Source organism: Diceros bicornis, chromosome 38 (assembly GCF_020826845.1).
Source record: "Diceros bicornis minor isolate mBicDic1 chromosome 38, mDicBic1.mat.cur, whole genome shotgun sequence".
NCBI lineage: Eukaryota > Metazoa > Chordata > Mammalia > Perissodactyla > Rhinocerotidae > Diceros > Diceros bicornis.
In genome coordinates, this window is record NC_080777.1 from 17112658 (window position 1) to 17256836 (window position 144179).

General features: G+C 38.7%; 2 protein-coding genes across 4 annotated transcripts in view; one reads left to right on the plus strand and one right to left on the minus strand.

The window, feature by feature from the left end:
* Positions 1 to 18939, plus strand: part of USH2A (usherin) — a 747185-nt gene extending 728246 nt beyond the window's left edge. The window contains exons 67-71 of the mRNA XM_058533703.1: positions 5021 to 5197; positions 6734 to 6817; positions 10434 to 10678; positions 16544 to 16765; positions 18850 to 18939. Of these exons, the coding sequence (XP_058389686.1) occupies positions 5021 to 5197; positions 6734 to 6817; positions 10434 to 10678; positions 16544 to 16765; positions 18850 to 18939 (818 nt within the window). The remainder of the gene's footprint in view (positions 1 to 5020; positions 5198 to 6733; positions 6818 to 10433; positions 10679 to 16543; positions 16766 to 18849) is intronic.
* Positions 18940 to 23176: 4237 nt separating this feature from the next.
* On the minus strand, positions 23177 to 82230 carry KCTD3 (potassium channel tetramerization domain containing 3). Of its 3 annotated transcripts, none has more exons than XM_058533701.1 (18): positions 81735 to 82230; positions 77470 to 77523; positions 77168 to 77213; positions 75207 to 75280; positions 68619 to 68677; positions 68264 to 68344; positions 67104 to 67244; positions 66548 to 66638; positions 62150 to 62340; positions 47660 to 47775; positions 40733 to 40820; positions 40483 to 40599; positions 38389 to 38559; positions 34318 to 34473; positions 29828 to 29924; positions 26080 to 26264; positions 25862 to 25994; positions 23177 to 24898 (listed from the first exon to the last, which is right to left on the minus strand). In XM_058533701.1, the coding sequence occupies exons 1-18, from the start codon at positions 81815 to 81817 to the stop codon at positions 24340 to 24342; spliced, it is 2442 nt and encodes an 813-aa protein (XP_058389684.1). In that variant the 5' UTR covers positions 81818 to 82230; the 3' UTR covers positions 23177 to 24339. The 3 variants fall into 3 exon arrangements, with proteins under 3 accessions (XP_058389684.1, XP_058389682.1, XP_058389685.1); XM_058533699.1 differs by having other exon boundaries at positions 25862 to 26000; positions 81735 to 82229; XM_058533702.1 differs by lacking the exon at positions 81735 to 82230 and adding an exon at positions 79760 to 79864 and having other exon boundaries at positions 25862 to 26000.
* Positions 82231 to 144179: the final 61949 nt, after the last annotated feature.

The window sequence follows — 144179 nt, forward strand, 5'->3', positions numbered from 1 at the left end:
ACCGCATAGGTCACACACCTGGGAAGCCAGTCCTGCTTATAATCCCACTACTCAGAGGCAACCACTATTAATATTCTGGCATAATTCATTCCTTTAATCCCTTTCCTATGCATAATTTTTATTACATGGCTGAGATCATATTCTAATGAAAATTTCACAGTCTGCTTTTTTTTTATTTTCACTATTTTTTTTTTTTGAGGAAGATTAGCCCTGAGCTAACATCTGTTGCCAATCCTTCTCTATTTTGCTGAGGAAGATTAGCCCTGGGCTAACATCCATGCCCATCTTCCTCTACTTTATATGGGACGCTGCCACAGCATGGCTTGACAAGCAGTGTGTGAGTCCACACCCGGGATCTGAACCAGCAAACCCCGGGCCACCGAAGCAGAGTGCGCAAACTTAACCGCTACACCATGGGGCCAGCCCCCATAGTCTGCTTTTATACTTGACATTATTTTATTTGCATGTCCTATGGCACTAAAAACTCTTTAGCCATCAAGTTTAATGGCTGTATAATATTCCATCATATAAATTGGTTGAGCATTTCAGTTGTTGCTAATGTTTTCCTTTTATAAACGCGATGAGAAATTTTTTTATGAACACATCTTTGTTTGAATGTCTGATTATTTTCTTAAATTTTGACAAATGGAATTTACTACACCCACATATTTTAATACTTTAAGGCTTTAGATACTTATTGCAAATTTGTGTTTCAGAAACATTATATCAGATTATAATTTCAACTTCAGTCTTTGGCATTGGCTTTTTTAAAAGTAAGAGTTATGCACTCATGAAAATCCAGTGCCTCATGGAAAGATCTTAATGTGTCTGAGCGACAACATGGCAGGATGTTAGCAACAGGTCATGTGTAGAGAGGACTTGCTTGTTCCTGGCACTCTTCAAGCATTTTACAAATAATCCTTACAACAAACCCATGAAGTGAGTACTGCTATTATCCAAATCGACAGATGAGAAAACTGAGGCAGGACTATGGACGGTGCACTATAATTCCAGGCTGTCATTCACATAGACCAGAATCTGAACTGAGGCTCCTGGAGTTACACAATGAGGTGGCCCTGAATGAAGGCCAGAGCTTAAGTCACTTGGCCAGTTTCCACACCTAGAAAGGAACAATATTACTCTAAATTCATGACCACTCAGCTCAGCAGCATCCTCAGTACTATGATGTTACCCTGGTCAACTAAATTCCTACTCTCTGTACTGAAGATTTCCAACCTCCTCCACCCTCCTTAAACCTCCCACTTCTTCTCAGCCCTTCTCCCCACACACCCGTACCATCCTCACCCACCTCTCCCTATATTCTCAGCAGAACTCCTTGACTTGTAATTCACCGGGAAAAGAGAAGTCGTCAGGCAGTAACGTGCTCCCTTCCTGCCCCAAATAGCCATACTCACCTGCTCTATGTGCTTTAAATATCATCCTCTCCAGTACTGATCATCCCTTCTCTCTCCTTAATCATGAATGTATCCCAGCTGGAGTCACAGTTGTTTCTTTCTCTCTAATGTGAAAGCAAACAACCTCCATTTCTCCTCTGGTTACTGCCCACCCTCCTCCCCCTCAAGGTAAAACTTTTCTAAAGAATAGTCCTTCAAGTGCTTTGGCCATTTTCTTTCTTCCCACTTATCCTTGAACTTCCTCCAAACTGGTTTTCATCTCCTCGCTGCATGAAAATCTCTTCGTAAATTTGCCCTTGACCTCCACAGTGATAATCCAGTGGGCATTTTTCTCCAGTAGTCACCTTCATTGACTTCTCGGTAACATTCAGCAGTTGAACCGTCACTAGTTTTCATGACAAGTCTCTCCTGGTTTCCCTCCTGCCCCTTTGGATATTCAATTTTAGTCAGCTTTGTTGGTTGAACGTCCACCAACCAAATTCTTTAAGTCTCAATCCTAAACTTTCTCTCCTCACCCTTTCCCTCGTCTCCTCTTCCCTCCTCAGATGAGTTCATCTACTCCAAGTCTTCAGTTCCGAAGGCTGACACCCAAATGGTCACGTCCTACCTGAGTCCTCTGCTTTGAGATCCAGACCCCCACACCCTTCCTCATCTCCCTTTGGACTTCTCATAACCAGCTTAAATTTCTCATAACCAAACAGAGCTCGCATCTTTCCCCTTGAATCTGCTCCTTCAGTCCTCATTTTCTCTGCATTGTCTCCTGCACCGGGCATAGTGTCTTAGATCCACAAAATGTGTTGTTTAACGAGTGAGTGAATGCACTGAACATTCTCACGTTCATTGTCTACACTAAACAATCAGCGGTCTTTGTCACCCACGCTATAATCAAAGCAAATTATAATGATTCTCAATAATGTCCACTGTCATTTTGTAACCTCCTTTACCTTTTTGCCTATTCCTCTCACTATCTTCCCTTCACAAACCCAAAAGGAGCCATGAGAAACATTTATTCCTGAAATGAGTGTAGTAAAATGAATTCTGACTTACTAATAAAAAATGCTACTATATACAAGGAGCAGGACAAAACGTAGTCACCACCTTTGAGAAGCAGATTTCTTTCCTTTCTATTCTTCCTTTACAATGGAGAAGGAGCTGAAAGTTGATGGCTAATAGATGGCAAGTGGCATGCCATTACATAGTATTTCCACCATCCATAAACATAAAGTTGTAGTAGCATCAAGGGAGAAAGTGTTCTCTTAATCCATTTACCAGATCCACAGATTTGGAAAAATACGATAAATGACTGGCTATCATGTATACTACTTTTAACTCATTATACACACTAGAGGAGAGAAAATGTGTATGGAACAATACAAACTAGAAGATACTTTGAAAATAGTATTTGAAATTTTATACACATGTGATCACATGTACTCTCAGAAAAGGGTCTGGAGAGGCATTAGCAACACATTCAGCCTCCTCTGCCCGCTCTGTAATTCACACCTTTAGGAGAAGAGCAGAAGTGAGGTGTAAATGTTTAACAACTGGCCTTCCTGAGAGAGTAATGTCCTGATTTGAAGTGCTTGCCAATTTCCATGGTGTAAATACTCCCACCATGACTGATTTCATGTTGCCAACGTGACAGCACTGAACACAGAGTTGGGAAGAGATGGCTAGTGGTACGCCATTATTTAACATTTCCACCATCCAGATACAATAGATAGAATATAACCTCAGGAGCACATAATAATAAAATGCAGTGAAATAATTAAGAAGTTATGAATTTTGAATACTTATTACCTTTGTTTTAATATAATTTATTTCAGTTTACATAATTTAATTTTAATAATGGCTGGGTTTAATAACCAACTCACAAAATTCCTGAATGTTTAACAATCAGGATGAGCCAGTTCACCCCTGGAGTGCACCGTTAAGTGAATTAGTAAATCGGGCTCCTTTAAATAAATGTGTACTGATTATAACAAGACAACACGGGTTTTGGAGTTAAGCAGGTCTGAGTTCAGATCCTTGGTCTCCTACCAGCTGTTGACATTAAACAAGTTATTTAAGCTCTTTGAACCTTAGTGTCCTCTCCTGAAAAATTAGAAACTAATTCTTACAAGATTGTTTAATGATTAAATGAGATAAAATACATCAAGTGTGAGTGGCATAGTAGCTATTACCATTTTCTGTCTCCAAATCCGTTATGCCTTATTATTTTGATGGTTTGATCACTCTTCTTCCTCAGGAAGATCTCCAAATCCCAGAAGCAAATAAAGCTCCTATCTTTCTATTTTCTACTATTTACAAGCCTTCTCTTTAATTGTACAGTTAGGATATAGGGGAGAAGTAGAAATCTATTGAATTAAGTTACAGAGGAAAGCCACAGACAAATATAATTGTATGTTCCGTTGTGATAGTAGACAAAATTTGTTTTGTAAAACAGATATTTAAAGAGGGCTTGATAGCTCTTGTTTTAGTATTTGCAGAAAATTTTCTTACAGCTTTATGAAAATGTCTTATTTTGAAAGAGAAGAATCAAATTTGTCTTCATGGTTGAATCTAATGATCACAAAAGCACAATTATTCCTTATTTTGTTATATTTCCTAACATCAGCAACAGATGGATTTAATTTTTAAAGAAAAAGAGATATCCAATTTTTTTCCACCACTCACTTTTTTCTTTCCTTAAAAGCCAATTTAGGATAAAGGTGGATCTTAATGCTGTTATAAATGTATTGATTATTTTGAAGAAAATGAGATCTCATGAAATAAATCTCTTCTGACTTGACAAGATGATGTGGTATCCCTTCATTTGTTTCTACGAAAATTATTCATTTAAAAGATGAGCCTCAGTTAAGGGTTGTTTTCCCTTTGTTTTAGTAAGGAGCTGAAAAATGAAAAGAGAATATGCCTGGTAAATGCACACCAAGTCGCTTCTATGTCTGATATAATACTTAGGATACCTGAATTTGATTATATACTCATGAACTAAGCTATTGATTGATTAGTCAGGGCAATAAATTATTACACTAGAATTGCTATTTGCAAAGCTTCTTAACTATCTTAGAAAACAAACTAACGATTCAAGAAAAAGCTTTAAAAATAAATGGGTACCAAAAGGACATAATTCACCATCTAAGCAGTTTGAGTTGGAGAAAAAAAATATATTAACTTCATCTAGTCCTTGGGGCTTTGTAGCAATAAATATTGATTTGATATGAAAAATAGCTATCCACTGTAGTTAATAGTGTTAAGGATACTTTACCTGTTAAAAGAAAGAAAATGCAACAAAATATGAGCTCCAGGGTTAGGTTGGTGAGCAGAACCATTGTATGTTAATAGTTTTATTTCATAAAACACCACTCTCCGTTGATTTTTTTTTTTTCAAGAGCAGGTGCAAGGTGCTGAGAAAGCATTTCACACATGTTCCCATTGGTTTTCTTTTCACTCCCAATGCCATTTTTTTTTTTAAACACTGAGGAAAGTATGAAGGGTTCCAGTAATGCCAAAAATTTTTTTGCTCAGATTTAAAAAAAAAAAGATACATACACACAGATAGTCAGAAGTAACTATTTTTAGAACATACAACTTTCTCCCAACAGCACCTGAGTACCGAGCCCCATTTTCAGTGGACAGCAACTTGTCTATGGTGTGTGTCAACTGGAGCGGCTCTTTCCTTCTGAACGGCCCACTGAAGGAGTTCGTGTTAACCGATGGAGGACAGCGCATATACAGTGGCTTCGACACCACCCTCTGCATACCGAGGACGGCAGACAAAAGTTAGTGTCTGACTCCCACCTCTCGATGTATAAGGAGCTCTGATCACCAGCTTTACGGGATGTTCAATCTGAAAGGTGACAGTGCTCATCATTAAAATGTCTTGGTTTAAGTGGCCACTTCTTGTGGGAAAGTTACTGCTCAGAGGAAAGAAGGTATTCTTCCCATTTGCTGTCCGATGCTTTGCTCTTAGTAGAGTGCTGCCTCCGCGTGACTTGAGTGTCTCCATGAAGGAACAAGACCAAGGGCAGACTGTGTTCATAAGAGAAATAGCACCCAAAAGTTGTCAGTGAGCATCCTGAGATAATACCCTTTTAGGGAGCTCAGAGATTTTCTTGATGCGTCCACAGGCTCCAGATAGAGCCCAATTAGGCAGTGACCATCTCCAACTCTTAACGACCTGAGTAAGGGCCTTCCTTAACCTCAGCATCTCTTCCTGTAATAACAACCCTTTTCCTTCTAAAACCAAGTACTTTCTCCCTGTTTAATTACATGTCCTTCTTCTGTTTGTCTTGTTTTTAAACTGAAATGAGAAAAAGCTTTATAAGGTATTAAATATTTTCTGATGATCAATGTGGCCACAGGACCAATAGATGTGAAACCATTTTAACAATCTGAATTTATTCAATGAATTAATTAGTGGGGGTTTTTTGATTTCCTTGAAAATACGATTTATTTTGGGTAAAGGTGCAGGTAGACGATGATCTCAAGCATTGCATTTATAGTATTTGAAACTTATCAATGACATTTTTAGGACAATTCAACTACACATTTTCCCAGTCAGAGTTCTCGGTCAGTTGGGCAGCTTGTGATGGGAAGATGGACTGACAGTGGGAGATCTGGGTTCTACTCCCAGCCAGGCCTCTAACCATCTGGGGGACCGTACAGGAGTTGCTTGCCTCAGGTTCCTGGCTATTGAAAGAGGTATTTAGATCATTTGATTTCCAAGGTTCCTTTTGAGTTCTCCTGCTTAGTAAGAAACTCTGAGTCACTTAGTGAAATGTACGCTGATAAGTTTTAAAGGAACAGGTTGAGACCACATGCAGAACAAGATACACTAGATGTGTGATCCTTTACTCCTCTGATAATTCTTTTCCTTTGCTATATAAGCTGTAAGCTTCTTTAGTTTTGTTACTTACGTATATTCTATTACAGTCACAGGCCCCATAACGACATTTCGGTCAACGACAAACCACACATATGCTGGTGGTATCATAAAATTAGTACCATAGAGCCTAGGTGTGCAGTAGACTATACTATCTAGGTTTGTGTAAGTACACTCTACAATGTTCTCACCATGACAAAGTTGCCTAACAATGCATTTCTCAGAATGGATCCCCATCGCTAAGTGACACATGACTGTATTACACTAATGATAACTATTTTTCTTGATAATTTTAGAAATAAGTTTTCATATTAGACAAAACCTCACAACTTGCTCTGGAATCCTATTTTCAGACTTTTTCATGTTATGATACCTAAAAGTATGCCCACTATTTGAAGGTGTTGAATGACTGACTCATTTATCTTTTGTCTAGCCTTCTTTTTCCAGGTCACCTGCACTACAGAGGAAGGAAGTGTTAAGACGCCTTTGATCCAATATGATACCTCTACTGGATTTGGTAAATATTTAATTCATATTATATTTAGTGTAGCATCTGCTTATTTTTCCAGGGAAACATGCATATGTTTGTTTATACATATTTGTGCTAATATATTAGCATAGACTATATAGAAGGAATTGTGTTAAGTGTTGTAAGAAATTTTTTAAAAGTCCTCATGGAACTTACCTTATGCAGGGAGTTAAGATATACTCTTAAAATGCCAAGGGGCCAGCCCCATGGCCTAGTGGTTAAGTTCAGCGTGCTCTTCTTTGGTGGTCAAGGTTCAGACCACTCGTCGGCAGCCATGCTGTGGCAGTGACTCACACACAAAATAGAGGAAGATTGGCACAGATGTTAGCTCAGGGCAAATCTTCCTCCAGCAAAAAAAACTTAAAAAAGAGGAAGATTGACGACAGATGTTAGCTCAGGGTGAATCTTCCTCAACAACAACAACAAAAATGCCAAATCATTGAATTGTAGGTTCAGAGAGAAAAAACTAAACTTCTCTCCTAACCACAAATTCTATCAACAAAGAGCTGTATGACTTGGTTTACAAAAAGATCTATTTATAAAGGAAGTCAGAGGAAAGAGATCGGAGAAAGAGAGAAAATACTCTAATGCCAATTTATGTTGATCATAATGATAATATTCCAGATTCAGAGCCTAAAAAGGTAAATTTAGGAAACTTTTGTCTCATATTCTCCATAAAAGATTATGACTGACTGTTAATACCAAATAATTTAGCTGAAGAGATGAAATTGTAATTTTTACAGAGCATCTTTTAAATTAAGTTCTACCCACAATCTTTGAATCTAACATATAAGATACTTTACAATTTCAAAGGGCAAGTTAGAGATATGTCAAATCTTTTCCATTAGAACAGAATTGTAATTGATACCCTATTTTACATTCCAGTAAGTAATGTTATATCAAATTTGTATGTATATATAGTTGGGTTTTTTTCTAATAAACGTCCCCAAAAATTCTGAAACACAGGTGAACATACATATTGTTGTCGAGGATAGTTTCAATCTGTACAAATAATCAAATATTATTCTGTTTTTCCAGACTTTACACATCTGGATGCCATGTAAAATTTCTTATAACACCTAACGCAATTCCTCCCACCTAGTCTATCTCATTTAATTTAATAGCAGCTGTGAGATAGAGCAGACCTCATTTGGTATTCTTTTAGCAACTCCAATGTTTCCACAAGTAAAGAAATGGAGGCTTGAGGGACACCAGAACTTATCCAAGAATGCTCTGCAAGTTCATTGCTAAGATGAGAACTTGAATGTGGTCTTTCTGTTGACTCCTGGCCATGTACTTTTTCTTTAGCAATGGTTCTCAAATTTAAGTGTGCATCAGAATCATCTCAGTGTGCTTGTTTATTATATAGCTTCCCAGGCTCCCGGGAGAGATTCAGAATCAGGAGGGCCCAGGATCTGCCCTTTAAACAAGCCCTGCCCAATGATTCTGATGCAGAGGCCAGGACCACAAGTTGAGCAAAACCATATAACCTAGATTGATCCACCTTCTAAATCCCGCCAGTCCACTCTCCTCAGTCATTGGGAAGTATGTCTTCCCTGGAGGCAGGCAATTAACAGGGAGGGATTTACCCTGACACTCATTCTAGGTTGGATTTTTCTTTGGAGTCCAAGCCCAGCCACTGGAGTTCCCTACCCTGACCATGAGCCTCCTACTTGCGGAGTGGAGACCCTTAAAATGAAAGGGGAGTTTGAAAAGAAAAAAGAGAAGGGATAAAAAGACACCATCTTATGCTGATGTCAAGCTTTTCATAAAGGAGGAAAATCCTCCTGTTGGTTCATGAACACAAATTGAGGTTCCCATTGCTGAGAGAACGTACACCGACTATGCAAAGTTATGGAGATTTCTAAGATGTGTTATCCAGCTAATGTCCACAGTCACTTTTAATTTTTATGATATAAACTTAAAAATCTTTCCGTTCCCTTGCCTGAAGGCAGCCTTCAAGCAGTAAAGTCACGCAGACCTCATTTCTTTCGTACTGTTCTGAGGGCTGTTTCCCTTTTGACGCTGCTCTTGGGGGGGCTGCCGTACATGCCCCTGTGTTTTCCTGAGCAAGGGGCCCACTGAGCCCATCAGATCAGTTTCTGGAGTTACAGCCCTGTGCCACACAGAGAGGAAACGAGTCTTCTAGCATATAACCAAGGGTTTTGTTTTGTTTTTAATCAAACAATACACACTGGTTCCTAATTAGGAGAATTTCGACATGCTGAAATTGATCAGAACTTTGACTCCAACCCATCATTTTAGAGATGGAGAAGCAGACCTAGAGAGGCAAAGTGACTTTGTTACCCACAGAGCTATCAGAAGGGGAGTTAGGGTTAGCAAAGGAGTATCCCTCCTCTCATGGAGTTCAAAATTCAGTTTCAGTCACCCTCTCTGCCTCCCTGGAACATTCTCACCCCAATTCTGAACTCTTCCCCCTTCATCCTGCCCCTGAAAAAGTGGGTGTAAAGTCCCAAGCAGACCGTCCAGTCCCTGAGGTGCTGAAAAGGGGGAAGACTGTCCAAGGAGTGGGTAGGCACTTGCTACTGTGTCTGTTTGTCCTTCTTCTTGGCCGTAAGCATTGCTTTAGAAGAGCAGCTCTCGGGCTCATAGCTACATGCCAGCCTGCATGGCGCTGCATGGATCCAGAAGCTTCTGAGCTGGTCCCAGCAGGTGGCTGGGCTGGAGATGATCTCTGAGACCCTCTGCTGCTCATTTTGCAGGAGTCCAATGCCTTAGGCTGTCCTGCTGTGACCCCTGGCAGCCTTTCTCCTGCCTACCCTGTCTCATTCCAGCTTTTCCCACATCCACAGACCTGATAATCCTGCTCCTCCCCATCCTTCATCCCTGCAAAGCCCTTAGCACAGGGCCTGGCACAGGGTAAATGCTCATTAAATGAGAGCTTCTTTATTAGCCTCTTGAACAGAGAATCATATCGACTGAACTCTCAACACTTGCACAGAAATCAGGGGTAAGTGGCCCTGTTTAAAGGATTGCTTTCCATAGGAAGCTCTCCCGGGCACCTGAGTGATGACTTGCAGAGCTTTTACTGTTTAACAGAGAGGCCAGGGTATAAGAAATGCCAGGACCACACGTCAGCAAGCACAGGCTGTGAATATCCTAATGGATATCTCAAAATTCAGTTTGCACAAAACTTCTCAGGAACAGGGCTGTTGCGTGAAGTGAGGGGACCCTCGATCCGCAGCACTGACTGTGTACGCGGTGGGGTCTCTGCAGCAATATTAGTAAGGGCTCCAGCCCCTCTAGAGAGCCCATTGCCCAAGAAATGGCTTTGCTCCCAGGGTACACAGCTGTGATGCAGGCGTTCCTCAAGGTTACTTTGGTAACCCCCTTTAAAAATCCTCTCACCCCCTCCCCTGTCTTTCCCAGGAACCTGTGTGTGAGGTTTCCTGAGGGCTGTGGGTTCTCCTTACAATCCACCGACCCACTGCACCATTCCCCAAGCCTAAACACAAGTGCCAACAAGCGCCATGAGACGAAGTGCTTTAAACTCTTTGCCCATTTTCCATCAAACATCAGGGCAGGAGCTCACACACTTGCCTCCTGAAATGATGTTTCCCTTTTCTGTTCCTGGATTTTACAGGCCTGGTGCTGCCGACTCCTGGAGACAAGAGGGGATCGGGGAGCAAAGACCTGGAGTTCTACAGCGAGTTATGGTTCATAGTGTTGATGGCAATGCTGGGCCTGATCTTGTTGGCCATTTTCCTATTCCTGATACTACAAAGAAAAATCCACAAAGAGCCATATATCAGAGAGAGACCTCCCTTAGTACCTCTTCCGAAGAGGATGTCTCCACTGAGCGTCTACCCACCAGGGGAGACCCACATGGTATGTCCTGAAGGCGGGCCTCATTTCCCTGTATCACAGGACTAGAATACTTGCTTTTATTTAGAGGGAAATGTTTCCAGAGCCATGGCAACAAGGGACTAGAGGACGGTTATGTTTGACTGAATGGAGGCACCAAGGGAAGTGAACTCTAGAACAGCAGTCTCAACTTTGGCTGCACATTAGAATCATTTGGTGACACAGATTGAATATTTGTGTCTTTCACATGTTGTGAAAGTCGTGTGAGTCAGGGGATGGTGGAGAAGAACTGTATATTGAAATCACCTGGGAAACTTCTAGGTTATATAACTGTGCGACTTGGGGGATTAACAATGAAAAAGGGGTGTGGGGAAGGACTAAAGTGCTGGCAGTGCTCTGTCTGTGCCCTGGCCCTGACCCCCTGGGCCACCGAGGATGGATGACCCCTCCTGCTCCACACCCCCCACTCCCAAGAGAGGGGATCAGGCAAATGTGTGGGGTGAGGGTCACACATATGGTTATGCAGGTGGATCTTTCCAGAACCCTCGTTGAAGGGGTACAAGGTGACTGAATTCTCTGGTGCGCTCTGGTGGGGGGCTGTGTCTCCCTGGAGGAGGAAAGGCTGCATTTCTAATTCCCACCAGACACCAGTCTGACCCCTAAACTGTGTGCCCAGAGGGCTGCATCTGCCTGAGGGGGCACCTTTTCTTCAGTTTCTTCAGAACAAAGGTTCTCTCTGAGCTAGTGGCCGCCTATGCAGCTAAAATTCTGACCACCAGTTCCAATGTGTGGAGGAGTTTTTCCACACCGACAAGCAGTTCTCTCACAGCAGCTGGGTGTCCTATAATTCAACGCAATTATGACTCTATCTATCAGGAGATAGCATCAGATCCCACAGGTTAAGTGTTCAGTCCTACAAGACTGCCCCACTCCCCACTTCAGATGACAATTCTAAGTCCAGGTTGTCACTTGTGCTTCTGATCGACCAGCTCCAGGTTGGAAGTTCCAACGATCCCCTCCTTGGGTTCAATTAATTTGCTAGAGCGGCTCACAGAACTCAGAGAAACAGTTCACTTACTGGATTACCAGTTTATTATAAAAGGATGCAACTCAGGAACAGCCGGATGGAAAAGATGCGTAGGGCAAGGTATGAGGAAGGGCGTGGCGCTTCCACGCCCTCTTGGAGTGCACCACTCTCCCCAAATCTCCACGTGTTCACCAACCCAGGAGCTCTCTGAACCCCATCCTTTCGGGTTTTTATGGAAGCTTCATTACATAGGCATGATTAATTAAGTCATTGGCCATTGGTGATAGATTTAATCTCCAGCCCCGCTCCATCTCCAGAGGTTTGAGGATGGGACTGAAAGTTCCAACCCTCTAAGGACTTGGTTGGTTCCCCCGGCAACGAGCTCCCATCTTTAGGTGTTTTCCAAAAGTCACTTCATTAACATAACAAAAGACACTTTTGTCGCTCTCATCACTTAGGGAATTCCAAGGGTTTTAGGAGCTGTGTGCCAGAAATGGGGACAAAAACCAAATACATATTTCGTATTATAAATCACAATATCACAGCAGCACCAAAATTAAGCACAGAAGCCTAAACTGCTTAAGTCTCAACACTTAAAAAAATAGAGATGAGTGAACGGTAGTATTGTCTGCCTTCCAGATCTCTTCACTTTTCCAGGACACAGCAATGAGCAGTGGTTAAGTTCCTGACAAGCTGTATTGTGCCCAAGTAGCAGAAGTGTCGGGGGCACGAATGGGCAGCAGTCCCTCTGAGGCTCATGGCTTGTGGTCGGTGCAGGAAGCAGCTCTGGGACAGTGACTTGGTGATGGAGAAGCAAAGACGACAAGGCCCTACATCATCTGGTCCTCGGTTCTTGCCAACCACATCTCATTTCACTCCCCTTGCTCTCCGTCCCTCCCAGAGCACATCAAACTCCTTCCACCAGGTCGCGGTCTCTGCTGCTCTCTTGGGTGGTCCACCCTCTGACTTCATTCAGGTCTCTGCACAGATGTCACTTCCCCTTCCACGTAAAATAAAATCCCCTCTCTCCTTAGTCCCCTTTTCCTTTTCCAGAGCTCTCATCACCACATGACACCAGAGCAGATCTGTTTATCTGACTCCTGGAGTAAATGTAAGCTCCCTGAGGGCAGGGATTCTGTGCGCCATTTTCCGTTGTGCCTCAACACCCAGAACAGTTCTTGATGTATAATAAATATTGACTAATTATGAGGTAGACTCTGATAGACTTAAACAAAATAAGTTTATTCAGGGTTTGTTAGGACTGCAGCCTGGGAAAAACATAAATTCAAATAGCCTTTGAATTGTGTTTCCACCACTGAAAGGGAGAAGGAAGGTTTTATAGTTGTGGCTAACAAGGGCAAAGGAAAACAACAGGAAGGAATGTCCTTTAACAAATTCCAGGCACAGGGTAATCATCGGGGTGAGGGTTGATTGAAACAAGCCATTAAAGTTAGGAATGTGGGACATGACTCTAATAGGAATGAGGTCTCTGTCCCAATAATCTTATCATCCTTGAGAAGACTTGCAGATTCATTTCAGGTATCTAGTGAATTCAAAAGTTCATCCTGAAGGAGGAATTTTTTCCTCTCCTCACGGCTGCCCGGCTCCATTTTAGTGCCATAACGTAAGAGACTCTGTCTTTTTTCAATTCCACATCTGCAGTCCACAAATATTTGTTGAACGAGTGAATGTTGAGTGGCCAATTCAAACCACGGGCCATTTGCTTCTGCTCAGTGCATAGTCATCAGGAGATTCTCACTGAGGAGCAAATACTTGAAAGTTTTCCCTTGTTGGAGAGTAACTTGCTCTCTCTGAGGGAGCCTTGCTCTTAGACAAAGGATGCACCACTTCCAGAAGGGTCAAGATGACCAGAGGATCTTTTTAACCTGGGAGACCAGCTAAATCAACCCTGGGGCCTGTGGAGTGCATGGAGAAAGTGGGAGGGAATTTCCCAAGCACTGCTAGGTGTATCTACTCTGTAACATGAAGTGTGCTTACAGGAAAATTTATCCACATACCATTAGTTCCATCACTCATTTCAGTGAGCAAATCTCCTGTCCCTTGACCCACTCCTACACTCTTCCTCATAATCCTTCATGAGGAGAAATCCAGTTTTGTCCATTTGGCTAACTTAGTGATCAAGAAGCAATCACATCATTCCCGTGGGGACATTACGCTGGACGGTACCATTGCTCAGGGTTTTCATAGTCTTGTTAAGCTTTGTTTTGCCAACATGAGGTCCCTGAACTATCAGTGTCAGCCTCACATAGGAGCAGGACCTGAATCTCTGAGGAAGAAACCCAAGAATCTACCATTTTAACCAGCTCTCCGGAAGTCTGATGCAAAGTCAAGCTTGAGAACAACCGTGAATGAATTAAAAATATAATACAATTCCTGTCAGCAGTGTGTACTGCCCAATAACCAATAAAAACAGGAACAGGTGGGAGTGTTACTTAGCAATAGGCTCGCTCTGCTCACCATGATTAGAGCCAGTTAATCATAATGAGTTAGGAATCGAGGAACGAAGTTTTAATTCCATTGGCTGGCATAACCAGGAAGATGGTAAACTAATGTCTCAAAAAAAAAACCATCTTCAAGGATTACAGAATCTTGAGGCAGTTATATAGGGAAAATGGGCAGTAGGAAGGGGTCCAGGGATGTTGGTCTGCAGGCATGACGGGCTCTAGGCATCACATTGTTCCATTCTTCTGTCAGCTGTGATGGATACCTTGTAGGTGTGTTTCTCTCCTGTGGTCAGCCTGTTCCTGGAGAGAAACTCATAGAACAAAATTTTTAACTTCTCAAGCTATTCGGGGGTACATACGTAAGCGGAGGCCATAAATCAGGAGAGCACGTGAATTTTTTTAGAGTATGTGCAGAGCAGCGAGTAGTCACACAGAGGAGGGGCTGAGGCCATTTAGCGTAACAAGATGGCCTCACTTATGTTCACTTACAGGAGTATTGCATGATTCCACTTATATGAGGTATCTTAAATAGTCAAACTCATAGAAGCAAGGAATAGAATGCTGGTGCCAGGGGCTGGGGGAGGGGAAACAGGAAGTTGCTAATTAACAGGTATAAAGTTTCAGTTATGCAAGATGAAGAAGTTCTGGAGATCTACTGTACAACATCGTACCTATAGGTAACAATACTGTATTTTCACTTAAAAATCTGTTAAGAGGGTAGACCTCATGTTAAGTGTTCCTACCACATAAAATTAAAAAAAACCAAGTGAGGGCTGCCAATTAGACCTTGCAGTCCTGACAAGACCCAGGCCAAGCTGCCTCTGGGGCCAGACATAGGCTTCAACTGGGACGAGAAGACAAAAGAGGTGAAACACCCTACTCCTCTACACCCCTTCCCATCATGGAATAGTAGAGGGGCACCCAACGGATTCACTTCTCCTCTGTGGCCAAGGCTGAGGGAGGTGTGAGGACGGGAAGGAGTGGGGGGGACTGGCTGGTGGCCAGGGGCTCTGGGCCCAGAGAACTGGCTCATCTTTGGCAGTCAAGGTGCCACTTACAGGACCTGCAGGGTGAGCGGAAGTGAAATCTGGGGTGTACCACGGTGCCGGGCAGTGTTCCCCGGAACCCGTTGAGTCCCAATTAATCCTACCCAGTTGACCAAATGTACTTGAAAGCCTTCTTCTGTTGCTTTTTAAAAACATTTTTGAAACTAAATTGTTCTCACAAAGTTGGAGACATGGAAGAATATCCGTGAAGGTCAGTTAAACTAAAGAGAGAATAGTTTGCATTAGTAGAGAAAATGAAGATCCGTTGTTGGTGTCCACGGGCTCCAGAATCAACCGGTAAGAATCGCAACAGGAGTAAGCTGGATTCACCTGCTCAGGATTCCAGACAATTCACTTGGGTAGGTCAATGAGAACTACCCTGGCAACACACACACTCACACACACACATCTTCATCTGACAAGCTCTAGTTTCAGCGCTCTGTAACCCTGTCCAAGGGGTATGATTACGCTATCATTGGAGAAACCCAAAGAATTTGTTTTAAAATGTTCCAAACGCTGACTGATGCCTCCCCATTTGTTCTCAGTTTGACTCTGTGGCTGATATATCTGATGTGTCAAGCAATGTTACCCTAAAAAGTTACACCATGCACTTCGAGGTACATCTGTGTGCTGCATGAATGCATGATCTTTTGCATGGTGTGTTGACTGCACAATGAAAAGTGTTGATTGGACCAGCTACATCAGATCCCTCAGATATTTAGAGCAGTTAGATCTTCTCAGGGCACATTCTAGGTCCTTATCATCTAGTGCCTTTCTTTATCTTTCTGATGTTAATGTCAGACCTGATTTATTTTGGAGGCTGGAATCCTACACTAAGGGAGACGATACAGAATGAGAAAAGAGAGAGGGAGCAGTCCATTTCCCTACACAAATCCAAGAATTTTAAAGTGTGATACGACCGTACTCTTAGTGGGCAATCATGAGAGAACACTGTTAACTTTGACTGCTCTGAGAAAGCAGTGTTCTCATGAGCAAGGCTCTGTGGTAACAGGCATGATAAGATTATGTTGTTAACCCACCCTCTATTGCCCTCACCCCACCACTTTGCAATGCAGCCTGTAACAAGCCCTTGTCTACAGGACACAATAGCCCAAGCACTAGTACATGAGCTCTCTGGGTGCTAAGAACACTGGCCATCTAACGTGACTATTGATTTATTTCTCATCCTTACCAAGAAACCAAAGGCCACAGTATTCCAGATAAGCTAAGTTCTGTAGCAGGATATGGAGACAGTGTTCTCTTCATTGACAATGTGTGACACACAATTTTCTGTTTTATTTCAAACCTGTTTTCTTTAGACATTAATCACCAATAGCAACTTTCTTTTCAGGGATTAGTCGATACCAAAATCCCCCGGTCTGGGACCCCCGTGAGTATTAGGAGCAGCCGGAGCATATCTGTACTTCGAATCCCAAGTCAGAGCCAAATCAGCCAAACCTATTCCCAAGGCTCTCTCCACCGCAGTGTCAGCCAACTCATGGACATTCCAGACAAGAAAGTCTTGATTGATGACTCGCTGTGGGAAACCATCATGGGCCACGATAGCGGACTGGTGAGTCGATTCCTCATCCAGAGCCTTTGCTACACATCCCAGAAGAATATTGGTAAAGAGATGGCATGGAGTTTCCTGTACCCATTGAATGCTGCCCCACAGCACTCAGTGCATCCCTCTGACCATTTACCCAAGTATTTTGTAAAGACCTGCTTACTAGTGTTACTACAATTGTTTGATGAGCAGGGTGGAAACTTTGTCTTGTTCTTTTAGCACACAATAGATACTCAAAAAATAAATTTGTGAATTCAAAAAATAAATTTGTGAATAAGAGAACAAACAGCCTACACTTCATTAACTTGGGCAGCAGGTGACTGGAAACATTGGAACTAGCTTGAAAGAAGGCATAAAGTAAAAGCACTTATTTTACTAAAAAAGAAAAAAAAGAAGTGCATCATCTTTTTCCTTCTGGTTTATGGTTAGAGAAGAAAAAGAGTCTTTCTCCCAACAGGCTCCATGGTTCCTTTCCAAGAAACCCTAGAAAATCATGATAGATAAAGGTATTACTGTCTGTGAACTTCATCTCTCATAATTTCAGTCCAGTGGGTACAAATAATGGACTCTTTGAAAGTTAACCTCATCATAATCTATTTGTTAAGAGCCCCTAGTGGCTGAAATGAATAACATCCTAGAGTTTTTACCAACCACACCTCTGATGGAGAACCATTCCTTTGGGATAGATAACAAACAGCCACCTAAGAACCTGGCTCCTCTGTTTCATCCTCTGAGGCAGGATTAGTCACCTCCATTTCTTTTTTTTTTTTTTTTGTGAGGAAGATTGGCCCTGAGCTAACATCCCCTGCCAATCTCCCTCCTTTTGCTGAGGAAGATTAGCCCTGTGCTAGCATCCATGCCTATCTTTCTCTATTTTGCATATGGGATGTTGCCACAGCATGGCTTGATGAGCAATGTATAGGTCTGTGCCCGGGATCCGAACCTGTGAACCCCGGGCCACCAAAGTGGAATGCGTGAACTTAACCACTACGCCATCAGGCCAGCCCCTCACCTCCATTTCTTTCAACCATCTGCTTCTGCTTTTGGACTCTTTCACTCATTTCTTTAAGTTCTCACTTATCCTTCACTGAAAAGTTGATGACTTCCATGAAGCCTTTCTCAACTAATGGCAAGTAATAAAGCAAGCTTCCTGGCTCCAGGTTCCAATCACAATACAAAATAAAATAAAATGCACGGTCCTTCTGGCTTGTTCAGAATGATGATACGTATCATGCATTTTAAAACCATGGGTCTGTTTGATGCTACTATGACTACTGAATTCCATGATTCCATTTCAGATCTAAGGTTTCTAAATAATTTTTCCTACATATTAGGCTGAAACATAATCATATTTGACAAGCAAAATGGCAATTTCATATGGTTCAACATAACACGTTGAGGCCTTAGATGCATGTGTGTCCTCACCCAAGGACACACAACTAGTAATTTTTCCATGGAATTGGCATCTTAAAAACATAGCCTGATTACAGAGCCCCCATTCTTCACTATTATACCATATTGCCATTTTTACTTGCTTTCCACAGTACTAGGAATGGTAGATAGTCGACAGTAATAGCACGCCGTATGCAAAGCAGTTCAGCGAAAGCTTCTGAAGATGCCAATACTTGGCAAAATACCTGTTCATTATAACATTATAATCGAAGTTACTTACCCTATTCAAGCAATACAAAATATAGTAAGAGAACGGGACGCAATGGAGCACAATAGCTTGCATTCTGGCTCTCCCACTTACATTTTGAACTAAATCTTCAAATCTTAATATCTCCTCACTTTACAGATGAGAAAACTGAGGTTTAGAAATGCCAAGATAAAGCACAATGTAATACTCAAATGACATACGTTTTGGGTTAGTCTCTAGTCCATGTGTGCGTGTGATGTGATTCTTTCAATAAAGTAAACTTAAGGCAAAGGCAAGGGTGGTCTCAAACTACACTGCCTAGTTTTGAGCATAGGGTATTAGCCTTTAACAAAATACTGACTACTTTTTAAACTGATAGAACTATCAGTCAGTTGATGGCAAACACTTGACAGCAAACATCCTAACCAATGCTGATTGGCGTATTTTTCAGTATGTGGATGAAGAGGACCTGATGAATGCCATCAAGGGTTTCAGCTCTGTGACTAAGGAACACACCACATTCACCGACACCCACTTGTGAAGGATGGACACCCCAAGACGTAAAGCTGGGACGCGACGCTACAGCCCATTCCCACTGGGTTATCACTGACTGACACACCGTAAATGCTAAAAAGCCATTGCTTATTATTCTGTAATCGTATAACGAAATGAGGATTGTTTTTGAACCTGTTCCTCCCTAATTGAGGTCTAAGTGTTATTTTTCTGGTTGTCTGAAATGAGGGGTACTATCTATATGAAAATACTTATTTTTCTCTAATTATTTTGTGAAAGCTAAAGCAGCATGTAATTTTCACTTGGCTGTTTGGCAGTGATTCCACTGGTTAAATGAAAATTTAACGAGCGGCAATGCCAAGTTGGCCCACAGTTCTTACAAGTCACTGAAGAGAAGTTATTAGTTTAAAAACTAAGTGATTCTTCTGAGAGCATATCATTGCCGCTCCTTTCAATCTCCTTTTTCCATGAAGGTTGACACCATCCTGCAAGGAACAATTCTAATGATCATAGCTGCAAAATAAAATCCCAATTTCAGGACAACCTGAATCACTTAGAGAAAAACAAACTCTGCATTAAGGCTCCACACTTGGCTGAAGGTTCTACTTAACTACAACGTTTAGGGATAAATATTCACCAAACCTTTTGACAGAGCACCACCTAAATTTACAAAATGTCTGTTCTTGCATTTATGAATCTTCCGAAAACCTAAGGAATAAACAGCTAATTTATATATTTTAGAGAGAAAATGAAGTTTCAATAGAAACACCTCCACATATTTTAGTTTTGAAATTCCAATCAGTAATTTTCATAAAATTCTGTCAAATTCACTGCATAACAGGGAATACTGACATCTTCAACTTAGCACATTTCACGTGGAAACTACTGCTCTATTTGCAATATTTCATTAGCAAACGTGGAATTTAAAAAGGAAAAATTTTGTTTGTGCTCCTTCCAGCTTTGAAATTAATATTTACATGTAAATATGAAATTATACATATGCACATATATATATATATTGCTGTCTACTCTATCCCTTCATTTCAGACTACTCACTATTTTAGCCCTAGAATCACTAAGAGCAGATGATATTTAACAGTACCAATCTCCATGGGTCAAAAGTTTGTGTCATCTGCTCCAGCTGAATTACAAAGTTATTGGTGAAAAGTCCTACAGCAAGAAACTTTTTTTTTCCAAGTCATCAACATGAAATTAAAGGTATTTGTTTGTTCTTCATGGAAAACAATGGAAGAAAACTTCTCTTCTTCTGTCATTCTTAAAGGTCTTAAAGACTTCAGGAAGCTATTCTGAATCTGTATGTCTCATACACAATTGTCTGACAATGTTTTGTGAATTACTTTCAGAGGTAGGTGGATTTTCCCAAAGCTGAGCTGGCCAAAACTTGTAAACTAAAGGATAACCTTACATATTCTGCTTGAAAACTATGAATTACCCCACACGGTCCAACAGTCAAAGACTGTGGACTGTGGAGGTACTGAGACTTTAACCAAATCCATAGCAGAGCAGCTCCTCAGACTGACCAACTCCCAGACAAACCTTGCCAAGAGTTAAGTGTCAAAAGCACAGACCAGTATTAAGCAGAAGTCGTGCCCCCTTGTTAGAAGTGCTCTAAGCAAACACATCTGAAATAATTGTGCACTTTTGGCAGTGGATGTACAAATTATAAGATACTTTTCACTCGCCAAAAGTTTTATACTTTCTGAAACGGAAAGATAGCATTGGCTAATTTAGTTTACTGCTTTTAATTCCCCTTTGTTGATGTGGGTCAATAGTTGTTTAAAGCTGGAACAAATGAGCCTTAGGCTGTTTCTGGATTCACGTGAGCTACTTAAGGCACAGAGGGAGAATGCTCTTTTCCAGTCACGCACTTGCATCCTTACCCTTGGTCTACACTCTTCCGCAAATATGATTTGCTATCCACAGGTAGATTCAGACTGAGCTCATCCTTGGAAAATTAACTAGATACCTTTATCACAGCATCAAACTTTAAAAGAACACAAAGAGAAAACTGCAGGGGAAGTTATCTTAAATCAATCTCCACTTAATCATCTCATTAGACATTGAGTTATTACATGAATTCTTTCAGCTGAATCATTTATATTTTGATCCCATAGCTCAGAGTAGACAGAAGCCTGTATGGCTTCCACCAAAAAACACTGCCCCCTGAACACTCTTAATCTGATTTATTTCAGAGAAGAAGCCCAAGATTTTGTTTTGCTACTTTAAGTGGTATTGTATGCCAAGCCTCCACTCAACACCTAGAGATTCTGATTCAGTTGATCTGGGGTGGGGCTGAGGCATCAGTACTTGTAAGCTTCCAGGTGTTCCTAATGTTAAAAACCAGTGATGTAAAGCTGAAAGAAAGGAGCAATATGCTGTGCACAGGGACCCCCTTCCTTGGCCCACCACTTCTCCTTTACAGAGCAAACACCAGCAGTTGTCTATGAACTCCTTTAAATCTGCTCTAAATCTCCTAACTCATGTCTTCTCCCTTGTAAAGGTGACACTCTCAGCTTAATTTAAGAACTACTATGTTTTGTTATTCCTAATATTAACTATTTGATAAGAGTACATAGCTACGTTTTTATAAGCTCTATTAAGAATTGTGTTTATAGATGATCTATTGTCATTTCCACTAAATGGAAAACCTATATATGAATGTTAGCGTACCTTATACCAATCTAAAAATCATGTTGGCATCAATGTAATTCAACCTGAACAACCTGTAAATAAAACATAGACCAAGTGGAATAATTCAGTGATAAGGAACTTAATTATGTCACATATGAATAGCAGTTTATTTCCAATGCACAATATCATGTAAATTAATCTAAAGACAGTTTGCTTAATAAATATTTAAATGTGAACCAAGTTTGATTTAATGTATTTATGAAAAAATACTCTTAATAGCTATGAGTTGTATTTACAAATTACACATAACCGATGATAAGAGTGAGCTCATTTAAGAAAACAGGATGTTCTGGATAATCTCTCAACCATCAATGTACATTAGAATCAACGTGGTACTTTTTTCAAAATATGAGTCTCAACCATCAGAGACTCAAATTTAGCAGGTCTGGAGGGAGGCCTGGACAACTGTACGTGTACAGCCTCAGGCAATTCTGACATATAAGCCTGGATGAGAAAGCCAGGAACAGACCATAGGCTCCTGAACAGGCAGACCTGGGTTCCAAAGTTGGCTCGGTAGCTAACGAGCCTTGTGGCTAAGCTCTCTATCCTCAGTGGATCTCAGTGATCTCACCTGTGAAATGAGGATAACAATGCCTATCTTACTGGTATGACAATACTTAAGAGTGCTGCTTTGAAATAAGTACACAATTACTTGAAAAACTCTTTTCCATCATGAGAATTACAATTCTGTTCTCGTTTTTCATCAGTCACACAAAGTAAATAAATTCATTTCAGTTCTTTTTTTCTTTCAGTCACAAAAACCCTAAAAAGGTAGGCATAATGAAACAACTTAGGCATAGCAGGATAATGTGCTTAAGGTCACAAAGTTAAGTGCCCGAGTAGCTCAGGCCCCTGCTGTAACACCAAGGTTCAAACTCCTGTTAAGTGGAAGAAATAAATAAGATTTGACTTGCAGTATAATGCAATCCATGGTACAGTGAGTTGCCTTTTGTATGGGATTTTACTACATAAGTCTTTTTTTTTTTCAATGGGCTTTTACTCTTGGAAAGGCTGGGTAAATACTCAATTTTTTTCTTTAGTTTTCTTACTGCCCACCCAACTTGTATACGACTATGATGGGAAACAGTAATTACAGAACAGATAATTGCAATCCATAGTAATACTGAAATTATTCCTTGCCTACCATTTTCCCTCATTGATAATATAAGTTTTCACACATATTAAGTTCTCCCTCCTCTTTCTCATTTTTTTTTTTTTTGGTGAGGAAGACTAGCTCTGAGCTAACATCCATTGCCAATCTTCCTCTTTTTGTTGAGGAGGAATAGCTCTGAGCTAACATCTGTGCCCATCTTCCTCCATTTTGTATACAGGATGCTGCCACAGCACGGCTTGATGAGCGGTGGCTATGTCCACGCCTGGGATCCAAATCCACAAACCCCAGGTCGCCTAAGCAGAGCGCGAGAACTTAACTACTACACTACCAGGCCAGCTCCCCTCCCCCTTTTTTATTATGGGAAGCAACAAAGACATGAACAAACTCATACAGGTACACTTTAAACAGGATAACTGTTCCTTAAGTAACTGAAAACATGTAGTCTTAATCATTTTTATTTGATTTCATTGATAAATAAATACAAAAGAACTGTTGTGAAACCACTGGCAATATAGTAAACCTTAAAGAATTTATTTCAACTTCACTCACAATATATTTCTTGGAATGGGAATATATACATTATTCACCAATAAATGCATAATGCTTTAAATTTACAATTACTTTACTTGCAGAAAAGAAAATCATTCCAATTAAGTGAAAAAAAAAGTAAAAAAAATTTTTCTGTTGTTCTTACAACTCAAAATATATTCAAAACATTTTTACAGCAGCCAAAACCTTTTAACCTGTAGTCTCATAAGCTTAACAAAATGGCCACATTCTAATTTAATTACCTTGATTATTAACACTGGAAAAAAAATACGGTGGTTCCTAAAACAAGGCAGACTAGCAACTAGTAGTTTCCCCTTCTGGGCACTCAAAGCTTTGTCCTTGATTAGTATTTTTATTTCATCTGTTCAAACACAGACAACTGCTCCAACTTTAAAGCAAGTTTAAATGGACTTTCAGCATTTAATATTGGTGATGCTTGCTAAGATTTAAGAACTCCAACAGTGAGAATTAATGACCCACAATTAAAATAAAATTACTAAGGGACTTACTACTACGCAGTGTATCTGGTATTCAACATCAATAGTGTTTTTCAATGACATGATATTTTTTCACAAACATAGCACCTCATTAAATATCTGGTAAACACTTTGCAATCACAATAAGGGTCGAGAAACCAAGTTCCAAAGAGAATTATGTAATTCACTGAAGACAACATTGCAAGACAAGTCTCAGGCATAATCAAGATTAGGAATACAGTCTGTTGGTTCCGACACTCTAAGGGGATGCTCATCTCTATGGGCATCATCTTATTAAGACATGGTACTAGGTTTCCAAAATCCAGAGTAGCTAAACATTGAAATGGACTCTTGCTTTTACAAATGATCTGTTAAATGTATATGTAAAACTAAAAAAATATTCCAAAAGGTCAAAAGAGATAGTTATCTCCTTACTCCAGGTAATTCTGTTAAAAAGATACTAAACGAAGTCCAATTTTAATTTGTAAAGTTTTGGTGTAAAAGCTAATGTACTGAAGTTCGGTAGAGTTTAACTTTCATCTAAATTAACAAAACAACTACTCCTTTTGGTAAGTTTTCATAAGCTGTACTCTTGACCTAAAGAATCACTTTTTTTATGCCGAGGAGATGGAGTCGTCTTTGTAGGAGACGGGGATGCGGTACCAGGTGAGTCAGTTCCTCCGTCAGAGGTACTGGGTGATGATGCCAGATAGGGAACTTTCTTTCTTCCAAGGAATCCTCCTTCAAATCCGCCTTTCTTCCTTAACTCCACTTTATTTTCATTTTCATCTTCTGATGACCTTTTCTTGGATTCTAGAAAACTTTCAGCTATTTTATGTACTTCCAATCCACTATCTGATTCTCTCAGACTTTTTACTTCTGCTCCAGGAGACTTTCGCTCAGACACATTAGCCTCTCCCGTTGCCCACTTCACTTCAGCTTGTATTGGACCCAAGTTACCATTTTCGGGGACAGCTCTTTCTACATTTCTGTTCAAATTAACAGTCTGGAAGTCCCTGTAACTGTGAAAGCTCTCAGTCCTCCTTGCTCTTGCTAACAGAGGACTCTCTCTGTAAGGCCTTATGGAACCATAAGTAGCTGCTTCGTGGATGGTTTCATGGTGCTGGAGCTGAAGACTGAAATACAGTTTTTAAATTACAGCTCAGATTTCTTTCTGGGATTTTTCAGGGGCACATCTCATTACTTCAACTACCAATAAAAACACATTATATAAATATATAAAAAATACCATATCCTTATTTCTGTATATAAAAATGTACTTATTGAGTACCCTATATATTATATACATGTATGTGTATGTATGCGTATGTGTATAAAATTACCAAGGCAAATAATACCATACATATATTCACAGCCAAGCTGGAGCTGTGAATAGCTGAAAAAGCTGAGGAAAAAACAAAAAACCTTAAAAACCAATGAGAAACAATATAATTCAGTATTTGGCCCTTAGTTCAGATTTTGGAATGTTTTTTTAATATGGTAACTAAAAAGATATACTTTGTCATTGTATATCTTTTGAGATACAATGTATATCAAATGTATATCAAATTTAATATATCAATGTATATCATTAAAAGTATATCACGTATACAAGTATCAAATCATTATGTTGTACACCAGAAACTAATGTTGTATGTCAGTTATATCTCAATAAAATAAAAAATAAATAAAAGTACATAATGCCTAAATGTAAGATTAGACAAGATACTGTAATCACTTTGATTAGTGTGTCCCTGAAGCAACAGGAACAAAAGCTCCACATACTACCCAAGGTGACCTGGGATTTTTCTAATTTCCTTTGAGTGAATTCTTGATCACATAATAGGCATCCAAATTGGCAGCAATTCACAAAATGAGTTAAAGAGCAAAAAATGTTTTTCTATGCAAGAACCAGATACACATACAGATGAGAAATTTAGTTAAATTAAAAAAAAAGTGAATATCAACATAATGTCTGAATTAAAAACATACTTTGAAAAATATGGCTTTCAAGAACAACTGTGATTACAATATCTCAGCCAATTTTCCCAAAAGCAATCAATTCAACTTACGATACAATATTCAACTCCTTAACCTACCTAGAATTTGATTCACGGAGACGGCTATGCTGAACCACGGAAGTTGCTGGACTGATGTTAGGAGTAGCACAGCGAGATGTGCTCAGATCACACTGATCCAGTAACTTGAGCAGCTCTTCCTCAGTCGGACCGCCTACATCTTAGGAAAACACACACTCTTTATAATCACTTACATCAGAAGCTTACCCTGTGACAAACATTTCTCCATATGAACCTACCCTTATCTTCACTTTTGTTGACCATATCCATAGCAGTGGTCAGATCCCACATCTGAATGCTGCCATTTGTATGGCCTGTGAACAAGTAGCGCCTTGGTCTTGAGCCCATCCTACTGGATCCCTCACATTCTCTCACTGTAAATGAGGATATTGTAGTACAGTCAACAGCTTGGATCTCACATATTCTGCAAAAGATATTGTACAGTTGTAAACCATGGGAACAAATAACATTTTATAATTCAGGTTTTTGAAATTAATTTCTTATTTGCAAAGTTATAGTAGAATACTCCACATATGTAAAACAGATTTAAAGTTTAAAGGTTTAAACTTGCTTTTAACAAGGCAAGTTAATAGGAATAAAATCCAAGTCTTGTTTCTTTGAGTCTAGAGAAAAGGCTCTTATAAAACCATGTATTAAATAATTGAAATCAGGCAAATAATTTAAGTCAACCTTAGAAGAAAAACACACAGAGCCTTGATGGGAATTGAGAAATTCTTTAAGAGGAAGTTGTGAAACCAAAAAGGCAGAAAGAAACAAAGCAAGTAGACATCATACTAGAAAAGATCATGAGAAGTCATTTAAAATTTATGTGTAAACTTAAAAATCTGAAACCAGAAATAATGTAGTTGTATAAAGATGCCTAAACAGTATCCTCCATTACGATAATACTCAACTTTTTCAAAGCATTTTTATAGCTATTTCATTGATTTTCATAAAATACAAAAAAACCTGAGAAAGAACAATTATTATCCACATTTGACAAATGAAGAAACCAAGGGACAATATTGAAAATGATATCCCAAAGTCACATAAGGGTTGACTGAATTGTACTTGATTGAATTATTTATCCCAGCCTACTTCAAAACAGAGTTGAGGGGCCTTATCTAAAAACAAAGATTAAGAACAATTAGTACCAGGCAAATGAAAGGTCAAAAAATAAAGGAGGAAGAGGAAATACAATCCATATTAATGTGAGAAACATTATAGGAACAGAGTATGAAGTTTAGCTGAGCTTCCTAACAGGCAGGGCAAAAGGGGGTGGGGAGTGGGAGTCAATTCCCACGTGTCCACATACAGTGACAGAGTCTATCCTAGTCTCACTCCCAATCTCAAGAGAAAAGCTTGCGATATTTCACCACTGAGTACGAGGTTTGCTACAACTATTTTTGTAGACATTTATCAGATTAAGAAATCTCTCCCGAAGGGAACTCTCATACACTGCTGGTGGGAGTGCAAAGTGGTGCAGCCACCATGGAAAACTGTATGGAGATTCCTCAAAAAATCAAGGTTAGAACTACCATATGATGCAGCTATTCCACTGTTGGGTATTTATCCAAAGAACTTGAAAACACCAATTTGTAAAGGTACATGCACCCCTGTGTTCATTGCAGTGTTATTCACAATAGCCAAGACTTGGAAGCAACCTAAGTGCCCATCAAGGGACGAATGGATAAAGATGTGGTATATATACACAATGGAATACTACTCAGCCATAAGAAACGATGAAATCCAGCCATTTGTGACAACATGGACGGACATTGAGGGTATAATGCAAAGTGAAATAAGTCAGAGGGAGAAGGTCAAATACCGTATGATTTCCTTCATTAAGTAGTAGATAATAACAACAATAAACAAACACATAGGGACAGAGATTGGATTGGTGGTTGCCGGGGGGGGGGGGGGGGGGGGAGGGAGGGGGGTGAAGGGGATGGTTCGGTACATGTGTGTGGTGATGGGTTGTAGTTGGTGTTTTGGTGGTGAACATGATGTAATCTGTGCAGAAATGGAGGTGTAGTGATGTACACCTGAAATTTTTACAATGTTGTAAACCAATGTTACTGCAATAAACAAAAAATTAAAAAAAAAAAAAGAAATCTCTCCCTTATTTTGAAGTGCTAGGATTCTTTTTTTATCACAAATGAGTGTTGAATTGCCAAATGTTTTTTCTGTGTTTATCGAGATGATCACAATTTTTCACATTATTGTTAATGTAGTTAATTACATTTATTTTTAATATCTGCAAATTGATAAAAAATATTTTTAAAAATCTAGATTCCTGTTTACGTTTGAAACAAAATAAATCAACCTATGTGCATGAAAACAAACATATAATTGTGCTTGTTTTATTTTTCCTATGGGATAGATTCTTTAGAATTACTTCTTCCTTTAAAAATTTTTAAAGTTTTTTCCCAGCCCACTTTCAATATAACCCTTCCATTTCACTTCTCCCTGTTAAGAACCTGCACTATCTTTAAACAGAAAGCTTTGCTTCACATTAGCTTCATGAGGGGCTAATTTTCTATTTAATTCTACAAAGTAATTTACGCTTGTTATTTTTATAACTATAGCTTTTCTTCTGGAATTGTAAACTTAAAAACTTTAACATTTGCTTTATCATGCAGAAACTGAAGCTTATTACAACACACTGCTTCTGTGTGAAGTAACAGAAGAGGATAGGAAACACTACGTTGTTAGAGGATGTTACATTATAACCGCAGTATTAATAAACATTTGGCAGCTTCTTCACCAAATACGCACAGCACACTAAATCACAGTGACTTGTAACATTTCTCAAGATAACAATTTGATTTCTAACTAGATTATAGGCTCCTAACACTTCTTCTTTAAAAAAAAAAAAGAAGCTGACAAAGAGAGTTTATGTAATTCTGGAATCAATTCATTTAATAGTTGCTAATGACTACACGCAATAAACTGATGGAAAGAAAATTGATCATCTCAAAGAATTTATTCATTAAAATATTAAAAAACTAGAGATGACAGGCTGAAGAAAGGATAACCAAGAAATCATTAAAAATATCAGTAGCATTAGTAACATTAGTATGAAAATCCATAACCTTTTCAATGACTACTAATAGGAATGTTACCTTTTTCACTTGTTTGACATGCAAAAAATTTTATGGTTTTAAAGAGAAACATCACAGCTCAATCTGCTTGAGGCTATAAATAATGATTTTAAAAGAAGTAAAATTTCAGTCAAATGGAAAAGGAAGAGGAAATTAACTTCTATTAAGCATCTATTATAGTCAGGGACAATGCAAGATATTTCATGTTTTTAACTCATTTTATCCTGTGACATCCTGCCAAGGTAGTTGAACCTTATTTTATAGAGAAACTGGGGCTCAGAGAAACAAAGTAACTGAAGTTGAATTTACACAGCTAGTAAGAGGAAGTGCCAGAATGAGAATTTAGTTCAGCTGTCTGCCATCAAATTCTCTGGGTTCTTCTACTATATCACCAGTCCTTCCTAACTGTCTGCAGCATCTGTGAACATCTTAAATAAATCCTAGAGAATAAGCACTAAGTATACTGTCTTCATTTTAAGTTAAAACAATCACAAGATAATGAATAGACTTCTCTCTCAACAGCCTGTTTCTGGGGGCCGGCCCCGTGGCGTAGCGGTTAAGTGCGCGTGCTCCACTGCTGGCGGCCCGGCTTTGGATCCTAGGCGCGCACCGACCCACCGCTTGTCAGGCCATGCTGTGGCGGCGCCCCACATAAAGTGGAGGAAGATCGGCACGGGTGTTAGCTCAGTAAGACTGGCCAGTCTTACTCAGCAAAAAGAGGAGGAGTGGCATGGATGTTAGCTCAGGGCTGATCTTCCTCACACACACACACACAAAAACCTGTGTCTGATAGCACTCCTTTAGCAATATGTCAAATTATTCAATACCTTTCATAAGGCAAAAGCAACTTCTGAATATAAATATCTTTATAATAAAGTGTTACCTTTTCCCAGTAGATGAGAGTCTTACAAACAGTTTGTTAGTGATGGGAACAACTTTCTGGATAAACACCTGTTGATCATCTCGTTCTCCAAAAGGCCCTTGGTCCGAAAACAGAAAATGTCAAAAGAAGTTAATTAAAAAATTCAATTGGTTTCATTTCACAAAAGGAACATTAATACCTATGCCAAAAAAAAGAATTTTTCATGCCTATCAACATGGCACTACATTCCAAGTCAAAATCAGACACAAAATGCAGCACCACAAGTACTTCAATTTGCATTAAAAATTTTTTAAAGAAACACACAGCATTTCATAATTACACTTTATGTGCTAAGGCTGTAAAAGCTGAAGGCAAGCTTAAGACTACATATTATCAGTACTAGAAGAAAACCTGTTAAAATATAAGTTCTATGTTTACTATCTTTGAGAAGGTGTTCAGTTCCTTACAACTTCAAAAAAGGGATGTATAAATGAAGTTACTTTATGTATTTATTTTATCTTTTTCTGAAAAGCCAACATGCAAAATCTTAAAAAATAAAGTACAGCTTCATTAAATAGAATTTAACTAATCAGAAGCCTGTTGCACCCTGCAAGGTTTTCAATCTAAAAAGAAAGATTTAATTATTTTTACTTTATTGTACCTAGCAAGGCAGGTAAATGGCTCATATATTTTAGAAAGATTCTGTATATCTTCTTTGGAAAAATGTCTGTTCAGATCCTCAGTCCACTTTTTAATTGAGTTGTTTGGTTTTCTGTTGCATGAGTTCTTTACATATTTTGGATATTAACCCCTTACTGGATTATGATTTGCAAACATCTTCTCCCAATTGTTAGGTTGTCTCGTTTGGTTGATGATTTCCTCTGCTATGCAGAAGCTTTTTAGTTTGATGTAGTCCCATTTGCTTATTTTTTCTTTTCTTTCCCTTGCCTGAGGAGACATGATATTCAAAGAGATGCCCCTAAGGCCGCTGTCTAAGAGCATAGTGCCTATGTTTTCTTCCAGGAGTTCTATGTTTTCAAGTCTTACATTCAATGGATGAATGGATAAAAGATGTGGTATATATACGCAATGGAATACTACTCAGCCATAAAAAAAGATGAAATCTTGCCATTTGTGACAACATGGATGGACTTTAAGGGCATTATACTAAGCAAAATAAGTTAGACGGAGAAAGCCAAATACCATATGATTTCACTCATATGTAGAAGATTAAAAACAACAACAATACGGGCCGGCCCCATGGCTCAGCGGTTAAGTGCATGCGCTCCGCTACCGGCGGCCCAGGTTTGGACCCCGGGTGCGCACCGATGCACCGCTTCTCCGGCTGTGCTGAGGCCGCATCCCACATATAAAACAACTAGAAGGAGGTGCAACTATGACATACAACTATCTACTGGGGCTTTGGGGGATAAAAAAAGGAGGAGGATTGGCAACAGATGTTAGCTCAGAGGCGGTCTTCCTCAGCAAAAAGAGGAGGATTAGCATGGATGTTAGCTCAGGGCTGATCTTCCTCACAAAAAAAAAAAAAAAACCAATAACAAACACACACAAAGACACAGAGAACAGACTGGTAGTTACCAGAGCGGAAAGGAGGAGAGGGGAAGGTGAAAGGGGTAAAATGTAATGATGTATACCTGAAACATATAATGTTATAAACCAATGTTACCTCAACATAAATAAATAAATAAAAAATAAAGTACCAGAAAATAAAAGAGTCTGAACAATATAAATAAAAAGTGTTTCCATGCAAAACTTATAAAATTTTAATAATTCTTTTTTCCTATCATATTCATTAGCTAGAATAACACCAACTTATTATTCACAAGCATGTGACATACAACACAATTTTGAAAGACAGTACAATCATGTGTTGCTTAATGACAGGGATACACTTTGAGAAATGCATCATTAGGCAATTCTGTTGCTGGGTGAACATCATAGAGTGTACTTACACAAACCTAGATGGTACAGCCTACTACACACCTAGGCTCTACGGTACTATCTCATGGAACCACCGTCATGTATGTGGTCCATCGTTGACACAAACATTGTTATGCAGTGCATGACTGTGTATTCCAAGTTATCTTATGTGAATCATATCTATAAATGGATACAATGGATACAATAAATGGAACAATAACATCTTTATTAGCTGGCAAATACTTATGTTTACTATGTGCCAGAGTAAATGCTTTACACATAACTCATTTTCATCATCATTATCACCACGTAAGGGATGCACTACTACCATCTCCATCTTACAGAGGAGAAAACTAAGGCACCGACAGATTTGTTCACCTCAGATCTCACAGGTCCTACTTGATGGAACTGGAATTCAAACCCAAGCTGTCTAGCTCTTCACTAAGCTATGCAGTTGCTCAGTTAATGGACAACTTTCTGAACTCTAACTCTGTTGAAAAGAAATGACCTCTTTCTATCCTCATTCAATAATCTATAAACAAAGTCAAAATAGTGATGATAAATAAAATAACTAGGAATGAGGACTATGGGACTCTCCCCTCAAACTTTATACTGACAGATATGGGATTCTCACATAATTTAACTCTACTAATTATCCACACCTCTCCCCTTATAATTTCTCTAACTTCTCTCCCCCAATTGGCTCCTTTCCTTCAGAACACAAAATATCCTCTTATCTCTCCTATCTTCAATGGAGGAGAAGGGAGGAGGGATCAAAAACATGACCTCTGAACTTCCCTGCCTTCTAAATAGCTCCATTATTTCTTTCTTTCATGGTCACCTCTGATATGTGTTACTCTATTACCCCTGCAATCTAGATTCTACCCATACCACCCTACTGAAACTGGACCTTCTAGTCTGTTTCACTAATCTATATGTCTATCTTTTAGGATATTTTTTAAAATAAAACTATAAGGAGAAAAAAAAAAAATCTCCCTGCTCCCTTTAAATATTTTACAGGGCTGTTGTAAGTAAACATCTTTTACAAACAACTCATTTTAATCATCATAATCACCACATAAGGGATATACTATTATTAAAGTTTCTAAATATCTTTTTATTAACATTAGACATGCTCTCCCTGATCTGACCCATGACCTGAACCCCCATCCACTCCGTCTCATGTCCTACTCTTCTTACCCACACACCAGCAATTAATGACCCTCTTGACATTTTCCAAACTTGCCAGGCTCTCTTGGCCTCTTTCCTTTTAACATGCTGTTTTCCATGCCAGGAATGTCCCAATCCTAGAGCCTTCCAAACTTTCATGTCTCAGCTCAAACATTAAGACCTCTACGACGTGTTCTCCATCTGAATGTCAGTTTCCATGAGTGTTAAGTGGGGATAATAGCTACCTCATAAAATTGGCAAGAAGATTAGAGAGTATGTGTTACATCCCCTAGTACAGAGTCTAGCACTGTCTCCCCAGGTGCTTTTTGCCCTATGCACTTGAGCACAGTGTGCAAAATACAATTGTTTGCTTTTTATTCCCACTGCTTACTATACTATAAGTTGATGTTCACTGCATTTTCTTAGATTTCTAATGCCTGGAGCAAAAGGACTCAATAAACATCTGCTGACGCTACACCTTAAACTTATACAATGTTATACATCAATTATATCTCAAAATAAGACTTAGGAAAAAAATGTGTTGATGAAACAAAACTGTAAACTTCCAGTGCCCAGCATCACAGAGGGAACTGGGATCCCAAAGCAACTGTTAAAGTTGACAACACTGAGCATTTCTTTTTCTAAAAATACTAAGACTATGGTAGTACAATTCTCATGAGGAGCTTACATTTTTAAAAGATAACTATTTTGAAATCTTTACTGTTGGAAGCATATTTTGGAAGGACATATATTTAATATTTTCATGCAAAAACAATTCTAATGCACTCCTTCCTATTTTCCATCAGTGCTATAATTTCTGCTTATATAAAATGATAGAAAAGTACTTTAGTTAACCAACAGGTCCTACAGAATTATTAATGTCATGTGTGTATGATGTATGGAGAGACAAATCAAACTAACTTTATATATCTTCTGAAATCAGAGCATATCGATGGAGATGCTACGTTGTTTCCTAATGGATATTACAATGCCATCGAAACAACTCTCAGTATATGAGTGCCACCCCTTTTCTAGCTTCAAATTTTATTTTCAGATTAATTATTAGCAATAAAAAAAATATTTCAAGTTTCAAATATTCACAGCCATCATGGCTTTTAAAAATAAACAAAAGTGGTTAGCATCTGGACATATTATTTAAATGAGGAAATTCTAATAAGATGAAAAATTCACTCTCAACTTTTTAAACGATGAAAAATGATGCTATAATTTTGCGAATTTATAGAACTTAATAAGAAAAACACACTAAATTTGTTTTAAATGAGTTTCAAAACTAAAATGAAAAATTTATATTTAAAACATTTTTTAGGTTTCTATTACAGTTAATACACTTCTGCATTGCCAACATAGTATTTGAAAATGCCCCAAATTTGCTAACTCACCTATGTCATTTCCAGAGGAATAGCTTCCATGACTTTCTGTCTCCTCCAGAGACAGGATCTTAAATGACGCTAAAGGAGTAGAACCTGGCTGAGTAGAGATCATTCCTCTGAATCGCGTTACTGTCCATGTCCGGACATGATTATTATCTGCACAGACTAGAAGCAAAAGAGAACACAGAAGAGTTGCTAAATATAGATTATAAGAGCACCAACGAAATCACTTTTATAGACACACTTTAACTTTTTTCACTATGATCTACTTTAAAGAGATCATAGCACATTTCGAGTGGCAAATGATATATTTATCTTAAAATTATACTTAATTTGTACCTAGCCAACAAAAATGAGAGAACTGAATATAGTTTACCTTGCTGAAAATATAGGGTATATAAGTAAATCTATGGATCCTTATAAAAGTAGCCTGTAGGGTATAAATGTAGAAAAGGTTAAAAAAAAGTATATGTAAAAGGGAAGATGCTGAACATTATCCTGCTCTGTGGCTAAACTAGACAGCAAACAACTTGCCTTGTTTACTTTTTTCAACCATAAAAACTGTCTCTGTTTATGTTACTCAAATACTAAACAATCTAGATCAGGAGTTACTGAAATTTATTGTCACAAATGACCTTTGTCAAAAAGCTTGTAGGAATCAGCTATCTATTGTCCACTCATACATTAAGAAAAATTAAGATTCCATACTAAAGCTGAAAATTATTTTTATATAAAATAAGAAAATCTGTATTTAAGAAACATAATGCAATTAGATTAATTTATTTTTTCATGCAAATAATATTAAGTGGGTATATATTGTGCTATCCCCTAGCAAATAACCTCTCTCTGCTGTTTTTTTGTCTGGATACTCCATTAGAAAATGTAAACCAAAAAATGACATCATTAATGCAAAAACTGCACTTTTGTGGTATGCTTAACAAAAAAGTGTACTAATTTGTCATTTATTATGATTTCAGAAAATTTTTTATTATTAGCAATGAGCTATGAACTTATCAGTAAATACCAGGAAAGTATGCAAAATTTCTTATAATGCATGCAAACATTTCCTACTGGGTAGGATATTTTCTACTGTTTCATTCCATACTACTATTTCATTTCCTACTGCGTTGCATATTTTAAACAAAACTTTAGAAAGAAATTTAATTTTGGCAAATTGCACTAAGAATAAGAAGTGCACAGATGTTACCTATGTAATAAAATTCTCAATACTCAATGTCAGTTTTCTGGTGAAAAAGGAGACATTTAGTTTTAGGCTGTTTAATCCGTTTCATGGAAAATAATTTCCTAATTTCACTATTAAGTTTACTAGGACTCAAAAAATAATTTAAGTATCTTTAGCTGATTCAAATGGGCAATTATGGCAATTCTGTTGATATTAATCATTAACTAAAGTTTTTATTTAAGACATGAAAACTCACACTATGGAAAAAAGAATATCACTACATATTATGTTAATATCCACCAGGTGGCAGAATAACATAACTGAGTATACACAAAATACTCCAGATTTTTTGGCTAACCTGGACATTTATCTTGAGAAATTTATTTCAATTTCAATCCTACATGAACTACTTGATGTTAAAATGCAAATTTTACTACGTAGTCCTTTGGCATCACATCCTACAATAACATCATCACCATCAAAATAACAGCAATTACTACTGAGTATCTCTAAGCACTGTCATTTAAACACTACAACAACCCTGAAACATAGTCTCTTTCCTCACAGGATCAAATGACCTCATTTCATACAACATTTATTCAGCATCCTTTGTGTGTCAAGAATTATGCTAAGTGCTAAAGAAAAAGATGAAGAACAAAAGTTCCTGCTACTGTAGAACTTATTATATTCTAGAAGAGAAAGACAGATGATAAATAAGCAAACAAATAAATGATCAGATGTTTAAGTCTATGAAGAAAACAAATCGAGGTACTGACAGAGAAAGTGACTGTTAGTTAGATAGTTTTGGGTAACTTAGACTGAGTGGCCAAGGAAGCCTCACTGAGGAGGTATTTGGAATGAGACCTGAATGACAAGAAGGCAGCCAAACAAACATATAGGGGCAAAACATTTCAAATAAAAAGAACAACTGCGGGGCTGGCCCAGTGGCGTAGTGGTTAAGTTCACGCACTCCACTTCAGTGGCCCAGGGGAGAGGAATAAGCAGCAGCTTGAAAGGGGTACACGATCCAGAACAGGAAAAGCTGTATTAACTTATTTATTCTACACACAATAGGAAGCCATTGGGAATCTGATCCGGTTTACATTTTTAAAAGATATTTCTGGCTGCTGTATGGAACATGTACCATAGAGAGGCAAGAGATAAATAGGGAAGAATTGAGAAGCTTAGTAATCTAGGACAGAAATAATGATTTGAGCTACAGGTTGGCAGCAATGGACGCAAAGTGAAGTGATCAGATCTGTGACATATGTTGAAGCAAAGCTAACAGGACTTAACTGATGGATTACACCTATGTGGGAGATGAGAGAAAGGGAGGAATCAAGCGTGATTCCTAGATTGTCAGCTTGAGTAAATGAATAGATGGTGATATTGTTTACTAAGATAGTTTTTGAGAGATATCAAAAGTACTATTTTAACCAGGTTAATTTTGAGATGCCTATTAAACATATACCAGATACAGGCATTGGATATACAAGTTTGGAACTTTGTGAATTTCAAAGGTGGAGGAAGAGTCTGGGAGTCACTGACATAAAAGATAATACTCAAATCACCAGGGAAAATATAGAGAAAGAATGGAGAATCTAGGAAAGAGCTCTAAGGCACTCCAACACTGAGCCATTGGGCAAAAAAGCAGGAACTAATGATAGGAGTGAGAAGAGATTCCTTGGTGAGGTGGGTGAGTACTGCTTTATGAAAGCCTAAAGAAGAGATTTTTCAGAAATGCATAATTATACCCAAAACAATTAGACATTCGATAAAACCATATTCATCCATCATCCATCCATCCATCCATCCATGTACGAGGTATTTCAGCTCCATCTGGTGTTTAATTAGAGTGGAGAACAGTGAAAGACACATCACCTTTTTATACTATGTAGTCTTCATATAAACAAACTTGATATATGAAAATGATGTTTATAAAAAGTTTAAGTCAGGCAGGAATTGATCTACAAAAGATTTAATATAAAAGCAAGGTCTACTGATCTACCAGACTCACAATTCAATTTTCCTAAAGCCTTTTAGAAATCATCCATCAAATGTAATGAATCTCATAATGGAATTTTACTTTGTGATCATTTTACTTTAATAAGCTTAAAAATCTGTATCTAATTTTTTTTGAAGAAGAAGAAGATTGGCCCTGAGCTAACATCTGTGCACATCTTCCTCCATTTCTTGTATATGGGATGCCGCCATAGCATGGCTTGATGAGCGATGCATAGGTCCACACCCAGGATCTGAACCCCGGGCTGCCAAAGCTGAGTGCGCAAACTTAAATAACCACTACACCACTGGGCTGCCCCCTGTATCTAATTTTTAAGTATCTAACTAGTATCTACATTTTTAAAAATTTTATATGATTATGAGGAACAACAAACCCACAAAAATGTTATTTTCTTCAAATAATCTCTATACATTCTACTAATTTTTAATATTTTTTAGAAGCTGATCAAACAACAAATATACATCTAAATCTACTACTTTAGCTTTAAACCTTAAGATAATACAAGATAAATTTATCTTAAATTCATACTTGGAAAATTTCTCTCATAAAAAATCCTTCTCCACAGGATTATGATAATATTTTTAAATAAAATACACTATAAGAATAAAATATTAGAAAAGAGAGTAAATGAAAGACATGATACCTCCTAAATTTATGTATACTACAACCAGGCAAAATGAAAGAAATCCTTAAAAGACAATCAGAACATTTCTTCAGTTACTAAACCTCTCTACCATTTCTTTTAGTATGTTTTTCCCACATAAAACACTGCTTTTATATTCTTTCAATTTGTAGTAGGAGTCTAGAAAATTACACACAAGGCAAGGTTCTACAGGAGGTGACCTCCCTCCCAGTACTAATAAAATCACTTTACCTGATACAAGATGCTTCTCGGAGAGCATGATTTTTGTCACGGGACTTCGGTGAACTGTGAAAGTCTGAAACAGCTGGGGGCCTGACCCAACTGTCTCTGGGTGCTGCACAATAACTCGCACTGCTCCAGAGCTCGTACCATAGGCGATCTCAATCCAGTTACCACTGACACCTACATGGTCAAAAGTTGAAAGGGGTATATTAGATGATGATGGAAAGAAAGCTGCCCTTGCAAAGCTTCCATGTGATAAGAGGCAGAGCTGGATTCAGTGTCTGTATCAGCCCCAAATCCAGCTCAGCACAAAAATCTTAAGGCCTCTCTGACCACCTTAAAATCACGTTTCCTTTTCAAGTCTTTTCCTAACCTTCACTCACAGACATAAATGCTCACCTCCTCCCTTGTACTAGGTATTAGATTCTATCATGGCAACTATAATACACTAAGCCTCAATCTATTTCCAGGTCTACCTACCCCTACTCCTTATTGAGGGACTGAACTATAATCATCTTTTTATCTATGCCACCTTCCAGAGTGCCTGAGACATAGTAGGTACTCAATAAATGTTTAAAGAATTAATAAATCTGACATAAATACTAAGAACACCACATACAGAACATAGTATTCCTAAAGCAATATTCCACACTACTTCTAGCTTAGAATGACCATCTGTTTGACTTTTACTTTGGTACAATATTGAATCTTCCTTGAATAATCAAGTCTTGTATATACTATTTAATAGTTTCAAAACACTTAACTTATGGAACAAATATATCCATTACATTGCTTGCATCATACCTATGTTACCTCTTCTAATTATGTACAGCTCATCATGTCAGGTTCATCTGCAGCTTTGTTCTTTAAACAAGTGCCCAGACTCCATAACATATTTAAAGATAGGATGGAGTTTGGTGACCTGTATTCTTAAAAAGCTTCACAGATAGAGAACCTCTTAGAGTTAATGGCTGTTCTTTCTGATTCACCTGAGAACACTTGAATCAAAGGAGACAGAGTATGCCATAGAAAACACTTCTTAGAATCTAAAAGGTGACTCCATTCTCCCCCTGCCACTGTAAAAGAAGTTTTATCCTTCATTTCTACTTAGTCACAAAAACACTAAACAAAAAAAATGCAAATTTCATTCTACAGCAGGGGTCAGTAAACTTTGTGTAAAAGGCTAGAAAGCAAATATTTTAAACTTTCCATGCCATACTCTCAGTCACAACCACTTAACTCTGTCATTGTTGCACAAAAGCAGCCAAAGACAATAGGTAAAACTATTAATAAAAAGAGCATGGTTTGCTGACCCCTGTTCTCATGCAATATAGTGGAAATCCTACTATAATTTTAATCAAAATCATCTGCATACACTAGAATATTTATTTCTCTCAAACTGAAGATAACGATTTCTTTCAATGAATTCAATAAAATGATTTTATACAAATAACACATTCAAACCTATTACGATTACTGGATAAATGTTAATATTTTCTAGAATTCCTTTCATTACAAATAAATTTTAAATTTCCCGTTCATGTTTATCTTTCACGCTAGAATATAAAAATTCTTAATAATTTACAGAACTAGTTTGTTAATTTCATTGCAATGACCTTTGAAAAGGCAAAGTTATAGATATTAAACTTCCAAATAAAATGTACTTTTTCACAACTTAAATTTAAAATTTCCCAAGGAAATAAGCTCCTTTTCCAAGAGAGATTAATAATCTAAGGTTTATTTTTTTGCTTAAAAATATAAAAGTTCCTAATTTCAAAACAAAATCAGCTACTATAATAGGAAGGTAAATGTGTGGCTAATTTTTTTATAATTTCAGTTAATACTGCAATAATATGGCTTAAATACAATTCAGAAGAGGAAAAGTTCTAATTTCCCATCTCAAGTAGGTTTGTTTATTGGTCATGTTTGACTTCAATATAAAACCGAATATAAACTTAACAAACATGTAACAAAGATGAAATCCTTGGCACTGCAGTTCTCAAAAAGAAAGGACCTGATTCGTTTTAGCATAATAAACCAATGAACAGACATACATTCTCAAAAAAACTCCCAGAATTTATAATGATTTTGCCAGGTACTAACTTGTTTTGGGTGTGAGGTAAACACTCAGAGCAGTAATAGCATCATTTGAAGGATCATGATAAAGTTCAGTTACAAGAAGATCATTATCCTTCATTCGCAAAGGGAACTTCTGCATATCTAAAAAATAAAAATTTTTAAATAACATTAAAACAAATAGTATATCTATTTAAAATTTAAAAAGGTACTGTTTTCTTGTTCTCATTTTTAAAATCACGTTAAATACGACCATGTTCAGTGTCAGTACACTTACCTATGTAATATATTGATCCATTGTTACATCCCAGCAGAAGGAACGACCCAGCAGTGTCGTAACTAGTTATAGGAACAACATCTTGAACCTGAAGTAGTAAGATTATTATTAGATGTTAGATATTAATTACAATTCATATATTCTGCTCAATTTCCTCAAAATTTTGATTCTTTTAATAGAAAGGACACAAATATCCAATTCAGTAGGGCTTAGAAAATGGACTTTCTTTACACACACCCTCCCCACACATACACCATCCCCCCACAGACAGGGAACTCTGAAGAGCCACCAGTATAGCTCCTTTTAAAGCTTTTTTAAAAAATTGTATTTCCAACAGCAGCACTTTCTTTTCAGAATTTAGATGGATTATCTCCTTTTTCTGCACATGATTCTGAGAACACAGCACACATTAGAACTAACACGCCAAGTCTGACTAGGTCCCTTTCTTCCTTCTCTCTTTCATCTGAGAGATTAAATGACCTGCTCAAAATCACATAGTAAGTAAGGGACAGAATTAGAACTAGAAAACAAATCAACTGATTTCCAGATAGTACCTGCTCCCTTGATAATTTATTACCATTTCTTTGAAAAGGTAGTATTCTCTATTTTCATTCTCCCCACTGAAGACTTTATCTCTATTTCCTAGGAAATGACAAGACAAACAAGTTCTCATATGCTTTTCTTTTTTCAAGTACTAGAATAAAAAAACCTGTTTTCCAAGAAAATCAATCTAGTTACAAATTAACAGCTGCCTGTATTTGTGCTAGAAGAAAAGCAAAGGGCATGATTTTTACTACAAAACAAAATAAAAAACAAACAAAAAGTGTGTTAGAGTAGTGGCAACACGTAAGACCCAAATGAATCTTCCCAGTGGACAGCCAGGCCAAAGCTCCATGTGAAACCTCACAGATGACATTTAAATGAAATACTTTTTATGTACCAGATATTCTCCAAGGGAACAAGTACTGGACTGTATAAGGGATGTGAGATGCCATTTTTGCTCTGTAGGAGCTTGTAAACTTGTGAGCAAGAAAGCAACATCAACACAATTACAGCGAGATGTGCACTAGAATAGCATGTGCAACACAATCACAGAGGAGGAGGAAGGATTCTCATCTCAACCCTAGCCGAGAAGAAGGGCAACGATCAAGGAAAAGTTCAGAAAGGAAGCAAAGCTTGAAAACTGAAACAGTCAACTATGAGTCAGGTAGAAGAAAGGGAAGGGGCATGTCTGACAGAACAGCAAATATAAAAGCACAGAATCCAGGTCCACTCTAATTAAAAGATGAAATTAGGGGCCAGGCTTGTGGCGTAGTGGTTAAGTTCAGTGCAGTCTGCTTTGGCAGCCTAGGTTCACAGGTTCGGATCCTGGGAGCAGACCTATACCACTTGTCAGCCATGCTGAGGCGGCAACCCACATACAAAATAGAGGAAGATGGGCACAGATGTTAGCTCAGGGTTAATCTTCCTCAAGCAAAAAAAGAGGAAGATTGGTGACAGATGTTAGCTCAAGTTGAATCTTCCTCAGCAAAAAAAAAAAGAAAGAAAGAAAAGAAATTTTAAAAAGAGCTATAACTTGGAAATAATGATTCCTATAAGCTGTTCATGTACATGACCCCAATTTCTGTACATATGTTCTGGTGTCATGCATGGTTGCAAGTTACACTAGAAATATCTCTGCAGTCTCAATTACCACTCCCTAATCTCAGGTCAGGTTTCTGTTTCATCAGAGCCAATAAGTTTTGTAGCAGGGCAACACTGAGAACTTTTCAGTGACAGGAGTAAAGCTGTCTGAAGAATGGAGGGAAGGCTGCTTTACACCCCACTGACCAATTTTCTCACACCAATGTCATCTTTTTTAGCTCCAGCACTCCAGCAAGAGCTTCAACTCCTACCCCAGAATCTTTATAATAGGAAGATGGGGGTAGGTAAAGCCACGAGATGCCTCTCCCTTGGATCCAGTTTTCAATGGAGCAGTGGCAGCAGCCTGGAGTTACCCAGGGTACATCTAAGACAAACGTTTTTACCATTTGTTCTCTGGGAGGATGGGCTCTAGGCTTAGAGGCCTCCTACCTCTTTTTCTGTAACCCTTGACTAAGTCCTGCTGTTCTATTCATGCCTACCCCTCAGTACAAGAAGAAAAAGGAAAGTAGAGGATAAGTAAGGTTCCAGAGGAGTTAGTACTGCCGAGTTCTTCTCTCCTAGTGAGCAAGGGGTCAACCATCTTACGGCCTCCTCTTCTTTACCCTAACCACTTCACGTCAAGAACCTGAGGTACTGACTAGTATATATGGTTCAGTCACAGTGGTCACAAATCTAGGATGGAAGTGGACTTTCTCTCCTAAGGTATCATGCAGTGATTTTCATTAATTTCTACGTGTCAATTTAAATGATTTACAATTTAAAAATAATCAGATTTTCCCAAGCAATAGAAGGCCACTTGACTCCTTTAATCACAATCTCTACCTGGATAACCATCATTTCTTTTAACAGTATGATTTAACCCTCATACGTTACTTTAATCACTTATTTAGATTTACCAACATACCTACCAATGTCTTTGCAAATAATGTTTATTGCATTCCACTCCTTCCCCTTCAAAGTATAAATAACCTTCTTATCAAAGGGTCTTTCTTTTGCAGTCCTTCCACTGAGGATTATAAGTGACAAACTCTCTCAGTATTATCTGAAAACATCTTTCTCATTCACATCTGAATGATAGTTTTGCTGGGTGTAAAATCCTAGGTTGAAAGTTATTTTCACAACCAATTTGTGAATAGCCTATTGGTCTTCTGGCTTCTACTGCTGGTGATGTGGAGTCTGCTTTAAGTCTAATTACAGTTAACCTGTCACCACTCTGTGGACAATTTTATGATATTTTTACCTTTTATTACACCACAATATGTGTAAGTATGAATTTGATCTTATTTAACTTGTCAATACTTGGTGTATTTCTTTAATCAATAGATTCATGTCTTTCTTCAATTCTTCAAAATTGTTAGCAATCATCTTTTTTAAAATTGTCCCATTCCATTCTGTTCCTTTCTGAAATAAACTTTCTCTTCTTTTCTTTCTTTTTCATATTTTCCAGCCCACTCTCTCTGTTTCATTGTGAATGATTTTTCTCAGATGTGTCTGTCAATTCACGGTCTTTTCAGTAGTGCTTCTATTTAACCCATTAAGTAAAAGTTTTTGTTTTGTTTTTAATTTTCAATGACATTTTAATTTCTAGTATTTCCTTTTCCTTCTTTCCAGACTGGTCCTAGTCCTTCATTATAGTCTATTCCTTCTTTTATCTCTTTAATAACTTTAGAAATTTATTCTATAGTAGTTTTCTAATTGTTCAATTATTTTCAGTTTGGGGGTACAAATATTCCTATTGTTTGCATTTGATGACTTCCTCTCATTTCCCAGGACTAACTTACAAAACTGTCTTTCTGCTTTGATTTGAAAATGAAACATGTATAACCTGTGCTTCCAACAGAAGCCTAAATTTAAATTCAAACAACTTGGGAAACAATGGCTAAGGCTGCTATGCTGCCATGTAACTCACCCTAAGCTACCTATTTGACAACACTCATTAATTCCTTATTATTAATCTTCTCACGTAATTTTGCAGAGGGGGTAAACAAAAAAGACAACAAACAACTGAATTTCTTTGAAAAAATAATTTCTTTCTTCTTACTCCAATTAGATACAATGCTTTCATAAAATCTTCATGAACATTTTATTGAAGCGGTCCTAATAACAACTGATACACCAAAAAAAATTTCACAACAGCTTTACGGCTTAAACACACACACTCTCTCATTCATCTGACTCAAATACTTCAAATTAATCTTGACTATACAACCAGAGTAAAGAACTACAACAGCTGTCCCGTGTACTTTCTGTGTTATTCACGAGCAGCAGTGCTGCTAAAGGCCAAATCAGAACCTACTCAACCAGGAGTCCCAGCAGTCAGGAGTCAGCCCCAGGTCACACTGTCTGTTGAGATTTGAAGACGAGATGCTGAGATTTCATTACAGACTACCTCTGCACTGCACTACAAAGATATTCATCTAGCTGGTTTATAAGTTGCTGTACAAATGCTCAACTTTCCTCAGATCTTCTTGAAATGTAGTAACAAATCTACTTTGTCAGATATGGTTTTCAATTCATGCATAAACCAAACAAGAAGCATTAGGTTTTATATGGCACTAAAAGCTTAAGATAAAGTGTCCACTTTGAGGACACTAGCACAGTTCTCAGGATCTCAAAGACACAAAAACTTTTGTAGGTAGTTTTTAAAATGTTCACAGAAAACAAAAAAGGTAATAAAGAAGCATATTCCTTTAATAATCCAAATTTACCCCAGCGGTTTTATGACACAGATAGCATAGTGTCCCCTAGCCACTAAAAGTTCAGAATTGACATCAAGTAACCTAACCTGAGAGCAGACCTTCCATAAAACATTAAAATTCACATTCCTCTCCATAGAAATATCACCAGCTGAAGAATCCCTCTGATCAACTTCCCTCTACTTAAACTTTAGATCCACCTAGATCAGTCTTTCCCCACATTCCTTGGCCCACCATTCTAATGGTGACATCTATAAGGCCTCTGTGCTGTGCCTATATGGAAGGTCTAGCTAGTATTTTTTTCCACAAACAAGACTTCTCTGTCTTCACCTAAAATGAAACCTAATTTTCCTGATTGTAATCCCTTTTATTGAAGGTCATTCATTCTCTCACCATCTCCCCAGTACCTCAGGGCCATAAGATCTCAAGAATGGTCCTCTACAAGCTCAACTCAGTCATGACATTCAATTACCACATCTCTGTCCAGCTTGTAACTGCCAGATCAACTCACCACCTTTGCTGAGGATCTGGGCACCTGGATCAGTTTACTTTTACCCCATTCTTTACTACTATTCTGACACATAAACGTCCATATTGATGACTCTTACAGGTCTCTGACTCGTTTCAATTACTTTCACCTTTAAGTCAGTTCAACGTATGATTTAAATGGTTACATCAGTGAGAACAGCTCCAACTCCTAAATCTTAAATTAAATCTTTGACCATAACTTCCTATCTTTCCAACACTGTTCATTCCTTATAAGTCATCAGTCTGCTTTAACTTCTCTCTAGTTTCTTGACATCCCTACATCCGTTTCTGTCTACCTGGCACTTCTTCACTTCTTGATCTCACAATTTCAACTACTTTGCCATCTTTATATTTTCTCATCCCTTGGTGTGTCATATCCATTTTATTACATCTCCAATCCCAAATCAGGCCAATACTGTGTTCTTTTCTCTTGCTCTTATTCCCAGTACTGAGCTCTAATGGAGAAACTCACGTAACTTTACCTCCCAGGTCTACTACAAACGTACGATTTATAATTTGCAATCCCTGATACATACTTCCAATGTCTTTCTCTTCCACTGAATTTATCTTCTTCAATACTCCTTAGCATTCTGTCACAGAGAAAGAAGTGTCTCTAGCCTGTTAGGTGACCCACTCTAGCTGTGTTCTAGATCCCATATACTCCTGAGTTCTATGGGCCTAGAAATCATCTCCATTCTTTCAATCTTCGTATGCTTTCTCTGGCGCCTCCCCTCTCTGACTACAAGTAAGCTCAAGCTTCTCTCATCCTAGAGAAAAATTAAATAAAGCAGTGAACACCTTTTCTTCAATCTAGCCTTGCTCCTTAAGCTATCACTTTGTTTTTCTGCTTTCCTTCACTACCAAACTTCTTGCAAGATAACTTGGAATTGCCATCTCTAATCTTTGATCTTTTATGCTGCAGTTCCTGCGATCTGGCTCCCCTATCCCCAAAACCTAATCAACTTACATTTGTAAATGATATCCTACTGCCAAAATCAATGTCACTTCTCAATCACATCATACGTGTCCCTATGGCTCTTGGTTTCCTGTCTTGTCCCCTTAAGATGCTAATGTTCCCCAGGGTTTTAATTTTTGGCTTTTCTTTCTGTATATAGACTCTCCCAATGAAAAATCTCATCAATTCTTATTTTTCAATTATCACAGAAGTGTTGTGGTTCCCAAATACCTTTTTCTAGCCCATTCTTCTCTCAAATTCCAAAGGGATACTCCCAACTATAACCTGCACCTGGATGCCCATAGGACTCGCAAAGTAAAAATATTTCAGCAACCTAATTATTCATTACACTATCCACCAGCATATGTGCTTCTCTTCCTATGTTCCCTATCAATTCAAAATATTACTAGCCACTCAACTGTTAAAACTAGAAATATCTCTCTCTCTCCTTCCTTAATTTCCACATCTCATCAGATACCAATCTCGTCATTTTTGGAAGGCTTATGAAATGTTTTTCAGTCTCATCTTTGCCATCTCTTACACCACTGTTTTAGTTGACTCTCTCTGCTTCTTTTGCAGGATTACTCCTCTGATCTCCAGCACATCTTTCATATCAGCTACTACTGTTATCTTTCTAAACATGGATCTGACATAAAGTACTTTAACTTTTCCTCTCTCCTTCAGAATCAGGAATTAACCTCCTTTTAGTCTTATCTCCTTCTTGACCTTCTCAAGTACCTGAGATCGTTTAGCTTGCTATCTTCTCTAACAGGCTATGCATTTTCACAGATCTGTGCTTCCACTCAGGAACTGAAGTTTGCCTAAACCACTATTCCCAAGGCATGGAACTTAAAATATTTCAAGGAAACAAAGGAAAGTCAAACTACAGTTTAAAAACCCACTCATTTTCCAAAGTAACTTAAAATTCTTGAAAACATAGTCAAATCTGTATCTAGAAGCAAACTTACCACTAAATATATATTCAATATCCTGTATAATCCAAAACAAGAAAAATATTAATTCCATAAGAATAAAGCAGATGCATAAGCAGCATGAGTTTCAGAAGTGTTTTTATTTCTATAACATGCTTTAGTTAAAACTAACCTGCCAGTGCTGAGTGACAGCATTCCACACCCCCACTTTCCCTGTATGACTCGTGGCCACCAACTGGTTACCAATAAAGAAGAGAGCATCGACTGGAACGCCAAGGCTGAACACACCTTAAAGGGTAATAAAAAAACAAAGAGGTTAATCAGTCACCATCTTTAGAATTAATCAAAACCCAGATTAAAAACACCCTGCAGGTGACTATTTAAACCTATTCTCATTTCTACAAATTATGTGCTGACACTCTGGGGACCAAAAATAAGAAACTCATCAGCTCTTAAGCAGCTTACGCAACTCCTACTGTAGATAAGTCTGCCCCAAGCAATCTCCCACTGACAGAACACCCTGTTATGTGAGCTGTGGTTCCCACACCCAGCTGATCATCAAAATAAGTGGGTAGACGTCAGCATCATGGCGGAGTGAGCTTTCCCGTGAACTCTTCCCTCGACAAGATACAACAAAAGCAACAGCCACAGACCAACAACGGAATCCCAGACAGTGAAAACCTAGAGCGGAGGGATCCACACTGCCGCACATCTGAGAGCGGAACGTGCTGGGCCCCCGGAGGAAGTGGGGAGAGGTAAGGAGAACTCCGCTCCCTCCCCATCAGATCAGCGATCCCGGTCTGCGCGGCTCCCAGAGAGGTGGGAGGGGCGGCCCTTGGCGGGGAAACCGTGGCTCTTCGGGCTCTCTCAGCCAGTAGGAAACTCCCGCACAGAGGACTCAGAGGAGCCACAGGGCTACCATGAACATCTGAGCACCCCAGAGAGCGGATAAAGAGGGGCAAACGAGAAGCCTCCCACATCAGGGACCCAGAGGGCAAAAGAGAGCTCCCCCCTCCACGCAAACCGGACCCTGCAGCTCAACCGACCAGACCAGACCTAGCGATCCGCGGCAGACCAGACCAATAGATCTGCGGCAGACCTGATCAAACGACCGGACCCGTGGATCGCAGCGGGGAAAAAAAACAAAAAACAAAACTGCAGATCGCAGCAGAAAAACCGGGGCAGAGCGCAGGGGGCTTAGACTACACAGCCCTTTACCACCAGACAGTGGCGGCAGGTGGAAATTGCAACCAGAGATTTCCAGGATGAGGAAAAACAAAACCAACACAGGAACCACAATGCAAAAATATATGAAATCACCAGCCCAGAAACAAAATGACAAGCACCCAGAAATCAACCCCGAAGACACAGAAATCCATAAACTAAATGACAGAGATTTCAAAATAGCTATCATAAAAACACTCAACGAAATACGAGACAACACAGACAAACAATCAATGAGATTAGGAGTTTCTTCACAAAAGAGATTGAAATCATAAAGAAAAACCAATCAGTGCTGATGGAGATGAAGAACACAATGGAGGAGATAAAGGAGAATCTGGAATCTTTAAAGAACAGAGCTGACAATATGGAGGAAAGAATTAGCACTTTAGAGGATAGGAATACAGATATACTCCAGATGGAAGAGGAGAGAGAACTAAGACTAAAAAGAAATGAAGAAAGACTCCGAGAAATATCTGACTCTATTAGAAAATGTAACATAAGAATTATAGGTATTCCTGAGGGAGAAGAGAGGGAAAGAAGAACCGAGAGCCTATTCAAGGAAATAATAGCTGAGAATTTCCCAAATCTGGGGAAGGAGCAGGAAATACCAGTAAGCGAAGCCAACAGGACACCTATATATATTAACAGACAAAGGCCTTCACCACGACACCTAGTGGTAAGGCTAGCCAGGGTCAACGACAAAGAAACAATATTAAGGGCAGCTAGACAAAAACAAAAAATAACGTACAAAGGAACTCCCATCAGGCTCTCAGCGGATTTCTCAACAGAAACTTTACAGGCTAGAAGAGACTGGAATGATATATTCAAAATACTGAAAGACAAAAACTTTCAGCCAAGAATACTCTATCCAGCAAAAATATCCTTCAAATATGATGGAGAAATAGTAACTCTCCCAGATAAACAAAAGCTAAGGGAGTTCATGGCCACGAGACCTCCACTACAAGAAATACTCAACAAGGCCCTCAGGCCTGAAAAAAGAAGAGAAAGGGAACACAAAGCTTGGAGCAAGGAGAAAAGTAGGCAGACAAACTCAGAAAAATAGTAAATCTTTACCGGAATAGGTTAACAACCACTTAAATACTAAATTCAAAGATCAAAGGAAGAAACTCACCAAAAATAAATTTAACCTCATCACTGTAAACACACAGCCACAACACAAGATAGAATAAGGTATAACAAGAACAACTTAGAAGGGGAAGAGGAAAGTGATTGAATTGACTTAGTATAAGGAAACAGGAGGCCATCAGATAATGGACTATCTCATACACAAGATTTTTTGCCCAAACCTCAAGGTAATCACTAAACAAATAATCAAAGCAAAACCACATATGATAAACAAAGAGAAAACTAGAAGAGTCATAAGACAGAACAACCAAACTGAATTGGCAGTCCAAAACAAATGGGACAAGAAACAAAGGAAATGCAAAAGAACCAGAAAATAAGTGACAAAACAGCAACATTCAGCCCTCATATATCAATAATTACCCTAAATGTAAATGGACTGAACTCTCCAATCAAAAGATACAGAGTGGCAGGATGGATTAAAAAGCAAGACCCAACAATATGCTGCCTTCAGGAAACACATCTTAGCACTAAAGACAAGCACAGGCTCAGAGTGAAAGGATGGAAGACAATACTCCAAGCTAATGGCAAACAAAAGAAAGCAGGTGTTGCCATACTCATATCAGACAAAGTAGATTTCAAGATAAAACAGGTTAAGAAAGACAAAGAAGGGAAATATATAATGATAAAAGGGACACTCCATCAAGAAGACATGTCACTTATAAATATATATGCACCCAACATAGGAGCACCAATGTACATAAAGCAACTATCAACAAACCTAAAAGGAGAAATCAACAACAACACAATAATAGTAGGGGATCTTAACACCCCACTTACAACAATGGATAGACCATCCAGACAAAAAGTCAATAAAGAAATAGTAGACTTAAATGAAAAACTGGACGAGATGGACCTAGTAGACATATACAGAGCACTCCATCCAAAAACAGCTGACTACAAATTCTTCTCAAGCGTGCATGGAACATTCTCTAGGATAGACCATATGTTGGGAAACAAAGCAAGCCTCAATAAATTTAAGAAGATTGAAATCATAACAAGTATCTTTTCAGACCATAGGGCTAGGAAACTGGAAATGAACCATGAAAAAAAAACTGGGAAAGTGACAAAAATGTGGAGATTAAACAACATGCTACTGAACAACCAATGGATCATAGATGAAATTAAAGGAGAAATCAAAAACTATCTGGAAACAAACGAAAATGATAATATGCCATATCAAACCATATGGGATGCAGCAAAAGCGGTCCTGAGAGGGAAACTCATAGCGATACAAGCCCACCTTAACAAACAAGAAAAAACCCAAATAGGCAACCTTAAATTACACCTAACAGAACTAGAAAAAGAAGAACAAACAAAGCCCAAAGCCAGCAGAAGGAGAGAAATAATAAAAATCAGAGAAGTAAATGAAATTGAGACCAAAAAAAACAGTAGAAAGGATTAATGAAACAAAGAGTCGGTTCTTCGAGAAGATAAACAAAATCGACAAACCCTTAGCCAGGCTTACTAAGAAAAAAAGAGAAAAGGCTCAAGTAAATAAAATTAGGAATGAAAGAGGAAAAATTACAACGGATACCACGGAAATACAGAGGATTATAAGAGAATACTATGAGAAATTATATGCCAACAAATTGGACAATCTAGAAGAAATGGATAAATTCTTAGACTTATACAACCTCCCAAAATTGAACCAAGAAGAAATGGAGAATCTGAATAAACCAATAACAAGTAAAGATTGAAATAGTAATCAAAAACCTCCCAAAAAATAAAAGTCCAGGAACAGATGGCTTCTCCAGTGAATTTTACCAAACATTCAAAGAAGATTTAATACCCATCCTTCTCAAACTATTCCAAAAAATAGAGGAAGATGGAACACTCCCTGAATCATTCTACGAGGCCAACATCACCCTGATACCAAAACCAGACAAAGACAATACAAAGAAAGAAAATTACAGGCCAATATCGCTGATGAACATTGATGCAAAAATCCTCAACAAAATATTGGCAAACCGAATACAATAATACATTAAAAAGATCATACACCATGATCAAGTGGGATTTATACCAGGGACGCAGGGATGGTTCAACATCCGCAAATCAATCAACGTGATACATCACATCAACAAAACAAAGAATAAAAACCACATGATCATCTCAATAGACGCAGAGAAGGCATTTGACAAGATACAACATCCATTTATGATAAAAACTCTCAATAAAATGGGAATAGAAAGAAAATACCTCAACATAATAAAGGCCATATATGACAAACCCACAGCCAACATCATACTCAACGGGGAAAGACTGAAAGCCATTCCTCTGAGAACAGGAACGAGGCAGGGCTGCCCACTCTCACCACTCCTGTTCAACATAGTACTGGAGGTTTTGGCCAGAGCAATTAGGCAAGAAAAAGGAATAAAAGGAATCCAAATAGGTAACGAAGAAGTGAAACTCTCACTATTTGCAGATGACATGATTGCATATATAGAAAACCCTAAAGAATCTGTTGGAAAACTATTACAAACAATCAACAACTACAGCAAAGTTCAGGGTACAAAATCAATCTACAAAAATCAGTTGCATTTCTGTATGCTAATAATGAACTAACAGAAAGAGAGCTCAAAAAGATAATACCATTTACAATTGCATCAAAAAGAATAAAATACCTAGGAATAAATCTTACCAAGGAGGTGAAGGACCTATACAATGAGAACTACAAGACATTATTGAAAGAAATCCATGATGACATAAAGAAATGGAAAGATATCCCATGCACGTGGATTGGAAGAACAAACATAGTTAAAATGTCTATATTACCTAAAGCAACCTACAGATTCAATGCAATCCCAATCAGAATCCCAATGACATTCTTCACAGAAATAGAAAAAAGAATACTAAAATTTATATGGGGCAACAAAAGACCCCGAATAGCTAAAGAAATCCTAAGAAAAAAGAACAAAGCAGGAAGCATCACAATCCCTGACTTCAAAACATACTACAAAGCAATAGTAATCAAAACAGCATGGTACTGGTACAAAAACAGACACACAGATCAATGGAACAGAATTGAAAGCCCAGAAATAAAACCACACACACACGGACAGCTAATTTTCGACAAAGGTGCTAAGAACATGCAATGGAGAAAGGAAAGTCTCTTCAATAAATGGTGTTGGGAAAACTGGACAGCCACATGCAAAAGAAAGAAAGTGGACCATGTGCTATCGCCATTCACAAAAATTAACTCAAAATGGATCAAAGACCTGAAGGTGAGACCTGAAACTATAAAACTCATAGAAGAAAATATAGGCAACACACTATTTGACATTGGTTTTAAAGGAATCTTTTCGGATGACATGCCTACCCAGACTAGGGAAACTAAAGAAAAAATAAACAAGTGGGACCTTATCAGATTAAAGAGCTTTTATAAGACTAATGAAACCAGAATCAAGATGAACAGACAACCAACCAGCTGGGAGAGAATATTTGCAAAACATACATCTGACAAGGGGTTGATCTCCATAATATATAAAGAACTCACAGAACTGAACAACAAAAAAACAAACAACCCGATCAAAAAATGGGCAGAGGAAATGAAGAGACACTTCTCCAAGGAAGATACACAGATGGCCAATAGGCACATGAAAAGATGCTCAAGATCACTAATCATCAGGGAAATGCAAATCAAAACAACACTAAGATACCACCTCACACCCGTTAGAATGGCTATAATCACCAAGACAAAAAACAACAAATGTTGGAGAGGATGTGGAGAAACAGGAACCCTCATACACAGCTGGTGGGAATGCAAATTGGTGCAGCCTCTATGGAAAACGGTATGGAGATTCCTCAAAGAATTAAAAATAGAGATGCCCTATGATCCAGCCATCCCACTACTGGGAATCTATCCAACGAACCTGAAATCAACAATCCAAAGAGGCTTATGCACCCCTATGTTCATTGCAGCATTATTCACCATAGCCAAGAAGTGGAAGCAACCTAAGTGTCCCTCGACTGACGACTGGATTAGGAAAATGTGGTATATATATATATATACAATGGAATACTACTCAGCCATAAAAAAAGACAAAATCGTCCCATTTGCAACAACATGGATAGGCCTGGAGCATATTATGTTAAGTGAAATAAGCCAGAAAGAGAAAGACAAACACTGTATGATCTCACTCATATGTGGAATATAAACCAACACATGGACAGAGAAAACTGGACTGCGGTTACCAGGGGCAGTGGGGGTGGGGGGTGGGCACAAGGGGTGAAGGGAGTCATATATATGGTGATGGACAAACAAAAATGTACAACCCAAAAATTTCACAATGTTAGAAACCATTAAAACATCAATAAAAAAAAATAATAATAAGTGGGTAGATTTAAAGTGAACAAAATAAAATAAAAAGGATCCTAGGGCTCATGCCGGACTTACTAAATCAGAAAATTTTATATAAGTTGCATTTTTATAAAATCCACAAGAGATTTAGCTGCAGTTTGTTCATGACTGGTTACTGGGAACCACTGATCGGAAGACAGACTTGGCAACCTCAACTATCCAGAATGTGTCTAGAAATCTGGACGTAGGCAAAAAAGAAAAAAGAAAAAAAAGCAGTAAGAAGTCATACTATACCCAAAATAAATATTCAGGCCTTTACTCAGAACTTATTTTAAACTCCTCGTTTCCTAGTATTGTGGATCTCAGTTTAATTCATTCAAAAGGCACTACAGTAGGCAGTTAGATTAAAAAACATGAGAAGAAAGGATATTACCAGGAACTTACGGTTTAGAAGAGGAAAAAACGCAAACAACCAATTGTAATGCAACAGGAACAGAAGCATGCACAGGGTGTAGTAATAAGGAATAAAAAGGGGGTAGTTACAAAAAGGGGGTTGAGAATATTTCTTAGAAAAGAAGCCATCTGAGTTGGATTTTTTAAAAGATGAATAAGAGTTCATCAAATTGGGGGACTGGGAATCGGCAAGTCCAGGGAATCTGAGAAAAGGGCAGAGCAATGTAGGTGAGGGAGGCTATAAGGAGCAAATATCCCACATTAATAGCAGAAGAGCCAAGACTGTGTGAAGCAGAGAATTCTAGGCTCACCTTGGTGTGGCATTTACAGCCCTATATAGCTGACTCTCTTTAACAGAGCACTTACTGCACTAGTAGTCAGGAGAATCAGAGCTGGAATCCTGGCCCCAGGAGTACCTTTCTTTGCCACCTTTCTGGTTCTTACTTACCTCATCTATAAAACAAGGTCCAAGCTATAATGTCTAATGCTCACTTTCACCCTAAAAATGTTATAATCCAATTTTGACACTTAAATATTATCTTAATTATCTGAAAAGCATCATATGAGAAATATCGTTTTACCTAATAATGCCGGGAAAAAAGTCTCACCTATTCTATACTGTGTTGTGTGGATCGTTAGCTGTTACAGGTAACGGTTTTTTTTATTTTTGAATAAAGTACTTATTATGTGACAACATGAACAACTTTCTCAGCATCCAGCTGAGAAAAACAAGGATGCATAAGAGTTTGAAGAACTTACGGGAAAATGAACCAATTAAACGCAACTGCAGCATGTATTAAAAGCATAGACCGGGGGGTCGGCCTGGTGGCGTAGTGCTTAAGTTCGAGTGCTCCACTTTGGCAGCCTGGGATTCACAGGTTCAGATCCCGGGCGCAGATCAATGCACCACTCATCAAGCCATGCTGTCGTGGCATCCCATATACAAAATAGAAGAAGATGAGCACAGACGTTAGCTCAGAGCTAATGTTCCTCAGTAAAAAGAGGAAGATTGGCAATGGATGTTAGCTCAGAGCCAGTCTTCCTTACAAAAAAATAATAAACGAGGGGCCGGCCTGGTGGCGCAAGCGGTTAAGTGCGCGCGCTCTGCTGCGGAGGCCCAGGGTTCGCCAGTTTGAATCCCGGGCGCACACCAATGCACCGCTTGGCAAGCCATGCTGTGGCGGAGTCCCATATAAAGCAGAGGAAGATGGGCACAGATGTTAGCCGAGGCCCAGTCTTCCTCAGCAAAAAAAAAAAAAAAAAAAAAAAAAGAGGAGGATTGGCAGATGTTAGCGCAGGGCTGAACTTCCTCACAAAAATAAATAAACGAAAAAAAAATTAACAAAATAAAATAAAAGCATAGGCCAGAGCCAGCCCCGGTGTCCTAGTGGTTAAGTTCAGCATGCTCTGCTTCAGTGGCCCAGGTTTGGTTCCTGGGCACGGACCTACACCACTCATCTGTCAATGGCCATGATGTGGCAATGACCCACATATAAAAAGAGAAAGACTGGCAGCAGATGTTAGCTCAGTGCAGATCTTCCTTAGCGCAAAAAAAAAAGAAAAAAAAAAGCATAGGCCAGAAAAGATAACTGATTTCTTTTGAATCTTACACCAGTGCAGGGTATTTGCCTTTCTGTTCAGAACTGTACTACGGACAGAAAAGATCAGTGGCAATAAATAACTCCTTGAAAATTCTTAACCAATCTTGAAAAATCCAGGTATCTAGCAGGAAGAAAAATGATATACACTGAACAAAAAGAAAGTACTGCTAGCAGTGTCTTCTATACACACATTTTAGTTTGTATGTACAAACACATATTTATACATATGAATACAACATCTCAGCCCAACCTATCAACTAAAAAAACCAAACCAAAATAAAATACAACACAGACAAAACAGCTAAGCCCTTTGACCAGAAATGAGAAATAAATTTGCCATTTCAAAGCAGAAAGTCATCATTTCACACACAATTTTAGAAATTCTTATGTAATAGTACTTTAATTTTGACGTCAAACAATTTTTCAGAACATGTGAAACTAACTGTATTCAGTACTATGAGCTATGTGAAAGGTAGCAATAAAAACAAGAAAATCAAATAACATCGATTACTCTAGAGAAGGATGAGGTTCTGGGAAATTAAGGAAGACATTCTGAACGATCTCAAGAAATTTAAAGTGTCATTCTTGCTTAGGTTCAACAACCCTGACCACTATCCACAAGGAAGACAACAGTGTAAGTAATGACAAGCTCCTGTCTTAAGGGACCCTCTCAGTAAAATATTGCTTATAGCAGCAACCCAGCAGCACTATCTTAAATAAGTTATAAGGAAGGGAGTCCAGCCTCTGGGAGAGCAGAGCTCTATCATGGATATACCAGACCTAACAATTTTCTTTGGATGGTTCTGTCAAGTTGTGAAGAACATTTGTAACAACGAATGGTTTCTTTTACAGGGCGAGAACCAATTACTATGTACTATCTCATAACATAGCTACCTACCACATTAGCTTTTGAAAACAAAGTAAGGCATAAAATCTCCTGCACTTATTGGCATGTTACAAGTGGCAATTAGAAAAAAGAAAAAAAAAATCACAACTGATTCCCTTTCTGTCTCATTATTAGAATATTATAATTTCAAAAATGTTAACGTTAAAAACTTTTTTCTAAAGTTGTTAGGGAGGCCTTCCACTGCCAGTCATGATGGTATTAATGTCATCAGATTATTCCTGACTGTAGCACAACATAAAATTGGCCAAAATGCAAGGCAACTGTTTTCAGGCACTGGACAACAGCCGGCAGAAGACTTGAAAGATGGGAAATACACCAGATATGCCCCGTGTTCACCCTGAATTTCTGCGTTAAGGACACTGTCCTGACCATACCATAGGGTGGTGAAACTCAAGCCTCTTCCTTGAACCAAAGAGGCTGAGATCAAAGTCTAGAACTGTCGAGGTGACCAGGATTTATGAGCAAGTTATAAGAAAGGAGGGAACTGCCAAGCACCAGGAGTGGGGACAGCACAAAGTTGCACAGGGGTTTCCCTACCCCTTGTCTGAAGTCAGACTGTACCTAGGCAGGGTGAGACTCTCTCACCCCCAAGAAATAAGAGAGGCTGCACAGAACTGAGAGCTGAGTGGAGACATCAGAGGTCATATGTAGGCAGATGCACTAGTTCTAGCTCAGTAAGAGTGGCTCTTGCTGAGCACCACAGGCATCCAGTTCAGACTCCAAAGAGACAACACTTTAGGAATAAGGACCACACCCTTGAGTAGGAGCCAAGCCCTAAAATGAAAAGTAAAGCTGAAAGAGGCCACCTATCCTTAACAAAGCATAAAAACAAGCCTAGCAGGATCAAGAGGATTCTCCAGTAATTTAATTGCCTGCCAAAACAAAACTCATATCTTTTAAAGGAAGACAATATAATCTATACCCTCTACATAATGTATCATACACATGTTCAGCATACACAAAATCAAAACTTTCTAGATATGTGAAGAAGCAGGAAAATATGACCCAAAATAAAAACATGAGATGACGCAGATATTCGAATTAGCAGACAATAACTAACAAAACAGTTATAATGAATATGTTAGATTTAATAAAAAGTAGGAAAAGACAAGAAATCTCAGCGGAGAAACAAACTTAAACGGAATAAAAAAAAAGGCAATTTTAGAGCTGAAAAGTCCAATATCCTAAATGAAATACTTACTATATGGGCTTAACTGCATATTGAATACTGCAGAAAAAGGGCAAAAGACATTAAAGACAGATCAATAAAATTTATCTAAGCTGAATAATGGAGAGAAAAGAAATTGAAAAAAAAATAGTGCCTCAGTAACCTCTAGGCAAATATAAAGTGGTCTAACATGAAACTAAGTCTCAAAAAGAGGAAGAAAGGGGGCCGGCGCAGTGGCACAGGTGGTTAAGTGCGTGCACTCTGTTGTGGCGGCCCGGGGTTCGCCAGTTCGGATCCCGGGTGCGCACCAACACACCGCTTGGAAAGCCGTGCTGTGGCGGCGTCCCATATAAAGTGGAGGAAGATGGGCACGGATGTTAGCCCAGGGCCAGTCTTCTTCAGCAGAAAAAAAAAAAAAAAGAGGAGGATTGGCAGATGTTAGCACAGGGCTGATCCTCTTCACAAAAAAAAAAAAGAGGAGAGAGGGAGGGAAGGAGGGAGAGAGATGGGAGGAAAGAGTGGAGGGAGGGAGGGGGGATAGAAGAAGAGAGAGAGAGATCTCCCTCAGTTGTGTCAACCAAAAATGTCTCCAGATATTTCCACATGTCCCCTAGGGGACAACATTACCCCTGATTGCAAATCACTAATCTAGTATATGTAAAGAACTATAATAAATCAATAATAGGAAGACAACGTCATAAAAAGAAGACAATAATTTAAACAGACACTTCTCAAAAAAAAAAATACAAATGGTCAAAAAGCACATGAAAAGATGACCAATACCATTAATCATTAGGTAAACTCAATTAAAACCAACATTAAAATCACTGCACATCTACTAGAATGGCTCAAATCAAAAAGACTGACAATAAAAAAGTGTTGGTAAGGATGCAGAGCATCAGAACTCTCATACATTGCTAGTGCAAATGTAAAATGGTAACCACTTTGGAAAACAGTTTGGCAATTTCTCATAAGGTTAAGCATACACTTTTCATATGACCCAGAAACTCCACTCCTGGGTATTTACCTTAAGAAAACATGTCCACAGAAAGACCTCTACTTATACTAAGACTAGGAACTGATCATAGGATTGAGGAGAGTACAGATCACAGATAACACTAACAAGAGTAGTCTCACGGAGTAGTCGGGGCCAAAGCATGTTTAGAGCAACTTCCAGAGAGAATAGCAGAAGAGGACACAGAAACAAGATCAGATAACTATTCTCTCTTGCTTTAAGAGGAACAGAAAAATGGAGCAAAAACTGGAAGAGAATGTAGGATAGTCTTTGTTGTTTCTTTTAAGGCAGAATTACAGCATGGTTGTATGCTGATGGAAATGATCCAACAGAGTGGGCAGATTTTAATGCAGGAGAGAGAGGGAATAACTACTGGAGTAATGTCTTGGGAAGGTGGAAAGAAATATCTAGTATACAATCAGATATAGAGTTGGCCTTAGAGAAGAGCAGAGACAATTTAAGCACAGTAACAAATGGGACAACAGAGTATATGAGCACAGAAACACACAGACGGGCAGGTATGATAGCAGGAACTAATGAAAAGACTCTTCCGATTTTCTCTGTTTTCTCAATGAGAATAACAGACCGTATTGGAGGTTTAAGGAAGAAAAAAAGGTATGAGACAATCATCTAGGAGAGCGACAGAACTGACAAGGATAATGTAATAGGGTTTCCGGGTAACTTTTAAAGGCGCACTTGAGAGCAGAGGTCATGAAGTGAGACAAAGTATTGCGTGCCTGTGTTTTTCCTAGCCATCTTTAGCTATTCAGGTGGAAAGGCGGATCTGGCCAGGGCTGGGGTTTCTCCAAGTAAGTAACACAAAGAGAGAGCTGCAAGAACATGGCGGCTCTATGCTAGAGTAATCGTAATGATGGAAACCAAGCCTGATAAAAAGGGAAGTGATAAGTGAAGACCCCAGTGGAGATAAAGGAATTTTTGAGTTGGGGAACTAAAGCTAGTAACTTTAAAGGAATGAACATAGTAACCCAGAGGGCAGCTGAAGACTACATCAAGTGTTAAGTACAGATGGCATGAGATTCAAAATTTCAGGGGTTGGGGCGAGAAGAGGGAGAAGGTTGGGAGAGAAGGGAAGGAAAATGATCTAGAACAGTGATTCCCAAAGTATGGTCTGGGAATTCTTGTGGGTCTCTGAGACCCTTTCCAGAAATCTGAGAGGTCAAAACTATTTTCATGGTAATACTAAAGCATTATTTGCCTTTTTTTACTCTCTTTATCTTAAGAGTTTACAGAAGAGTTTTCCAGAGGCTACATGGCATGTGATGGGGTCATCATTATGACAACCAATGGAATCTGCATATGTATTCTTATGTTTTCTAAAATTGTCTATGGTGGTGGGTTTAGTGTATGCAAGCCTCCCAAGATTAACTTAGTTTGTTGTAAATACTTCCACTATGTTCCTTTCTAGCTTTCTTCAATTATATCTGCTATGTAATCTCTGTAACCTCATTATTGTCCAATAAGTTATTATTTTGAAATCTAAGTTTTCCTTGCACCTACAAAGAAACACAACAAGAAATAGGTACACTGTGATGTGCTTTGCAATATTAGTTTTAAAAAGTTCTGAAAACCTTTCAAAATTTTTAAATTTTACCTAAAATTGTTTAAAATATCTTATTCTAAAGTAAATTTATTATTATTATTTTTTTGTGTGAGGAAGATCAGCCCTGAGCTAACATCCATGCTAATCCTCCTCTTTTTGCTGAGGAAGACCGGCTCTGAGCTAACATCTATTGCCAATCCTCCTCCTTTCCCCCCCCCCCCCCAAAGCCCCAGTAGATAGTTGTATGTCATAGCTGCACATCCTTCTAGTTGCTGTATGTGGGACGCGGCCTCAGCATGGCTGGAGAAGCAGTGTGTCAGTGCACACCTGGGATCCGAACCCGGGCCCCCAGTAGCGGAGCACGCGCACTTCACCGCTAAGCCACGGGGCCGGCCCAAAAGTAAATTTATTTTTAATATATTTTTCTTATACAGTCAAGCACCACATAACAATGTTTCAGTCAACAAGGGACAGCGTATATGATGGTGGTCCCAGAAGATCAATACCATACGGCCTAGGTGTGCAGGAGGCTACACCATCTAGGTGTGCTGAAATTCATGATGACAATGATGAAACTGCCTAATGACGCATTTCTCAGAACACATCCTGTGACACATGACTGTACTCAGTGATGGATCTCACACAAATGTTTGGAAAATATAGTTATTTTTCACTAAAAATGTTCTTCATGTTACCATGCAATGGGTTTATTATTGCTATTTTTAGATTAATTAGAGTAATTAGATTAATTAATTAGATTAATAAACATTTATAAGCATTTCAGTTGTAATCCCTATTACGGTAAATATCAGTAGATATAACCTACACAAACAAAATCTCTTAATGGTCCTGAATGACATTTTAAGGCTATAAAAGGGTTCTGAGACCAAAAAGTTGAGAATTTCTGGTCTAGAAGCAGCAATGAGGAGGAATAAGAAAGTTATTTACCCCAGCTTCAGGCCCAGCATTATGAGAGGGATGGAGAGAAAGCAGCCACCACTGAATGGGTTTCAAGAAAAGCAACATTCTCATGGAGCAGCCAGGATTCAGTTGGAGCAAACTGGTGAAGACTCTTTCCTCTCACTTAAAACATTAATGTCTTCCCTCTTTATCAAATCATTCCTTTCCCATTGAGTGGTCCTATTATCACTGGACCCTGGAAAGAAGATGTGGGAGCTCCAGCTAACTAACAGTCCAGGTTACTTTGGACATTTATGGGCAATCCCTGTTAAACTTCAGAAGATTATATATCCCAGCAAAATGCAGCATAAACAAAGTTTTTCTTACCAATTTCACTTCCACTTCCTCCATCTTGAACACTCCATAAGATGATGCTACTCTCTGAGGCAACAGCAACCATTTTGTCTTTGTCTCCATGTGGACCTCCGACCACTTTTGCATTTAAAGCTACTCGTTCAATAGTCCAATCCAAATATGGGCTTGTAAACACTTGTTGCCACCCTGAAGATTCTTTGATTCTGTTAAGTAAGAACAGATACCTCAGCAGCAATTAAGTAAACAGAATATAAACGAATGTACCAAAAGATATTAATCACAGCTACCTATCTTTATGTTAAATATAAAATTTTGTTGATATATACCATTTACAAATCCAGAATATTATCCCCAAGATACCCTATATTTACATACATAGGACATATAAAGCACTTAAAAAGAGCCTAGAGACTAGAGTTCTATATTTCTCCAAAGAACAATTTAAGAAAGCCCTTCAAATTGTAAAAAACATTAACAACTTAAAAAAAAAGTTGGATCTTTCACTTTTCACCACAAAAAAGTGCTACTGTCATTATCTATGGGTAGGAACAGACAACAAAAATCAGAATTGTAGGATAATTATTATTCCTTTCAGTTACTAATCAGTTATTCAGCTATTATCATTAACTACATGCACTCCATCTATTGTTTTCTCGTACTTCAGATGACAGCCTATCCTGGCAAACTAAGACAAGGGAGTGATCCGGTACAACATACATATTCCAACACCTTGGCACAATCAAATGCATAAAATGTGGGACTTTGGAAATCCTTCTCTGAGGACTGGACTTTAAAGATTCCATTCTAAATGAAAAACCATGGGGACCTATTCATCCCCCATACGTAAAGGCTTACCAGGGTTCAGATTTGCAGTCGACTGAATAAAAATGCATTCTTTATTATTTAATTTCTAATAAACATATTTGCAAATTTTCAATGTTTTCCTGCCCTATCTGAATTTAGTCCTTCAGACATGTATTCTGTGTGATTAGAAAACAAGGCTTCACACATTTAGAACCTACAGTTGTGCAATAATAACAACGAATGACCTGAACTTTAACTACAGAAGATCTGATTTTAAAATCATACTAAACAAATGATCCAAACCAAAGTGTAAAGCTTCTGTTTGCCTTACCTAAACAGAATAAATAGAACATGAAGAAAATAAGCACTCTTTTATATACTACCTGATTTTTGTGATATTCATCACAAAAAATCAAATTTAGGTATTCATAAATCATGGTCACCTAAGGAACTAAATGAAATCACTTTAGTTACATTTTTGTTTAAAAATGTAGCTAAAGTAATAAAGCTATAATTCACAAAAATATGCAATTCAAGGGGCCACCCCGTGGCCTAGTGGTTAGGTTCAGCGTGCTCCGCTTCAGTGGCCCAGGTTCGGTTCCCTGGCATAGACCTACACCACTCATCAGCGGCCATGCTGTGGCAGCATCCTACATACAAAATACAGAAGATTGGCATAGATCTCAGCTCAGGGCAAATCCTCCTCAGCAGCAACAACAACAACAAAAAAAGCAATTCGGCCTTCTTATTAATTTCAAGAGTCAATGATTTCGTTAAGTAACTTCAAAGCAATACATAGAAAAACGTTTAGTTTTTCCTAAGCATCGTATGATCTGTAATTACCCTATTCAGCCACCAAATGGAATTCATGTGCTAAGATAAACCAATGGAAAGAATTACTTAATAAACTCTAAAAATTGACATTGAGAAATGAAATACAGATGCTCTTAGGAACCATCAGACTGGGCACAAAGTAGGGACTGCTGGCACTTCAGGAATAATAGCAATAGGCTGCTATGTGGATGCAGACATGTGCTAGGTTTATAACAGTGTTCAATGAAGAGATGCTGAATTGATTTAATGAGGTGAATGATGTGATCTTGTGATCATTAATTTAGGAGCAGAAATAATAAAACTATATGTGATCTAATCTTTTACCGAGATCACACTTCTGAGTTATTTTTCTCTATAAAAATTAGGGTATTATAAAACAAAGAATGCCAAAAAAAGAGTAAAAGAATCAGGACAGCATATTTGAGAGTGACTATAACAATTAGAGAATTTAAATCAATAAGATATGTGAATTTACTTCTGTTTTTAAGTTAAAATTACATACAAAGAAGAAAGAAACACATATTGCTCTATAATTTTCCATACAAGTAGTACAAAATTTTAAATATGTAAAACAAGAGAGAACAGGCTCTGACAGTTCAGCTCTCCGTCTCCTTACTGCTGTCCAGCGAACCAAGGCTCAGGAGTCAGGACAGCAAGGTGAAGAATGTGGTTATCATCCACATTAAGATCTCAAAGAAATACAGTAGAAATACATGCCCTGCAAGATTCTGAAACTGACTTTAAGCATACTCTACCTCAAACTGTATGGAAATAGACAAATATGTCAGAAGAACATGAGAGAGTCTAAAATTAGAGCCAAGTATATATATTGGATATATACAGAGAGAGAGAGCAATATAAAGAGACTTTCAAATTAAGTGTGAAAAGATGATTTATGTAACAGATAATCAAAACATAATTAGCTACCTACTTGGAAGAAAATAAAATAGATTCCTAAATCGTACACCACATACCAAAAGTAAGTCCCATATGAATTAAAGATCTAAAGTGGGCTGTAAGCTCCAAGAGGGCAGCAATTTACACAACTCCTCTTTGTGAATATAAGTAACACTGTCATAAACTCAGTAAGAAAAGAAATATAAGAGTAAAGTCTCACAATGTAGCAAATTAGTGAATCTAGGGAGTCTAGGTGAATACACAGGGGTTCAGTATACTACTCTTTCATTTTTTTAAGATTTTAAATTTATTGATATAGAAAGCTGTGGAAAAACAATTTGTAGAAAAGAACACACTCTCAAAATAATTTGAATATTTTCCTTTATTTTGAAATGTTATTGCCACTGTTTTGAAAGAGTTAACCGTATGTGAGAAAATCCAATATGTCCTCAATCCTTTTCCTTTGTCACTCTGCATGGGCATACTGCTCTGACATCAGTAACACTCAGTAAAAGCAAAGAAAGGTCATGGTCAAAAGCAAACACAAAGAATGGAAAATGTAACAGCATCATTCTTCTTATACTTGTCACTCAATGAAGTTTTGTGCAAAACTGTGTCTCTGACCGGCAAACAGAAATCTCTAGCATTGTTGTGCAATAACAAAAGATAAATTATGCTGTTACACCTGGATAACTTATCATAATCATTTCACAACTCCTCTGGAATCCTTAATCAATGAAAATATGTGCATAATATTTAAACAAACAAAAACAGTTTTGTCAATTCAGATCCACAAGATTGTAAGTTCAAAACAACACTCCTAAAAAAAAATTCCTTTCTTCAAATTAATCATGCTTCATACGAAAGTTATCCGCAAAATAAATTATCTAAAAAAATCATTTCCATATTATTCAATAAAATAAGAATACACAGAATGCTTTCAAAATGGAAATTTTGCACTGAATCTCTACTGCAATGAAAATAGTGGAGATTATTGATAGAAAAGGATTTTTCCACATATAGCAAACCTATCATCCACTGAGATTTTTAAAAAATACACCTGGGATTCTTTAAAACATATCTGTAAACTTGTGAAGACATTTTAAGTATTTTTAATCTATTGTGGCTATTTTTTCCTTCACTAAACTCAACAGTGACAAAACATTTATATATTCTTTGATTTTTCAGCAATTAAATTAACTATGGGATCATAGTCTGAACTAGTATATCTGTGTTTGTGCTTCTACACCACTTCTCCGTCATCAACACTTCTCACTGCAGTAAGGACAGTGAACTAAGAATCCTATCCTTTCTCCAGTTTAAAACAATCACTGGTCTACACTTTTCCTCATTCCCTTTTAGTTTCTGAGAATTCAAGAATTAGTAAAACCAAACTGCCTCTGTGCAAGTCTCACACATGACAGCTATTAAACTATATCAGTTCTGCCCACAACTGTCCTGCTTCACGAGTCTGACTCTTCACTACTATAGAGCACAAAAGACTGAAGCATCACAGATAGAAAATCACGAAGCTCACATTAATAATCCTGCCCAGTCATTTAATACAACAGATAAATGATTCAGAAGCTGGCTATAATCAACAAGAAGGAGTAACTTCAAGATATCTCAGTTATATTACAGTTCATACTGTCTGGGAAATACTTAAGACATATTAAGGCTATCAGCAATATTTACCAACAACTTAGCAGTGAAAATAAAAGCAAACTGAATCTAATCGGGAGATACAGAAGTGGGTAAAATATGCAGAGAAAAAATTTAATGACTAAAAGAAACAGCTCTTCAATCTATGAATATAAAATCACAATTATTAAACACTAGCCCCCAAATAACAAACCATTATTAATTATACAGTACCTGTAACACACAGCAAAATGGGCATATGCAGCTACAATCCAGTTGTGATGGCCGGCCACTATGAGCACCTTTCGTGGATCCACAGGAAATCCTATTGATTTTAGAAAAGGAAATGTTTTATATTCTAAAGCAAGGGCTGGCAAACTATGGCCCACAGGCCAACTCCCGTCCTCTATCTGTTGTCATAAATAAAGCTCTGTTGGAGCACAGCCGTGCACATCTGTTCACATCTTGTCCACGGCTGCTTTCATGCTGCAATGGCAGAGTTGAGCAGTTCTGACAGAGCCCGAATGGCCCACAAAACCTAAAATATTTACCATCTGGCTCTTTACATAAACAGTTTGCCAACCCCTGTTCTGAAGATTTAGAGCAAACAGAAGATCAGATACTTTTTCAATAAAAATTATGTTAAATGAGACTTTTCAAGATATAAATAATAAATTTGAATTAAAAAGAGAGGAGGCAAAAATTACACCTTTAAAAATAATTACTCAATATCACCTAGAACTATGAACATATATATTTTTCTTTTTCTATTCACGTAGTCTTTGCTTACCTAGCCTAACAGTCTCTTCTCCAGTTCCAGAGAGAACAGGCTGGGTACCATTTCCCCGAGCTTCACCTTCTGTAGAATTCAGTCCATTCCTAGAATCAGCAGAGGATCTAGTTGTGTTGTTTATTTTACGACTAGGAATACCTATAAAAGGAAATAAGAAGATAAATTTATTTCTCAGTTCACCTACCAAAAATTAAAAATTTCACATTGTAACAAAAAAACATAAAAATGTAAATTTCATTATAGCCAAAACATATTTTCCAATATAGCAATTGATTGCAAATAATTTAATTAACAAAAAAAAACCACAACAAAATGAAAATGAAAAAACAATAAAATTCTTTCAACAGATTTCTGGTATTTGTCATGTTATGTATAATGAATAAGATTAAGATTTATCATATTATACTCCATTTTTACCTAGCTCTAGCGTTACTGAAATCAATCATTAATTCATTCAATCTGTGGTGACCAATCTTTATACTTATGGTACAGTTACTAGGTTTAAGGTACTATGTACTAATTTAAACTGCTTTAAAGATGAACTGCCTCATACTTTTAAACGTCTTTTATTTGGCAGAGAATCTTTTTTGCAATGAAATCTCGCTCAGAAGCCCACTGCCACACAGGTAACAGCAGAACTCTTCTAACTAACTGAAGTGGGGCGGAGATGACATGCGCCTCCCCTGCCTCTGTCCTGTACGATGACATCTCTCTGCAGGCTCCTGGGGTTCTACAAAAAGGGGACTGACAACCAGTGCTCTTAACACAGGGGTCAGCAAACAACGGGCCATGGCCAAATCCAGCCCGATGGCTGTTTATATAAATAAAGTTGGACTGGACACAGTCGCATCCATTCATTTCTGCAGTGTGTATGGCAGAGGTGAGTAGTTGCCATAGAGATCCAGCTCACAAGCCTATCTGGCCTTTACCGAAAAAGTTTGGCCCATCCCTGCTCTAACGTAGTATGACTTCAATTAAAATTAAAGTTCTCACGATTTCTAGTAGATTTATAAATGAGAAACTCAATAATTAAGTAACAGATCTTCCTTCTTCCTATTTACACGTGTATAAACATATTTGCTTAACGCTTATTTGTATATACTTGCTTAATGATAATAAGAATTTTTAAAAAGACTAAATAAATAACGCAGAAGTACCTGGTGGAGGCAAGTAACCATGGAAAAGGACACTGCCACAAGATGAGCGCTCCAATTCTTCACATAAGAGAAGCCTTCTTACTAAAAACATTTCAAAGCAAACTTGTCAAGAGTACATGCAAACAGAAAAACAGTACTCCATTTTTATTTTCTCTAGTTAAAGAGGATGGGGAAAAAAAGGAAAATGTTTAAGTTATATCAGTTGATAGTATCCTTTTACTATGAAAATCCACAAAAAGCAAGCACTGAACTAGTCCATCAAAAGTTAGGACCTAGTATAAATCACATTTCATTTGGGTAAGTTTAGTGCACAAAGGGTGAAATCATAAACACAAAATATTTGGAGAACACATACCTAATGGAGTGATTCCATAAAATTCTGCTTCATGCCTGAGAACATTAATACTCACTCCCCTACAAAGAAACAAACAAACGATGTAAATCCTCTAACAATGGCCACTTGGATTATCATCTGAAGCAAAAGTACTCAGCTCTTAATGTGAACAAGATCATGAGGCTTTAAAACAGTTTTCTCCTAAGATCCTTAATCATATGAAAAAGTCTAAATTAAAAGTCCGCACACAAAAACATTTTCTTACTTAAAAACTATTCACACATAGATGAATTGGGTGACTACAGGAGAGATTAGTGCTTTATAGGGTTAGTACAAGTAAATTATCAAGAAGTATCTAATAAGGCAAACAGGAGTGGAAATCATTCTTACATGGCATTAATTGCTTTTAACTTTTTATCAGAATTATTTCTTTTTTTTCCTCCCCAAAGCCACAGTACATAGTTATATATTCTAGTTGTAGGTCCTTCTAGTTCTTCTATGTGAGCCACCGCCACAGCATGGCAACTGACAGACGGGTGGTGTGGTTCCGTAATCAGGAAACAAACCCAGGCCACCAAGGCAGCGCGAGTGCCGAACTTTAACCACTAGGCCATCAGGGCTGGCTCTTCTTTTTTGGTTTAATGAAGTATAGTTGACATACAATATTATATTAGTTTCAGGTATACACACTGTGATTAACATTTATATGAGTCAACATTTATATACATTATGGAATGATTACCACAATAAGTCTAGTAACCATCTGTCACCACACAAAGTTATTTACAATATTATTGACTATACTCCCTATGATGTATACTACATCCCTGTGACTTATTTATTTTATAACTGGAAGTTTGTACCTCTTAACCCCCTCACCTATTTTGCTCAACCCCCCGACTCCCTTCCCCTTGGTTCCTTGTATCTATGAGTTTGTTTGTTTTGTTTAGTTTTTTAGATTCCACATACAAGTGAAATCATTCGGTATTTGTCTTTATCTGTCTAATTTCACTTAGCATAATACCCTCTAGGTCCATCCATGTTGTCACAATAGCAAGATTTCATGCTTTTTTATGGCTGAGTAATATTTCATTGTATATATATATACACACATCTTCTTTATCTATTCATCTATTGATGGACACTTAGGTTGCTTCCATATTTGGCTACTGTAAATAATGCAGCAATGAACATGGGGTGCAGATATCTTTTCAAATTAGTGTTTTCTTTTTCTTTGGATAAATTCCCACAAGTTGAATTGTTGGATCATATGGTAATTCTATTTTTAATTTTTTGAGGAACCTCCATAATGTTTTCCATAGTGGCTGCAACAATTTACATTCCCACCAACAGTGCACGAGGGTTCCCTTTTCTCCACAACCTCTCCAACACTTGTTATTTGTTGTCTTTTTGCTAACAGCCATTCTGACAGGGATGAGGTGATATCTCATTGTGGTTCTGATTTGCATTTCCCTAATAATTAGTGATGTTGAGCATCTTTTCATGTACCTGTTGGCAATTTGTAAATCTTCTTTGGAAAAATGTCTATTCAGGTAAGCATGATCACTTCTGATCCATTTTTGTATACCTCACACAGTGCCTAGCATGGTACTTGTACATAAATTATGCAATAAATATTTGTTGAATGAATAAATTCAGATAAATTGACTCCCTCATCAACAGAAATCAAAAATAAAAGCAAAATAGAAAGTAGGGGAAAAACAGACCAGCCTTAGGAAAGGCTATGTTATCCAGATGAAGATGTGAGAGTATAGTTAAATAAAATGAAAATAACAAGTAAAAAGAACGAAGCTTAAGTGTTTACAATACTAACGATTCCTTTTAGACTTTAGTTACAGTATGTCCTTACTTCAAAAATACTGCCTGGGCAGAAATGAGAGATGGCATCACTATAGATCCCCAAGAAATTAAAAGGACATTATAGGAACACTATGAACAACTCTATACCCACAAATTTGATAACCTAGATGAAACGGACCAATTCCTTAAAAGACACAATCTGTCAAAACTCACACAAGAAGAGATGATCTGAATATGCTTGCATCTATTAAAGAAATTGAATCAATAATTAAGAATCTTCCAAAACAGAAAGCACCAGGCCAAGGATTCCCTCTTCCGAACACGAAAGAAAGAAATTACACCAATTCTCTATAGTCTCTTTCAGAGGATAGAAGCAGAAGGAATACCTCCTAACTCATTTTATGAGGCCTACATTACTGTAATACCAAAACCAGACAAAGATATTACAAGAAAACTACAGACCAATACCTCAAGAACATAGATGTGAAACTCTTCAACAAAATATTAGCAAATTGAATCAAACAATGTACAAAAAGAATTATACACCACACCCAAGTGGGATTTATCCCAGGTACCCAAGGCTGGTTCAACATTCAAAAATCAATGTAATCCACCACATCAACAGGCTAAAAAAGAAAAATCACATGATCACATCAACAGATGCAGAAAAAGCACCTGACGAAATCCAACACCCATTCATGATAAGAACTCACAGTAAATTAGGAATAGAGAACTTTCTCAACTTGATACAGACTACCTAAAAAAAAACCTTACAGCTATCATCATATTTTATGGTGAAAAACTTGAAATTTTCCCACTAAAATCAGGTACAAGGCAAGGATGTCCCCTCTCAACACTCCTTTTCAACATCATACTGGCAATCCTTACAAATGCAATAAGGCAAAAAGGAAATAAAAGGCATACGGATCAGGAAGGAAGACATAAAATTACTGTTTGCAAATAATATGATCACCTAACGTAGAAAATCCAAAAGAATCAATAAAAACTTCTGGAACTAAGAAGCAATTATAGCAAAGTTGTATGATACAAGGTTAATGTACAAAAGTCAACTGCTTTCCTATGTACCAATAATGAACAAGTAGAAATTGAAATTAAAAACACAATACCATTTACATTACCACCCCCAAAAATGAAATACTTAGGTATAAATCTAACAAAATATATACAAGATCTGTATGAGGAAAACTATTAAAACTCTGATGAGCAAATCAAAGAACTCTAAATGGAGAATATTATTCCATGTTCATGGATAGAAAGACACAATATTGGGCCGGCCCGATGGCATAGTGGTTAAGCTCGCACGTTCTGCTTCGGCAGCCTGGGGTTCACAGGCTCAGATCTCAGACGGGGACTTATGCACTGCTCGTCAAGCCATGCTGTGGCAGGCGTCCTACACACAGAGAGGAAGATGGGCACAGATGTTAGCTCAGGGACAATCTTCCTCAGCCAAAAGAGGAAGACTGGCAACAGATGTTAGCTCAGGGCCGATCTTCCTCACACTCACACACACACAAAATCCAAAAAAAAAAAAAGACAGACACAGTATTGTTAAGATGTCAGTTCTTCCCGAACTGATCTAAGATTCAATGCAATCCTAATAAAAATTCTAGCGAGTTATTTTATGAATATTGACAAACTGATACTAAATTTTATATGGAGAGGCAAAAGACCCAGAATAGCCAACACAATATTAAAGAAGAACAAAGTTGGAGGACTGCCAGTGTAACCGGACTGCAGAGTCCTATCACCCAGGTTCTTGGTCAGTGTAAGAGAGGAACTGAGACACCGACACAATGGCAACAGCGAGCAAAGATTTATTAGAGGAAAGGTCAGATACACTCCAAGTGAGGAGCGGGCAGTGCCAGAGAACGCATCTGCCTGTGTCTTGGGTTAGCTTTATTTTAATTTGGGCTGTTTAGAAGGGAATTAGCATTATCTGGTTATCTGCCAATAATGGTTTTTCCTCCACTCACACGTCGGGAAGGGGAGTTCTTGACCTAGGGGAAGCTCTGGAACTGTCATGGCAGTCATGCCTCAGGGAAGGGGGGCTAATGCATATGGAATTTGTATGTAAATTAAAGAAAGGTCAATGTCCTCTAGAGGTGCATAGCAGAGGCTCTGTATGTGCTGTTTGTGCACTCGTTATTTTTATTGTGATGGTTGGTGGCCTCAGACTCCAGTGGTGGCACCAGGCAGGTCTCAGTTCCCCTTTATCTGTATCTTGTAGGATGCCAGCAAGACGCTCCACTGATGCAGCAAGGTCTCTAGCCATGATCCCCCGCTCATGTCTGGATGCCAGTAAGATGCTCACTGATGCAGCAAGATCTCCAACTACGATCCCCCACTCATGTCTACCTAGCTACCTATCTCACCCGTACCCAACACCAAGATTTACTATAAAGCTATAATAATCAAGACAGTGTGGTATTAGTGAAAGAAAAAATAATCTGAAAATGCTACATACTGTATCACTCCAAGTATACACCATTTTGGAAAAGGCAAAATTATGGAGATAATAAAAAAATCAGGACCAGCCCAGTAGCTTAGCAGTTAAGTTTGCACGTTCCGCTTCGGCGGCCGGGGGTTCACCAGTTGGGATCCTGAGCACGGGCATACTCACCATGCATCAAGCCATGCTGAGGCAGCGTCCCACATAGAAGAGCTACAACTCTACAATTACAATATACAACTACGTACTGGGGCTTGGGGGAGAAAAAAAAGAAAAAAAGAGGAAGATTGGCAACAGATGTTAACGCATGGCCAATCTTCCTCAAAAACAAAAAAGATCAGTGGTTGTAGGGGGTGGAGATCAATAGGCAGAGCACAAAGAATTTTCAGGGCAGTGAAATACTTTGTATGATATTATAATGATGGACACATGTCGTTATACACTTGTCCAAACCCAGAGAATGCACAACACCTAGAGGGAACCGTAAGGTAAACTATGGACTTTGAGTGATTATATGTGTCAATGTCGGTTCACCCTTGGCAAAAATGTAGCACTCTGGCAACTGATGTTGATGATGGGGGAGGCTATGCATGTGTGGGGGCAGGACATACATGGGAAATCTCAGTACCTTCCTCTCAACTTTGTTGTAAATCTAAAATGGCTCTAAAAAGAAGTCTTAAAAAAAAACAAAGAGAAAAAAAAATTCCCTGGGATTTTTAATAAACATATGCAATTGCAATATTAAATTGCTTTTATTTGTGAAATTGGTTGTGACTAGCTTAACATAACAACAGTTACAATTTTCTTATTCTATTTCAAAACCATTTGTGCTAACAGCACAGTAGTACTGGCTAATTACAAGGTAGCTCAGGACACACACACGTTCTTGAGGAGCTCCAGTCTGCTGGGGAGGACAGGCAAACACACATGGTTACACCAATACTGTGTGATAGGGGCAACACGAGAATTCTATACAAGGAAAAGAATTAGACATAGCATTTTTTTTTAATTCCTTCCCATCTTCTTTTGGGAAGAGAATTTTAATTTGCTACTACTCAAGAGAATTTTAATTTGCTATGCCTCTTTAAGTGAAATAAGGCAGCAATTTGTAAGAAAAGCAGTCAGTAAAGACAGATATTTAAACTAACTCTGCCTTTCATGGGTTATCCAGTTGTGGATTAGTGGCAAGGACACTGATTAGAAGTAAATTTATTCTTTAATCAAATGCTATGTGGCAAAATAATTTTACTCAAGAATTAAGTAGTTAGTAATACTTCCCACCTCTACCAAATCCCAGGCGAAAAACCAGACAAACAAAAATCCCAACAAATCTTATTCATTCAATAAATATCTACTGAGCAGGTACTATATGCACTGTTATAACACTGGGAATACAGCAGGAAACCAACCAGACAAAAAGAATCTTTGCCTTCAAGGAGCTCATATTCTAGTGAAGATAAGCCAAAAATTATATAATATTATAAAGAGGCAGCTCAAATAAACAATCAGAATTTTAAAAAGCTGTATCTAAAAAAATGTTAATAAATCTCTTGTGAAAGTTCACTAAGAATACACGAAATAAAAGAACAATAAAACAAACTGCATTCCTACAATTAGACTGTGGCAAAATTAAAGAAATAGTTTAAATGGTCATTCATTTACCCACCAAAAAAAAAAAAAAAAACCCATGTACTGACTCCCTACTGTGCATCAAGCACCACGCTAGATCCTGGGGATGTATAGGGCTCACCCTTCTGGAATTTAAAGTGTGACGGAAGACAGACAGCTGAAAGAGCAGTAAGTGTAATAAACGCTGTGGTAGTGTCAGCACAGGAAACCATGAATATCTGTATTAAGTGGAGACAGCAGGGATCACTGCAGAAGCCAGGATTAAGCCAAGAGCAGAGAGAGTTGAGAGTGCTGAAGCAAGAGAAATGAAGCAGGGGCCAGATTACAGATGGCCCTAAGAAACACTATCAGAATACCAAAATCCGCAACCATCAATTCAGTAACATATTAAATGTGGGTTTTTTAAGCAGAGGAGTAACCAGATCAGATTTATATTTTTGGAAGATAATGCTGACTACCACGTGAGAAGTGAATTGGAGGGATGCAAGGATGAAGGCAGGAAACTGGGTTTGGAAGCTGTTGGAGTATTCGAGAGGAAGAGGTGATGGGGGCCTAGATCTATGAGAGTTTAATTCCAAGGAAACTTTTAAGCCAAATAGTCTTGAGAGAAAAAAAACACTTTTTCTTCATAAAATATACCAAAAACACATCTATCAATAAGAATTTACTTAAAAGGATGGATTTCTTACCTTAAGTCTAGTTCTTTTGTCCGAAGAAAATTTAAAATGGGTGCGAATGCTGCTGGATCTCTATCAATAAATATCTGTAAATAAAGAACTGTTTTATTTTCAAATTATAAATAAAACTTTTCACTTCAATATCCGTAACACCAAGTCAGAGAACAAAGACTGATTTATTTATATACTGTATTTCCTTGATTCTACTCTTAAATTTTTTTTGGGGGGGGGAGGAAGGTCAGCCCTGAGCTAACATCCATGCCAATCCTCCTTTTCTTTTTTTCGCTGAAGAAGACTGGCCCTGGGCTAATATCTGTGCCCATCTTCCTCCACTTTATATGGGACACCGCCACACCACGGCTTGATAAGTGGTTCTTTGGTGTGCACCTGGGATCTGAACCCGGGCCATCAGTAGCAGAGCACATGCACTTAACCGCTACTCCACGGCGCCGGCCCTTCTACTCTTAAATTTTAATGTTTCTAACACTGGAATGCAGTTATAACTGTGTGCATTTAATGTGACATTGTCTTTTTTTCCTTGAAAGGTATTATTAGACTGATGATATTTTAATGTGTAGGACAATGGTATCTACTAAGTCAGTTTTCTCATTTCTGTTTACTTATATCTTTGGTAGAAGTGATACCCAAAATAAAAGTTTTACCTGAAATATCCTAGAATTCAATAAATACTTTGAAAACATTATGCATAAATAATACTTTCTTATATTGTCTGATTATTAATTATTGGTGAAAGTGATTGTGACTTACATAATCTGTGATTCATAGGTGAATCATTAAAACAACAATGTACTTTTACAGCACACACAGGGGTAATCAAGAAAAGTAAATACTGCATGCTGCTGTCAACACTGGAAAAGAACACCATTCTCATAACACTTTTACATCCCTCTATCTCAATTTCCTCAAGGGTGTGGGAGGTGGGTTGGGATGATGACAAAAAAACTTTTTTTAAAAATAACAAATACAGCACCACAGAATACATGAGGGGAAAATAAAATGCTTAAAAACATGAAATACATAATTGATAACTTTTTACAGGCATGTGTACCAACACTATCTTGAATCAATTACAAATGCCCTAACCATAAAACTGAATATTTGTGAAAGCTTACATAAGTCAATTAGACAGGGGAATGAGAGCAAATAATAAAACTCTTTTTACTATGATCAATTATTATACATAGCCAGTGAGCTTCTTCTAGCTTCATCAATTCCTGCTTTTGTTTTTATTAGAACCAATCGGAAGCTGAAGAACCACAGATTTGTAGCGATCTTACTACTAATGTCTTTTTCATAATCTCCCACGGACATACCTGCTTTTGCTGCTTTATTTCATCTGCAAGTCTCACCATAGCAAATAAACACTTCTGGTCACTTTGGTGCCTCCAAACAGAAAGCCCTTTTGCTTTTGGGAGCACTAGACACTGACTTTACACACTATAACTGCTTTTTAAACGTATAAACCAATTTTTTTGCACTGAAAAGAGTTCTTTACTTCCCTCTCTCCACCACTGATGACAAGGTCTTAAAGTTATTCTCCAAGATAAAAACTTGGAAGACTTCACTAATTTTGCAATATCTTGCCATTCCAATTCAATATCAAAATATTTTAGTATTTACATTCATCTATTTACTGTTCAAGTTTTAATTATTGATTAAAATGACGATTTCCTCTATTAACAATGTAAGCTTATATCCTACAATTTCTCTAATCATGCATACTTAAATTGCTATATGCAGTATTCCCTGTTTACAGCTGTCTTCTATAAATACAGAAACACTCTATACATGACAAGAAATAAAAAAGTTTAAATACATATATGTCACTTTCATTCAGTGGTTATTAAAGTTTTAGCTTTTCTATCTTCTTAGAGTCACTATATAATAAGGATCAAGCATTATAAGCAAAATTACTTTAATTTAGACATATGCATCAACATTATTATACTCACAGCACCAGTTTCATCCCGAAGCGTTGAAATTCTTCCACTCAGCAAACTAGAAGTCATTAACAATAAGCTAGAGTTAGTTTTTAAAATCTGAGTATGAATAAATGTTCTAATTCTTCATCAAATGTCAAAGGCCAATATAAATGAGTCATCCTCTCCAAAGTAAAATTTTAAAAATTCTATTTTAAGAGTTAAGATTTTTTATTCAAGAAATAAAAATATTCATGTAACAGACAAGGAAAATTTTTATTATTTTGATAAATAACAAATGCATTAAAATGGTACTAAAGAATTATATGAAATACCTGGAAAAAAAAGAGTCTGGAATCCACATAAGAGTTTGTCTTGAGGTACTAAATCTGCAATTGAAAATTATCTGGTATTATAAAGTAGGACATGATTTGAAATTTCAATGTTAGTTCACTTGCTTTAATATGCTGGCCAATGATTTACAAGTTTGTTGCATAGCTATATGAGTTATATTTATTACATTTAATATTTTTAAATTTTGCTACTTTCAATTCAGAGTTAAGATTATTCAAGAGCTCTCAACAAAACCAATTAACTCACTGACATCTAATGCTTCCTAAAATATGACTGTCCAGCATGTCAATCTGCTGAAGAATCAACAATTAGCCCATCCCACGAAGTCTAAACTTCTCAACATAACATTCAAAATTATACTCAGGTTCCCTTTCATCTCTCCAACACAAACTGTTTTTCCTTCTAACAAAGAGTAGTTCTTAATATCCCAAACAATTCATGCTCACTGCCATCTCAGTATCTTGATTTACCCCAGACAGACAGCCTCTGTCATGTCCCATAATCCAAGTCTAATCCATCTTGGTTGATACCATTTAGGTTTTACCTTCTCTTTAATGGTGTTTCCAATAGTATCATTTTGAGCTCAGAGTAATTTCATTGTACAATATGCATTTAACACTTTATCTGTAGTAGTGGGCTATTTGCAAGTGTTGCATTCATTCATTCAAAAGTCACTCAGTCAATACATCACTGTTTCAAGGTTAACTACCATTTGCTCAAGCCTGCTTATTACCACCAATGGGGGGAACTTTACCAAAGGACTGTGTCACAGACTGGGACAAAAAAATCAACAGCTACTGTAAACTGACATGACCAAGAATGCAATATAGGGCTCATACAGCCCAGCCCTTGTTGTCTGAATATTTTCATTTTAAAACTCATCACACTGAACTACTGTGTATTTTTTACTCTCTGTCCCCATCATCATGTATCTTCACCAGAAGAGAGCCTAACAGACCTTTACTCTCACTCTATATTCATTTTCTAGCATGATAAGACTGTTTTAAAGCAGTTCTTGTGCCCACTAAAGAGATTTAAGAAAGGAGTCAAACTGTTTATTCAAGAAAACACGGCAAATTTTCCCAAGTGTATTTCTTAGTAGAATCTTAGGAAAAAATGAGAAGCAGATTACAACTAGTCACAGGAAACTGACTAGGTCAAATAAATAAAAGGAAATCCAGTCAATGGTAAACTGAAGGATCTACTGCAAAACTGAATCACTCTGTTTCAGATGTCATCAAATTAAGGCCATGTAAGGATAGCTTATAACTTCTAACCTTTCATGCTCACTGCTTATTCAGCAAATTGTTTGCCAAATAACTCAAATTTTGTGTTACTTGGAAAACTACACAGGTCTGCTTAAAGTCGTATTAGCAATTTCAATTAAAATCAGCAGTTTGGGGTGGGTTTAGTAATCTTGAATTTCTGGGAAAAGGCACTGGACTCTTACCCCCACCAATTTTTTTTTTTCCCAAACAGAGGACAGAAGGGAAAAAACCAACAGAGCTCTAAAACTAGTTCCAAATACGTCTTCATGAAAACTACGACATTTAAAATTACACATGACAAGCATAATTCTCTGCAAAATACATGAAAGCCTTTTCTATGTTTTTTATCTCATACAAATAGTGTGCCAAGGAAAAGGTCACGTGCAATCTGGTCTCAACAAAAGTATTACCAATGATATTAGCATATCCATATTTAGTATACTCTATGCTATTTGCCTTCTACTAAATTAATTGGAAGCAATCTAATCAAAATTATTTATTCTGCAATGTTACTATTGATAATGCTAATAATCCTTGCATTTCCCATTTATTACTTCAAATTCCTTTATCAAGTCTGTAAAGCTAGTACTATTATTGTCATTTTACATTTTAGGAAACTAAGCAATAAAAAATAATTTGCCCTAGGTTGCTAAGCTAGTTAGAGGTAACAGCTGGGAACTGGAACCCCTATCTGTCTGACTCCAAAGTTCTTTGTCCACGAGTCCCCCACTGGCTGGTCCCAGACATCTCTCATGTGGCCTCAAATCATACTTATTCTAAAAGAATTAATCACAAATTGAGTCATCTTGGGTTTCTTTCACTTCATTAGTTTGTTTTTGAAATAATGCATATTAACAACTCTAAATGAAGCCTCATCTTGTCTACTTTCTGAATCATCCCAAAGTGTTAAATAAATCATAAAAATTGGTCATTTCTATAACTCCTTTGAGTATGTCCATTTTCATCTCTCTCTCCTCTTGGAAGAAAAAAAAAAAGATCTTACCTATGGCATACGCTTCTCTGCTTACAATAAACTCTCCTTTTGAGTTTTATTCTATCACTTCAGAGCCCACTTCACTTCTGCACCACAGATGGTTCTCCCAGTGGCAATTCTTCAACTTTAAAGACAATCACATCAGGATTTTTTCTTTTACAATGTACTTAAGTGACTGTGTTAATCTGTTTTTTGCACAAGATATAGATGACTTCTAGATCCCTCCTAGCTCTAAAATGCTGCAACAGGCTATGATTCAAAGTAACTCAAGAAAATAGCCTTAGAACACTCTGAGTTGGATGTTCTGTTTTCTATACGCCATATCATTACTTATAAACTATTTTATCCTAGCAATTCTAAAGTTTGTGCGGTTTTACTTTCTCATTCCTATGTAACAACTTTCACCTGTCTTCTAAATTGTTTAATCTAATAATGTATTTATCTTATTTTGTATTCTTTGCTAATACCACTTAGAAAAATTGAGAACCTGATCAAATCAAATTTCGTAAGTAATAAAACGTTCCAGCTCCAAAATAGCTGCCTTTTATATAAGGTAAAATTTGAAACTGAATCTACGGTCATTAACAAGAGTTCACTCATAATTAAGCCACTGGCTTTCAATATACAATAAATAACTACTGTTTAATTTTTATCATAATACTCTATGTCCTTTAGAATGCCTAATAAGAAATATACAACTGATAGCAATTAGAAACCAGTGTAGGGATTTTAAATGACTACAGTGTTAGTCTTTCGTATTAACACATTGAAGGCCTACTCTTGCAGGGTATTTCGTTTTTGCATCCGCAAGTTACCAAACCTGCAATATTTTCATGTGATCTCAGAAAAATATCCATTTCTTCCCTAAGATTGGTATCTATACAGCGGCGATAACAATGTAATTTCTTAAACTATTAAACAGTTTTGCTTTGGGAGATGAGGGGAAAAAAAGAGCAGGGAAGGAAGGAAGAATTACTGTTTCTTATGTTGAATTCTTTAGGACACTTAGAAAACTATTACATGTTTAGAATTAAAACACTATACATTTTTATCAAAATGGTTCACATTGTTGCCATTTTGCATTTTCAAAAATATCGGTTAAAAGTCTTAGATGTTGAAAACCTTTCATATTCTCGAGCACAGCAAAATATACTATATTCCAGAGCATTTCATCGTGTTATCTCCCACCAAGCCTAACAGTCAACTACCCCGTCCTTCAAACAGAGCTGCACACTCCCATTTCTGAGAAGTGACTCAGAAGCCATAGCAAATCCACAGAAATATGATTTTTTTCCCTAACAAGCTTAATAAAAGTCATAGAAACGCGTGGAAGGCCAGAGGAGCTTTCAGTCTGTTTACTACGAGTGCGCCACACGCTGCCAGCATCCAAAGCTTCCCAGAGCCAACTGTTCCAAGTGCAGTTCCTGGACACATCGCCCTGAAAGTTGATCCGATCCCTCAGAGCCGTGCACCAACAAACTCCGAAAATAAAACATGATGTCCTTCCTGCAAATCTACTGCACTCCCTCCACCGAAATTCTTCGAGATGACACACAGCCCTTGATGAGGCGTGGAAAAGAAAAGAACCCTGGACTGTTTCTCGTCCAAGCAAGCAGACACCTGGTTGACCGAAGAGAGAGGGAGGCAGGTTCGTGGGAAAGAGCCAAACCACGAAAGGCCAGGCTGCTACGAAATAAATTGCTCAAACACACTCCGAGGTTGAGTAAGGGAGGCTATATAATGTTCCTCCTCGCCGGGCACCTTAGAAAGCGGCAGGGACAAAGGTGGGCATCCTAGGATGGCGGCGACCCGGCCACAGGGGCCCGGCTCTCGGGGATTCCAGGAGGCCTCCCGCCTCCCCCTGCCCGGAGCCAAGGCTTCAGCGACCCGAGAGCCGCCCCACGTTCTTCCCGCCTGGCGCGCCCCGCGCTCCCCACCCGGCTCGCCCCCCACGCTCCCGGACGCCGGGTCCCCGCCGCCTCACCTGGTGCCCCCCACGTTCAGCTGCACGATCTCGCCGCTGCCGGCCGCCGCCGCGCCGAAGCCGCCGCAGTGCCCTCCCGCCATCTCCGGCGGCTCCGGCCGCGCGCGCCGCCCTCCCTCCCCGGCCGGGGCCGCCGAGCCCGCGGCGGCGGGAGCCCGAGGCGGCGGCGGCGGCGGCTGCAGGGCCAGGGGGGCGGCGGCGGCGGCCGGGGCGCGGGCAGCGCGCGGAGCCTCCTCCACCTTCCCGGCGGCCAGGCGGGGCGCTGGCGCGTCCGCCTCTCCGACGGCGCGCGTGGGCGGCCCGGGCTCCCCCTCTGGCGGCCTTCGGGCCGCCGGGCCGGCCGCGGCTTCTCCTCAGCGCTCGGCTGCCACGGACGCGGCCGCCGCACGCCGCAGCCCGCCCGGAGGAGGGGTCGCCGCTCGGGACAAAATACCGCAGCGCTCTCGCCTTCGCCCGCCGCGCCGCCGAGAGGGAGGGGGAGGAGGAAGGAAAGGCGGGGAGGAGCTTCCCGGCCGCGAGGAGCTGGCGCGGAGGGCGGGGGGAATGTGCTCCTGGCCCGGCGCCCGCCCGGACGGGATTTCTGCTCTCGCCTCATCCCACGCAGGCCCAGCCCCCTGCCTTTTACGTTTAAGAATTTCTAGCTCGAGGAGTCAGATTTCCCAGATTGAGGGCAAGTCTGGGCAAACTGTCCTCAGCATCTTTATTGTCTCTCTTCTCCACGTGGATTTGGGAGATGCAAGGAGAGTTTCCTGGAGGTAGTAGAAGTTGATGCCGAACTGTAAATAGTGCAACGGCAGGGGAAATTGGGGGATTTTAAAACTTTATAGCGCTTACAAACCCCTTACCTCCCCGTCTCCAATCTCATCCCTACTCCCAAGCAGTTTTTTTTTTTTTTTTTTTTTTTTTTTTGGTTAAGCATGGTAGGAAACAAAAAGGGAAAAACAAAAAACTCCTAAGCTGTGTAGGGCAACAGGTTTCTGGAGTATAGTAATCACTCAACTAATGTTAGACACACACAAATACACGCAATTTTTAAAATTTTGATTATCTTTGCTTTAAACAGTATATATTGGAACCCAAAACAGTAGTAGCTACTAAAATATGTTTTTTTACGTTGTATATAATACCTGATGCCAGCTAACAAAAGCTAACAAAGACAGTGCGTTATGTTTCCAAGTTCATCCGTCTGTAGTACTAAATTCTTAGCACGGATTGTGTTTTGTTATAGTTTTACCATAAGAATTCAAATTGAAGACCTACATGATGCTATATTTTTATTTTCACTGTCATAATTTTTTTAAAAATCTCTGCTGGCAAATATACCAGTGTTGCGATGACTTTATCCAAATTTGGCTTAAAAGAGGATAGCAGTATTTATAGATATAAGATAAATATTATTTACCCCAGTTGATAATAATAAGAGCTAATTTGTATTTACTAGGGATTCATCATATGCTAGATGGTTTAGAAATTTTCTGTCATTTTTTTCTTCACAACTATTATTACACTATTTTAAAAATAGAAAACTGAGATTTTAAATGATCAGAAAACTTGCTCAACAATTCATGGCTGGCAGGGGCCGGCCCGGTGGTGTAGTGGTTAAGTTTGCACACTCTGCTTCAGAGGCCCAAGATTCACGCCCAAGATTCCGATACCGATCCCGGGCATGGACGTGTCGGGGGAGAGGGAGAATCTCCCTCTGCCCTTTTCCTTAAGGTTCTTCTGGCTGGCCAAATAATTAACAAGACAGGTTAGCAGGAGAAAATAATACCAAGTTTGATAACATGTACACATGGGAGAAAGCAGGGACACTGCATTTCTCAACACAATAGCAGAAATTCTCGTCTTAAATACCATGTTCAGCCAATGACAAAGGAGGATGTTGGGGGTGGGGGGAGTCAGTTACAGGAGATTACCACTAAAGCACAGTAAACGAGAGTAAGGTTATTATGCAGCTTTAAGGCCTCAACTTCCACATTGATAAGTTTCTAGAAATGAGGCCATCCCCCTCTCTTCTCAAAACAGAGAGGGAGATACCTTTACAAATGGAGATTTCCCTTATAAATGTAAATGATTGTCTGGCAACTCCTCGCAGGGTCATCCAGAGAATGTGGCCAGAGAGACAGAACTTCTGATAAGAGGGGCTTGTTGGTGCCTTTCCTATTGTAACATTTACCCTACGTTATCTTTACAGCCATCATGATAGATCTGTTCCAGGAAGGAGCCACCATGTCAAATTCTTTAGGCAGTTAGTGGGGGAGGTCAAATGTCCCTAGAGAAAACAACCAAGGTAAAGAGATAGATTTCAGGGTGGCCAAATCTTGATCTCCCACAGACCTACACACTGCTCATCAAGCCATGCTGTGGCGGCATCCCATATACAAAACAGAGGAAGACTGGCACAGATGTTAGCTCAAGGACAATCTGTTACCTTAGGGCCAATCTTCCTCACCAAAAAAAAATTCATAGCTGGCAAGTGGCATAACAGGAATTTGAAGGCAGTTTGATTTCAGGGCCACTCTGCACTTTCTTATCTTCACTTTATACAGAGAAGATGAGTAACAGTTCAGATTCAGGTAGCAGCAAACTAAGAATCCCTCACACTTGACACCGTGTTAGCTGTCTTTGCTCTAACCTATAATATCTGCTTCTATCAGGATCTGAAACTTTGCTTTCAAATTTGCGGGATAGAATTAGGTGGTGAAAAGGCCATTTAATTTTCAGTAGGCCCACATCTTGGAAGAATGTAAAAAAACACTTGCTGACAGATTTTTGCCTTTAATGAATTTGAGAGTCAACTTGAAGTTAGACTAAGGCCTGTGATATTGTTGTTACGGAGCAATGGGCTCACTCTGCTGGCTGCAATCTGAGCTGATTAATCACAACGAGTTAGGGATCGAGAAACGAAGTTTTAATTCGATTAGCCAGCATACAGCATAACTGGGAAGATGGCAGATTAATGTCTCAAAAACCCATCTTCAAAAATTACAGAATCTTGAGGCAGTTATACAGGGAAAATGGGCAGGAAGGAGGCGGTCCGGGGATGTTGGTTTCCAAGTGTGAGGGGCTGCAGGCATAACATTGTTCCATTCTTCTGTCAGCTGTGATGGATAACTTGTAGCTGTGTTTCCCACTTGTGGTCAGCCTGTTGCTGGAGAGAAACTCATAGAACAAAGCTTTAATCTATCAAGCTATTGGGGAGTACATATGTAAGTGGAGGCCATAAATGAGGAGAGCATGTGATTTATTTTTAGAGTACATGTAGAGCAGCAAGTAGTTACACAGAGGAGGAGCTGGGGCCATTTAGCGTAACAAGATGGCCTCACTTATGTTCACTGATGTTGTGACCTATAATAAGAAATATATGTTTGCTCTTCATCCTTGATTCTGGCACAGAACTCCTAAAACCTTTGGAGTTTCCCAGGAGATGAGAGCAATAACAGTTTCTTTTGTTATGTTAATGAGGTGACTTTTGGAGAGCATTTTAGGTAACCTGAGGATGGGGGATGGTTGCCAGGGGAACCAACCATGTGATTAGCTGGTTGGAACTTTCAGTCCCACCATCTTGAACCTCCACCTGTGGAGAGGGGAGAGGAGCTGGAGGTTGAATTAATCACCAACGGCCAGTGACTTAATCAATCATGCCTATGTAATGAAGCCTCCATAAAAACCCAAAGAACAGGGTTTAGAGAGCTTCCAGGTTGGTGAGCCAGAACACTCTCATGTGTCAGGCTCCAAACTCCACGAGGTCAAAAGCTCCTTTGTGCCAGACCTTGCCCTGTGTGCTTCATCTGGCTGTTGATTTGTATCCTTTAATATTCTTCGCAATAAACTTGTAATCTAGTGAGTAAACTAGTTTTTCAGTTCTGTGAGCTGCTCTAGCAAGTTAATGGAATCTAAGGAAGGAGTCATGGCAACCTCTGATTTATAGCCAGTCGGGTCGGAAGCACAGGTGACAACTTGGGCTTGCAATTGGCATCTGAAGTGGAGGGCAGTCGTGTAGAACTGAGCCCTTAACCTGTGGAATCTCATACTTTCTCCACGTAGATGTCAGAATTGAGATGAATTGTACAACACCAACCTAGTGTCCAAGAATTGCTTAGTAGTGTGAGAACAACCCCACACACATTGAAATTGACCTTATAAACTAAAAAAAAAAATTGTGAGAAGGCTTCTTGTCTTTCCTGAAATAAATAAATGAAACAATATTCATCTCATTGCACAATAATATTAATTATTAGCAAGACATCTCATCAGGAGAAGGAAGAGGGCTCACTATTTTATAAAACAAATGGTCATGACTTCTTGATGTGTCCAAATCAATGTGAGATGTATCTGAAGGGATTTCTTACTCATTAAACTTAAAATTAGTACATGATTTATTTTTTAAGAATAAATTGGAACACTTAACAAACTCAAAGACAAACAGCAGAATGAGAAAAAATATTTGCAATATCTATCAGAGAAATGATTAAAATTCCACAGCATGCGATTGTACGTATATCATTTAAAAAATCAACTGAGAAAACAAAAAATGAAAAATATAGAAAGTATATCAATAGGCAAGTAGTGGAATAATAACTACTAAAAACACCAAAATATTTATTCAAACAACAGAAAAAGATGTAATTTTCACTCATGAGGTTGGCAAAAATTAAGAGTTTTGGTAAAATCCAGTGTTGAAATGGCCGCTCGCATGCACTGTTCATTGGAGTTTGAATGGGTACAGGGTTTTTGGAGGACAACTCAAGAGTATCAACATTTTAAATGTACATCCTCTTAACCCAACACTTCTCTTCTAGGAATACGTCTTATAGACATATTACACATGTGCATATCAAGAAGTGCATATTCATTGTGCAGTGTTATAATAGCAAAATCTTAGAATCAATCAGAATGTTCAGCCATAGAGGAATGATTTAAAAGATGGTGTTGCATATTATGACTATTATGGGGCAAATCTATATGAACTTGTTACCAGCACATCGGGTCCTTGTCGTTCCCCAGGATGGAAATCAAGAGAGACAACAAACGGGAGTAGGAAAGTAAAAGTTTATTAGCTTGTGCACAGGAAAGGCACAAGGGAGCCAATGGGGAAAGGAAAGGGGCAGGTGACTGGCTCCTTAGGGAGCGGGATTGTGGGGTTTTATTAGGCAAAGCCTGGGGAGGAGTGCCTGGTTATGGCATGTAGGGGTGGGGTTGTACTTGCACCTGCGCTGCCTCATAGCATGCTACTTCATGCGACGCATGTATTACTAGCATGCTAGCTCTCCACCCCTGGGTGTGATTTTTACTATGCTAATGGGGCTAGGGTCATCTTCAGTAGACTCCTGCGTGCTAGGGCACATGCGTAAGCCTGGGAAAGTCCCGAATGTGGATCGTGGTTGTCTCTATCTGATTCTCTTAGCTTGCTGATTGATTAGGGGCCTTATCTTGTTAGGCCAGGGGCCTTGCGGATGACCCTGGCTCCTTAGGCTGCTTCCTGTCTCAAACTGACCAGGCAAGGACTCCGAGTATATTTTTTAGTGAGAGAAAAAATCAGGTTACAGTACAAAAGGAGGACAATCTCACTTATTAAAAAAAAGCAAAACTGAAATCATATGTCTATATCCACTAATATTTCTATATAAAGTATACACATGAAACAGAAGAAATATTACCTCTAGAGCAGTCATTAGAATCATGAGAAGGCAGCAGTAATGAACAGAGATAGAACCTTTTCACTCTATGCATTTTCATACTGTTGAAATTGTTTACAATGTTTTTATTCAAGTATTACTTGTATGTACACATGTGTAAATAAATAGAGTGCATTCAAGATTGTCCCCATGACAGCTTTTTAAATTTAGTAATGTTATTTGAATATTTATGCATGTAAAAATATAAATAAAATATTATTTAAATAACATTACTTTTTTAGTGGACATGTTGAATTTGAGGTGTCTTCCAATTCACTGGAGATCGATATTTGGTCCTACCGCACAGGATTAGAATTCACCTCACGCCACATGCAAGTCCTGCAAGTTTGACAACATCTGAACTGGTCTACACCCTGCTCCATGAGATAAGACCACTGAAATATACATTTGGTTATTTAGATGATCAAAATATATTTCTCATATATATTTAGTCTTCATCCACTATTCCTGGTTCACAGCTGCTAAATCACTTCCTGCGTGAAGAACAATGAGAGCATCTTTTGTCATAATATTTGGTCTCTTGTCCTCAGTTCTTAAAATCACTTGAGAGGCATAAAGGTGAAATGGGTGTCTTGTTATTCATAGCAAGTCCCTTTCCACCACAACTGGGTTTATGTTAATGAGGTGACATTCGGAAAGCTCCTAAGGGTGGGGGCTGGTTGCCAGGGGAACCAACCGTGAATAGAGGGTTGGAACTTTCAGTCCCACCCTGATTACTGGGGAGGGGAGGGGGTGGAGGTTGAATTAATCACCAATGGTCAATGATTTAATCAATTGTGCCTATGTAATGAAGCCTCCATAAAACCCCAAAAGGTCAGAGTTTGGAGATCTTCCAGGTTGGTGAACACTTGAAGATTCCAGGGGAGAGGCATGCTCAGAGAGGTCATGGAAGCTCTGCTCCCTTTCCCTCTACTTTGCCCTATGCATCTATTCCACCTGTTTCTGAGATATGTCCTTTGATAATAAACCCATAATCTAGTGAGTAAATGGGTTTCCTGAGTTCTGTGAGCCGCTCTAGCAAATTAATTGAACCCAAGGAGGGAGTCACAGGAACCTGTGATTCATAGACAGTTGGTCAGAAGTACAGATAACAACCTGGATTTGCAACTGGCATCTGAAGTCCAAGGGCTGAGTCATGGGAACCTCCAACTGTAGCCAGTTAGTCAGAAGCACAGGTAACAACCTGGGCTTGCAATTGGGATCTGATGTAGAGGACAGTCTTAGACTGAGCCCTTAGTCTCTGAAATCTGATGTTACCTCCAGGTAGATAGTGTCAGAATTGAGTTGAATTGTAGGACACCCAGCCAGTGTCCAAAGAATTGCTTGTTGGTGGCAGGGAAACCCCTACTCCCCCCACAGTGGAACTGAGTGCAGAACCCCTTAACAGATATTCAAGTGAGATGCTGAGTAGGCAGTTGTACAGAGAAGTCCGAAGTTTCGGAAAGAGATTCAAACCAAAATGCTCTTGTCTTTACTGAAATAAAACTTTGAGAATTAGCGGTATAGAGAAGGCTTTTAGAGCCATGGGACTGCCTGAGATCACAAGGGTGAGAGTGTAGAATGAGACAAGAATAGGAGTCAGGAGGGAGTCCTTGACTATCCAATACTAGGAGATTGGGAGGAGAAGATGATCCAGCCAAGGAGATAGAAAGTCGTACTAGCAAATGGAGGAAAATCAAAGGAGCATGGGGTCCAGTGAGATACTAAGTCAAGTAAAATAAGGACTGAGACTTGACCATTGGATTTAGCAACGTGAAGGAAATTGGTGACCTTGTAAGTAAGGGCAGTTCTGATGTAGTGATGGGAGAAGCAGGATTAGTGTGGTTTTGCCATAAAGATGAGTAAAGAAATGGACAGCAGCAAGCAGGAGAAATAAGGCCAAGAGAAGGCTTATAAAGATGGTAAAAAAATAACCACATGCTGGTGGAAACCATTCAGTAGAGAGCAAAAACTGGCAATGCAAGAGAGGCAGAAGATAATTATTGGAATTATGTCTTTGGACATGTGAAGGAAGATGATATCTAGCCAAAAGAAATTGAGTCACAAGGAGGATGGGTAATTTGCTCAGTGTTTGCTGTTGCCATTGTTATTGCTATTATCTTCTAACTCACTCTAAGTGAAGACACACTCATTATTTGGGTATGACCCTAATGATACACTCAACATATCAGATTTTACAACCACAGGCTTGAGACTACAAACAATAGGGGAAACTATCTTCTCTTCGTGTTTCTTCCTACTGCTCTACTCCATTCCAGGTGCACTGGCCACCTTGTTATTATTCCAACACATCAAATATGCTCCTGCTTCAGGGCCTTGCACCTTGCTTTTCCCTCTGCTTATGAAGTTTTTCCTTGAGACAGCTGAAGGGCTCACTCCTTCAGGACTTTGCTCAAATACCACCTTATCGGAGAGGCCTTCATCCTTCTAAGTCAGGAAGGGAAACAAAATAGAATCATAAAAAAAAACTCGATTAATCCAAAAGAAGATATAAGAAGAGAAGGCAAGAACAAAGAATAGACGAAACAAATAGAAAACAATTGACAAGCTGGTAGATTTAAACCCAGCCATACCAATAATTACACTAAATGTAAATGGTCTAAACACTCCCACTAAAAGGCAAGATTTGTCAGACTGGGTAAAAAAACAAGACCTACCTATATACTTCCTAAATGAGATCTTTTTTAAATATAAAGTCACAAATAAGTTAAAAGTAAAAGACTGAGAAAAGATGAACCTTATGTAATGGACTGAATGTTTGTGTCCTCTCCCAAATTCATATGTTGAAATCCTAACTCAAAATGTGTTCATATTAGGAGATGAGGCCTTTGGGAAGAAATTAGGTCATGAGAGTGGAGTCCTCATAAATGGGATTAGTGCTTTTATAAAAGGGACCACAGAGAGCTCTCTTGCCCTCTTTCTGCCATGGGATGATACAACTGAGAAGATGGCAGTCTGCAACCCAGAAAAGAGACCTCATCAGAACCCAACCATGCTGGCACTCTGCTCTCAGAATTCCAGCCTCCAGCACTATGAGAAATAAATTTCTGTTGTTTATAAGCCACCCAGTCTATGGTAGTTTGTTAAAGCAGCCCAAACTCACTAAGATACCATGCTAACACTAGTCAAAAGAAATCTAGAATAGATATATTAATATCAGACAAAGTAGATTTCAGAGCAAAAAATATTACCAGAGATAGAGAGATAATTTCATAATGATTAAGGAGTCATGTCATTAAGAAAACATAACAATCAAAAACATTTATACACCTAATAACCGAGCTTAAAAATGCAGGAAGAAAAAACTGATAGAACTGCAAGGAGAAATAGACAAATGCACAATTACAGACAGATGCTTCAATATCCCTCTCACAATAATCGATTGAATAAGTACATGGGAAATCAGTAAAGATATAGAAGATTTGAATAATACTATCAACCAACATAACCTGTTGATATTTATAGAACATTCCACTCAACAACAGCAAAAGGCACATTCTTTTCAAGTGCTTATAGAAAATTTACCAAGATAGACCATATTCTGAGCCATAACACAAGTCGCAATAAATTTACAAAGATTCAATTTATACAAATTATGGTCTCTGGCCACAGTGCAATTATATAAGAAATAAGTAACAGAAAGATATCTGGAATATCCCAAAATATTTAGAAACTGCATAACAGTTCTAAATAATGTGTGGATCACAGGGAAATTAGAAATTGTTTGCAATGAAAGTCTTTTGAAACTGAATATCAAAATTTATGGGTTACTACTAAAGCAATACTTAGAAGAACTATTCAGCACTCAGCTTATATATTAGAAAAGAAGAAAGTTCTAATATCAATGACCTGAGGGTCAACCTTAAGTAACTACGAAGTGAAGAGCAAAGCACACTCAAAGTAAGCAGAAGAAAGAAAATAATAACGATCAAAGTGGAAATCAATGAAATAGAAAGCAGAAAAACATAACCAAAATTGATCTTTGAGAAAATCAATTAAACCTGGTAAACCTGTAGACACACTGACCAGGAAAAAAAAGAGACGATGCAAATGACCAGTCTCAAGAATGAGAGAGATGACAAAACTACTGATTATACAGATATTAAAGAAAAATAGGAGATGTTATGAAAAACTTTATGCCAATAAATTTGATAACTTATATGAAATGGACAAATTCCTTGAAAAACACGAACTACCTAGAATCAAGAAGAAATAGATAACCTGAATAGCTCTATTTCCATAAAAGAATTTGAATTTGTAGTTTAAAATCTTCCCACAAAGAAAACTCGAGGAACAGATGGCTTCACTGGTAAATTCTACTAATATTTAAGAAAGAAATAATATCAATTCTAAAATCTCTTCCACAAAACTTAAGAATAGGGAAGAATTTCCAACTCATTCTCTGAGGCCTGCATTACCTGGATACCAAAACCAGAATAAGACATTACAAGTAAACTACAGACCAATCTTAATGAACATAGCTGCATAAAACCTTAACAAAATGTTAACAAACTTAATGCAAGAAAATGCAAAAAGAATAATATATCCATGATGATATTTATCCCAGGAATGCAAAGTTAGCTTAGCATTTGAAAATCTATCACTGTAATTCACCATATAAATAAATTAAAAATTAAAACCATTGTTTATGACACAGAAAAGCCTTTTGAAAAAAAATCCAATATCCATTCCTGATTAAAAAAAAAAAAACTCTCAGCAAACTATGAATAGAAAAAAACACCCTTAACTTGATGAAGGACATCTATAAAAATCCAGCTATCTTCATATTAATGGTTAAAGATTGAATGCTCTCCTCCTAAGATCAAGAGCAAGACAAGGATTATCTTGTCTCACCACTTCTACTCAACATTGCACTGAAGATTTTAGTCAGTGTAATAACGCAAGAAAAACACACAAAAGACTTCCAAATTGGAGAGAAAGAAACAAAAGGGTTCCTATGTGGTAGTGGAATTTAATGCTAATTAAATTGTAGTTTCAAATTTATATTCTACATCTCTTAAGCATCTTTCTGTTTCTTGATTTATCTGTGAAATACCATTTTGAGAGCACAGGGTAGTGTTGGTCCATGATCAGCAAGGTAGCCAAGCCTGGGTAAATTGGGAATACTCTAGGTTAGAAACAAGTTAGAAAATTTACATTTACAATGGAGAAGGTGGCACAATATTTAAGGGGATTATCTGGCCAGAGAAGAGGACACACCTACCCCCCTGCCAGTAATCAAATTAATTAAATAGTTATTTTTGTATGACAGTGAATAAAAGATTCAGAATTTTAAGAAACAGACATTAAGTCAGAAAGGTCAACAAAATCTCTTTATGATCAGTCAATATAATATTAACAACAAGTTTACAAGAGCCACAGTAGTCTTATGCCTTCTGTTGATGAGGTGTTTTTCCTTTAACTCTATAGTCAGAGCAGAACTGGAAAGCAACTCCCTCTTTCCAAGCTTAGGCCAGAAGGAGGTTCATTCATGGTCAAGTTCTGTGGATACATCCTGGTCGCTCTTTCTCTCCTTTCAAGGAAACCTGCATCTTTTTAATATGCAAAATAATTCATAATGATGACTCCACTTGCAATGTTTCCTTTCTCATCCAGGGGTACTGAGAAGTGAACTTCCTCTCTTCTCTTAGAAGAAAGAAAACATGCTGAAGTTCCCATGACAGAGTGGGAGGTAGGAAAAGGGTGAAACCTCTCATCCTTTCATTCCCCCTACTTCCTGTAACTTATTTAGTTTAGCCTGTGAGGATGGAATGGTCCAAGCCACTCCATTCTATCAGCCTATGTGTGTTTGAAGGACATATTGTCTCATGGTAGATGGCCAAAGAGCAGCTGCTCTTTTGGGGCAAGGGTGTCCGAGTCCCTGATGCAGACACTCACAGAAATTGGAGGTCAGAGTAACTAGTGAGCCAGCAACCAAATATAACTTTCCTGAAGTCAGGAAAAAGTTCAAAACCTCATTTTGGGATCAGAAGCTGGGAGTGCCATAGAAATAAAAGGATCAAGGCAAACGGAGAATGAAAATGACTTGAGGTTCTGACCAACAAGAGCTTGATTTTGAGGCAAATACTTATCTCAGCCAGAAGTTTCCGTCTTTTATGAGATTTCTGTTGACTTAGAGGCCAATTCCAAGTCAGAGCTAATCTAGGACATACGTAATTGTACGTTATTGAAAGTGAATGTTATTCACCAAGTACTCACTAAGTCAGAGGCACTTGTTTAGGCAGAAAAGGCACATTCTTTTCAAGGATCTCACATTTTAGTAGTATGTGAGTTATAATGGAGTATAGTAGGTTGAGTTATGATGGATGAATAGAGTGCTGTGGAAATACAGAAGACCCAATAACGTTCTCTGGGGGTGTTATGAAGGGGACATTTAACCTGATCTTGAAGGATGGATGAGGAGGAGTTGCTTAGGCTTCAGAGAAGGCTACCCAAGGTAGGGAATTGCATGCTTATGAAAGGCTGTGGAGTGGGTGGGGAACTGAGAAACTATAGTGTGTAGGGAAAAACCTACAGTTTTTTCCTCCTGTGAATCTTTCTTTACTACTCACACAGAACAGTTCGCTTCTGACATTTCTCATCTCCAAGAGTGTGTTTTTTTTCCTCCCACATCAAGCAATGCTCCATGACACCAGCTGGGTGTCCTACAATTTAACCCAATTCTGACACTATCTACCTGGAGATAGCATCAGATCCCACAGGCGAAGGGCTCAGTCTCACAAGTACTTTGCTTCACTTCACTGCCCTCACCCCACTTCAGATGCCAATTGCGAGTAGTAAGTCCTCAGGTCACCCACAACTTCTGTCCAGTTTGGCTATAAATCGGAGTTTCCCATGACCTCTTCCCTGGGTTCGATTAATTTGCTAGATCAGCTCAAAGAACTCAGGGAAACACCTACATTTACCAGTTTATTAAAGAATATGATAAAGGATACAGATGAACAGCCAAATGAAGAGATACATAGAGTGAGATCTGGGAGGGTCCAGAGCACAGGAGCTTCTGTCCCAATGGAGTTGGGGTGCATCACCTTCTAGGTACATGGATGTGTTGACCTGCCTGGAAGCTCTCCAAACCTTGTACTATTGGGATTTTTATGGAGACATCATCAAGAATGCATGTCAATCTTTAACTCCATTTCCAGCTCCTCTCCCTTCTCAAGAGAGTTGGGGGGGGGGCATGGAGCTGAAAATTCCAAGCTTCTAATCATGGCTTGGTCTTTCCTGTGACCAGCCCTCATCCAAGAGCTGTCCAGGAGCCCACCCAGAGTCACCCCATTAGAACAAAAGATACTCTTATCACCCAGGAAATTACAAGGGTTTTAGGAGCTCTGTGTCAGGAACCAGGGTCAAAGACCAAATATTAGAACAAAAGATGCTCCTAGTGCTCTTATCACTTAGGAAGTTACAAGAGTTTCAGAATCTTTGTGCCAGGAACCAGGGGCAGAGACCTATATATATATATTTTCTAACATCTTACACATGGTGATTGTCCAGGGTCTGGTGGCTCTGGGGTTAAGAACTAAGGAAATGGAAGGACATGGTAAAAAGGAAAAATAGAGAAATAGGTGGGAGGAGAATTATAAAGGGTCTTGTATGCCAAGCTGGAGAGTTTTGACCTAGTATTATAGACAATGGCAATCATCACGGAACTTTTAAATAGAGGAATAGTAAGATGAAGTGTGTATGCTAGAAAAATCAGTATGACAGCAGAGTTGAGAAAAGACTGGTTAGGAGAGAGATGGGGGCGACAGTCTTGCTAAGAGGCTGTTACATTATATCAGGTAAGAGACGCTGCCAGGACAATGCCAGTGGATGAACTAGAAGGAAACACTCTGTCAATATTTGTAGTTTGCTCTTCCTGTGTAGACGTCAAACATCTGTTCCTGTAAAACATTTTAACTGGTACTTTGAGACAAACTCAGTGGAGTTTCATGCTTATGGAGCTCTAATTATGAGCCAACACATGGTTGCTGCTGATTTTTTAAATCTTTACCATGTATTTGATGAAGTTTTTGTAAGGACTCACTACTGTTTAGCCGATACTCACTTGCCTAAGTGTGGACATAGTACATATAGGTGTAGATACCTGGACCTTTTCCTTCTCTTTTTCATATTAGTGCCTCTCTTTTTTGGAATAATGCAGTGTTCAGTATTATTTTCTATAGTACAACATAACCATCTAATCAAACTCCTTTGATAGCCAAGTGGCTAACTCTCAAGTAAGGAAAAGGAGGCCTTGCCAAATTAAACTAAATATTTTAAACCACTTATATTTAATGGGGAGGAAATGGAATTTGTTCTAAGTAAAGAACCACCAAGAGCTTCATGGCTACCAGATTTCAGACTAAACTTTCTGAATTATCTTTGCTTTTAGAAAACTATTTCTTTCTTTCCTTTTTCTTTTGAGGAAGATTGGCCCTGAGCTGACATCTGTTGCCAATTTTCCTCTTTTTCTTTTTTCTCCCCAAAGCCCCAATACATAGTTGCATATCCTAGTTGTAGGTCCTTCTAGTTTCTCTATGTGGGACACCACCTCAGCTTGGCTTGATGAGCAGTGAGTAGGTCCACGCCCAGGATCTGAACCGGTGAACCCTTGGGCCTGTGAAGCGGAATGTGTGAACTAACTGCTACACCACCATGCCAGCCCCTAGAAATCTATTTTTTAGTTGGGAGAAACAGATCCTAAAAGCAGCTTAAAATTGGAATAGCTTTTATGAAACAATGTTTTTATGAATTAAGATTAAGTAAATCAGAAATATATGTCTTAAATTTTCTTTGAAATGCACATGAGTACAACAGCAGCACAGTTTATTATGAATCTGGAAATTTTGACTTCTTAGAGTAAATATAATAAGCAACTTATCACAATAAGCAACTTATCTTCTTCATGAATACATCATACACACATTCACGTACACATACACACGCACGTGTGCATGCACACGCACAAACACACATCTATACACAGAAACCATCTCTTGGTTCTATAAAGCAATGATATTGTACACTACGACCTTCAGCCAAAATAGGCCGATATTTGTAAGAATATTTTTAAGAAATCTCCTCTGATACTAGGATTGTGTCACCATATTGAATCAACACTTTGAAAAATAAATAAGTTTAACATTTTGAGAAACTTCAATACTAAAAAATAGAAAATTGGATTTTATAAACTTAAGTTATTCTCCAATAAATGTATGGACTTCAGAAACTGTGCCCTCATATCAGTTTCCTTCTTGAAATTACAGACCACGTATTTGATCATATCAGCTGTAGCAGCAATGTATAGTGATAGAAGGAAAGAGTAAGGATGATTTCTCTTCCTATGCTCTCATATATGTTCAAACAATACCTTTCCTTGAAGAAATATATTGCTTTGCCAATACTATTTCATAAAATTTGGACTCATCATTATAGGAAAAGAATTCACATTGCCCTACCAATGAAAAAAGAATAAAGTTCACCAGGTGAGTTTACTGGGACTAACTGTGGGCTCTACTTCTGACTCTGCCATCTACTAACTTTGTAACTTCCTGCAAGTTTCTTTAACTTCCTGAGTCTCAGTTTTGTAATAAATAAAAAGATGTCAAAAATATCTCACCCTACATGCCAATGTTGTTGTAGGATAAAATTTATGCCTTCAAAACTATTTATAGACCATCTGCTCTGTGTAGAGCGCTAAGAAGCTAATGAAAAACAAGGACAGTCCCTGATCCCAAGAGATTTACAGATCACTTGGGAGAATAGACAGGTAATTAGGCAATCCTGTTAGCTTAGGACTCTCCGAGAACTCATGAGGATTAACACAAAGATGTTTTTTATCCTTTTAAGAGTTGGTATGAGAATTCCTCTGGTGGTGTCAACCTTAAAAGTAAAATGACTACAAGGCTGGCTCCGTGGTGTAGTGGTTAAGTTCTGTGTGCTCCGCTTTGGCGGTCCAGGTTCACGGGCTGGATCCCGGGTGCAGACCTACACTACTTGTCAGACACGCCGTGGTGGCGCCCCACATTCAAAATAGAGGAAGATTGGCACAGATCTTAGCTCAGGGCCAATCTTCCTCAAGCAAAAAAAGAGGAAGATTGATTGGCAACAGATGTTAGCTCAGGGTGAATCTTCCTCAGCAAAGAAAATAAATAAATAAAACAACTAATTATTTTACCAGCATAATGAGTTTATTTGGAATTAGCCAAAGAATTGCAATTTGGGATGTGCATGCTATAGCAGACCACAGGTAAATCCAACAAACCAGAGAGAGGAATGTCATTTTATAGAGAAAAAGGAGGAAATTAGGCAGGGTTGTTGTGAATGAAAGTCCATTGGTGAAAAGCAAGAAAAAACCCTCAGGGTGGTGACGGTTTCTCATTGGCTGAGTTGCTGGGGTTGTCGATTTCTGTTTGAGATGCAATGTACATTTCTTTCTGTAATTAATGATGCTTTCCTGTCTTCCTATTGAAGACTTCTGTCTGTTGGGGTTTGTAATTGACTATCTTTCCTGTAATTGACCTCAAGTGGTACTGCACGGAAGCTCCACCGTCTGGCCTCCTGACTTCATTTTAAATGAGATTTCCCTTTATTAATTTTCACAGGAGTTTACAGTATGTGCTTGGAAGAAATACTCCAGTAAACCACTTGATTGGAAGAGGAAGTTCAAAAGACACTCAAATAGCAGTAAATGGTTGCCAGACAGACATCTAATCAGATGGGTTCTGTACACTGCAGGGCCTCTTGTTGTGCTCTGAGGCTAATGCATCAGGCAATTTGGAGCAGAGGGGAACTGCTCTGTGCAATACAGGAAAGGTGTCAATGGACATGGGGGCTGAGAGTGAGAAAAGAGACCTGTTGGTGGTAGAAGGTAGGAGAAGACATTAAGGAAAAGAAGCAGCAAAATGTGTAAAGGGATTTATTTAATTGAGCTGTTTATTGTGCCAGGTATGATGCTGAGTACTTGACAAATATATTTCCTTTAGGTCCCCAACAATACTAGGAGGTAGGTCCTATTATGTCCATTTTAGAGTTGACAAGATCGAACAGTTAGAAGGTGTAAGTTGTTTTGGGATGGTTTCTGTACAAATGCCACCTGTTCTGTCTCCCCTATGAAATCCCCAGTTAATCTAGCATTATTCACTAATATTTTATAGAAGTGGGTTTTTGGCATGAAAAGAAGTTTGAGAACACTGCTGAAATCTAGGTTATACGTGGAATGCGTGTCTAACTCAATGTCAGAGGGTCAGGTACTCCTTCTTGGAAGAGGTATGATTTGAACAGACTTGAGGAAGAATAGGATTTAGTCAAAAGGATGTAGGTAGGTTATAGGATATACCAGGCAGAGAGAGGAACATATACCCAGGCTGAGAGTCAAGAGCACCTACAGCACATTTGAGGAACCATTAAATGTTAACTTTTGCTACATGAAGGTCATGCATAATAAAGAATATCACATAAGACTTTGTTTCAGTTTCTTTCTTTCTTTCCTTTTCTTAACCATGGCTCCCAGTAGGGTTATGCTACCCATGAACATTGTGAATATGCATAGAAGATACAGAATATATCAAAGCAGCCATTTAGAGTTTCATCGCCTGTTTTACGTTATTAGCCAAGGAGATCCATCCATTTTATTAAATATATTTGTTCTATTGTACCATGTCTATCACAGATTGTACCATATCTTCTTTATATTCTTCCTCCTACTGTTACTGAGCACGGGCTTGCTGCCTGATGCACATAGAAGCCAGTATTATGGCACCAGCATTTGAGAGAAGAAAGAGCTTTACAGCAAGGTTGACAGGAGGCAAGGCTCAAATCTGTCTCCCTGATCTGAAGTGGGGAAAGACTTTTAAGGAATTGGGAATGGGAGCGGGTATGCAAAACACTAGCTTGGCGGAATCTGATTGGAGGGTGGGAGTGTAACAGTCTTATAAGTCTGGTGTGCTACAAATCAAGGGACCCCTCACTACTTATTAGGTTCCCTGTGCCACTTTCTCTTCACATTGATTTCCGCAATTAGGGAACTTTTGGTTCCTAGGCTGCTCAAGGATATCTGAGGACAGGATTTCCATCTTCTGAGCATGCTCTAGCTACACGACTTGCAGTTTTTGCTTGTGCAGTTTTGCTTGTTGCTCGTGCATTTTTGCTTGTCGCCCGTGCATTTTTGCTTGTTGCCCCTGCAAAACAACTTTGACATTTTCTTATTAATACAATAGGATTCAATAGGGTCAATAAGGATTGGTCTACCACCCCAAATCAGGCCTCTTGAGTGTTCTACAGGATGATGGTAATGGTTTACTAAAGGCCTTCATACTGTTTGTCTTCTTTGCCTACCAGTACATTTTCCACACTGCTGTCCACATATACATAGAAGGTCCTCTGACCATGATCCCTAGCACAATCCTTAACAAATTAGGTCCAAACTCCTTCACTGGGAATTTTGTTTCTGGTATTCCTATGATGCTATTAATTTTCAGCATGTAAGTGTCCACCAAAATGCATTCTCTAAAATACCCTACATTTGCATGTATCAACGCTTTTATTCCTTATATGTATTCCTATTGGCCTCACACCTTCCTGTGTCTTCTTATCAAGTCCTAGTTTTCCTCTGAATTCCACCTCTTTCGCCAAGACTTTCTCGATTCCCTTTTCATCATTCCCTACAGAGCACAGATGAGATTAATTCTTCCACTGAATATCCACTGATCTTTAGGCTTATTTTGTATATTTTATATTCCTGTAATATGTGCTTTCATCATTTTGCATTACCCCTCTTGCTTGGCTCTAAATTCCTGAGGGGCAAACATCTCTAGCACCAAAACTTGAGTGAGGCCTGTCAAGCCCAATATGCATTTCTACGACCCCCAGCCTTCTGGAAAAATGTAAGCCCAAGTATCTACTTGTCTGCTATTCTTTCTCATTCAAAAAATATTTATAGAGCATTTTCTATGTGCCTAGCACATAGCATTTGGGGCCATATAATGATAATGACAACACGTTTCCTGCCCCTGTGCATTTACAATTTTGGTAAAAGGGTGGGTGAAAGGACTAACCATTAAATAATTTCACAAAAATTATTAAATTTCAATTGTATAAAGTGCTAAAAAAAAAGTATAAGGTGCTCTGAATATTATCAATACTACTCTGAACTTTCCTTCCATTGATCAATTTTTCCACTGTTGTTTTTCATTGAAATCCTTGCCATAATGTTTCTTGTGCCTGCATTCCATTTAAGGCAGACAGTCCCGTCCTTTAACTTTTTCGTACGATGCTTTCTCTACCAACTCACTCTAACTGAGACCTGGCTCCCCCTTATAACAGTTGTCCTGCGGTTCTCATGAATAGAGGGTCAGGGGGCATTTTAGTTACCCACCCACATCTCCCAGCCTGGACCAACCATGTTGGTTCCAACCAGGTTGGAAGCTTTTCCAACCTTCTTCTAAAACTCTACCTTTAAAATTTACATTAAGTGTTTGGAAAGAGCATTTCATGCATAACCAGGGAACTGAGAGGAGGCCAATGCGGCTGGAGTATTGAGTGAAGGGAAGTGTTCTAGAAAATGAGGCTGAAGAGCTCAGACCATCCACGCCCTGTGGGCCATGTTGGGCTGTTAGCCTTTAACATATGAAAACCAGGTGTGAAGAGTTGAGCTGAGTTGGAGAGAGCTGAGCTGTCAGGTTCCTCTGATTAAAAACGAGCCAAAAGGAAAGTAGCAATCAAGCCTTTAAAGACCTTCTGTGAGAGGATAAGCAGAAGGCTAACCCAGAGAAAACACTGACTCCCGGTGTTCCGCTTTCTCCATGGAATGGCACGCCAGTGTAGGGTGAAGTGGATCAGCACAGCTGTGGGGGGTACTCTCACTCCTGAGGGAGCCCCTCAAAAAAGGCTCCTGCCGTTTTATGGACCCTCGAGTGGGAGGAGAGGAGCCATCATCCTGAAGCCAGCTATTGCAGGAACTCTGAAACCTCACATGGTAGAACTAGGGCGTCCTGGATGAGAAACACCTGGAGCCCTGGTTCCTGGTGTGGACAGGGTCCTGATCAGCAGCATGATCGAATGGGGACCTACTTTCACCACCTTTGCTTCCATGGTATCACATCATATTGTGGGGAGGCCCCCTCCACCCAGGAGAATACCCAGGTGGTTAGGCTGGGCCATGGCATGACAGGCCTGGAGGGTTCCAGCTGCCCAAGGCCTGCTGAAGGCATGCATACTGTGCATGCATGTACCTAAAGCTTCAGGTTAGCCAGAGACTGGGAATAGTTCAAGGTCCCGAGAGGTTGAATCACCTGTGAGAGCTCTTGTGGGAACCAAGGCATCTGACTGACTCCCATCCCTAACCCAACCAATGATGCCTGTCCCTCTGAAGGCAGATCTGGGGGGAAATCTAAGGTCTTGCGGGGAGGAGAGGGCAGGAGAGAATGGGCAGAGGTGTCCTTCAGTAAAGGACAGCTGGGCACTCTGCTTGCTAGAGTGACCACAGCTGCAGGAGACCTGGTGGCGAAGAGCAAACTTCTCATGCAGGTTCCCATCAGCACTCTGCAGGAAGGGGGAATATGGGTCAGCTCGGGTTCCTTTATGGGGCCAGGAACAGGTTCAGTAGTGGCAGGTCACTATCAAGGGCTATTGGGGGGAACCAAGCATCTGCCAATGTCCAAAGGCCCACCTGTATAAACGACAGTATCACCCTGAAGCCAGATGTCTCAAAAACTCCGAAGTCTAGCTCGGTGGGACAAGAGCGTCCTGGAGTAAGAGACATCTGGGAACCCTTGTTTCTGGAGACCAGATCTTCATGAGGCAGCAAGTCCAAATGGGGACTGATTGTCTCAAATTTGTGGCTGCCACCTTGGAGGGATTTTCGGGGAGTGGCTCCCTCCACCCTGAAGGCTATGTAGGTGGATGAGTGTGGGCCCTGGTCCACAGCCCTGTAGGACCTGGGCAACCTAAGGCCTGCTGAAGGGGTGCATATAGTGCATACGCGTACAGTACAGTTCAGGGAAGCCAAGGACCTAGAACAGGGCGAGGTTGGGGAAAGGCTGGGTCACAGGAGCAGGATCTTGGGGGAGGAAGGTATCTGCCTCATTACAAGCCCTAACCTACACAAATGGGCATATTCCCCTTGAAGGCAGGGCTGGGGGATATTGTACCACCTGGGCGGGGCAGGTGGGGCAGACTGGCTGGGGTATCCTCCAGGAAGAGATGTTTGGGAGCCCTGTTTGCTGGAGAAGCCAAGGCTGCGTGGTGGTCGGCGCTGGAGATCTAGCTGTGCATATGGGCCAGTGCAGCTCTCTGGTGCAAGGTGTAAGGGGGTCCAGCCATGGTCCCTGTACAGAGTCAGGACTGGGTTCAGGAATGGTGAATTTTTAAAAAATTTTTTCCTTTCCCACAAGATGAGCATTTTCTGTTTTCCAATATCCATATCATCATGTTTAAGTAAAAAGAACCCAACTCCCGAACGTATCACACGCACACCAAGTTGTCCTGACAGCTTGTAGATGCTCTATGTTGTCAGCTTCTGTATCAATGGGTCATTATTGGAAATAGTGCCTGTGCTACTCGGCAGTTTTAAACTCACACTTCTCACAAAATTCAACACAATCCGGCCAAATTTATCAAAATGAGTTATTGGCAACACAATGGGTGTTCTCTTTGTGTGAGTTATAGCACTTTTTTTTTTGTAATTGCCTGAAATCTGCAAACCTGCAGGAAACATTTGCAATAAATTGATTTTTCCAGACATTGCTTCAGTAATAAATAAGTCGTCCTGGTGATTAATAAGTGTTCTTTCTTTTGATTTTGTTCCTTTGTAATTAAAAAACCTGAAGACAATCAAGAGAAATCCCAAATCAGGCTGAGGCTCCACAATTGCTCTCACTATAATTTCCACTGTTGAGCTCTTTCAGTTGCAAATGACAGGAACAGAATTTAGGTAAAGTAAGCAAATAAAGTTTAGGGCTTGTGCAACTGGGAATCAGAAACTTGTGCTCAGGAAGAACCTTTGACCTTCCCCCAAACTGCCTAAAAGAATTTAAGGTAGAAGAGCCTGTCCCAGAAAGGAAATATCACCATAGATAACTCTAGTATAATAGGAACTAGGTGTGATTGACCAGGAGAAACCTAGCAGGGCCTATTTGATTAAAGTCCTCTGTAAGTCCCATTGTCCCTAGATGGCCCAACAAATATTTGTTTACTAAACATTAACTCTTTTCATCTTCCTGTATGTTGTCTTCTTTCCCGTCAAAGTCCCAGACCTCTACCTCCTTCTTCTTAGTCCAGAAAGATATATATACATCATTTACCTGACTGTCTTTGGAATTTTTCATACTTATGTGAATTCCCCGTGCACAGGTATTAAATTTGATTTTCTCCTGTTAACCCACCTCATGTCGTTTTAATTATTCAATCAGCCATAAGACCCAAGAGGGGAAGGGGAACAATTTTCCCCCTCCACCATAGTTTGATCAGAGATATGTGCAGGAAACCAGAACATGTCACCCCAAAGTATGCCTCTTTGACATAAAAATTGTTTTGAGCTGAAGACAATTAAGAACCAGCAAACCCGGGAAAAGCTCCCCCTTTTCTGCCTAAAGGCAGAAAATAAATTTTCCTTTTACTGGAGACACTCTTATCAGCCCAGAGGCTCTCCAGAGGAATCTGCAAACTAGTTCTCTCCCATATATTTATGTTCCCTCTGTTTGCCACCCTTGGAAGCCTAAAACTGCGGTGCTTTGTCCTGTCATTTCTCTACGATGTATTATTCTTTGTTGAAGATGTTATATAACCTGTTTTTTTTTTTTTTTTAGGAAGATAGGCCCTGAGCTAACATCTGTTGCCAATCTTCCTCTTTTTCATTTCTTTTCCCCTCCCCAAAGCCCCAGTACATAGTTGTATACCCTAGTTGCAGGTCCTTCTAGTTCTTCTATGTGGGACACCGTCTCAGCATGGCTTGATGAGCGGTGAGTAGGTCCACACTCAGGATACCAACCGGTGAACCCCAGGCCACTGAAGCGGAATGCACGAACTTAACTGCTGCGCCACCAGGCTGGCCCTTGTAAGCTAGATTCTAAGATGCCATTTTCAGTTACTTTTTGTTTAGTTTTCTCCCACTTGATGGGCACTGCACATGTTAATAAACTGCTTGTTTCTCTCTTGTTAATCTGTGTTTTATTAAAGTGTTTCAGTTGAAAACCTAAAAGAGGTAGAGGTCAAGTTTTGCCTTCTCTACATATGAAACATGTTATCAGTATCTTTCTTCTCCTACATTTCTTGGTTCTATCTTTCCTTGGAAACCTTCTCACATTCTCCCTCTAGTTGGCGAAGAGTTGACCACAGACAGTCCCCTGGCTACATCATTCCTGTAACTTGTAGAGCCAGAGAAAGAAAGACTCTCTGTCTCCTAGATTCTTATCTTATCAACTTTCAGAGATGAACACTGAAGGGTAAGTTGTATGTCCCCACTTAGCATGTGGGCCAAGGTGGGGTTAGTTCCTGATCATCTAAAACATGCCAGGTATTGTCCTAGGCATTGGAGATGTGATGTAAACAAGAGAAACGGAGCTCCTACCCCTATAGGTTTACATTCTGGTGGAGGTGATGGGAAATAAACTAACCAACCAGCCAACCAATCTCTAATAACAACAATAATAATTTTATATCATACATGTGCTTTGAAGGAAAATAAAGCAGGTTAAAAGCAGAAGATAACGTGGTGTTGCAATGGTGGTGTTAGTGGCTAATTTTAGATAGTGGGGTCAAGAAAGGACTTTTAAAGAGGTAACATCTGTGTACCAACAGAGCATGGTTCCCTGTATTGTGTTGTGACTTCTTGTTTACTCTAGAGGAAAATCCAGAAGAGGGACATTTGCCTCCTGGGCTCTCAGGAATATCCGTCATAACAAACCTCCTGGACTTGTAGGGTAGTGTGTATAAAAAGACAGCGTCATGTGTAAGAAGTACTATTTCCTCTTCCTGAAGATGTGGCACCTTGCCCAAGACACTTGGCTTCTCCGGATTGAAGTATATATGATTTCCAAGGTCCCTTTCAGCTCTAAATTCAATGATTCTGAATTCATTCTATAAGTAATTCATTTTCATATTTTCTTGTAACATTCAGTAATGTCACAATGAATGATGCAAGCAGGACAAAATTGAGTAGTAAACTCATCATTTACATTAGCCAAATTATAGAAGGACATTATAAATAACCTTACCTAAAAAAGACAAAAGTTGTCTTCGTAATGACTCATGTGTCAATATATGTAAATCCTATTAAAGAACTTTAAAAATGCCTAGGGATATAGAGTCATTATTTATTTTCTAGCTTCAGAGTCATCTGTGATTATATTAACATCTTTTTGATCAGTAAACAGTCTCTAAGTGTAGTTGACATAACCTTGGCAGCCAGCAGAAGAAATACTTATGGAGAAACATTCTTAAGTTTTCTATTTTGTGCCTATTGATACTAGTACTATTTGATTTAATGAGACTAAAAGAAATACCCAGAGGAAGTTACCTATGAGAAGCTCTTCCTTTTATTCATCAACCATGCTTATAAAATAAAGATAATAATAATTATCTCTAAGTAATTATTGCTGTGTTAAGTAATAACAACAATAGCAACAGCTAACACTTCTCGACAGTTACCATATGTCAGACACTTTACTAGATGCTTTACATATTTATTTATTTTAACCCTTTTAGCAACCCTATGAAACACTGCTATTATTAACCTACTTTCCAGATGAAAGAATTGAAATAGAGAAACCCACCCCAGCTCACATACCTGGTGGATAGCAGAGCAGGGTTTTATTTTATTTTTTTAATAATTTTATTTATTTATTTTTTTCCCCCAAAGCCCCAGCAGATAGTTGTATGTCATAGTTGCACATCCTTCTAGTTGCCGTATGTGGGACGCGGCCTCAGCATGGCCGAAGAAGCTGTGCGTTGGGGCGCGCCTGGGATCTGAACCCAGGCCGCCAGCAGCAGAGCGCGCGCACCCAACTGCCAAGTCACAGGGCCGGCCCTATTTTTTTTATTTTTTATTTTTATTTTTCTGAGGAAGATTTGCCCTGAGCTAACACCTGTGCCAGTCTTCCTCTATTTTGTATGTGGGATGCCACCACAGCATGGCTGATGAGTGCTGTAGGTCCATGCACAGGAACCGGACCCATGAACCTGGGCTGCTGAAGGGGAGCGTGCCAAACTTAACCACTAGGCCATGGGGCCGGCCCCAGAACAGGGTTTTAAATCTTGTGTTTTGGGGTCATAATTCAAGTTCTTAATCACATATGATACTTTGCATATGTTTTCCATCTGATAAAAGGGATACAGCATTTATCTTGGTGCGTGTCTAGTTTAAGAAAAATTGGGCAGTGTTTTCTTGCCCAATAGGAAAATAGCCATTTTCTCCATCTTGCTTTTTTCATTTCTACTCTGTTGCCCACTGCCTATCTCCCTCTTGTAACCTCCAGGGCTCTGTTGCTCTGTCCTGTCACCTTCAAAATATATGAACTCCCAAAAAAGCTAGTACTCATTGTTTACAACTTAATATCATTTTTAAGTCCATGGTTTGTGTCTTTCAGGAGGATTTACAATTTCTACTATATATCTTAGGTAGGAACAAAGGCCGTTTTCTGCTAAAGGGATTTCAGATTTAAGCAAGTGGATGGGAGAAATTTGGAGGGTCAGATTGCTTCTACGGTGTGGTTTCAGAGTTAGAAAGTCAATCTTCTACTCTAGCTGCTTAAATTGTTTCCCAATGTTTGACGGTGTAGGAAAGGGCATTTAAGCTGGTTATATTAAGTATGCAAAATTGTGAATGAGTAAAGGGTGGTACAATTAATTTGAAATCATTCCCCAAGATGATATTAGGCTGCAATACATATCAAAAGATATTTGAAAAGAATTGGAAGAAGAAATTGGAGTAAAATTCTAATAGTCCAACCATTATTGTTAGGAGACATAAAGTGTACAAGAAAACGGGGCTGTACCCTTTGTCTTCTAGATAAGTGTTTCTGGTTAAGTAGCTTGCTTGTCAGTCAAATGGGAAGATCTTCCTTTCCCTGAGGAACTCTGTGGATACCACAGATCTCCTTACCTCCTTTCCCACCTTGAGAGCAGGAGAGGAGATGTTGAGCCAGACTGGCCCTAAGAGAGTTAAGTACCCTTCAGTTGTTGAATTTTTAAACTCTGGTTTTTGGGGTACCTGCCTAGGTATTTTCTATTTATTCTGCTTCCTTTATCTTCCAAATACCATCTGCCTATCTAGGTGACTTCATTTTCTAGAGAGGAAGCCCTGCCTCGGATGCTGAACTTTGAGGCAAATCAGAGGCAAACAGAATTGGCCAAGCTTCCACTTTCTCTCTTTTTTCCTTTTATATTTCTTCTTTCAATCCCTCCCTTCTTCCCTTCCTCCTTTCCATCCTATGCCTCCCTTCCTTCCTAACTAGGGCTCTGGAGCCCCCCTGCCTCCCTTTGAATTCTGGCTCTTACACCTTCTTGCTGTATGACCTTGGGCGAGTTCCTGACCTTCTCTGTACCTCAATCCTTACATCACAGGATAGCTTAAAACATTTTTAAAAAATTAAAAAATATAAAGCACTTCAAATAATGCCTGACAATAGTATTCAAGTGCTAATCATTATCATCATTATCATCATGATTATTACTCCTTTCCATAAACATTTACTGAGTCTTATGTTTTAAATGCTATGCTAAACTGTTAAGGGGAGCAAATGAATAAAATATTTCAACTGAGAACTTTCACTCCTGGGAGCCACTGCTCGGAGTCCTCCAAGCCTGGGAGTATACTTCCCACGCTGCCATTTCCAGAGAGCATCCTCTCCTTTCCCCTGTCAAATCATTCCTGTTCCATTTTCCCATTCCTTAGAGAATTCTCTTTGCCAAGTGGTCATAGGTGGTTAAAACAGGTGCATTATGCTTTTGGAAATGTTAATTTGAATCCAGCAAATATGCATATGTTTCCAGAAGGTTTTCAAAGAACCAACCTTGTGGTCATAGTTTCAGATATCATAGCTATTTTTAAGACTAAATTTTATTCAGTTTGGCTATTCAATGACACTCACATCATGTCCCAGTCTGTTAACTATTTTGCCTGCACATTTGGATGGTTCTCCCAGCTATTTTTCTTTTGTAATTGACACAAAGTAGATACTATTGAGGGAGAAGAAGATGTTTCCTACTTTCTTCTCATGGTCTTTTCTTTTTAACCATAGGAGGTGCCCAAACTTCCTTTTGATAATTGTTTTTCTTGGAATTTATGAGAGTTCATTTCAATTCCTACTAAATAATAGTTCTTGAAATGCCACCATGCTTCAAGCTCTTTTTATCAGATTAATGAAAAAGAAAGTTTGTGATCCTATGGCCATTTTCTGTGTCTTTTGCTGGGTTATTCATAATTCCCGTGTTAAAAATTATCACAATTACTGACCTTCAGAAAACCATGTATATTCATACTCTTATAGCTGGTTTTGGTTTAAGCACTCCCTGAGGAGAAAGTACATATTTTCATTTTTTTCTGTCTTTGATTTGTTCATTGATATTCAGTAAAGCTCTGAAATTCCAATCCGTGTTGCAAGATGTGTTAGACACATTGGGTTCGTTCCTATCAATGGTATTTATGCTGGAGGTTTTTCCCCTAACACTCACATATTTGTCAGACAACAGAGTATCCAGTTCTGGTCTCTGTTTTACTCATTTCTCCAGAAGCAGCATTTAGGCAGAATGACTAATCTGGATGTCACGAGAGGTTTTATCTGCTAAACAGAGGTGGCCTCTGACGGAGGGCCTCTGAAAATCCAGGGCAGAGTAAGAGAGAGAGATTCCAAAACCTGCTGTAAACACGTACTCTCAGTTTGAAGGTTGAAATTTAGGTTATCTTCCTGCCTTTGGGGCTTCTACCTGCAAAAATTTTAAACAGTTTAAAAAAATAAACTATAGTGGAAAGTAGATCGTGCAGGCAAGTGGATTTATGTAATAATACATGCTCTCTCAGCTGCTTGTTTTAGACAAAGTGATTTCAGATGCTTTCTGAAGTTGTATTACATTCCATTTCATTCTGATTTTTTCCTTTGATTAACAAATCAATTTTGTGTAACATGCCAATGAGTCAATAGTCTTAGCATTAGAAGTGTCCTGCCAAGGTGATGACAAATTACTAACTATATGCTAATAGGTTCATGGTGAGGATTAAAATAGATGAAATCTGTAAGACATTTAGAACAGTGTTTGGCATAATTTTAACCACTCACTGCTTGTTAACTGTTAATAGTCTTACTACTATTGGGAATCACCCTGGGCTCACTTTACCCTGCGGCAATGCCTTGCAATTACAGGGACAAAAGCCATACAAACGCAAAGTAAGGACCTGATAAGAATGACGATTTTAATATCGAGTCACATTGCTCCCTGGAATATATAGCAAGTTCTATCAATAACATTGAAAAGTCAACTTTAAATAATTTTGAATTCGTTTATTACCAGAGAGTTTATTATGGTGACTATGTCAGGCTGTAAGGTAGGTGTTCTACATACATTATTATTAACTCCTTTTCACAGATGAGAAAACCAAAGCTCAAAGAGGCTTTAAGTAAATCTCCCAAGGTCACACAGCTGGAGTGGGAGAACTGGTTCTACTTTACCACACTGGTTTACAGAAGTTTTGAAATAAGCTCTTTCTTATGACATTTTGAGCTACAAATTGTCTCTTAATTTCCCTTTAGCTACTTTTGTGTGTGTGTTTTCCACTATTGATGATTTCCATTAAGTATTGCCCAGAATTCATGTTGATTTCTATTTCCCAGGAGTCCAGATTGCCAATTACTCTGCCTGTTGGCTATTGAAATAATTTACCTCAGTGGGAGGTGGAATAATGGCCCCTCAAAGATGTCCATGTCTAATCCCTGGAACCTGTGAACACGTCACCTTATGTTGCAAAAGAGATTTTGTAGACGTGATTAAATTAAGGATTTTGAGATGGGGAGATTATCCTACATAATCTTGGTGGGCCAGATGTAATCACAAGCGTCCTTATAATTGAAAGAGGGAGACGGAGAATCAGATGTGAGAACAGAAGCAGAGGTCAGAGTGATGCAATTAGCAACTTTGAAGATGAAGGAAAGAGCCATAAGCCAAGGAAGCAGACCACCTCTAGAAGCTGGAAAGGGCAAGGAAACCAATTCTCTGCTAGAGCCTCTGGAAGAAACACAGCCCAGCTGACAACTTGCCTTTAGCCCCATGAGACCATTTCAGACTTCTGATCTCCAGATCCGTAAGATAATAAATTTGTGTTGTTTTAAGCCACTGAGTTGGTGGTAATTTGTTACAGCAAAAATAGGGACCTCATACACCCTCTTTGCAACATTTACAAAGTGTCCCAACTTTTATTTTTATGTTCCTACAAGTTAAGACTATTGGCTTTTTATCATCTAGATTAGGGTTCTGATCAGTTTGTTTGCAATGATACGCATGTATCAACCCATTTTTTAATCAGTAAAGAGGTTTGAGGGGATTGATTCAGTGTGTGAGTATACGAGAAGAAGCATGGGAGACGGCAGCACTATCCACTAGAGATTGTGGCGGATCTTGAAGGGAGGAAATGGCTTTAATTTGAAAGTTCCTTGTGCAGTTCTGATAAGGCCCTTAGAGGGACTTGTCTCACCCAGTTGAAAATCACTGACCTAATAGGACCAGTGACAGTCGAGCAATTCTGTGCAAACTGCAGTTCTAAGAGCTTTACTTATATTGACTCATTTATTCCTGCAACAGTCCTGTGAGGTAGTTACTATTGATAATATTTCCATTTTATGAATAAGGAAACTGACACATAGGGGCATAGATTTTACTTAGACATTTTGCTTCTAATAGAATTGTTAACACTGAACTGGTTGCCAAATTGCAAAATACATAAACATTTATGATCACAGAATTATTTTATGTTTATATTTTAAACCTGTAAGCTTTTTTTCTACGACTTTGTCTTTAACTAGCTGTTGGGTTACTAAGTTGCCATTTTGAGTATAACTGTTACGATAGGTTAGAAACAGTTCTTTAAACAACTTGCCCATCAAGGTATTCAGCAAGAAGCTGCTTTTGCATGAAATGTCCACTGGGTGGCAGTTTTTCATAAAAAGTACATGGCATTAGATCTCACATCGTAGTTTCTAAGAATTTATAAAGACAAAGCGAATCATTTGTTTGGGTTGTTGAATAGTTAATCTTTGGGTTTCTTAAACAAAAAAGGGGAAGGCCTTTGTACTGTATTTAATATCCTTTCAGAATAGAAACAGAGCCTCAGCGGCTTAACACATCTGAGTTTATCGCTTTAAACAAGAACTTACTTTGAAATGCATTTCACAGATAAATTAATCATAACATACATAGGTGGCAGTTGAGCACGTGGGCAAACTTGTAAAACTGTTTTTGAATCTTTAAAATCAAACTATAATAATAAAAAGCGTATGGTCTTACATCCAGTAACTTTATGCTAAAAACATTCTAACTTTTTTGGGTGTGTGTGAGGAAGATCAGCCCTGAGCTAACATCTGATGCCAATCCTCCTCTGTTTGCTGAGGAAGATTGGCTCTGGGCTAACATCTGTGCCCATCTTCCTCTCCTTTATATGGGACGCCGCCACAGCATGGCTTGACAAGTAGTGTGTTGGTGCATGCCCCCGGATCCGAACCAGCGAACCCTGGGCCCCGCAGTGGAGCATGTGCACTTAACTGCTTGCACCACTGGGCCGGCCCCAAAACATTGTAACTTTTTAGGAAAGACCAACAAAATATTATACACTATGAGCTTCTTTACAGTTAATTGCATGACTTTTTCTTTCCTACATGCTTAAAATGTGCATATCAATGACAAATTTCCTCGCGTTAATAATTTTCAGGGGTACAATTTGAGGCCAGAATAAAGTTATAAGCTTGTTTAGTGCTGTAATTCAGGGAAAAAAAGGTATTTTTGAAAACTACTCAGTGAACATTTAAATACTATTTCTATAAAAATGTGTTCGGTGCATTTGTCAGCAGACACCCAGCTGCCTGCCCCCTGTCCAGGCTGTAGGTAAGAATATGGCCATCAGGGAGCACTGAAGCAGACGCCAAGAAGTCCTCTGGCCTTTCCATGTTCACCTCAGTACAGCTTAGTAACATGCAATCTCCTCCTCCTCTTCTGCTGCTGCGTTCATCATTTTTACTTTGGGCTGTGAAGCAGGTTGTTAGCACACTAGTCTAGGTGTTTCTAAGACATCATCACAGACTCTCACAAATGCCCCATCCTTCTATCTTGGGTAGAAGTGATGAGCTCTGGTTCACTAGCTTTTAACATATAACTATGCCGACGTGTGAATTTTAAAATGCACTTTAGAATGATCAGTTCAGTAGTTTGCCCTAATCACAAAAAAGGAAAGATTCTGCCACTGTACCCCAAATTTAAATGTCAATGACTTCACATTTAATAGCTCTTATTTTTATGTCTTGAACTGAATTGGTGAACCTAATTTTTGAGGTTCAAATATTCAAATATAGTTGAACTTTAATCCTCTTAGAGCACGCATAACACACAAAACAAGTAAGATGAAGCCTATCAGAACATCTTCTACATTAATTAGCTATTTCATCTCTAAAAGGTGAACTTCCAGTGGCAATGTATTCATACCAGTTTTGACAACAATTCTGAAATATGAAACTTAAATTTAAACATCAGTATTTTAAATTATTTTATACCTGTACTAAATTTAAGCAACATTTTATTCTCAAATGTCATTATTTCTTTATCAGAAAAAAATGAAAGGAAATGAAAAAAATATCAATTACTGATGCCAGTGGACAGAAACAAGTATTATCAATCAATGGATTGATCAGGAGGATATTGAGTATCCACTCAGCACTGAAAATGTAGTAGATACTCAACTAATACCCCCCTGCTGAACATCTGGCTAATGAAAGAGGACATAATGCAACTAAGTGTCAAAATGCATAATGTAGCACTTACAGTGACAAGCACCACAATGGGAAGCAATTATCCAGGTAGACCACTTTGCTCCACAGGTTTTCTTTAAAGAAAACACTTAATAAATAAAAACATTGTTGTTTTTTCTTTGAACTCAAAATGAACACAAGTTCTAAATACAATTTTTTTTATTTTTTGTGAGGAAGGTCGGCCCTGAGCTAAGATCTGCCAATCCTCCTTTTTTTTTTTTTTTTTTGCTGAGGAAGACTGGCCCTGGGATAACATCCATGCCCATCTTCCTCCACTTTATATGGGGCGCAGCCACAGCATGGCTTGACAAGCGGTACATCGGTGTGTGCCCGGGATCCGAACCAGTGTACCCTGGGCCACCGCAGCGGATCGCGCACACTTAACCGCTTGTGCCACTGGGCCAGCCCCCTAACTACGATTTTTAATACCTAAGTCTTTTCTACTTATAATTTCGAAGTCCAGAATAATTCAAAAAATTGTTATAGCTCTATGGAGAAGTTATCATATAACATACGGAAAAGACATTTCAGAGAAATCTTCATCACACTTACTAATACTTAGATTTAATTTTCCCCTGTAACCTGGTTATAGTAATAACAAAAGTCAGCACTGAAGGCCATATTTTATTTGCACTAATTATTTTTTCTTCCATTCTATAACTCTCCATGCAGTTTTATTTAGTGTTTTGAGATTTTCTCACCCATTTTGTGGCCTTGGTGTGGGCTGCGGATTGGGGAGAGCCGGCGGGAGCAAGAGGTGGGCTGTGCTCATCCATCCTCCGGGAGTGCTCTCACTTCATTCTCTAGAAATGGCAGTAACATTGTGCAGGGATGACTGTCAGAGGCAGGATGTGTTTCTTCCTTCATGATTTAATGGGAAAAGATCAGTAAATATTTTGTAGCTCACAGCCCCAGTCCCAGGATGGAAAGCAAATCACAAACCCAATGTGTTGTGTGTTGACGCACGCTGATGTCCCAGTGCAGAATCAGAAACGTTAAATCAGACGCCCACACCCTGATTTAATCCCATTAATGATAATGAAAGAATTAATGAAACTTTCTAAGTTTGAATTATTTCAACTTCTATCTAGAATCACCATGCAGTGTCACTATTGCTCCAAACCTGCAACATTTTATCCTCAAATATGTGTATAAAATGCCATGTAGCACTAGAAAATAATTTATTATTCCATTTCAGAAGAGTTCAGATTGAGGTCAGACCCTACTGAGGCAAATCAATTACAAAAAGCACCAACTATTGGTTCACACATTTTATTTATATAGTCTTTCTTTACCTCATTCCTCCTATTCATGCATCTAGCTTTCCAGATACTACAAAGATTTAATATCTTTGGATCTTATATTGGAAAAAAGCAGAAATGGTGGAGAAAGGCCAACTGTAGTTAAATCCTGCCTCTGTCACCTACTAAGCTATGTGATCTTGGGCGAGTTGCTTGAATTCTCTTAACCTCTTTCCTAATCTGTAAAATGGGGATCAATAAAACTGACCTTATGAAATTATTGTGAAAATGAAATAAAAGAGTAGATATTAAATTCCTAGTATATGGTATATACTCGACAGGGTAGTTTTCTCTTTTTTCTTTTATACAGTTAACTCCGCTCATTAAAAATAGAGATACACATAGAATTATAGGATAAGCAGAGAATCTTAGAGTTGAAATAAACCTTTAATATTATCTAATCAACTTCCATCTCAATCTTCTCTATAACATTATTGAAAATTTTGTAGGACACCCTAGTCTGCACAATCAGACATCAAAAGGGTCCTGGATGGCATATTGTCAATGGTATTTTCAGCTGGAAGACTCAAACTGGCTTAAACAAAAAGAAATATAACACATTATGAAAAGTCCATTGGTCGGACACTTAGATTGCTTTAATAGCTAAGGACCCAGATTTTTCCCATCTCTGCTTTGCCATCCTCTGTCTGAGGATTTTACTCTCTGACTGGGTCATGATCTCAAGATACTTCAGGTGTGCTCAGAATCCCAGGCAGACATGACTACAGCCAGAAAACTTTAAGAGACCTTTTCTCAGTGTCTATTTATTTATTCGTTTAAGAACAAGGAATCCATTCTTGGAAATCCCCCCTGCTGATTCCTTCTCAATTTAGTTGGCTGCCATGTCCATTTCTAAACCGACAAAAAGAACAAATGAGATTACTGTGATTATTTAGAATAATCATTTGGAGAGAGAGAGTGTTGATGAGTCAAATTTGTTTGTTATTATGTTGCTGCTTTTCAAAGCAGCTCCCTTTCAATATAGAGTTTGCTAGTTCTGCTCCCTCATTAATTTGTCCTTCTTTTTTGTTCCAGTTAAGAAGAACAAAAGATCCTTTAGAAAGGTAAAATCAAGGGACTTACTGGTGCAACTATGACATACAACTATCTACTGGGGCCTTGGGGAAAAAAAAAAAGGAGGAGGATTGGCAATAGATGTTAGCTCAGAGCCGGTCTTCCTCAGCAAAAAGAGGAGGATTAGCACGGATGTTAGCTCAGGGCTGATCTTCCTCACACACACACACACAAAGACAGATTTGCATATTTTGCTTGCTCAGCCAGTGGAGTGAGTGGTGACTGGGTTTTCAACCCCCGATTTTCTTGCTTTATAACAACATGAAGTGACCCAGATTCCTGGTTAAGTCAAGTGCCTGGCTTTCCTCTTGAATTTTTCCTACCTGCGCTGTTGACTGAAGGGAAGGAAAGGAAAGACATAAGGAGGAAGTAAGAGACATTGGGCAATGCTTATCAAACATATACATGGCAGGAGTGTTTCATTTAACAAAAGCTTCCCTGATAACATACAGTTTACACATAAAATGAGACTATGGATATCTCTACTTTTTATATGCCAGTATTTTAAAAATCACATATTTCAAAATGGTATGAAATAAGACCTTTCTGAGTTAAGTGCCTAGATTCACGCCAGGTGTCAAGAATTGTGAAGGCACTGAAATGTTACCCTGTTTACAGTCAAACAAGTTAGCTTACCACTGCTTCATGGGTGTGGGCGGAATACACAAGACTGCAAGTGAGAGACAAAGGGCTTTATCATTCATGGCACAACAAGCATCATGAGCATTATTTCACTTGGATTCCATTGCCATCCAATTCCATGGAGGGAGGTGATTTTGGACAGAACCAGGTGGATGCTATGCACACAGTCAGTTTGTGTCACATTGAAGAACACTGAGTTTAGGAGACTCCCAATGTTATAAGGAAGCAGCTAGCAAACCCATCCTCCTTTGCCCCAAAGGGAGGCTATATCTTTATTACGCTCATCAGGAGACAAATCTGCCCTCAGTCCCAGAGCAAAACAATATCTTTATTTTTCAAGGCTGTTCTACAAACCTTTTTGAAAAGATAATCTGGAATAAAAGCTATCACGATGTGTGTAAAAATGTGGCAAACCCATGGAGAACTGTCTCCCAACACTATATGTCACACACATGTATATGGTATATATGGGGTATGTATGTGCGTGTATATGAATGTGTGGTATATATATGTATATCATTTAATTTTCCCAACAGTTCTATATTGACATTGCATAGTTCTTGTTTTTAGATGTAAAGAAGCAATATCAGCTAAGCACCTTGCCTAATGTCACAGAGATTGTAAGGGACAAATTCAGAAATTCAACGCTTTGTTCTACACAGCAACCCATAATCTTTCTGACCAACCAATACACTAATTGCTGTGAAAAATAGGGAGAAATATATATATTTTGTGACACTGAGTTCTAGAAAGAAGGCCCTTTGACTTTTTATATTACTTCTACTAGAATTAAAGAAATATCTGTATTGCTGCTCTCCTCATAATTGAACTTACTACAGCTTATGTCATGTGCAACCCATTCAAACGAGGGTGTAAAATGGTGGTCAGCGAAGCAGTATGATTTTTTTCCCCCTTCAATCAAACCAATTGCTCAATGTAATTATAATCTTGGAAGATACAGTTAAAAAGATGTTGAATTAAATTGAGCTCTGAAAATTGTTCACCTCATGATTCCTTCTGATTACATCTTGGCATAATTCCCCCAAGTTTCAATATGTAATTTAGGGATAATGTATAATTGGTATTGGAACCGTTGCAGCGTCTCCACATTTCAACGAGAGGCCAATTTTATTAGTAATAACTATAATAACTCTGCTAAAAAGGCTGTATGACTTAGTTACTTATTAGGAAATTATTTTTCAGCAGGAACATATTACTTTTATATATTTAATTCAGGTTTTAAGCAGGAAATTTATTAACAATGCAAGCATTTACAAGGAGATAATTTTTACAGATATTATAGTTAGGTCCTAATCAGACAATTATTTCCCATGGTGTTAAACTCAAAAGCTTAATTTTCATTAAGTTTGATTTCTGGAAAACTTTATATCCACGTGAGACATTTTAAGAAATATAGAATGATGTTTAGACCCATGCTATCAAAATACGAGAGAAGTGACACGGCTCCTTCCAATTTCATCACGTAGTGTTTTGTTGATATGTTTTATGGGGAAAAAAATCTTTTTGTATTAAAAAAAATCACCACAAATATGTGCACTAGATACTGGTATCCATCATATACTAACCTAAATGATAACTATGCGCTGTATAACGTTTCCATCACCCCTGCACTGCATATATGGCGGTGATCTAATAAGATTGGTACCATACAGCCTAGGTATATAGGAAGCTAGACCATCTGGCTTTGTGTGAGTACACGCTATGATGTTCGCACAGTGACGAAATCGCCTGAGGACACATTTCTCAGAATGTATCCCCGTCATTAAGCAACACACGACTGCACTCCGAAAAGAGGCTCTGTAGAGCCTCTTAATGCCTTTAATAATTCATATTAAATAATGCATATTAAATAAAGGCACTGAGAGGTCCTGCTTATAAATAAAGTTGTTTTCTCCACATCTCTGAAATTTGATCACAGACCCCTTTTATTTTGTAAGCCTCCTGATATTGGGGGAAGTCTTGAACACACTCCGACGATCTTCTTATTCCGCTAGAATGACAGGGATCATAATCTTAGTTGTTCTGGGGTTCTCACATATTGGATTCACATTGGATTCTCACGTTCTTCATTGGAAAATATTCAGTGAGCTCCTCTCAGTTCCCAGGCTTCAAGTGGACTTGAAGAGAGACAAGGGAAGAGATTGTTAGAGCAGATGGAGGAGGTGACCTGAGGGACAGAGGGATTCAGAAAGTTCTAGAATGATACCAGGGAACGAACTATAGGCACTTACTGGTCATTGGCTCTGAGCTCTTATTCACTGTGTCTTGATTTCCTCATCATTTTTTTTTTTGAGGAAGACTGGCCCTGAGCTAACATCCGCGCCATCTTCCTCTACTTTATGTGGGACGCCTGCCACAGCATGGCTTGATAAACGGTGCGTAGGTAGGTCCTTGCCTGGGATCTGAACCTGTTAACCCTGGGCCACTGAAGCAGAGCGCACAAACTTAACCACTATGCCACTGAGCCAGCCCCATTGATTTCCTCATCTTTAAAATAAGAATAATGCCTTCTTGGTATGTTTACTATAAAGATTAGTAAAAACATCTAGTTTGGAATACTCCAAAAATGACAGATATTATAATTATCAATTATTTCAGCTATTAAAAAGTAGCTCTGAAAGTTACATAACATGGAGTAATGTATATATTTTTTTTCTAAAAGCTACCTTCCTCTTAGGATTTTGTAATGCTTATATGAAGTAGTGTACATGACTCACCCAGCACTGTATCTAGCATGCACTACAATATATGCACGTACTTTAATTTCTTTGGAAATTAGCACTGAATTGCATTACATTTGTTCAGTTAATTCAGCAGTATTTTTGAGCTACCATGTGGCAGACACTTCTCTGATTGCCACAGACACATCAGCAAACAAAAAGCAAAGAAATCCCTGCTTTCATATAGCTTATATTTTAAATTGTAAGCAAGTTCTTATACTTTTAGTAAAAGCAAAGAGAAAATTATAGAAAATTGGAAAAGCAGCTTACCAAAAGCATGTGAAAAAGACTTAAATTCAGCTGCACTAAAAATAAGCAAGACTTGATGTTTCTTAAAAGAAACTTTGTTCATTTCTTGACAGAGACAGTGTGGATACGACATTACAAGAATGTTGCTACAGCTCTGAGTTTCTGACTTTAATATGGAACTTTTAAATATTTGTACATTACTAGCTACTTATTTTTCCACCTAACTTTGCAGATTCATTTTTGGGGGCGCAGAATGAGGAAGCTTGGCCCTGAGCCAACATCTGTTGCCAATCATCCTCTTTTTGCTTGAGAAAGATTGGCCCTTAGCTAACGTCAATCTTCCTCTATTTCGTACGTGGGTCGCTGCCACAGCATGGCTTGACAAAAGCTGTGTCGGTCTGCACCCAGGATCTGAACCCACAAACCCCATGCTGCTGAAGCGGAGCATGAGAACTTAACCAGTACGCCACCAGGCCGGCCCCTGCAGATACATTTTTATTTGATCTTTAATCTCTTCTTGGAAGATAGACTGTGTAAGGCTAACTCCATTTTGCAGGTTTGATAACCTAGGCTCAGAGAGGAGCTGCGTGAGTTAACCGAGACAAGCTGCTCCGAGTGGCAGAGGGAGAACAGAAACCAGATCTGATTCCTACTTGAGGCTGCTTCCCACTCCTGGTTGTGAGGGGAAAGTGACACTATTGCCCTTAACAGACAATCAGAGGATTACTGAGGCTGATTTTCAGCCTGCATAAAATCTAAACATTCTTCAGCCATCATTTTTCCCTGAAAAGAGATAATTAGATTTAAAGTGAGATCTTGAGAATGAGAAGCAGATTAGGGTCGTATTGCCTTTGGTCCTGTGTTGCTAATTATTCTAAATATAATTTGCAACTTTACATATTTTGAATGAGCTCTAACAAATTGTTAATTTTTTCCTATGCTGTAAAAGAGTGCTATTAGATTCATGGTAAATCATCAACAAATACGGGTATGCTCTGGGTTTGGAATGGCATTTACACAGGAGAGGAATTGCTCAGCTTGAAGGCTCATTAGGGAAATGCGACTAGGTGACTTACCCAGTTTGGGTAATGTGGCCTCTCTTTGGGAAACAAAGTGGTTAAAGAGCTTGTTGGTGGACTCAGGACTGGGCTCATCCTGCCTCTACTAATGGTCATTATTTAACATCTCTAAGCCTCATTCTTCTCAACGTGCAGTGGAAATAACAGTGATGTCTAATTCATGGCACAATTTTTCTTTTTCTTTTTTTTTTTTTTGGTGAGGAAGATTAGCCCTGAGCTAACATCTATCACCAATCTTCCTCCTTTTTTGCTTGAGGAAGATTAGCCCTAAGCTAATATCTGTGCCCATCTTCCTCCACTTTATATGAGGGTCACCACCACAGCATGGCTGACGAGTGGTGTAGCTCCGTGCCTGGGATCCGAACCTGTGAAATCAGGCTAGGGAGCATGTTTGGAGCATGCCAAACTTAACCACTATGCCACCAGGCCAGCCCTATGGCATAATTTTGAGATTTAAATGAGATAATGCATATACGTGACACTTAGTGATCACTCAGTCAAATGTTAACTATTATTATACCCCTTTGAGATTAATTGATCAACTCGAATTATGTTCAACAAAATTATCAGTCTATTAGTCACACTATCACAAGTTACTTTATTCAGAAATTTACCTTGAAGACGTTTAGTGCTTATGGAAATATCAAATGTTGATAATCTTAAGAAACTAAAACAATTTGCATAGGAGAGATCAAGAGAGGACAAACACCCAATAAAGGGTAAGTCCATTTGGATCATGCCTTCCTATATTTGTCTCATATTTATAGCTTTGGTATTTATATATACGTATGAATAAGTTCTTGAAGTTTGTTTTTCATAGATCTCTTAAGAAGAATTTATGTCATCAATGAGAATGACAGTTAAACATAGCGTTCCTCTGTTGGTTTGCCTTAACATGACAGTCTTAATTTAATTTCTAGGGAGACAGGAGTAGGAAGAAAACAGAGGAATCTGTAGAATGTAACATGGTTGGTTTTAGGCTCGTGTATGTAGAAAAGAAACATGTTAGCCAGAGGATGTTACAGTGGCAAAGTACAGGATCCTGGTTTACAAGGTGTGAGAGGAAATTGCCCCAACAGCTCCTTGTCAAAAGATAATAAGGCTTTTCTATACTGGGAGTGATCTGCAATTATCATAATAATTATTATTAGGGAGGAGGGGTTGGAGAAGGTAAGAACTCCGTGGAATGTTTCATCTATCCCAAGGGAAACACTTTGAGAGTGCTATCTGGGTGGTATCAGGCAATTCCAGAACACATGATCTTTAAGATGGATATGTAGGATTTCCCAGTGGTATGGTAGCGGAATTGCTCATCTAAAACATGGTGCCTCCTCAAGAAGATTTCTTTTTTCAACTTAGCTTTATGGAAAGTAAAGTAGTAGAATTCAGCAGAACATAATGGCCTCAGGAGCCCGGCTGCCTGGGTTCACAGCCTGATTCTATCGCTTCCTGATGGCGTGATCGTGAGTAAATTGCTCCACTTCTATATACTTCAGACTCTTCATCTGTGAAATAGAGATAATAATAGTCCTCACTTCATAGAGTTCTCTAATGATTAAATAAGGCAACGAATATGAAGGATTTAGTGTGGAACCTAATGTATTTAATATATGTTAGCTATTATTACCTCTACATTAAAGAAGAGTGCCTTAAAATAACACAGCACTTGACAATTTTAAAATTTTCTTTCATTGCCTCATTTAACTTCACAGATCCCAAGGTAAGAAGTTCAGGTATGATCTTCCTCCCTGACAAATGAGCACATTGAGATTAAAGAAACCCAGCAACTTACCCAAGTCATATGGTTATTAACTGATGAGGTTGATTCTGCAGTGAAATGTCCAGTCTAATAGGGCTTTCTCCTTTAACATACTCTTTAGCGGGTCTTCTTTACCATCATCCAAGTGATGATTTTTATCACAGGGTAGATATTTGACAAAGTTGACAGATGAATGATAGAAATAGCAAAAGTTATGGACTTGAAGGGTAAGGTAGAGTAACTAGACTGGAGAGCTGTGGAAAGACTTCAGGCAATAAGAACTACTAGAATTGGGTCTTGATAACATCTTGGGAGGCATAATAAAGCCACTGCAACATGGCTGGTGCATCAATGCAGGCTGAAAATAGATAATGGGTCTACCAGCTAAAATTGTAAAATATTTTTACGTGCAATTAAACAAAAAGAAATAATAAAGGATACCGTATATTCTCTAACGATTAGTTTCCACATATCCAGAAACATCTAATTCTCTATTTTGTTCTGAGCTTTGTAAGTTTTAGCGGAAGGATTCAGCCTTTATTCTAATATTTAAGTTGCCCCATCACTCAGTATAAATTGCCTGCCTTCAACAATTATGGAAGATATTAGGCACAGCAAGACAGGAAGAAAGTTAAGTCAGTTCTCCAACAGGAAGTATTGCCTTTTCAACAGCTTTTACTAATGTCATTTTGAAAAATCTAGAATATCTGTTTTCCTGTTCAATTATTAAAAACAATATGCTCGTGAGACTCAGTCCATTAGTTTTGAATTTCATATCATGCTGTTTTGTATAGTGAGATGCTGCTCTAATTATCCTGGGCAATAACTTAGCCTTTCAATATTTTTCTTATGACTTGCTACATTCTGCCAATGATTTATAAATATTCGCATATAATTACTGAAATCTTTTTTGAATATTTTAAAGTAATTGAAAAGGGTGAAGTGATATCTAGAAAACCCACGATTTAAACATAAAAGCTTTGTGTTCCAATTAAAATTTCTGCATGTACCTAAAACTATAGGCATATAGATCTTTACAAAAGAAGATGCAGTTTATAAACAAAGAATAAAATACTTGGCAACGTGCATAATGCTATTTTGGAAATATGTATTAAAATGGGTCTAATTAAATAAAATATACTGAAATTTTGGTCCAATTAAATTTTACTTAGTGATAATATTGATCATTATTATGCAAGAGATGTTGCTTAAAATTTATTTTTGAGCATAACAGTTGTAAGAAAACATATAAAATTCAAAGCCTCTTTTTTATCTCTAAACTAAAATCAGCATCTCCTAGAGAGGAGTTGTGATACTTTCATTACTCACTATATTTTTGCCACCCAGGTATCAGCTACCAGAATGTCAGACATAACATCTCAGGAAGATAAATGCGATGTTAAAGAGAATCATTTCTAACTATATTTAGATTGTAAATTCTTTTTGAGACCCTGATGGGAGCTATGGGCCCTCTTTTCGAAAAAATGCACATATGCACTGTGGGTCCTAGGTTTACAGGTGAAGTAACTTGTGTCAAAGGAAATTTCCTTTGTGGTTTAACTGATTTAGTCAATATATATTTACAGTGTCCTGGGTTTGGAAACTATGGAAGACATAAGGTTTACATTTTTTGTTGGCTAGTGTGGCAGGACAGATAACACAGCTGTTGAAATAACTGAAAAGAATTACAAGAAGGGGTTATTTACAGAGATAGGAGGAGAGGTAAACTAAAGGATGATGGAACACTCAGTGACTAGCAGCAGCTGAATTCTATCCCTACGCCTGAGGTGGGAAAGGGAGGGATGGTGTTGTGGGGACTAGAAGACAGCTATCAAGTTTTCAGTGCCTTTCTCTTTAATATGAATGTTAGGGCAAAGATCCACACTTTTTGGAGAAAAGTCTTTAACTTGAAAGATAGATCCCAAAGAAAACAATCATAATAATAAAAAGATTAAACAGACAATTCAGGAAACTTAAAGAGAAAGTCCTATAATTTGTTTAATTATCCATGTGGTAAGAGAAGGTATTGCATCCATTAAATAAAAACTCGATGCCATCTAAATGAATAATCAGGGAATAAGAAAGAGCTCTTCAGGGCCCGCCCGGTGGCGTAGTGGTTAAGGGCATATGCTCTGCTGCTGGCAGCCTGGGTTCGGATCCCTGGTGCGCACTGACGCACCAATTGTCAGGCCATGCTGTGGCGGCGTCCCACATAAAGTGGAGGAAGATGGGCACGCATGCTAGCTCAGGGCCAGTCCTCCTTGGCAAAAAGAGGAGGATTGACATGGATGTTAGCTCAGGGCTGATCTTCCTCACAAACACAAAAAAAAGCTCTTCAAAATTAAACTGCCAGCTGATATTTAGGAAAGCATGAAGAAAGATAAAACTGAGTAAACCTCCTCAAATTAGAAAAAAATAAAAGGAAGAAAGATAATATGAGAAAAAAAAATTAAAGAACCAGTCCAAGAGGTGCACCATTGAAGGCTGAAGATGGTGGGAAATACTGTCAAAATGCGGAAGGAGAGTGATACACAATCTATAATTCCATACCAACCAAAGTAACCACCAAGGACATGGGTGGGACAAAGGTATTTTTATTATGCAAAGTTATTTTGCAGCTACTGCTCTTTGTTGAGGAATTTACTGGAAAATTTGATCCACTAAATGAGGAAAACAGCAAAGACTTAGAATAAAAAAAAAAAGTGATGCCTGAGGGTAAGGTGAAGGTTTGTGTCCAGGATGACAGCTCTTCAGAAGGCCTAGAGAGCAGGATGTGTAGACTAGAGCAGAATGGAAGTAAGAGGAAGATTCCACAGATTTGATTGCATAGAAAATAATGTTGAAGGGCCTACTATAAAACTGCGGCAGGATACGCAAGAACTTAGCCAAAAGTACAAAGAAGGAGCAAATTTTAAAAATGAGGCACATTGACTCTAGGAAAAGTGAAAAAAAATTCTATAGCAAAGGAAATGAAGTCATAGTATACTACTTGACTCAGCTGTGATCAATATTACATGGTTGGGGCGGCCCATGGCTGAGTGGTTAAAGTTCTGCACACTCTGCTTCAGCGGCCTGGGTTTGTGGGTTCAGATCCCGGACATGGACCTACATCACTCACCAGCCATGCTGTGGTGGTGTCCCACATACCAAAAATAGAGGAAGATTGGCACAGATGTTAGCTCAGGGCTGATCTTCCTCAAACAAAAAAAGAGGAAGATTGTCAACAGATGTGAGCACAGGGTGAATCTTCCTCAGAAAAAAAAAATTTACATAGTCATAAAAATGAAAACACTGAAAACTGATTTAATCAAAATTTGAGATATAACTATATTGGAGGATGGGAGAATCATGAACTTGAGTAATAAGTTAACAAGCTTGACTATTATTATTATTCAGTAGCTGTTTACCAGTGCTCTTTAGATATGTCTGGGTTTTGAACGTATTGTTTTGACATTAATTCTCTGATCCCAGCTGGGTTTCCTGTAATTCCCATAACTAATAGCCTAAAGTTAGCATAGACCCCACAGATTAAAGGCAAATTCTTTCAGAAGACTACCCCCACTTCAGACTTCAGCTGCAAGTCTCAAAGCCCACCCACACTTCTGACTGTCCGGCTATAAATTCTGGAGATCCCATGACCCTCTCAGATTATCCTTTAGGTTCCATAATTTGCTAAATGACTAATAACACCCACTAAAAGCACTATACTTATGATTACAGTTCTATTATAAAGGATAAAACTCAAGAAAAGCCTAGAGGAAGAGATGCATAGGATAAGGTCTGGGGAGAGGAAGGGGAACAGAGAATTTTTACACCCTCTTCTAGTGGAATCCAGGTGAATAACCCGCCCAGCACATCAATATGTTCACCAACCAGGAAGCTTCTCTGAATCTCGGTATCCAGAGGTTTTATTGGGGTTTCTTTATGTAGATATGATTGATTAATTCCTTGGCCGTATGATCAAATTCAATCTCTAGCTGCAACCCACCCCCCAACCTTCCTTCCGTTTCTCCCCAGACATCCGGCTTGCCCAAGGTTCCAATCCTCTAATCATGTGGTGGTTGGTCTTTCTGGTAACCAGCTGGACTCTGAAGGTCTGTAGGCACCCACCAGGAGTCACTTCATTGGCATAATAAAGACACTTCTATTACTCAGGAAATTCCCAGCATTTTTGAGGCTCTGTGCCAAGAACCTGGGACAAAGAACAGATATATTCTTATTATACCATAGAAGTCAAGCAGTTAAACCGAGTAGATTTTGGTTTCTAGAAATACAAAACAGACCTCAGAGCGTAGGGTTGTACGAGCAACACACAGAGGTCAAGAGAGTAGATATTTCCACCTTATATAGTACATATTTCTTTCTTCTGACACATATATACAGTTTGAGGAGAAATGTTTTAAAAAAGCAACCCTGGATTTTTTCCCCCTTTGTAATGGAAAATACAATAGAAAAAATCTTGGATTTACCCTGAGAAAAAGTTAAAGCTGTTTGTCACTCTTTAAGGTGATAGGAAGAAGTCTCTACAAATCTCTATCTAATAGATACCTCTCAACCAAGCCTCTCTCCTAATCAAGGCAGGCCTTCAACCTTCTTTGTCTTGATACGGATTTGATATGATTGCCCATCTCTGTCCTCCCCTGGGCATCTTAAATTTATTGAGACACAAACTTATGGTCCCTTAAGCACCACACAAATCATTTTTCATTCTGATTCCAGAAACAAAATGTTCAAACTTTCTTCTAAGTGATATATTAACACTTAAGAATCTAGAGAATTATAGCAGAGAGGTTAAGAGCTTGACCTTTGGAATTACACAGACCTGTCTTCAAACCACAGTTCCACTGTCTATTTTCTGTGGGACCTGGAAAATTCAAATGATTATAAGTAGAAAAAATATTACCTTATAAAGTAATCAACTTGATATAGTGCTGTTTACCTTTTTTGTTTGTTTGTTTTTGTGAGAGAGATCAGCCCTGAGCTAACATTCATGCTAATCCTCCTCTTTTTGCTGAGGAAGACCGGCTCTGAGCTAACATCTATTGCCAATCCTCCTCCTTTTTTTCTTCCCCAAAGCCCCAGTAGATAGCTGTATGTCATAGTTGCACATCCTTCTAGTTGCTGTATGTGGGACGCGGCTGCAGCACGGCCGGAGAAGCAGTGCGTCGGTGCACGCCCGGGATCCGAACCCGGGCCGCCAGTAGCGGAGAGCATGCGCACTTAACCGCTATGCCGCGGGGCCGGCACTAAAAGACTATTTTAAAGGAAGCTTTATAATTTGCTTTTACCACATTCATTTTTATGTAACTATTTTCCTTTCAACTCCTGCCAGTTGAGCATATATTTAACTAAGTTCTTTTGCCAGTATGTTTTTTTCCTTCTTCCAGATATATATACAGCAAATATATACGTATAAATGATACTGGCTCAAGACAAGGTTGACATGAGGGAAGGCATTGTAGGACAGAAACCTTATTGTAACTTTGAATGACCTCTGACTAACTAACCCAGCTGGATATTCACCCTCCAGGAGATCTAACTACTGTGTAGATTTTACAACCCCTGCTTGTGCGTGTACCTCCCGGCTGCAATAAGATGATAACTTTGCTCTTTTGAGTTCCTTGGGAATGTGATGAACCCCAAACAGAGAGTTTATGCTGACAGCCATCATCAATGAAAACTGAAAGATCTGGTCTGGCGACTCCCAGTCTGTAACACCCGAGGGTTAACATTCCTAACCCCCTCCCCCCTAACCCACTAGCCTGTATGACAGCTGTAAGATCTTCTGTCCCTTCAGATGATTCTTTTGGACATGAGTTGGCCATCTTCTCTCTTGCTAGAAAGTTGTAATAAAAAGTCATTTTTCTCCTTCCCCCTCTCCTCTTGACTATTGGCATGTCTTGTGGTGGGCAGACGAACCCCCTCTTTGGGCGGTAACATAAACATATAAAGATATATATATAAATCTATCTAACTATATATATATATATATATATATATATAAATCTATCTAACTATATATATATTCTCCTTGCCGGGATAATTTTCAAACATATATACTGACTAAGGCAGAAGTGAAATGAATTCTTTTGGCTCATTCAATTATAGATGAGATAACACAAATCAGGGGCCAGTCAAAATCCATTTCTATACTTATAAGTAACCATTAGCCTACACCTGTGGCATTTCAAGCCTTCTGCTTGTGAGATGCCTTTTTTCAAATATTTGAGTCATTCCAAGTGGACATTCACTCTATGAGTACCACCTGGTGACTGCTTTCAAGTGCCAAATTAGGGCCGCATTCCTTCAGGACCTTCCCAGGGCAGATCTCATTGACTATAATGACCTTCTGTGGTAAACTTCCTATCATCATTCCAGCACTGAGGTTCAGTCTTCTGAATTTTTGCTGTAACAGAAATATTAGAGTAATAAGACACAATGTCTAGACACTCAGTGAGTTTTCTTATAGGCATGTCATAGAACACTACCTTTTCTAGTTCCCTACCTTTGTAATCTGTATACATTTTCTTGCAGAGGAACTTCTAGAGTCATGTAGTTTCCAGCTTAAGAAACAATGGTAACAGCATACATATTGATCCACAGTTTCCCAGGAAATGTATTACCTGGTCAATTTTCTTGGTTATCCTAATTTGTTAAGTAGTAATCCAGAACCCATATAGGGATTCATTTTTGTTGATAACATATTTTTTAAGTGTATTGTTATGGGTTGAATTGTGTCCTCTCAAAATTCCTATGTTGAAGTCCTAACCCGTAATACCTCAGAACATGACTTTATTTGGAAATAGAGTCATGGCGCATATAATTAGTGAAATTAAGACGATGTCATACTGGAGTAGGGTGGGCCCCTAATTCAATATGACTGATGTCCTTATAAAAAGGGAAAATCTGGACACAGACACACATACGGGGAGAATGCCACGTGAAGATGAAGGCAGAGATCTGTGTGATGTGTCTACACGCCAAGAAATGCCCAAGATTGCCAGTAAGCCACCAGAAGCTAGTGGAGAGTTGTGCAACAGATTCTTCCTCATAGATCTCAGAAGAAATCAGCCCTGCTGACACCTCAATCTCGGACTTCTAGCTTCTAGAACCATGAAAGAATAAATTTCTATTGTTTGAGCTACTTAGTTCGTGGTACTTTGTTGTGTCAGCCCTACAAAAATAATACATATATTAAATTTAATTAATGAATTGATCAATCTACACAGTACAGAGTAACCATTTCCATTATTTTCTACTTTTCTTCTATACTTTACTGAAATTTACTTCATTTTGAATAGTTTATTTTTGTTCATATTTTACAATGACCTAATTCATTAAGCTGTTTCATTTTGCCAACCAAATATATTTTAATTTCATCAATTGTAATTTTCCGGTCATCATTTCCATGAAGCTGATAATCCTTGGATTACGAACTGAAGATGTATAGTTTTCCATGATGATTTAATTTGTCCATCAGATTTAAACCTATGTAGCTTTAGTTATGTTGGTTCTATTTTATTATGCTTATTTCTACCCATGATGTTCGCTACACCTTTTCATGAAGGACTGAGATCAGCTCTGTCGTGAAAAACGTGTAAGTGGTATAGTGAAACGAGTCTGAAAGAGAGAGATAGAGGGAAAGACTAAGACAAAGCCAAGAAGACAGTGAAGACGATCAAGAGATACATATAGAGACACAGGAAATGGCAGAAAGTCAGGAGCCAAGTTTTCAAATGCCTGCTGGCATAAGAACGTCTTCAGGAACAAAATATCCTCTGGGTCAAAATGTGGGGTCAACCCACTTGCTTCAGAAGTCCTCAATGAGCTATAATTACACAGAGCGAAAAAACTGTGGGTACACAAAAAGCAGAACACAAACAGCAAGTTTATTTTAGAAGATGTGTCAATCTTTATAGCTTAGACTGGCTAACGGGAACACTTTATATGCTTGGAGGCCCTGAAATGATAGACACAGAGATACAGTTCACTGTGGGTAGCCAATGATTAACTTTTCAGGCCTGCCTCCAAAAAGTCCGATGGAGGATACGGGAAATACTTTGCCAAGAAAATTCTGCCTGTAATAGCAAATTGTGGGACTCGCAAACATACAGAAATTTCCACTGATTGCTTACCAATGAGAAGTCCAAGCAAATTATATGACAGCTTGAAACGACTTTCAACGTACATTTAAAAAGAACAATTCAGTTGTGAATGAAACAATCATCTTTTGCTGTATTGTTCTATATCTGATGCACACTCTTTAAAAATCCTGCCCTCCTCAGCTGTGCAGCATCTGAAGGAGAAGCAATGCGGCTATTAGTTTGCCAAACTTCGTTTCATTCTAGTCTGACTGAAGGATTTTCTGCTTTCGAAACATTAAAAATTGTTGTTATAGATGGTTTGGATCTCAGATACATACAGGTCATGTCGTTCCTTTCAAGCTTCAAAATGTGTTTTTACTAGTATAAACCCTTGAAGAAAAATGTATCAAGTTTCAATATTTTATATGCATGTTCTATGGGGAAAGCTTTGAATAATCTCTAAATTTTGAGATCAATCACAGAATGAATGGAGTATGGGTAGAGTGGACACTTTTGACCCTTGAATGCCTTATTGAGTATCTTCTGCTTATTTAAGTCTGAAAATGTTTACAATAAAAGAGAAATGAGAGACAAAAAAAAGGCAACAATGAAAGAACTAATGACTCCTTTCCTCTCAGGTTCTAGATCCAGAGCTCAATTTGCCACTTGAGTCCTAAATAGCCAATTTCATGCTACAATTCGTCGAATCTAAGTTGGATAGCAGAGAGAGATTGTAACTACTGCTTCTGCTGTATATAATAAACTATAGCAGTAAATATGGTTGGTTATCATAAGATCTGCAGCAGTTTCACAAATAACTATGAGGCATTTGATGATTTTCCATATTATGATACCTGCAACTTTCCTTCTCTTTCTTATATGGTTTGGAATTGCTACAGTTGGAAGGAGCCAAAGTCTTATCCATCCAATCTCTCCATCTACACCCACCACACCTGCCAAACTCCCAAGCCTGGGACATTTCTTTGGGAGACAAAGGTATTCTTCATAGTAACTCATCTTTGTCTTCTTTGTGGTGAGCCTAGAGAGATTTTGCAAATATGTTTCAGTGTTTTATTTTCGCTCTCCTTTAAAACAAAAGGAGGGCTGCCCCCGTAGGGTAGTGGCTAAGTTCGGCGCGCTCCGCTTAGGTGGTGAGCTTGGTTCCTGGGCACTGACCTACACCACACATCTGCCTCCATGTTGAGGTGGCAGCCCACGTACAAAGTAGAGGAAGATTGGCACAGATGTTAGTTCAGGGCCAATCTTCCTCAACAGCAACAAAAAAAAATAAAAAAAAAAAGGAAGAAGGAAAAACCAACAGCACAGAAGCTATACAGTTCTATGGTGCTATAAGAGAAAGTAATTTTTTTGTGGGAGAAGTATGACTCAGTTATGTAACAAAATCAAGTATGGGTTATAGGGGGAAAAACCAAACAATAGTCTTTTAACCCACCCCTGGCGTGAATTCATGGTGTAGCCTCAGGAAAATTCTCCTTAGTTTCAGTTTTTTTTCTCTTTTTTTGGTGAGGAAGATTAGACCTGAGGTAACACCTGTTGCCAATCCTCCACCTTTTTGCTGAGAAACATTGGCCCTGGGCTGACATCTGTGCCCATCCGCCTCTATGTTATGTGCGACGCCTGCCACAGCATAGCTTGAGGAGCGGTGCGTATGTCCATGCCTGGGATCCAAACCTGGGAACCCCAGGCAGCCAGAAGCGGAGCATGAGAACTTAACCACTACACCACCATGCCAGCCCCAGTTTCGTTTTTTTTTTTTTAATTCCATAAAATGGAAAGATTGTATGTGATCATTTCTAAAGTCCATTTTAGTCAACATATAAACAGTACCACTTATGCTGCTGTTTCTAGGCAAAAGCAGTCATGAGCGTGGCGGCTGTTAGCTCAATTGATGCATATTCAATATGTCCTCTAAAAAAATGGGAGAGGAAAGCAAAAGGAACATTTGAGTGGCATGACCGTTTCCTTACAGCCAGCAGTGGCATGGCCATAGCTACTGGGTGCCACTCTTCACTGCTTTCCCTCGTGGTCCTGTTCCAGTACGAGCTGTGAGGGACAGGGACGTTCCTCAAAATCTCCTTCTCAAGGCTCAGTTAATCACAGCCAATTAAAATGAGTAGATTCCAAGTGGTAGCCATTTTTATCTTTCAAACAGATTTAACCTAGGCCTTTTATATTAGAATATTGTGTCTTTGTCATGATAGAAAAAAAAAAAGAGAAAAGAATAACTTAAAGCGTATTATCTCAGGTGTGATGGGAATTGCTGCCACTTTCATTGTGCTAGAAAACTAGGGCAGGACACATGGTAGCAGCAGGGAACTTCTACAACTATCTTGACAAGTTGCTACTTTGACAGTTTCTGTGAGGGTCTCAGCTGTGACCAAGGTAAGTGGATGGTGTCACTTTGACACTGCAGCTGCCCTGTTGGCAAGTAGACTTCTGCGGGATCTTTAGGAAGACAAAATGTATAACATTTCAAAGAGGAACTACTTTACTACTATATCCATACCTACAAGTCTTTAATGAGTTGACTGATGAAAACAAAGTGTTAATTCATTGTTTGGAAGGGCTAGGTTCACCAGGTGGCGATGAATTCCTCCTCAGTTTCACTGGAAGCAAAGAGACTAAAACTGAAAGACAGATGTTTGGCCAATTAGATATGTCAGACTATTTCCTTCATTTTTATGTCCTATGTGAGTTCATAGTTTTCTAAATCCATTCAAAGTTAATGGATAAAGAAGACGATTTACGCTCAGCTGTTGAAAGACGTTAGATCAGAGCTGAGCACTTACTTTAGGCTAACTGGGAGAGCATAATAATCTACAAATATTTGGAAGCTACAAATATTGAGGCAGGAGAGGAAGCATTTAATAGGGCATTTAAGGAGTACAATAATGAGAAATGAAATAATGCTTAGAGTTTGGCTATTATATCTGAGATAACTACATGACATTAAAAGCTCCTAAGAAAGGGGATGTTCTCATGAGGAAGGCTGTGGAAAGCCACTCTTGCCAAGTTTGCCATTGAGTTCGGGAAATGGAACAAATAATGGATTAAGTAATACAAGAAAAACAGGTTTGTGGGTGGTATCATAAGCAGCACATTAATTATTTGACTATAAACTTTACAATTGGTGCCTACTCTTGGCAGATATTTGATTTATGTCTTCTCACCTGCTCTTTAAGAGTCTCTCTTTTCCTCTTAGGACCATAACAGTAGGCAGCCTCCGCTCTCAAGCTGTCGCCATGATTGCTACATGGTCACGCCTCTGCCTCCCCCAAGGCTGTGCAACAACTTTACCTTTTCTACTATCTTTCTACTCTCATCTAACAATTACATAGCTAATAGATGGCGAAGTGATAATGACCGATAGTGCTTAATATGTGATTTTAACTAAGGCCTCCTGCATACCAAGCTGTGGTCCAGAGCAATGATTCTCTCAAAGGAAGCTACAGATACTGTCAGGTCAGCAGTAACTAAGGTTTTCTTGGCAACTTGGAAGCCAGAAGACACTCCATAGGAGACCAATTCTGCACATCATTCCCTATAGGGACTCAAATCACCAAATGGACGTTTCTACTCTCACATCAGTTTACTGGATATGTTGATAAAGCTAAGCTTAGTGTTCAGTAAGGGATTCCTCTAATGAGAGAAAAAGATATTAGGGCAATACCTATCAATTGTAGGCTAGGGATGGACAGTTTTTATTGTTTGTGACTGTCTCGCCTTACACACTCTGTTGGTGACAGCAATTGAGGCACAAGGTCCCCCTGTTCCCGCCTACTCTTCTTCCTTTCTCTTAATCCTGAATTTAATGTCCTGAAATAGAGTTTAGATTAGAAGATACTGATTTGCAAGGGTGAAATTCTCAAGAGACTGGGAAGACATATGGAAAAAACTCCAGCTAAAATTATTGCATTTCATGTATTATTACAGGGGAAACAATCATACAATCTTACTTTTACATTGGACTTTTGTATCAAAGTTTGTATAAACTAAAATTCATCCTGCACCTTATTGACAAATGGCTAAATTGATGATGACCCAATTTAAAGCCTCGTTGTGAGGTGAGGTATATGAGATTATTCAGAGTTCACCATTCGTTCTGCTAAAAGTGGAAAACTAAAAGCAGCTCATAATCCCAGGGACAGATATTTCAGTGTCGACATCCCAACACATATGGGCTTGACAATTACATGCTCGATTTTAGTAGAGGTTGGCTTATGGCTGGAGGAGATGAAGTTAACTGGAGGAAGTTGCTAACAGCATCTCATGTATCTGAGGTTTTCTAAGTATAAGTTGGCATATTAGAAGAGTTGTAAAGAGTACTTTCTTTTTGGATTTAAAGATTCATCAAAGAAAAATATGCACAAATTTTTATAGGGCAGATGGTAATAGCAGAGTGAAAAATATGAACATTGACAAAAAAGCTAACGATAATAATAGCAATTGGTAAGAGAATGGAATTATGAAAATACAAGGTGATTTTAGGATTCATCAAAACTTAAAACTTTTGATTTGTTGCAATAGAGAAATTCTGTATAAAGCCAAGGTTCAATTATTCCCAGGGAGATTGATTATAAGTATTCCAGAATTCACGTTTGACCTTTAACATCTATTTTACATAATTGAATCTTGTTACCTGAAAAGTGCCAGTCAATTGTGAAAAGCTGTCCTAAGGTTTTAATAGGATCCTAAGGTAGAAAGTGGAATGAGAACTGCTCAAGCATCTGCACCTTTGGGGAAAGCTGCTGCTATGAGTTTGAGTTTGGGGTGTAAAATGTTTTAGGTAAGTTTCATCAAAGGGAGAAAATGTGTACTTAAGTGATCCTTCCAGGATAGGAAAGAGAAGAGACAGAACAACATTACATTTTAAGACTCTTTGCCATGACCTTGTTGTAGTTTCCAGAGAAAGAAAGTGTTCCTCTCAGTGAGGAAACGGGTCCCTCTCTTGGAATCGGTTGACTAGGACCAAAAATGTAAAACTTCTGTTGTATTAATTATCTTTTTTTTTGTGTGTGTGAGGAAGATCAGCCCTGAGCTAACATCTGTTGTCAATTCTCCTCTTTTTGCTGAGGAAAACTGGCCCTGGGCTAACATCTGTGCCCATCTTCCTCTACTTTATATGGGATGCTGCCACAGCACGGCTTGACAAGCAGTTTGTTGGTGAACCTGGGATCCGAACCTGCAAAACCCAGGGCCGCCAAAGCAGAGCGCATGCACTTAACTGCTATGCCACTGGGCAGGCCCCTCTTTTTGTTTTTTTTGAGGAAGATTCACTCTGAGCTAACATCTGTTGCCAATCTTCCTCTTTTTGCTTGAGGAAGATTTGCCCTAAGCTAACATCTGTGCCAATCTTCCTCTATTTTGTATGTGGGTCACTGCCACAGCATGGCTGCTGATGAGTGGTGTAGGTCTGTGCCTGGGAACTGAACCTGGGCCACCAAAGCAGAGTGTACTAAACTTAGCCACTAGGCCACAGGGCTGGCCCCAGTTCTTATCTTTTTTTTTTTTTTTTCCCATGTTAGACATCTATAAGAGACCTAAACTTTAGAGAAAGTATTTTCCCTTTCTTAGGTCCTATATTAGTTTGCTTGGGCTGTCATAACAAAATACCACAGACAGGGTGGCTTAAACAACAGGAATTTATTTCCTCACAGTTCTGGAGGTTGGAAGTCCAAGATCAATGTTTTGGCAGGTTTGGTTTCTGCTGAGGCTTCTCTCCTTAGCTTGCAGATGCATTTCGTCTTGCTGTGTCCTCACATGGCCTTGTATCTGTGAGTGCGCATCCCTCGTGTCTCTCATGTGTCCTAATCTCCTTTTCCTATAAGGACACCAGTCAGAGAGGATGAGCGCCAACCATAATGACCTTGTTTTAACTTAATTACCTCTTACAGGCCCTGGCTCCAAATTGGCAGCCATGTTCTATGGTACTGAAGGTTCAACTGGAAGATTCAATTCATCCCCTGAATTTTGGGGAGTATTCAGCCCATAACAGGCCCTTTGTCTAGTAACGAAGAGAAAAATAAACATAATTTTAGGCAGAGAAGTAAGTGGAGATCAGACCTCTGACATATATCATATTCAGAGTTAATATTTATTAAGACCTTCAATTGACCCATTAGGAAAAATTAGCTGTTTTCTTTCTAATATGAGACTGATTCTGCTTCTCCTAAATTTCCTTGAATGAATAAAAATATTTCCCCTCAGGGAATATTTGAATAATAAACCCTCCCAGACCTAGAGAAAGCTAGAAATTTTAATGATTCTGATAGTGGTTTTAATGTAGCATTTCAATCAGTTATAAAAGGTCGATGAGATAATAGGTATGTTTGTTTGAGAAATAAAGACATTATGAGGCAAAAACTAGGGAAAGAGTAGTGAAAGATGGAGATGAAATACCATAAACTCAAGTGCCCATCCTGGGGAGGGAGATGGAGGGCCACTTTACGCACAGGGCTGGGGTAGTGGACCTAGACAAAGACCATCTTGGGAAACCTGACAATCCATGTTCTCACCATTGCGTCATGATGAATATCTGCAAAGGCAGACTGTGGTTTAAGTATTATTTACAGTGACAGGAATTAGCACGTAGCTCTATTGTTCCTGCCTGTTCTATACCCAAGTCAATAAAATACTCCCCATGAAAGAAGATAGAGTAATTTGACACTTTAAATGTGTAGGTCTCCTCCTCATGGAGATATGGTCAACACTCTGAGGCTGCACCCAGAGTGCTTCTGTGTCACCAGCTGAGTCACTATTCTAAGTGGAGGCAGAAAAATGGGGAAAGGAAACTTAGCCCAACTCTGAGATGTGGTATGGGATTAAGGAAGAGAACTACTCAGCAATGTGTCCAGTGTGTCTCGACAGGCATTGAAATTTGGTGTGGAACTAGAGGAAATTAGACTGTATTAGGATGTTGTACCACTTGGTACAGAATCCTGGACAAAATCAGTGACTATTACTCTTTGTTCTTGAGAACATTCCATGTTGACTTTAGTTATCTGAGGAAGGAGAGGACCTTAGAACTAACCCAGTGTGTGTGTGTGTGTGTGTGTGTGTGTGTGTGTGTGTTTGAGATAGAGAGATAAAGAGAGAGAAAGGAAAGAGGGATCTTGCCTTCCATCTACCTCACCACCTTCTCATACTCTTACAAATAGGATTCAGAGTCCGATGACTTGGAAACACTCCAACAATCAACTGTTTACCGTTAGTGGGAGGTTCCCAGCTCTGAAACAGAATCTAGTCTCCTGGCATTTCGTTTTGGCATCATGCAATTCAGAGAGGTTCATTATGAGCCAAGCTTCAGCAGTGGCTAGATGGATTCCTCTAATTTATTATCTCAATGATAATTAGGTTCCCTGATAACTTATCTTTCTTGCCAACCTCAAATCTGAGATGGAAAAGCAGCCATGAAATGCAGATAAATTCAATGACATCAGTTTTGGTGGCATTTGGGTGGTGCTAACAACATGGGGAGTGTTGGCTCCATTATTTCTTTTGCTCTGGGGGAAATGTCTCCACGTGTTTAACCCTTTGGTTAACTATTTCTAGTTGGGGTGAACTTCAGAGAGGATAAAGGAAGTCATGGGTTGCTCAACTCAACTAGCTACAGTACTTCCTAAAGCTTGGAGCTTTAGAATCTCCCCACCCTCACCCTGCACTAGGTAAATGATAACTGGAATGTTTGAGCTGAAAAGTACATTTCCCAGAATATTGACTCAGTTTTTCCTACCAGTGCTTTTGGTAAGAAAAATTATCTCAATCTACTCCAAAAACAGTCAGGACCTACCAAAGCAGAGAATGAAAGTAGTTTTTCTGAGCACAGGTTGAGAGCTATTAGCTTATTTCAAAAGGTAATGAAAAAGAATAGATAGAAGAGAATAGATGGGGAGGTGAGACACACAAGGAGGAAGTATCTGGAGGAGTAAATACTTCTGGCTTGTATATTTCAAGGGGGCACAATTAAATGTCTGTGTGAACGTCACCCTCTGGAGTACAACTCCACGAATTAATAGATTTGAATGTTGCTCGTGGAGGTATCTATTAGAGTCCCCTGGGAATCTGAGGCCCTGAGGGGAAAGAGATTTTTTCCATAACAAAATATGTACGTACATTCCTAGAGAAACGCATATATTTTCCATCAGTGTATATTACACGTGAAGAGATTCGTCCCATGGAATGTGCTCTGTCATGTCTGTAGCCTCCAGCTAATTTTTTTCCTGTTGTCAGTTATTAAAAAAAAATAATAAGTACCATGTTTGAAAAGTAACCTCTAGGGAATTCCTTTCTTGAAATTATCTAATCTTTCAGTAACAGGGAATGATCTCTCGTAGTGGAACGTGGCAGAACCCTCCTGCTCTCCATTATCACATTATCCTTATGTTCTGTTGCTCTGCTCCTGAAACACAGACAGGGAAATGAGGAATTACTGAAAGAGATGCTTGTGTTAAAGATTCAGTCAATCAATAAGGGCATATTTATTGTCTATACTGTATGAAACTCACTACAGTACCTTTTTTTTCAAGTTGCTTCTGAAGTACAGAATTTTTATTTGATGACTAGAAGGAACCCAGTTAATATATAGGCCCAAAGCAACAAACAGTGATCATAAAGAGGTATAGTAGTAGAGAGATTGATAGGTTAAAGTAGCTCTCAAATATCACAGTAGGACCAAGTATGTCTTTCACAGAACTTGGTATTGAAAAAGTCATAAGCATAAACCATGTTGAGTGTCTGTAGTGGGGTTAATATCTATCTCCATTCTGTCTCTCTAGCTAGCACCAGGATTGCACCTAGGAAGGAAAGTTGGATGTGTGAGTGTTGGATGCTTGTGTTGTTTGGAAATCAAGAAAGGAGTTAAAATTCCACTTATAAGTCTGGGACGGAGAGAGCCTAAGTAGGATAGTAAGGTGTTCCAGCAATGTACTTCTGCAAAATAAAATATCCCAAGACTTAGTTGGCTTAAAACAACCATTTTATTGTATCACACGACTCTGTCAGGAAGTTAGGCATGCTCAGTTGATTCTTCTACTCTATGTGCATCAATTCACGGAGATCACTTATTAGCATTCAACTGGCAGATGGACTAGACTGGAGGGCCCAGTATGGCTTAATTCACACATCTGGCACCTTGGTACGGAGGCTGGAAAGCAGGGCTCAATTGGGATGGTTTTCCAGAGTACCTTCACGTGGTCTCTTCCAGCACAGTAGTCTCATAGTAGTCTAACTTCTTACATGGTGGATCAGGGCTTTCAGAGACAATGTTCCAAGAAAGCTAGGAGGAAACTGAAGGCTATTTATATCTTAGCCCCAGAAATCTCATCTTTTTATTCCACTGTATTCTGTTGGTCAAGCTAGTCACTAAAGCCAAGCCAGATTAAAGGAGAGGAGATTTAGGATCTACTTATCTATGAAAGAAATGCCAAAATATTTACTACCATCTTTAATCTGCCACATGATGCTACCCATAAACAAAAGTAATTCAGTCGGAGTAGGAGATTGAAGCCAAAGATGTCTTTAAAAATATTAACCGCTCTTTCCCCATCTTTTATTTACAGAAATCTTATTTCCATAGCTCATGGAAGAGGGTTTTGATCAATCTGACCATTTTATCTAAATTCTTTTCCTTAAAATGTGTTATCAGAAAATTTGGTTCACATTTCAGTATTTATCAGACACTTAGATCTCAAGGTTGAATAAGACCTCAATTCATGGATTTGATTACCACCTCAATTAGCACTAACCGCAGGTATCAGCTTTAAGTAAAGCAAAAGCATAGCTGCAGCGTCTGTAATGATTGCCCATTTTTTCCTGGCCTCATTAAATGGTAATGCGCAAGGGCATGACCCATAAACCACCACCACTGTTGACAGGTTTGCTTTAGGAATAGACTTACTTCTTGACTTCAGCAATAGATCTTCGAATAGCTTGGGGATAGAGGCTGTGATCTGAAGTTTAAGAAGCATATTTCTGCAAAGCGTAGTCGTGATATAGCTGAGACTCAGTGGGGGTGCTATAGTACCCTGGAGTCACTAAAAGGATAGTCAAAGTTTTGGGAAGAGATGGCAGAACCGATGATAAGACTACATGGAAGTTCATATGATGAATAACGAGACAAAGTTCTTAATGAAGATTATAAAAAAAGAATTGATGGTTAAATATAGGGTTATTGGTGTCCTGGAATGGGGCAGGAAAAAGAGAGAAAAGACAAAAGCAGAGATACAGAGGTAGAGTCACACATGACAAATGGAAAGTTGTGCATGTCCGGTAATGCAGCTGCCTCAAATCCTCTTTGGAATGAGATGAGGTGTAAGTTACTGATGAGTAAAAATAAATTGTTTAACTCAGCAAGACACAGATAGACCTAGAGAAACGTAGACAAAGAGGAACAGAGGCATAACCATTAGAGACACGCAAATGGACAAATACCCCCACCACATATACATATCCGTGCAAACCATACGTAGAATGCAGAAGGACGTGCTTAACTTCAGGCACTTTTTGGAATAAAGTGGGCTATTAGTTAATTAATGAATAACTAAAAGTATTCCATGAAGAGAGACATGCCAAGGCTGATAGGACTCAGAAACTTGAATAAAAATGCATTGAGACACAGCTCATAGGCAGACACAACTGTACCACTCTTTCTTATAATGACATACTTACCCTGAAGTCTTTTAGGATTTTGCCATTAAAGCCATTTAAAGCTATGCTTCTTTTTAGCATCATGTGAAAATATATGTTCTTGGCATTTGCCTAATTAACTATATTAAACTCATCAGAGGGTAGATTTTGGCTCAAGAACTGGAAAGTCCTTAATTCTGCCTTACTTTTAGTAATAACATAATGTCTATTATCATTAGTTCACAATTACTTGAGTAGTTTAATATACCTTAAAATTGTAAGAGTAGTTATTAAGGTCCTGTTTCAATAAGCTATTAATGATCATATAAGCAATAAGACGTTCACATGGTGTAAGTTCTTACATTTATTTTTCAGGGAACAGCAAATACTTTTAGAGGTAGGGGATATGAGAAATGAATCATTCTATCAATAATTGTATGGGGCCGGCCTAGTGGTGTCGTGGTTAAGTTCGTGTGCTCTGCTTCGGCGGCCCAGGGTTTGTGGGTTTGGATCTCTGGCATGGACCTATACACCGCTCATCAAGCCATGCTGTGGCAGTGTCCCACATACAAAAAAAAAAAATAGAGGAAGATTGGCACAGATGTTAGCTCAGGGCTAATCTACCTCAAGCCAAAAAAAAGAAAAAAAATTTGTAAATTTCACCTTTCTTGAAATTATACATTACTTAAGGACTGATTTTAAATATCACTATTTTTTTTATTGTTATTGAGGAAGATTTGCCTTGTGCTAACATCTGTTGCCAATCTTCCTCTTTTTGCTTGTGGAAGATTCTCCCTGAGCTAACATCTGTGCCAGTCTTCCTCTCCTTTATATGTGGGACGCTGCCACAGCATGGCTTGATGAGCAATGTGTAGGTCCGTGCCCGGGATGCAAAGCCCAAACCCCAGGTCACTGAAGTGGAATGTGGGAACTTAACCACTATGTCACTGGGCTGGCCCCTGAAACTTTATTTTTAAAGCTCTATTTTCTCAACATGTTACTAGATGACACATTGTCAAATAATGAAATATCAAGTGCGAATAAGACATGAACTGTCATGTTATTGGTGGTAAAAACTTTCCTGAATTGTAAAGGACTGCCAAAGACCTAAAATTTATGATTTACTTTTGAGCTAAAATTGAAGGATGATGTGTCAAGATACCTGGGGTAGGCAGCCTCCAAGATGGCAATGGATTCTCACTTCTTTTTTTTTTTTGGTGAGGAAGACTAGCCCTGAGATAACATCTGTTGCCAGTCCTCCTTTTTTCACTGAGGAAGATTGTGCCTGGGCTAACATCTGTGCCCATCTCCCTCTACTTTATATGGGACACTGCCATAGCATGCATCAGTCTGCACCTGGGATCCGAATCTGTGAACCCCAGGCCACTGAAGCAGAGCACATGAACTTAATTGCTACGCCACTGGCCAGTCCCTCTCACTTCTTGACATTCATGCGCTTGTGTATTCCCCTCCTACAGTGAATAGAAATGTCTTGTGTAACTAATAGAATATTGCAAGTAGGATGGACTATGGCTTCCAAAGCTATTTCATAAAATAGGTTGCAGCTCCCATTTTGTTCTCTTATGAGCTCTGGGAGTAAGCGAGCTGCCAAGTCATGAGGATACTAAAACAGCTATGAAAGATCCCTGTGACAAGGAACTGAAACCTTCTGGCTGCAGCCATGTCAGTGAGCCGTCTTGGAAGCAGATCCTCCAGCCCCAGTCAAGCCTTCAGATGACTGTAGCCCAGATCAACATCTTGATTACAACCTCACGGAATGCAGGGAACCAGAAATAACTAGCTATGCTACTCCTGAATTCATGACCCAAAGAAACTATATGTGGTGTATGAGATGGTAAGTGTGTGTGTGTGTTTTGTTTTGTTTTTTTTTTGGTTGCTATGTTTTAGACTAATTTCTTATGCTGCATTTGATAACTAATATAGTACATATTGCTGTTATAGGACTAAATCTAATATATAACGGCTGGATAGCATTGTGAACAATCACCTAATTCTGGGTCTTAGATTCATTATATATAAAATAAAAAGTATAATTAGATGATCTCAGGATCCCTTTTAGATATATTTATGAATTTTTCTGAGTCTATAAGACTATGAGTGCTGAGTTAATCAAATCCAAATATCTGACTTGAATTTGAAGGGATACTCTTCACTTAATAATTATAAGCTATCTTCATTTTATATTTAAAATTACTCAAAAGATAAAAGAATATTTTAAAAAGTAAGCAGTTAGCAAGCTAAGTCATGCTGGAGTCATTTTACATTGACAGGTCTGTTTTGGAAGATAAATTGCATGATATGGATGGCCTATTGATAAAAGAGAAGGGAGAAATGAGTTAACATAGGTATGGTTCTGGGCCGGCCCCGTGGCTTAGCGGTTAAGTGCGCGCGCTCCGTTGCTGGTGGCCCGGGTTCGGATCCTGGGCGCGCACCGATGCACCGCTTCTCTGGCCATGCTGAGGCCGTGTCCCACATGCAGCAACAGGAAGCATGTGCAGCTATGACATACAACTATCTACTGGGGCTTTGGGGGAAAAATAAATATAAAAAAAAACCCCAAAAAAACCCCATAGGTATGGTTCTCAATGCTGGATGAAAATTTGAATCACCCGGAGTGCTTTTAAAACCATTCTGATGCTAGGGTCCCACTTTAGATCAATTAAATCAGAATTTCTGGTAATGGAATGAGGAGATCAGGAAAATACACTCCACAGATAATTCCAATTAATAGGCAATATTGAGAACTGCTGAGACACTTGTGGGGGTTAGTTAGTTACCAGATTGAAGAGAGTTGAAACTGGCTCTACTGTGAATAGGGAATAAGGACACACAGCAGCTCTGCGGGAGACCTCCCCATCAGAGGAAGAAGCGTTGCTCTTGGTCACTCAGAGCTCATTAACAGAGGCTGTACAGCTGTCTACTCTTGGATAAGTCAAATAGCTAATTAAGATCCTCTCAGCAAGAGCGGAAAAGAAAACCTTAGGGGTTAGTGTTCACCTGGCTTATATAATTATTATAAGTTAAGGATGATAAATTAAATCGAGAAAATGCCAGAAGTTGAGTGTATAAAAGAATATATAACCTGTGTGGGTAGGTGATAGAACATTGCCTGAGTATTGGGATATTTATTACTAAAATAAAAATGAAAT

Coding starts and splice junctions, on each gene's coding strand:
- KCTD3 (XM_058533699.1), bottom strand. CDS start 81,817: ATGGCGGGAGGGCACTGCGGCGGCTTCGGCGCGGCGGCGGCCGGCAGC. Junction 62,341..66,547: donor CATTTTGCTGTGTGTTACAG/GTACTGTATAAT, acceptor CTTACTTAACAG/AATCAAAGAATCTTCAGGGT. Junction 26,265..29,827: donor CTCTCATCTACTGGGAAAAG/GTAACACTTTAT, acceptor TATCTTTTGCAG/AATATGTGAGATCCAAGCTG.